The sequence below is a fragment of the Pipistrellus kuhlii genome, unplaced genomic scaffold (genome assembly GCF_014108245.1).
Source record: "Pipistrellus kuhlii isolate mPipKuh1 unplaced genomic scaffold, mPipKuh1.p scaffold_m20_p_7, whole genome shotgun sequence".
Lineage (NCBI taxonomy): Eukaryota > Metazoa > Chordata > Mammalia > Chiroptera > Vespertilionidae > Pipistrellus > Pipistrellus kuhlii.
Window position 1 is genome coordinate 64,525,041 of NW_023425573.1, and position 144,179 is coordinate 64,669,219.

Consider the following 144,179-nt stretch of genomic DNA (forward strand, 5'->3'; position numbering starts at 1 on the left):
TTGTCCGGCTGTATGACCTGGGGAACATCACTTACCTGATCTGGGCCTCAGTTTTTTCACCTGGACACTGAGGGGGTAGGCAAGATGTTCCAGTTCTGACTATCTATGACTCTGTTCTTCTGCCTTGCATGCAACTGGTGTACAAAAACAGACCTGGAGACAGGAAAGTATCTATCAGACTGTCAAACTTCAGAGGGAAGGTAGGAGAGGGTCAGGGTAAAGGGGAGAGATCAATCAAAGGACTTTGTATGCATGCATATAAGCCTAACCAGTGGTCAAGACAGGGAGATGGGGGCATGCGTGGGGAGGGGATTGGGATGGGAATGGGGGGATGAGGACAAATATGTGATATCTTAATCAATAAAGAAAATAAAAAAATAATAAAGCAGGCTCAGTGATTTCCTAGTAATAACACTTATCAAATGTCATGTATAAGTAGAAAAAGTGATCAGTCAGTCAAACCTGGGAGTACATGGTAAGACAGTGGCAGGTTTATCCAGTCCATCCGACGTGGGTGGCAGAGATGTAGCCTGAGCACACAGAGAGGTGCCCTCTCCTGCCTTCCAATCTCGAATGATGTTCTCTCCACCCAGTCACCCTCTCGTCACAGGACTCCCTGAGAACCCTGGGCTGCCTCTTTCCCTCCCTCTAGCTTCTCCCCTTGGCTGTTGACAGTGGCATCAGCCACCAGCACACTCAGGTAGCACCTTCTGGCATCCACGTGAAAAGATGGTGAAGAGAGAGTGCTGTGGCCACCCAAGGCTGAGAAGAAACAAAATCACTACAGCGGAATCGTTTGATTTGTCTTTGAGCTTGGAACCACGGATGAGTTTATGTGATAAAATGTACACCTATAAAGAAAATAGCCAGTTCTCTCCTTTCTGCTTCTTGTTTATATGAAAGGCCATTTTCACCGCAAAAACCACCTTTGCAAAATTAAAAGGCAGAGATCTGATTTTCTAGTTGCCTCTAAGTGAGAAAGTGATGATGTTTTTATTATTTTCTAATAATATTCTATTAGAAGTTCAGGGGCTACAATTCTATAAGAGAAGGGGGGGGTGAGGAGAGAGGAGGAAGAGAGGGAAGGAAGAGAGGGAGAAAAAGGAGGAAAGGAAGGAAGGAAAAAAATAAGTTTCTGGGAGAGCAATATTTCTCAACCATTGCTGTGTAGTGGAATCTCCTGGGTGAAAATACCCATGCTCAAGTTCCCTTTTAGAGATGTTAAAGTCCCAATGATTCTATATACAATCAGGGTTGAGACCGATGTTATCCAGCTTCATGTTTTATTAGATGGTGACCTGAGAATATTCAATTAGTCAACAAGTATGACAACTTAAGAGAATTTTAGAGGTTAAGAATTGCTAGCAAGAAGCCCACCCGCTTCTCATTATAGAGGTCTAAAAAGACCTAATCCCCCTGGAATTCCCTGTCTCGTTGGGGTAAGCAGTGGCATGGCCAGGAGTCCCAAATCCCACTTCTCTGAAGCTGCACAGTAGCCCGGTGCCATGTAAGTCTCCTTATCTCTCAAGCTTCTAAAATTATGACCAGATCAATGCTTCAAGCTCAGTCCCATCAAACCTCTTTTCCTGATAATAAGATAGACTCCGGGGCTTTTAGCATCCATAGATCATCCCCACAACTCTTATTAGGGAAGGGCTCATTCATTCACTGCATCAAAACTTTTATAACTGCTGGCCAGTTGAACAATTCCTGAGGTAGAGTGAGTCATTGGAAAGAGCGCTGCACTGAGAAACCAAAGGCCTTGAATCAAGTTTCAGATTTAGCCCACACACACCTCTCCCGTTGACCTGAAGCAAGTCACGGAGCCTTTATAGCTCCCGGGCCCTTAAGTACAAAGCGAGAGATTGGTTACTGTCTAATATCCTCTGCGGCTCTGAAATTTCATGTTCTGATCCACATTCTGGTCGGGCGTGCTGAACAGTTAAGGGCGAGGAAAGTAATACAGGGAAGCACAGGGAAAAAAGCGAATGGTCCAGTTAAGACATTGACAGACGTTGAGAGAGTCTATGAGTCTATGGCAAAGAGCAGGAGTCTGAGGCTAAGCAGAGGAGGAACAGAGCTGGTGCGTCCTTTGCATAGAGTCCTAGAGCCCCTCACGGGGGCTTTGCAAGGGCTTAGGAGGGATACTTGGCCCTGGATTGCCAGGCAGCTCTACTTCAAACCTGACCCTTTTTGCTCTCAAAACATTGACAATATTTCTATGTGTTGCCTTATTTAAGTACTACAATGAGATCCTATGGCATGAAATTTGGTAGGTTCCCTTTCTGCTACTTGTCTGTATAAAAGACCATTTTCACTCGCCTCCCACTGCAAAAACCACCTTTGCAAAATTAAAAGGCAAAACTCTGATTTTCTGATTGTTAATTGCCTTTAAGTGAGAAAGTGATGATGCTATCTTTTTATTATTATTTTATAATTTTTTATTTTTTGAAACTTTCATTTTTTGATAGATAGTATTACAAGATGTCCCCCATCTTCCCCTTTTGCCCTCTCCACCCATCCCAGGCCTTCACCACACTACTGTCTGGGTCCATGGGCGATGCATATATGCATAACCAGTTCTAATGGTTAAAAAAATCTAATATTTCAGGAATGATTTAAAATATCCCAATTCGCTGTTCCTATATAATAGTTTTTGCACCCACGTCTCTCTCCATTCCTTTCTTTCCAACTATCATGACTGTCTCCTCATGCAGCCTCCTCCTCAATACCATCCTTCAGATACCACTGCATATTTCTTTGTGCCACTTGCTGTATGACTTTTCCACTCCAAAAAAGGTTTAGGTCTCCTTATTTCCTGCCTATCAAGTTAACATGTTTAGCTTGACAATCCCAGATTTCTGCATGCTAGCCCATAACCTACCTTTCTTCTCACTTTTTTCTTATCACATTTTCTCCAGCCAGTTTGGTCCGCTTAGTGTCCACCTCTCAATTATGTCATACAAGGTCCCTCCCCTGTGTCTTTGCTTATGTTGTTCCTCCCACCTGCAGTAGCTTTCTCCATTTCCCCTCACATGTCTGCTGTATATTTCCTGCTTCAATCTATGCTTCCCCCTGCTTCCTTTCTCTTTCCCTTCTTCCCTTCCTTTCATGTTCCCATAATATCAACACCAAAATTTAGGGAATACAATAAATTATCTGTAGTCACCTTATAAATAAACACAGTATTACCAGACTTGAGTTGATGGCATCCTTGGTTCTTCTCTTTGAACAGGCAAGCTCTCTTGTGTCCCTTAGCTTTTAGCTTGAAATTCAGCATCCTTCAGTACATTCCTTTGTGAGCACACTTAGTATTACTAATATATGCATCCAAGTTTAGGTTCCACTTTAAAATTTATGTGTAAGCTTCCCCAAAGTTCAGAAAATGGTCTAAGAAATATGAATTTTAAAAACACACATACACAGTGAAGTGTTCCAGTCATTCTATAGCTTATTTATTTCAATGGTGTGAGTCATACACTTCTCATTCAGAGTTGGTGATAACAGAATTGAAGCCTGTTACATCAAGAAGGACCATACCCTTTGGTCTCATAGATGAGCCAGCTGAGGCTCAGGTGTAGAGGACATTGAGCCCAAATGAAGTATTGCGCTTTGCAAAGCCATTTGCCCTGCTTCCTCTTCAAAACGGGATCCTCTCAGTCTTCCAAACCCTTCCACATCAAGTCCTCTGTTTCCCAAAGATTGTCTGTAAATAAAATACAGCCCTCTCCAGGGACCTGAAATGGGACAAGAAGATCAACCTCTAGTGAGCTCTCCCAATTTTTGAAATTATTTTATTTGTGCTTCTAGGATATAACAACTTTCTGGAAGTGGGATCTAAACATTGGTAAAGAGATAATTTTTGTGCAGGTGAGGAGAAGGATAGGAGGTGTAAAAGATGTAGATATGCAAATAGTGATTTTGTTCGTGTTTAAGAGTCTATGGCAAAGAACAGGAGTCTGAGGCTAAGCAGAGGAGGAACAGAGCTGGTGTGTCCTTTGCATAGAGTCCTAGAGCCCCTCACGGGGGCTTTGCAAGGGCTTAGGAGGGATACTTGGCCCTGGATTGCCAGGCAGCTCTACTTCAAACCTGACCCTTGCCTACTTACAAAGTCCTCTCTCATTTCTATGTTGGGGTGAGTAATAGTAAAAGGAAGAGAAGGCAGCTTTCTTTTTCCCCCTGAAATTCCAACCCAAAACTTCACTTTTTGTTGTGTCTTATTTTTTAAAGGCCGAAAACCAATCGCAATTCCACTCACTCCCTTTCCTAGACATGCTTTTCTCCTGTGAAAGCTTTGTGACTCTGGATGTAGAAATAGCTTTGCTTTGCTTATTCTATCCAAGCAGCTGCCTGGGGACTCCTGGCCCTTGGAGAAGTGACTCCCTCTCCGGACCTTGGCTTTCCCATCTGTCCAATAACGGGGCTGGTGGGTGGTGTCTACATCCTCGCCCACCGCGAACCTGTGGGAGTCTGCGAGCCGCACTGCCTTCTCACTTTCCCACTCGAGTGTCCGGCACAGAGACAGTTAAAGGTTAAGGATCTCTTCAGAGGAGAGTTATTAACAAGGGGACAGGCTCGCCAGCAGCAGGTTTGCAGCCTCAACACTCCCCTCTCCCAGACTCCCCGCCCCTCCACAGAGGGAGGTGCACCGGGGTCTCCTCTCGTCTCCTCCTCCAGCGCAGCTCCGTGGGTCTCGGGGACACCCAGCTGTCTCTACAATCCCTTGACCCCAGTGAGCCAGGACGCCACACCTGGCTCCAGTCCCGCCGCTACCCCACCTCCAGGTCCCTCCTGGCTCCACTTCCACTTCCCACATCCTTCCAGCCGCCACAACCACTTCGCACGCTCGCTCGGCTCTCCCAGCCGCGGCTGTCTAGGGGCGGGCGCTCTCGGGTGTCCCATCTCCCAGCCCCGTCTCCCAGCCCCAGCCTCTCCAGTTCGCAGCCCCCCACCTCTTCCCGCACCTAGGACTCAGCCTTCGCCCTCCCACCCTCCTCCTCCCCCCAGAACTCCGCAGGTGCCCTCCCGGAGGCTCTGTCCCGCATCCACGCCCGGAGACGTCCCGCGCTCACCTCCCGGCAGAGGCGAGCGGGTCAGCAGCGGGGCGCCAGCCGCCAGCCCGGCCCTCCGCTGGGCGCGGGCGGAGGAGGCACCGAGCCCGCCGGACCCGCACCTGCCGGACCCGCTCTGCTCGGACCCGCACCGGCACCAGCATCGGCACCCGCACGGGGAGACCGGATCCCTGAGCAGCCTCAGGCGGGAACCGGCACCCAGGCGCCCGGAACGCCGCCTCCAGCCCGCGGACGCCTCGGGGGCTCGCCCAGACCCGGACCCCCTGGAAGGAGGGGCGCGCGGGCCGCCTGGAGCGCCGCCCCCCTCCGCCCGCCCCCCGGCCCGCCCGCGGGGCGCTGCTGCGCTCGGACCCGGGCGGGGAGCGCGCGGGGCCCGGCGCCTCAGTCTGGTCCCCGAAGTGGAGATGCGCCAGCGGGCGGCCCGGGCGCGCAGCTCCTGAGAGCCCAGCCGGCACCATGCGCCTGCGGCCGCTGCCCCTCGTCGTGGTCCCCGGCCTGCTGCAGCTGGTGAGCCGCCCCGGAGGGACGCGTTTCGGCGGGAAAGCCGGGAAAGCCGCCCCGGGGAAGCGGAGCCTTGGGCACCTCGGACCCGGGCTGGGAGGGCGCTCAGGGGAGGGAGTCGGGTGCCTGCGGGAGTTGGAGGGGAGGGTCGGGGTTGCAGCAGAGGGGGCGCGGCAGGTGAGGGGCGCCGCGGGGGCAGGGGCTCGGAGGGGGGCCAAGTGTTAGGAAAGTGGCCGGGAAGAGGGCGCGAGAGGAGCGAGAGGCTTATGGAGAAGCGGCTCCGAGGGGCTGGGAGTGGAGGGACGGGGTGAGGATGGGCTGGGGGTAGAGGAAAGGGGTGAGGATGAGCTGGAGAACCTGCTTCCAGCCCAGAGTGAGGGGCTTGGCGGCTTTTCTGTTTCACGTGGTGTTTGCCCGGATGCCCGCAGACACTTCTCCCAAACCGCTGCCTCTGCATCCCCCTTCGCACGGCCGGTGAGCGACACCTTTCTGGGGGGAAACTCGGCTAAAAGACAGATTCGGGTAGGGGCAGACTGGGTTTCTTCATCAGGTGCCGGTGCTGGAGGGGACGCGGGATGTAACTTGCACACCCAACTCCGCGCAGAGCCCTCTGGCATCCCTATGTATGTATGTGTGTCCCCAAGACATTTCCTGCTGAGACCGGGCGGCCCGGGCCCAGGAAGGGAATTAGAAGGTGGGTCAGGGGTCTCCAGCGAGGCTAAGGCGACTGTGGGCATTGCATCTCATTGCTCCTTGCTATGCCCCCCTCCCTCCTGGGCGTCCTGCTTCCTCCTTCTGAAATATACCCCTGTGCTGTGTGTATTGCTAGTTAATTACACTTAAGGGAGATCCCCAAATAAGACCCTCAGGAAGACAACTTTTAAAGTGAAATTGCAGAAGGGGACTACTTGGCTGGGTCTGCGTCTGTGCTGGATCCCTCCTGCTTTCCTGGCCCTGGTCTTGACAGGGTGCTGTTAGAGGGTTTTCTCCAGATGCCTGGTTTCTCTGGCACTGATACCGAAGACAGGCTGCTCCAGGCTGTGAAAGCAAGGTGAAAGAACCTTAGAGAATGAAGATCCCTCCCTTCCTCCCTCCCTCCTTCCTTCCCTCCTTCCTTCTTTCCTTCCTTCCTTCCTTCCTTCCTTCCTTCCTTCCTTCCTTCCTTCCTTCCTTCCTTCCTTCGTCCCTTCCTTCCTCCCTCCCTTTCTTCCCTCTCCTTCCTTCCTTCTCCTCTATCTCCTTCTATTATTTCCCTTTACCGGGAAAGATCAACTAACTTAGGAAAGTTTCTTTATGAAATGTATGCTATTGTAGAGGCAGAGATACTTGGCAAGTTTTGAGGCTGGAAGAGACTCCAAAAGGTCTTAGAAAGGCAGAGGTGCTGCAAGGAAGGGCCGGTCCACTCTTGTTACACCGGAGTTAGCTCCACCTGCTCAGCGTTAACTAAGGAAGTCTTCAGTGGCATCAAGAAGAAATGCTGCGATGCTCCAGCGTGTCCCTGAATGAACCGGCACATACGGTCTATAGGCAACACTGCATGTTAAAATAAATGTTACATTTCAGCCAGGCCTTATGCAAGCAACATATATGTCACGTTAGTCTTTAGTGTCCCCTGCTTTTTAAAATGTTTACTCTGGAGTCCAATAAAAGGCGATGTACTAGAGCAGTGTCTGTATGGTATACGTAAATAAAATTCTAAAAGCCTGGGGAGAGCAGGTACTTAGATAGGGTCTTCAGAATATCTTCAGGAATAGCTTAGCTCATTCATTTAATTTTGCATTTGGTAGCCATGAACTGTGTTAGACTCTTCAAGACAAGAAGATCTATTTCAGCGTGTGTTAGGAAAAAGTTCACCTATCCGATACCGTATTGCAAAATATTAGATTTTTTTCCCACACGTCCATAGTCCATAAGGAATAGGAACTACATCTTGAAGGTATTGCATTCCCTCCTTAGGAGCTGGACTCTACTATTGCAGCATGGACTGATTGATTAGTTTTTAAGGAAGCTTATGTCAAATTCTAATCCATTTTGGATTGTGCTCGGGTTGTAATGTTTTTGCTCTGGGAGCACTTTATCATGGTAAGCTGCAGCTGTGTGATAAGCACACATGACTTACATGGCTGTCCTTCTGGACAATAAAGGGCTGTTTACATTGCCCACTTTCTTAGAGCTGTTTCCAGCCTTACAACATCAGGGCCTGGGATCTGAAAGGAAAACGGAGGTGCTGGGCAGGGTAGGTCTGCATTCACACATCCTAGTCCCGCCATGGGCCCCACCCCAGCAAGATTCAAAAAGGACAAGTCATACTTTGGTCCTTCCGATGGCTTATAGTTTTGGTCCTTCCGATGCCTTATAGTGCCCTATTCAGCTGATATTGAACTTCTTTGCTAAGTTCCAACAGCAATAAATGTGTTCATGATTTTAAAACTAGGTTTTTCAATTTTCTAAGATGCCCTTAGTAGATCTGTCCTTGTAGGGAAAGAAGAGCAGGGGTGAGACGGGGTTATGGTTGGAATTGGGTTTTACTTTTCTATCCCCACTGCCAGCCTGAAGAATGTACTTTTTAAAGATGCTAAATATTTTTATTGAGTAGTGGATTCATTTGGGGATGTTGAAATTTAATTTTAAGAAAATTGCCTGTTTCATCTGAATGCAGCTTTTTTGGGAGTTGGACCCACATAAGCTACTTACCCCATAACACTGTTACAAATACTATAATATTTTTACTTATTTTTGTGATATTTCAAATTTTTGAGAAGACAATAAACTGAATTGATAAATATTCCAGGTAGTCTATGACACATGTGTGTATGTTACCTGTTTGCCAGATTTTCCTGGCCTGTATCTAGTGTTTTACTAGAGAGGTTGCTCTACTTAATTAATAGGATTTCTAGGCACCTGCAAAATTTAAATATCAATCCTGAATGTATTATTTTCTTAGAAATTTTTATTCAGCAACATATCTGTATAAAAAGATTAACAATGCATTTTTTCTTTTCTGCCATATAGTGAAGAGAATATTATCATTTGAAATTAATATAATAATAAATTGAATGTTATTTCATGACATAGTCCAGAGTAGACTTCTCCAATGACAACTTTTTACAGATTTGCATAATTTATAACTCATAGTAAGTGTGGTTTTTACCTTTAAGTAAAATGCGGATTATGAAAAGATTAAATTTAAATGGATGATTAGGTTGACTTTAAGATAAAATCTAGCTACAATTTTTAAAATAAGTTCGTTATACATTTCTACTTATTTTTCTATGATATAATTATGAGTTTATAAAGTAAAATAGAAATTAAAAGTAATGCGAGTTAGATAATTTTGAGAAGCCTATAAAATCAGAATACTTATCAAGCAGGTGTTAGAATTCTAAGTTGGCTCTCATTACATAGTATCATCCCCCATAAACTTAAGGATATTTTTGCTTACCTTAACAAATTAATAATTTTTATATTTGTTTAGTGTGATATTTATAACATTTATTTATTGACAGTTCTGTACAAGACATGATAGGCAACTCATGACTGTTTTTCATTCAAAAATCACAATTTCTCTTGTACTATTTTGATCAATAAATATCAAATCAGTATTTCCCAGTGTAGGACCAATAGTCATCTGTTGACTAGATGTCTGTTCAAAAGAGAGAAAACATCATTTCATGGTTACAATTTACAGTTGCCTGGGCTTTAAAATTAACTCCTCTTTTGAAGTATCATTATCTCAGGCATTTTTAAAAATGAGAATTAGGGTTAGACATTTAAGTCTTCTATTCCAGCCACTCACCACCTGGGATAAATTGTGTTCCTTTGGACTATTCTGAGATTGTTACCTGGTTCAGTTTTAAATGCCTTCCACACGGGAAACTGACTCCTCATGTGAACTTATTTTATAGCTTAGTTCTGGAGATTTTTCTTAATTATTCTTCATTGTTTATGATTAGTGGTCAAAACGCTAAAGAAGGCAGAAGGCTGTTTTGAAAAAAACCTTTTAGAGGTTTTTACACTGTCAGCTTAAAATGTGTAGCCCTTGCAAATCGAATGGATTAAGATACGTTGATATTATAATGTTACCCACCCTTTACCTCCTTTACCTACTGAAGAGCTAATCAATACATTTTTCATGATTTAGTCATTTGGTAGCAGCAATCAAAGATGAGTGTAAAGGTATCACAGGTTTGTGGTTTTGTAAAAGCTCTAGGACTACCTTACTGTTTACACATTCTGCAGACCTCGGTACCTGAAGCTTTGCTGCGTAAGATTTGAAAAAATAATTACAGCCGCGCAAATGCCTACAGTTAGGGCTGTGTCAGCGTTTCTGTAAAGAATCTCATTTCTATCTTAGCCATAAGCATTATTGCCAGTTAGGAGCTGGCATTTAATATCTTGATTTGAGAGTCAATTACTTTAAAGCTGCTTTAAAAAATTGGTCCAAATGATTTTGAGCACTCATCCATGTGAGGTTACTCTCCAGGTATTATTACAGTACACAGCATGACAATTTAATAAAGTAATTTCTATGTTATTCTTGCGCAGTGGTTATAATGTAAATTGTAATATGTTTAAATTATTTAAAAAAAATTTCTCACTTAACCTTTTTATTGCACCACTGTAAGATTTTGTAACACTATTTCATCATGAATATTTTTAATAGGGCCAAATTTGGATGCCCTAATCAGTGTTTTTATGAGTCTTTATTGTTAAGAACCTATTTGAACTTTTTATTTCTTGTGATATGAACACTGGTGTTGATGACAACTTCATTCTTAGTTCATTACCCTGCTCAATAAAAAGGATCTAAAGCAATTTACAGTATAGATTTCATATTATAGGAAGTATTCTAAGATATTATTGATTGAAATCTTCCATTTTATGGTATTTTTAATATATGAAAATCTAGATTAAAAACCTTCAAATAATTTTTTCATGCTGAACAATTAGTATATAGTAAATAATTCTATTTCCTTAACTACTATTAAAAACAAAAGTTTTGTTATTCAAATCCAAAAGCTGTAGGATATATTTTCCTTTTCCTAGACAGATTATTCAATAAATTAAAATGGTTGTCTTTAAAATTGCCATTCTTGTAAATTGGTCCTTTCTTAGATTTATGGACCTATGGAAACAGAAGTGGGAGTTTTATGAACTTAAACCACAACGGAAATAATGCTGTCTTAGATTTCACATGCTTGCATTTTTCAAGTTTTTCCACACAGTTTATCACATACTGTTCTCCAATAAAACATATTGGAGAGAAGGCCATTTTAAGTGTTTCCAGGTGTGTGCTGAAAAGAAAAATGCATGTAGTGTCAAAAGACCTGGGTTCTTCTCTAGTCCATGTGGGTCAGCAGGTTGGAGCATCCCCATACACCGAAAGGTGGTGGGTTCGATTCCCAGTCAGGGCACATGCCTAGGTTGCATGTTCAATCCCCAGAGGCAACAAATCAATATTTCATTTTCACATTGAGGTATCTTTCTTTCTCTTTCTCCCTATCTCTTTTCCCTCCCTCCTTCTCTTCTCTCCTTTCTTTCTTCTTTCCCTTCTTCTCCTTTCCTCTCTCTCTCTCTCTCAAACCAATAAAAGCATGTCCTTGGGTGAAGATTAAAGAAAGACCTGGGTTCTATTTCTAAATAAATTGCAAATTCAGCCAATGGTTACTGACTGTTTTGACCCAGACCTCCCAATGAGTCTTTATGAGGACTAAGCAGTAAGCAGAATATAACAGGGTCCAGGTTGTAGACATGTAGGTGTGTACACATCTTGGGCAGGTCATGTAACAGCCTTGGACCCTCATCTGTAAAATGAAGTCCTTAGTGGTAAAGTAGATGAAAATTTATTTCTAACTTATTCCTTTTTAAACAGTGTTTCCAGATTTTTATTTTTTTATGAATTACATCTTAAGTTACTGTATAATTTAATGTCTTTTATACAAACATAATTGCTTTAAATATAAATTTTGCATGGAGTTTATATTGTCAACCACATCGGAAATGACAATATATCTTTAGAGGTAGATTTAAAACTGCAAAACTGCTTAAAGTTATCCATGATTGTATAAAAGGAAAATTTAGTGAAGCAAAGCCAAAGGAATTGACACTTACTAGTATTTAACACATAATCAACAAAATCAGTAACATTTTATTAAAATGGTGCATTCAGGACTTTCCTCCCTCTACACAATTTTTAAATTGTAAACTACTAACAATTAGTCATTGTCTTAATTGAAATAAAAAGTAGATTGACTTCTAGTTAAGTTGTAATTATTAAAATAAGGAACGTTACTGTTTAATACTATACCTCAACCAGAAAACTAGTATGTGACCTTTGTATGCCTTAGTGGAATTTATCCTATTTAAATCAGGAATACTTACAAACTAACTCCAAAGCTTTCAGGAGTTCAGAGGCAGGTGGTACAGCATTTTTGAAAGAAAACCAACAAAGAACAGGCATGTGAGACCTCTCAAAGGTAGAGAAAATCATTAATGTTCTTGAGATGAGGAAACAAACCAACTGAAGCAGCCTGACTCCTGGGTGCAGTCCAGCCGTGCTTTAAGCAGAGTAAATGTCTTTAAAAGTCAGCTTTGACTGTGTGATATTGCTGTTTTTGGCCAGATAAAGTGGTTCTAAGGTCATTAAAAACACTCATGTAAATCGCTTCATGCAAGAATATATAAAATTGTGACTTTCAAGCATTGCCATAAATAGTGACCATTTTTAAAAATATATATTTTATTGATTTTTTTTTACAAAGAGGGATAGAGGGTTAGAAATATCGATGAGAGAGAAACATCGATCAGCTGCCTCCTGCACACCCCCTACTGGGGATGTGCCCACAACCAAGGTACATGCCCTTGACCGGAATCCAACCTGGGACCCTTCAGTCTGCAAGCTGATGCTCTATCCACTGAGCCAAACCGGCTAGGGCAATACTAACCATTTTTAAATCTCATCTGTTCTATCCTTAAGTTGCATAGATGTATATTTAGTCAATCAAACCAATAGGTAACTAAAGAAATAGTTTAGATTATTTGAGGAGAGAGACTGCATGTGTAATTTACATGGTTTTTAAAAGCTCATGTGCTTTCCACTCCAGAATTCTTCTTCCACCTTTCTGTGTGTGGCTTAGTCAGTGAAAGCAGTTGCGTATGAAAATCTGCACAGTATTTTGAAAAGATTATGGATACAAGTGAATAAGGACTCCCTATTCCAACCACATAGCATTCTGTAGTAACGGTCATTTCTCTTAATGAAGTTTTGCATTTGGATAATCTAAAAAGAAGACATTTGGCATCGGTGTAAGGAATATGGTCACAGAAATGAAAAGGGAGGTGAACTTTTCAAAGATGTGCACTCCCTAGTCGTGAGTTTACCTGGTGCTCCCCAGTTGATGACTTCCAAATTTGTACCCCAGTTCCTACCCTGCTGTTCTGTCTCCAAGGCCACATCGCCACAGCTTACTGTTCCTTATTACCTGGATGTTTTGTTCCCAAAGCCACACACGTCCTCCTGAACAAGTGCTTCCAACATTCGCAGATTCAGATCTTGAAGTTACCACCTCCTCCTTTTTAATCCCAAGGTCACTCACTGGTCCGGTGTCTCTGTGTCCTGACAAGTGACCTTGAGATAAAACGTTATAGTCACAAGATTCTTTCAAGTGTGTGATCATAGGGTTCATCTTCATATCAGCTCTGAAAGGTAAACAGCAGTTCCTGCATCGATTTTGCAGATGAAGAAACGAAGCATCTGGGTTTCAGACATGGACTGTAGACCACACAAAGGGGACACCTGAGTTGCCCATCCAGTCCAGCCCTCAGGTCAAGACAGCATGCATTTGTAGCAGAAGGTTGTGAGATCGTCATTGACACCCAGAATGGTGGGCTGTGCTGAGGTAGGAACCTCAGCTAATTCATTTTAAAAATGTTTTAAACAAGTTTGTCCTAAAATCAAACAAGTCAAACAGAACAAACGGATTCTGGGATTGTGCTCCTCAATTAAGAGTTCTATCGAGTTTGAAGCCCAGTGCTCCAGCTTCTTTGTAGTTTGAAGGGTAAATTGATGGCAAGTAATGTGGTTCCACCTAGGATCAGCAAAGGATTTGAGAGTTCCCCTGATTTCTCAAGATCTCACCCTCTACCACTTCAGATTAAAATCATGGCCCTGGCTGGACATGGACAAAAAGAGAGAGAAGGGCCCTAATTTCTAAAAAGGGCCATGTAATTCTTATTTTCTAATGGGCAGGTGGGGACTATCTGGTAGGGGAAGGCCATCTATTACTGAAGACACTTACACATGTGCAAGCCTTGTGTGAGCATCCATGTCCAGTTTTGCTTTACCAGCAGCATACTTGTTCTTGCTCTCACACTCCCTCGCTTTTACGTTTTATGAAAATATAGATCTTACTGTAAAGGTAGTATATGATAGTGGATGCTACTGGCCCTTTATTCAAATCCTTTATGGATCTCTTTTTAGCATTTCTGTGCCCCCTTTGGGTTTTTATTTTACCACTAGAGGCCCGATGCAAGAAGATTCATGCAAGAATAGGCCTTCCTTCCTCTGGCTGCCAGCACAGCCTTCGCTCCTGCCTGGAGCCACCTTTCCACCTTAGCTCCTGCCAGAACTGCCTTCCGCCTTCCATCATGTCACATCAATAAGGGAACCTCCTTATTGGCTGTGGGCTCCACCATCTTTGTTGTGGAATTACGGTCAATTTGCATATTCCATCTTTATTAGATAGGAATAGGTGCCTGCAACTTTCCTGCAGGTGTTGGATGCACCTCTCCAGAAAGCACTCAGAGCCAGCTTATTGCTTCCTTCCCTCCAGGGTGGTTCCTGACAAGTGACTGATGGACTCCAGGATGAGAAAAGCCCTACTCCTTTACTCCCAGATTTAACTAATACTCTGGAGTGTCCCCATGGGAGGAGGCTGACTCTACCCTCAGGGACTTGGCCTGACATCACACACTTCCATGGAAGCTTCCCATTCTCCCACCCTTTAGCAGGCTTCTCGGGAGCAGCTCATTTTAAATCATTTGCACTCAAACACCAGTCAGGGTAGGTGTCTACTTCTGGTGAACCCAAAAAAGATTTTTTGTTTATTATTTTTAAATATTCAGAAATGTTTATAATAGCCATTCTCACCCCTGCCTGCTCACAATAAGAGGTATTCACTGTTAATAGTTTAATCATGTGTACCCTTCCAGAAATTATGGCTATGTATGCTTTTATCATCATTCTTATATCAGTACAACATAATGTTCTATAATATAGTAATGTAATATATTGTGGCCATTTTAATATAATGTAGAATAATTTATATCTTTGGGAAGACTTACTATTTCATGGCATTAATGAGCCATAATCATTTAATCAGCCCCTTATTAATTTTTTTGTTTTGAAGTATTTTTAAAAAATTAATCTATAAAATAAATTCATAGGATTGAAAAAGCTAATTCAGTGCTGGGAATATGCAATATTAATTTGGATAAATATAAAATTTCTCTTAAATGACTACTGAAATGTATTAATAGTACCACTTACAGTGTATATGCATACCTATATCTTTATCCAGATAGTATATTTAAAAAAAAAATTGCCAATTTGTTAGAGGAAAACACCTCATTATTTACAAAATTCCTATAAAGCCCAGCTGAAGTGGCTCAGTTGTTGAGCGTAGTCCAGTGCACTGAAAGGCAGCAGATTTGATTCCCAGACAGGGCACATACCTGATTGCATGTTTGACCCCCAGTCAGGGAGCATACTGAAGGCTACTGATACATGTTTCTCTCTCACATCCAGGTTTTCTTTCTCTCCCACTTCCTCTCCCTTTTCTTATTCCTTTCCATCTTTTTCCCCTTCTCTTCTTTGGGTGAGGTTTTAAGAAATGTACTATATATAATTTATTAGGAAGGTGAAGTGTGTTTTCATAATTAATAACAATTTGTTTCTTACTTTATAATTTTTCTTTTTAAATAATTCCCCATTTTTCAATTCATTTTTTCTACAGACTTTAAACTTCTAATTACATTTTGTATTATTCTTGCACAATTGTTTATTTAATTATTCCTGAACACTTTATGTATTATGACATTGTGGATACCATTTCTGTGCCTGACATTTAAAAATTATTTTTTTGTTGGAATATGATGAGAACTATTTATTTTATAACATTTGTTTATTTCAGTTCTATTTCTGAACTGGATTATTAGTTTTAATAATTTTAATTAGATTCCTCTGGGTTTATACATAGACAATCATATTATCCAAAAATAATTTTATATTTGTTCTTTGTATTGAACTTTTATGATTGTTAAATTCGAATTTATTCTCTTTATGTACTGGGTAGATTCTTCAAAATATTATTGACTAGCACTGTGAAAGTGGATATATTTTTTTATAACTCCAATTTTAAACTTTACTAAATATGATATTTATTTTTCATTTCTAATAAATAATCTATCACGTTAAGAATGTACTTTTTCTATATTAGAATAAATTGATATTGATCATAGAAGTTGATTTCAGGTACATTTTTATCATTCCTCAAAATGATGCTATGTTTTTAATGCTATCATGGTTATGTTTATTTATAATAGGTTTCCTGATATTAAGCTGTTTAAAACAACGTTAAACTATGTTTTAATACATTGATAAATGTGTTTTTATGTTTAGTATTTTATATAGTAACACTGATTCTATATTCATAAGTAAAATTTAGCAAAGTGAAACATCAGGTTTTGCCTTGGGATTATTCTAGGGTCACAATTAGAAAAAAAATCTGTGTTGTTTTTTCCCCCTCAGTTTTGGGAGAAGTTAATATAATTAAGAATTGTTTTTCCCTTGGAAGTTTGTTGGGAGTCATTTTAATTTATTTGAGTCATTTTCTTTTAGGCAAGCAGATCTTTAAAAAAAATTTTATTTCCTTCATGGTTACTTATGCATTCAGACATTTTTCTTCAACCTTTAAGAAACTCCTTTTATTAATTTTAAAAGAAAATTATGCATTATTTGTGCATCTTCCAATTTATTTAGCATACATTTGTATGTACTATTACCTTGATTTTTTTTTAAATTACCCCATTCCTGTGAATTAAATTCCCCATATTTTTTGCCTAAGTTTGTATTAATTGTTTTGGGACAATAGTAGCTAGGAGACTGCCTTTATTCTCTCTACAGGTCTAGCAGTGTAAATAGAAGCTTTCAGCTGCAGGTTCCATAGGTAACAAAGTGGTCCAATGTGAAAGAAGCCTATGTCCTCTTTCTGCTCAATGGTGGGCCTTGCAGCATCCTGGTAGCTGCCCTAGTAAGTGCCTGTGGGCAAGCACTTCCAGCTCCTCTTGTGCCACGCTTGGGGTTGGGAAGAGGGTACTCTGCGGTGGGGTAAACCTTGGCTTACTGGGCTTAGGTGCCTTTGTTTGGTTACAGACTGCTCAGCACACTTGGTTTTTCCATCATCTGATTCACTCTTCTTTATATCTTCTAGAGGTTCTCAAATTGTGTTTATTCTTGGCATTCATTCTGGTTTTCACATGCCTAGTTCATTTCCTTGGAAATTTGGGAAGGAGACAAGGTAAATATGTTCCCTCAGCTTTCTTTATTGCAACTGGAAATTTTTTAGTCATTTCTGGCTCATCTTTATCCTCTACAATATCCATTCAGTCACAGAATCCTATGAAAATTTTCTTCCAAATCCTTCTGTAAACTGTCTCTTCCCTCCAGCTGCTGCCATTTCATCACTACAGCAACCTCCTCACTGGCCGACTTTATTCCAACACGAGCCTTCTAAATTAATTTCATATGTCACAGAATCATCTTTCTTAAATACATTTTATTATGCCACTCTGCTATTAAGAATTGGAGTGTGATTCCTTTTTTTCTTAACACATTGAATCTAAATTTCTCTTTCTGGTTTTTTAGCTTTGAATCTCTCATCCACTATTCATCACATACTCTTAACTGCAGTCAGGTCTTTATTCTTAATACTCCACAAATACTTCAGAGGACATGGGAAGCATAGGTCTTGATGTCAGACTGACTTGGTGCTTTTATCTCAAGCATCTTGATGAACCCAATAAATCTCAATTTCAGTTTTTTTCTTCAGAAAATAATGGTAATGGTAGCTATCTCTTATGATGTCTATATGTAAAAATGTAAAATGCCTAGTACCTAGCATTAGCTTAATAAAGGTCAGTTTTTATTTTCACCTGCAACTGCTTAAGTTCTTTGTGTGCAAGCAACAGAAACTGACTCTGATGAACTTAAGGAAGAAATTTATGAAAGTAGGGCAGCTTACAGAAATTTTCAAGAACCAGGCATTTCTAGAGCACAATCAAGAGTCTAGGTGTCAAGAAAATATCAGTTAGCCAAGATGATGAAAATGATGAATAAATACCAAACTGTTAGATTTGTTGTTGTATTTATTTATTTAAAATATATTTTATTGATTTTTTAGAGAGGAAGGGAGAGATATAGAAAGTTAGAAACATCGATGAGAGAGAAACATCGATTAGCTGCCTCCTATACATCCCCCCGCTGGGGATGCGCCCGCAACCAAGGTACATGCCCTTGACCGGAATCGAACCTGGGATCTTTCAGTCTACAGGCTGACACTCTATCCTCTGAGCTAAACTGGTTTTGGCTGTTGTTGTTGTTTTTAAATTTAGGCCTTGATTTGCTTCATTTAAGATGTCATATTCTGGTTCAGAAAGCCTGGTTGGCTTGGGTCATATGTCTTGACTTGAAAAGTTGATGAACAGTTTTACATGTCTTTAGAAATCAATTGTATGTTCCAATTACAGAAATGTTTATCAAAGCTCTCACTAAAGGAAGACCTCTGTTAGAAAAAGAGACCCAAACACCTACAGAGAATACCAGTTCTAGGTGGTTAGGTTACTAATCAGCACGGACTTTCCCTCATAGACAACCAAAGATCATCAGATACTTAAGAGAACTCATCATCAAACAAGATGGACAAAGAGTCACTAACAGAACCTACCCTGGAGGGAATAAGTAATACAAGGGACATATTTTAATTTTAAAGATTCTTAATTAATATTCTCAGGGACAAGAAGATATTGCATCCTGAAAAGATGAGCAGGCTGTATCCTGAAGAAAAAACAACAGGGTGACGAAAAAGAATTCTTAGAAATGAAATATATGACTGACAAAATTTAAAGGTCAGGGAGAAGAGGAAAAGGATACGGCTAAAGCCCTTTCTGATGAATTGTAAGGTGAAGTCAGGACACAACAGAGCCAAAAGACCAAAATGGGAAGTCTGAGAGAACAGTGAAGAGACACAGAGGATTGGTCTAGAAAATCCAGAGAGGAGCCCAGAAACAGATGACAGGCTATGAGGGGAGGAAAGGTAATCAAAGAAACAGAGTTGAATAGGCTGATTAACAAACAAACAAAATTCTGGTGAAATTTCTGAACGCAAAAGAGAAACATAGATGATACTAAGAGCTTTCAGAGAAACAAAATAGGTAACTGACAAAATAAATGCACAATTCATTCAGCACACTGGATAGTAGAAGCAATGGAGTGATGTCTTCAAGGTTTTGAGGGGAAAGGATTATTAAACTGACAAATTATCAAGTTATCAATCAAGTATGAAGGGAGATGAAGGAGGAAAAAGAGGAAGAGAAAATCAGAAAATTGGAAATGGCATTTGGTGCATTTAAGGATCCCAGGAGAGTTACCACTCCCTCCATATGGAAAAATCAGGGGTGGGTGGGAAGAGATCTATTGAAGAATTTGTATGCATAAATGCATAACCCAATGGACACAGTAGAGTGGTGAAAGCCTGGGGTGGGAGGCTAAGGGGAGGGAGAGGGGGTGCAGGCTAGATGGGGCCAGTGCAGGGGTGGGGAAACAGGACATGTAAAGTTTTCAACAATAAAGATTAAAAATAAAAATTCACAGGGAGGTACTTTCACAAAGCAAGAAAGAATAGGGGACCAGGGGCTGATGTGGGGCACAGTGATATGTTAGTATGACTCAAAAGAAGTGAAGGAAACTAGAGAAGGATCTCTTAGCCTCTGACCTGGGTAGGTGTGGGGTTTTATTTCCTTTTCTGTGGTGCAGTCTCACAGTGGCTCTAGGGGGAATTCCATTTAAATAATTTCAGTTTTATAAATGCTGTTTATTAGTTTGCTGTGTTTGAAATGCGTTTCTGTATCAAGCATGAATGATTTACATAGAGTTTAAGAATGGAATGTAACTATAATAAATATTAATGACCTACAATAAAATAATATAAAACTTTGGAGATAAAGGGAATACAAAAGGTGAGGATAGTCAAGCATGATAATTTTTTTTTAATCTTTCATAGTAAAACGCTAAGAAGCTATCTGATGTTAATAAATTAAGAAATAGACTTAAAGATTTAAAAGCTACCAAATAATAGAATAATTAAAAATAATACAACAAAAGTTTAGTATGCAAATTTAATCATTTACTATGTTCTTTTATTTCTTCTATTATTCAAATAGATTAGAAAAATAAATTTAAAATAAGCATCTGGGAAAGGCATTTTGATCTTAAAATGTGAATTCATATTTGTGTATATCTTTTTCTGTGGTGTTTTTGGCAAATATTATTTCTATATGAATTTCAAAATAAAGAATCTCTTATAAGCAGGGGGAGCTGCCCGGCAGAGGTAGAAATATGCTCACGAAGTCATGGATTCCCCTCACTAGGAAATGACAAATGTGCTTCTGACGTAGTTTTATGGCTGTATACTGTCTTTAAATTCGAGTTGTGTATATTAAAATTTTTCAGTTTTATATGCCAATTGTGCATCAATAAAGTGGTTAAAGAGTGGGTAAGCATGACCTGTTGGCTCATGCTGTAGGGCAGCGTTTCTCAGCTTGGCACTATTGAATTTGGGGCCAAGTAATTACTTGTGTGGGAGATGGGAGGGGGTAAGGGCAGCAGTGTTCTGTGCATTGTAGGATGTTCAACAGCATCCCTGGCCTCTACCCGCTAGATGCCAGGAGCACGCTCACCCGATTGTGATAACCAAGTATGTCTTCAAACGTTGAGAAATGTCCGCTGGGGAGCAAGCACACCCCAGTTGAGAACCACAGCTGTCTATGATTCTTGGCTGGGAGAACTGAACCAAGTGACCTCCTTGGTCTCTCCTAATTAAATGCTTTTGTCTTTGAACTGTTGGGAAGGGGTCAGCATTTTGCATAGACCTAATTTCTTTCTTAACACTTTTTTTTTTTTTTTTTTCATCTCAGGCCAAGTTTCCTTTGGTTCAGTTCAATTCAACCAGTATGTGAGAGTGCCAAGTCTGTGAGGCACTGTGCCCAGTGCACACATCTCTATTTGACAATGTTTCCTTTCTAAGGTGAATGAATGATGAGAGATTCTCTTGCTCTCCCTCAGCAGTGGAGATTCCCTCACCAATGGATAGTCGCACATTTCGTTTTGCCTTAGGTACCGTGCAGATCTCACCAGTTGTTGGGGCTGGCTCAGAGAGTTTTAGCAATGCCTTCAAATTTCCATATTTTAAGATGCAATAATGAGAGAATACTTTGTGGAACATAGCAAATAAAACAGAAAATAACAATTACAAATAACAGTTGGTTAACAAAAATGTGAGCTAAATCACACTTGATGTGATGTGCATATTTGTTGAAATTAAAAATATAGTGGGTTACATTCTTCAAAGAGTTTATCACAAAACCAGATTATATTTTATATTATGGATAGCAAAACCGGAGAGTCCCACTTTTGAGGGGGAAATTTGATCCAGAGTTTTTCCTCTAAGAATTTTTAAAAAGTAGCTTAAAACTCTTAGGAACTGGAATGCATGTCCTTTTTACTGAAAAATTGGGGCTGTTCAAGTTTAATAAAATGTAAACTATATGTTCCTCTGATTTTATAAATGGGATGAATGACTTTCTTCTACATTGGAATGCAGTTTTGTTGTTTTTTGTTAATCCTCACACAAGGATATTTTTTTCCCCATTGATTTTTAGAGAGAGTAGAAGGGTGGGCGAACAAGGAAGAGAGAGAAATAACAATGTGAGGATGACACATCTATTGATTGCCTCCTGTACATGCCCTGACTGGGACCAGGGATGGAACCTGCAACCAGGTACATGCCCTTGACTGGGATTCCAACCCATGATCCCTCAGTGCTTGGGGCAACTTCTAATTACTAAGCTGGAACTCATTTTTTATTAAGTTTCTCCTTTGTATCTATGAAAGTATACTGAGTGTGGCATCCTCTCCTCCAGAGATAAACATGGTAAAAAAAGAAATGGAATATCTCTTGGTATCAAAATTTAAAATGTATTTTTATGAAATTATAGCTTTGCATAAATAATGACCTTACTTATTGGGATAAAGTGAGAGCTATAGTGGATTGCACCTGGGCTGTCACTTCTGTCCCTTTATATCATGGAAGGAGAGCCTCAGCATAGGCTTCTATAGAACATTCTGCCTTTAGACACACACACACACAGGCCCACAAATAATCTTTACCACATCAAAAGTGGTATCTCTTCATTGGCAGGAGGATGTCTTGTTTCTACCTTGAAAGTTTAGGCCTATGTTATGCCATTGTCTCTCTCTGTACAAATCCCTATACAAGCCAGTATTTGATAGACTCTTAGCTTTCATCAAAGACTAATATGAGAAAATGGCTACAGGAAAACACATTTTGGTAACATATATTTATACTTTCACTCATTTCTGCATTCAACAGTTAAAGGGCTGCTCTAGAAATGGCACTATGCTAAGCTTTTCCTTAAATGTGCTCTTGGGGAACAAAAATGTATTTTTTATATAAAGCAAATACCTTATTTATTTATTTATTTATTTATTTAATATATTTTATTGATTTTTTACAGAGAGAAAGGGAGAAGGATAGAGAATTAGAAACATCAATGAGAGAGAAACATCCATCAACTTCTCCTACACTCCCCCTACTGGGGATGTGCCCACAGCAACCAATGTGCATTCCCTTGACCAGTATCAAACCTGGGACCCTTCAGTCCGCAGGTAGATGCTCTCTCCACTAAGCCAAACCAGTTAGGGTAGCAAATACCTTATTTAAATAATGAGAATTTCAACTCAATGTTTCTTTTTCACTTTCCTACTAGAAAGAGCAAAGCTATTTTAGAGCTCAACTGTGACAAAATCTCATACCTAACCTCAATTTCTCTCCCATTATATAGTTCTTGATCATGTGGGTATTCTTTACACATGGTTCTCTTCTATATGGCTTATATCATGTACCTTGGAGATACTTTTAGAAAGCATGTCATCTTAAATGTCTTCGCTGGATTTTTACCATTGCTACCCTGATGTGCCTGAAATCTGATGGACTCATTTCAATTTCATTTATGTGGGTATGACTTTTCTCTAAAATTTTTCTTCTGAAAATTGAGGTGGTTGGACTCAGTGATTTCCAAGTGCAGGTCCATGGGCTACAGCTATCGTGAGAATATTTCCTATGTTACATCAGTGTGTCTTGGGTAGGTCCAATGCCCAAGCGATGTTGGGACTGGCCAGATTTGGGAAACCCTAGATCAGACAGTCACTCAGATGTCCTTTGGATTTATGAATGGATGATGCTGTCAGTGCACTGGCCTCCAGTGGGTGGAACGTTAAATCCTGTCTCTAGGGAAAGAGCTGCAGTGGCACTGATCACATTGCCAGGGAAAGAGGGAGGAGAATGCCAAAGGTCAGAGGGGTTTTCCCAGCTTTTGCAGACTTCTCTCCAAAGGTATGTTGAGTGCTGCTCTCTGGGCTCCCGCACCCCCAGGGCACTTCATTGCATTAGGAATGTGGGTGCCCATCTTACGAATATTCCACTAAACTCAGTTGAAATCTATGGACACAGAAAATATGGACATCAGTCTCTGCAACACCACAGCCAACCACACAATAGGCATTTAATAAATGCTCAAATGAATGCATGAGTGAACTGGTGGAAGAAATAACACAGTAACACCCTGCGCATCGGTTGTACTTCAAAGCCAGTAGAAAACCACCTATAACTGATGACAAGGAAGAAGTTTGGGTATATTTAACCTAAGCCCTTGGTCTGCTAATTCAGTATCACCGACCTTCTTCCCAGGGTGCCTGAAGCTCCTTTGTTTTGGGTCTCCGGATTTATATAGGAAAAGGACTTCACTTTTCTTAGTATTGACAATATCCTCATAAGTATCCTCTGGGACAAGATTGCTATGCCTAGGTTAAAGCACCGCTCTAAAATAAACAGTTTGACCTGATTCTCTCAAGACTATGTCTGTTTTCTTCTATTAGGACAAGGAAAAGATATTTACCATAGCCAAGGAACTGGTTGTTTGCCCTTTAGAAGTAAATACAGATAGCCACATAGAATTTCACGTTTATTCACAGCCGCTTCATAATGCTTTATGATCTCTTCCTATCATTATTATTGACTCAGGTATTTCTAGTGCAATAAGCTATGCTGTTGTCCTTTTTAACATATTGATCTTTATATAATTACATAAATAAATAATTAATATAGGAAAATGTATTTCTTTTAAAAATATTTTTTATTGATTTCAGAGAGGAAGGGACAGGGAGAGAGAGATAGAAACAATGATGAGAGAGAATCATTGATTAGCTGCCTCCTGCATGCCCCATTCTGGGGACTGAGCTTGAAAACGTGGCATAAACCCTGACTGGGAATTGAACTGTGACAGCCTAATTCAAAGGTCAACCACTGAGCCATGCCAGCCGGGCAGAAAATGTATTTCTAAAGTTTAAAGTAAATTGTTTGAAAGAAACATACCTTAAAAATAATGATTTAGATGTTTAACAATTTTAAATCTATGATCAAGATTTATAATCTTGTTGTAATCCTGAGATTTTAGTACCTTTTTATACTAATATCTTTTAGTTTATATATTTATTTATTTTTTGTAAGGTAATGGGTTTAATTTGATGTTATTTATATCCTAAGGGCACTTTCTTAGTATAGCTTAATTTACTGTCTTTTCAAATTATAATCACCATGTATCAGATTTTTACTTAGTGTGAATCAAGGTGATTATTTCATTATTGAGATTTTTTTAAAACTTCAAAGGCCTGATATAGTTTTAATAACCATCATTTTACCTATCAATAAGGACTGTAACTTTTTAAAAAAATATATTTTATTGATTTTTTACAGAGAGGAGGAGAGAGGGATAGAGAGCTAGAAACGTCGATGAGAGAGAAACATCGACCAGCTGCCTCTTGCACACCCCCTACCGGGGATGTGCCCGCAACCAAGGTACATGCCCTTGACCGGAATCGAACCCGGGACCTTTCAGTCCGCAGACCGACGCTCTACCACTGAGCCAAACTGGTTTCGGCAGGACTGTAACTTTTTTGTAACAGCGAGATATCCCCAACTCTTCCACCTTCTGTATAAAGTAAACGTAACGTAAAGTAAGAGTGCCCCTAAGCAGGTGCGCCCTGACCCAAGGAATTATGCAGAGCTCTGCATGGATGGTTCTTCTCATTAAACTAAACAAACGTATTTTCAGCAGCTCAGAGAGTGGCCCTACTCTCAGTTGAAGGGTATTATCAGTACACATTATGATGTAAGTGGAACGCAGGCCACACGCCCCCTCCTGTGTGATAAAGATGTTCCCTCTTTATATACCGCATCCCCACATGGGCTGGAAGGAAAGGTACTTGACTTCTCATCCAGGAACAACTTTTCTTCTAGATTCTGAACAACAAAAATTTAGCGTATAACAAGCTGAACTTCTTATATGTTATACAACATTTAAATGAGTAGTCAATTTTGTCCAAGTAATTAAGCAACTTTCTTCTGTAATATTTGGGTTTGATGTGTTTGTCTTTGGATTTATATTGGAGATATGTAGAACCAAAGCAGCGCTCTCCAAGTTGTTATGAAGTGAAATGCCTGCAATGGAAGAAGAGCATTTTATTGGGCCAGTAGCGGGCAAAAGCTGTCATCTTTGTCGAGTGTTTTTAATGAGAGATTTGAAGATTTTTTTTATTAAGAATTCTGAGATTGCCCAAATCGGTTTGATTCAGTGGATAGAGAGTCAGCCTGCGGACTGAGGGGTCCTGGGTTTGATTCCAGTCAAGGGCATGTGCATTGGTTGGGGGCACATCCCCAGTGGGGGGTGTGCAGGAGGCAGCTGGTCAATGTATCTCTATCATCGATATTTCTGGCTGGCTCTCTATCTCTCTCCCTTCCTCTCTGTGAAAAATCAATAATATATATATATATATATTAAAAAACCTTTGAAAAAAAGAAAAGAATTCTGAGATGCTTCTGGGTAAAGTATAAATCATGAAAAGCTATGCCAGTATTCGGGTGATATCTGGTTCCTTTGGTGGTGTAACAAAATGGCTGGTGTTCTCCTATGACCTCAAGTTGACCTTGATGATATAAAAGAGAAGTTGGAAGCTCTCGTTTGCTGATAGGTCAGTGATAGGCTAGAGTGCTACAAAAGAAGAGGAAGTCATGAATTTTGTCTTCACGTCTCTCTTCTCCCCTCATACATATTACGTCTGAATCTGCTTCTAACAGAAATGCCATCTAAGTGCTTTCTCTGGGGATTCAGATTGAACTGGCTACTCCCCAGTTCTCTATATACCTGAGTTCTTATCCAGGAAGGAAATCTCTAAGTTTTAGTTGTGCCTGACCCTGGATTTTAACAAGCCTAATCTAGACTTTCCACCTTTGTCACCCTGTGTTCTGAAGAGGGATGATGTTTTGTATGCTTAGCTCTACTCCCATGCCACCCTCTTTGAACACCTCCAAGTACATTAAATGGTGAGCTTCAGATGCCTGGCTTTTAGTTTTCTCCATCTCAGAGCTGCTAGGTTTCTCTTTAGCTGAACCTGCCAACCTTTTTTATCTCTAGATAACACATACATTTGAATGCCTACCATGAAATACATTTTGCTTTACATAATGTACTTCAATCAGTCTCTTTGAAAGTTAAATATTCTCATATCTTCAAGTGGCCAGAAAAACCACTCTCCCAACTTTATTTTAATGAACTCTGGGGATGAAGGAAGATGTGCTTGGGTACCCTAGCCCAAGCCTCCTTTCTCAGCTTCAAATGGCACAGAAACTCTCTTAGATTTTCAACACACTCTCTCAGAATAGCAATCATTTCTGTGCCACAGAACATTCGTTAGCTTCTTGCTGAAAACCAACAGGAGGCACAGCAGATGTGTTAGTAAATCACAGAAATTCCAAAACTACAAAGAAATACAGCTAAATACCATTGAAAGGCTGTGATGCATAAATGTGGCTAGAGTATGCCATGATCCCATGGGGACTTGGCCAAGAAACCGGCGGAGAAGGTCGCCCCATTGCTAGGACAATTGACAGGCAGAGATGACTGGTGAGGTCGAGTCATACAAATCAGACGAAAAATGTTTGGCATAGGGGTTAGCCATAGGGAGCTGGAGAACGTTTTAGAGAATGCTCTGGTGAACGGATTAGTTGAGGGTAGACACAACACAGGCAGGGAAGTCTGGAATAGCCTGGATTGGCTCACATGGAGGGAAAGGTTGGGGTGAATTGTGGCGGAAGGTCAAGCAAGAGGAGAAAAGCTTTGGACTTTTTTGGGTCTCTGAGCTTCCGATAGAGCCAGCTCCAGTCCCTAAAATCCCCTTTGGCTGGATGTGAGCCTGCTGCATTATTACCCAGTTGTAGGCTTGTACGTGTAGAATCTGGTCGAGTCAGGTGGCTGCTCTTGTCCTAGATATTTGCTTGGCAAAAGGAGCGTCGGCCTTTGTCCAGAGCTCGGTTCCTGTAAAGAATTAAAATTCTTCTTCTCCTGCCAGCATTTGAGTTTTGAAATATGGCCCACATCTGCTCTGACTGAGAACTTTGCCAGCCTGTCCTCTCAGTCCTGAGTCTGGCACATTCATCTAAGAAAGGAGCTCTCAACCTTTCGTATGCAGCCACCTGGGAAGATGGCTAAAAATGCACCTACGTGGGCTGCTGTCCAGGGGATGGATATCATGTGTTCTAGGTGGGGCCCAGGAGCCTGCATTTTAAAGAGCACATAAAGGGCTTCTGATGCAGGCTTTAGAAAGACTTTTAAAAAGACTTTTAAAAAGCAGTGACGCTCTCCCTCCTGGGAGCATGCCTGTGCTTTTTCCTCCCTCTCCCCCTCCCTTTCTCCCTTTCCCTCCTCTTCTCCTTCTCTGCCCCAGGCACATTACCATTAGAATCCTCACTTCCATGCTTCAAGGGCCTTCCCTTTACCTTCATCACTTGTTTCCTAAGCCCATTTCTTCTAAAACGTAATTAATAGGTAAAGAAGGAAAGCAAATGGGGAGGGGAGAGAAACACTAGCTTACAGATGCTGGTTCTACTTTGTTTTGTAAAATATTCCTCTAAGAACATTGTGGGTTTTAATGATATACTTAAGGATCTTTTAAAAAAATAGATTTTTAAAGAGAGAAGGAGAGAGAGAAACATCTATGTGAGGGAGCATGACATCTATGGGCTGCCTCCTGCAGGACCCCGACCAGGGATGGAGCCTGTAACCCTGGCAGCACCCTGACTGGGAAGACTTAAGGATCTTGATGGAGGACTCCAAAGGCCGGATCCTTCATGCAGTGGTTGAGTAGTGGTTCCCATATGCTATGTATAACTTGTCAGGATTTCACCATCGGCTACTATGGTAAAATCAGACAGTCCTTCCTGTTTCAAAGAGTCAGGCTGAGTGAACTTCACACCTAAGCAGATATTGAGTATGAGGACAGACTCAGACTATGTTTCAGAGAAAAAGGAAGAATGATTTGTGGATGAGTTTATTATTTCCCTCTAGTAGTTGGGAAGTGGGTAGCTCATTTATTACTGCTGTATCACCTAGATGTATGGGTGTTTGTCCAAGGTAGGGTCAGGTTTCTTCATTTTCCCAGTTTTCTTTGAGAATGAACAAGTTATAGATAAATTTTAACTTTTTGAGTTGGGAAAATAATATCTTAGAAGCCTTTTTCAGAATTATGGTTAATTTAAACACTTTATATAGGAACTAGAGTCCCAGTGCATGAAATTTGTGCACTGGGGCTGGGGGGGAAGGGGTATCCCTCAGCCCAGCCTGCACCCTCTCCAATCTGGGACCTCTCAGGGGATGTCTGACTGTCAGACATCCTCCTCACAATCTGGGACTGCTGGCTCCCAACTGCTCATCTGCCTGCCTGCCTGCCTGCCTGCCTGATTGCCTCCTAACCACTCCCCTGCCAGCCTGATCAATGCATAACTGCTCCCCTGACAGACCGATCACCCCCAACTTCCCTCCCCTGCTGGCCATCTTGTGGTAGCCATCTTTGACCTCATGGGGGCAGCCATCTTGTGTGAGGGCGTGAAGGTTAATTTGCATATTACCTCTTTATTATATAGGATAGTAGCTAATGGGAAGTTCATGGGGAAGGGAGTCCTGGGAAACATAGACTAGTCAAGGCGACACAGTACAAAACCATGCTGCCATGAATCAGCTTCCCAGGGTCTCACCACTCACCTGAGGATAGCTGGAAGAAGCTGCATTGCAGGAAATGCAGAGCTGAAGATCATGGACTTCATGGTAACCCCAGCAATTCAGATCTTCTGTCAAGCAAACCCAGTAAAAAGGCTCTTTTTGTAACTCATCCAAGCATTGAGAACTTGGCCCACCACAGGCACTAAACTCAATACTGAGATACAAGAATTAAAGTGATATAGTCCAAGCAACGGTGGCTTATGAGACATAGGTATGGTCAATAGCATGCAAGTAGAAATTTGCTGAGTGTCACAGGAAACCTTTTGCTTTTTCCATTAAAATAGGATAAATGTGGCTAGACTGCCTTTTGTCCTTTGGCATTTGGTTCTTTTCCACCTTTCCAGCTGGACTATAGATGTGTAGCCAGCGGGGTTGGGTGGTGTGTGTGTGTGTGTGTGTGTGTGTGTGTGTGTGTGCAGCCATCCTGTGAACATGAGGCAGCAGGCATGGGCAGAGCTCCACTTTGAGGACGGCAGAGAGGAATGACAGAAAAGCCTCTGTGCCAGTCCTTGCCTGCCTCAGGGGCTTCTTTTCTTGAATCTCTGCCTCTGTAAGCCACTGTGGTAATTCCACATTTGTTATTTAAAACCACCTACTGTCCTAATTGATACTGGACACTGAAACATTTTGTGAAATCCACCACCCTAATAAAAAGACCCATTATAAAAAATAGTATTAGTCATTATAAATGGAACCCAATGATTTGAATAAATGAAGAAAGGGAAAAGAAAAATATATGTCCTTTAAAATGATGCATAAGAGTCCCATGGAGTTCAGAAGGAGTTACAGGGAGCTTCAACTGACAATCTATGGCTTCCTCAGCACACATGGCCATACGTTGCTTTGTAACTTCAGGTGAAGGTCACAATGTCTGCACTTCCAGCGACACGTCATTCCCTCTGAATGGGAGACCAGGATGAAATGTCTTGGAACCACTTCTGAGTGAACTTTTCAAGGTGTTCTTGGTGAGGTACAATGGATATAAGCAAGTATCTTCTGATGATTTTAGAATTCTCTAGATGTGGTAAAACATTCAGGAAATAGGTCTAGAAGACCACGGTGTTTAATTATGAGTCTTTAAGTTTGAGAGCTGAAATTTGCAGATGCAAGCATTTGGCTTAACAGACTTAGGATGCTTGACAGCGAGGCAAGGCATGTTTCAGCCAGAAGGCCTCAGTGGGTAGTTCACAGGGCTCCATCAGGCAGAGGCAGGAGGCAGGCACAGGAAAAGTACTATGTGGGGAATTGTGGATTGGAGGGAGGAAATAGGACTTGAACATCAAATTCCTGTTAACTAGCTGTGTGGCACTGAGCAAGTCACAATAACACCAAACCTCAGTGTTCTTCCCTGCAAATGAGCCTCTCTGTTCTTTCCTGTAAATGTTATATGAACTTTAAAGTTATACTCAGACTTAAATTCTATGAATATCTAGGAATTTCACAAGGATAGAGGAATATGGTCCTCTGGGTCAGAGCTGATTTTAAGCAGAGGCCTCCTAGGATCCTGGATAGCTTCTCCATAATGTTATTTAATATTATTATAGCTAGATAATATTTAAAATTAGTGGCCAGCTTCTTCAAGAGAGCTCCAGTCTTATTCTATTATCATTATTTTTATGGAGTTCTCTGTTTAAGGGTTATGGCCTCTTTTGTAAATTTTAGTCTGTGGATTTAGGAGATGACAGAAACATCCCTAAAAACTTGAGTGTGTTTAAGCATCTTATAGAAGCACTCTCTCTTCTCTCATCACACAGCTTGGTGAAAGCCGCACTGTAACAGTAGTATTCCTTGGAACACCACTCCTGTTACCCAAACAGGACTTTGGGAGGGAGGTCATTGGTACATGTGCCAGTCAGGATTCAACTAGACAAGCAGACCTCCTGGATTAAATAGATAGATGATAGATAGATAGATAGATAGATAGATATAGGGAAACATATATATGCTACATACATACAGTAGCTCTCCACTTAATGCTGTCCATAGGTTCTTGGAACTGTGGCAAAACAACGTAAAATGAAACCAAATTTTACTAGGGGTTAATTGCAATAACAAGAGTTAGGTTCCTATGGCTTCTCATCAATATTTTGTAAAGTACTCAGCATAACTCCGTTAGGCTGCTAGTTCCCTTTCCCAGGAAGCCTTGTATTGTGGTGAATTTAAACTCACCTTCAGTTTTTTTCTGTTAAAGTCATACTGCTTATAGATGGTCACACTTGCACAAAATTAAAAAGAAGACGGTGGTAAGTCAGTTTGCTTAGTGTGAGTATAGTTATTAAATGAGTGGGTCACATACCTACTGAGTGCTGCCTCATTTGGACATTGATCCAAAATTAAGGCTATAAGTTAATAATGCAGTAAATTACCTTTAACCTATTTAACTGGTTTGGCAGCCTAACTAGTGGCTTTGACTCTGTCAAACATAATGACTAATCCTGTAAAACACTGAGAGTTTGAATCCATTAGATACCTTTCTGAGCACAAGAGTTGCTGTTAACAAGTCAGGTTACATGTGTAACCAAATTTTTTATGCTGCCTTTAATTGTTATTGTGATTCTGTAATTTAATTAATTATTACCATCAATTAAAAAACTTTGATTCTGAAAAGAAAGCCATTTTTTTATTTATGAAAATTCATATAAATGTCTTTGAGAGATTAAATAAAAGCTAATTATATTTTTAAAAATTTCTGGAGTAGAAGGTATTGGCAAGGTTATTGGCAAAAAAGTTTTCTAAATTTCTAGGCAAATTCTACACCCAGATTACTTTGCAGGTATGTTCATGGGGCGCTAAAGGAATTGGCACTGGAAATCTAAGAGAAAGTGTGGGTTTTGTAAAAAATATGACAACTTTCATCAGTAGACCCATCCTCAGAGAAAAGATCTTGGTCTTACAAAAAAGGATTGGTGTATTTCTATGTTTTTATAGAAAATAAAAAATGTGTATATTAAAAATTCTAGCGAGCACATTAAAGCAAGAAAAAGAAATAAATGATGTTTATATTAGAAATAAATGAATAAAACTCTCCTTATACATAGATGGCATCTATACTAATAAAAGGGTAATATGCTAATTAGATTGGCCATCTTCTGGATGTCCGACTTCTGTCTGGACAAAGCCATGGTGGTAGAGGCTGAGGCAGAGGCAGTTAGGAGTGATCAGGCTGGCAGGGAGTCCAGTTGGGGGCAATCAGGTTGGAAGGGGAGGACAGTTGGGGGTGAGATCAGGCTGGCAGGGAAGGGTGGTTGGGGGTGAGATCAGGCCAGCAGGGGAGGACAGTGGGGGCGAGATCAGGCCGGCAGGGAAGGGAAGTTATGGGTGATCAAGCAGGCAGTCAGAGAGGTTAGGTGTAGTCAAGAAGGCAGGCAGAGGCAGTTAGGGGCAATCGGGCAAGCAGGCAGGTGAACAGTTAGGAGCCAGAGGTCCCAGATTGGGATCAGGCCTAAACTGGCAGTCGGACATCCCCCACAGGGTCCTCAATTGGAGAGATTGCAAGCTGGGCTGAGGGACTTCTCCTCCCCACCCCCCACCCCAGCCCCCTGTGCATGAATTTTGTGCACCAGGTCACTAGTGATTGTATAACTAGAAAGTCTTAAAGAGTCAACAGCAATAGCAAAAGCTCATGAACTAATCAGTGAGTATAGCAAGGTCAAAGCTGGACAATGTGAGCAAAAAAGAGTAAATTAGCATTATAATCAAAGGATTATAATAAATATCTACTGACATAAATTACTGAATAGGAAAAGGGTAGAATAAACAAACCAACTGATTTATATAAATGCTGCCCCTGCAGGCAGGCAGTGAGCATCTATTCCTCAAACTCGGGCTGTGCATAGTGACTTCTGTCTATTCAGAACTGTATGGAAAGGGTAAAAAATTGGTAGTGGAAACACATGACAAGCACTATCTCAAGCGAAGGATCAGTTAAAATCAACAGTGATGTCATATTGATATTATATTTCCTTAACATAATGGAATGAAATGGCCCTTTACCTCTGTGGTCTTCCTCCTAAAAACAGTCTAATCGTGAGAAAAATACCAGACAAATCCCAGTGGAGAGGCAGTCCACAAAACCTCTGACCAGACTCTTCCAAACAGCTGAGGTCCTCAGAAACAAGGAAGCCTGAGGAATTGGCACAGCGAAGAGGAGCCTGGAGACGAGGCTGATGCAGTGTGAATCCGGGTGGGGTCCTGGGGCAGAGAGAGGGCTTTAGAGGAAAACTAAGGGAATCTGAACAAAGTACGGGGGTTAGTACAATAACATCTCAATATCGGTTTATTAATTACAAATACATCATATTGATGCAAGATGTTAGTAATAGGGACATCAGATATGGGGTAAATGGGCACTCTGTACTATCTTCACAATTTTTGTAAATTTAAAGCTGTTCTAAAGTAAATAATAATAATAATAACCATTTCAGGTGTGTATGATGTACAATGTACACATCTGGGATGTAGATGTCTCTGTTGAAGTGGCCAAATGCCAGGCCTAATCTCCTCAGATAAGAAGCTTTCCCGGCAACCTCCACCATTAAGCCAGGAGGGGGATCCCACTGGATGTCTTATTCTCTCATCCAGGCCCCACCCGACCTCACCGAGATGCCGCGTGTCTTTAAGTCTGTGAATAGGAGCCTGATGCTGAGGAAAGGGGGCTTGTCTGCGTTTTATGTCTAGTAAATGAGATTTGAATGGACTTTTTCTCTTTACATTTTTTTTTTCACACTGTTAGGTACAGGAGAGCAAAATGAGCAAAATCACCAGTAAGTGGCCAGTGGCAGGGTTTTGATGTCGGCAGAAAGAAGGATTTAAGGAGGTCTTAACACTATGCTGGTCTCTAGAATGACACCATTCTTTATTGCTCTGTTCTCAAAATTTATTTTTTAATCTCTTCAGGCCTCCATTTCATAATTTAATGTATGTTTGAAACCAAACTCACAGTAATTTAGGCATCTTCAATATTTCTAAAGTTATCTCCCTACAGTCTCATTGATGCCTATTATTCAGTTTGGTATTTCATACTTAGTGTTGAGTATTAAATTTAATATTTAGCATTACAGTTTAAGTGCTATATTCCTCACAGCCTTTCAGATAAGAAATGAAGATACCTTAGAAAGTAACATACAAGAAAATTAACTTTAAAAATTGAAACAGAACTATGAGAGGATAAACAAATACTTTACCCATAAAATGCAGTTGTTAAAATTCTTTGTGAAAGCTGCCACTATTTTATCTGGTAGCCAAGAAAAACAGGAAATGTGATGAAATTATATGTCTCCTTTGAAGAGGAAACAGCAATTTCTCAGAGAGGCAAAACTTTCCCGTGTTTCAGATTCTGGAAAAAAAGAAAAAAGAAAAAAGAAAAAAAAAGTATTATTCAGAATATTTCAAGGTAGTAAAATAAAAGAATTGTTCACAATAGTTTCATAGCCAAATGAAAATGAAATTTATATGATTGTTGCTCAGAGCATCTAGCTAAAATATTAAAGCCATAATAATAAAAGGCAATTCCATGCACACGGTTATTCCGGGGTGATATTGCAAAGTAGTCCATGTATATTGTACTGTGCTCCAAATTCTAATTCACTTGGAGAATGTGTTAGAGAACCATTGCTCCTGACATTATATTCTCTAAACATTATCCTTCTCTTCAGGGTTTCCGGGCATAGCTGTGGCCGGGAGAGCAGGTGGTACAGCCTATAATCTGTGATGTTTGCACTCAGGGATTCCTTCCTCAAATATTTCTTTTCAAGTGCCTTCTCCATCCCAAGCTATCCGGGCTCATTTGACAAACAGGTACCTGCTCTTATGAGCATCTGTTCTCTGAGAGAGTCAGAGATAGCAAGAAAATAAATCCTCCGGAGGCTTTCAGGCTGTAAGAGGTTCTATGCAGGAAGAAATCCAGGGTAATGAGAGAGAGAGGGGTTGGGGTGAAGGGGTGTGGGTTGAGCAGGGGGGCAGAGCTTATTAAAGGCTGGTAAGAAAAAGCCTGCCTGATGTCACACCTGAGCTGAGACCAGAGTGAAATGAAGCCAGACGTGGGAATAGCTGAGGGAAGGTCATCTGTGCCCACTAGAGAGAATGAAAGATGCAACAATGCCCATTTATTTCCTAACTTAGGTATTGGGAGGTTGAATAACAACAACGTTGAAATAAGAGATAAATTTTAAGGGAAGGATGGTAAGGTCCTGATATTACCTCATTTAACACGATCTGGGTCAGGGAAACGCATTTTTGCCTCCCCTGATTGTGGTGGTGTTATCACATCGCAGCTTTTGAAAGAGTCGTTTAATAAAACAGGAGACTGTATCCTCAAAAGATGTTCACATGTGTCAAACACAAGGCCCGCGGGCCAAATCCGTCCCGCCAGGCCTTGCAATGTGGCCCGCACCGCGCTGTCATCACTGCACTCCGCTGCGTTTCCATCACAATGACAGTTTATGACTGTTCAGTAAACCATTCGGCCCGCGATTTAGGCTGGATTTTAGATTTTGGCCCCTTCTCTGATTGAGTTCAACACCCCTAAGTAAATAGATTTACATTTTTCTTGGGTTATTTTTCCTAAGATGCGAAAGGTTATAATGTGAACAAGCTTGCTTCTTCCAAAAAACATTGGATTGAGAGACATAAATTTTCCATTTATTACAGATTTTAAACCTAAGGATAATATTAAATGCAATATTGAATGAATATAGTAAATCAATGGGCCTACCATTGTAACACATAAAACATAGGCTAATTCTATCACACTTTTACCTTCGGAGTCATCTTTGAGCTGAAGAGTAAAATGGATAAAATCATCTGTAAGTAGCCAGCGGCAGGGTTTCCATGTCAGTGAAAAGAAGAATTTAAGGAGGTCTTATCAAGCTAGAGGCTTAGTCGGCCCTAGGTGTAGAAGCATGTTTCCCAGAACTAGAGAGCTTTCCTTTCTTTTTTCTTTATTGAGTAAGATATTACATATGTGTCCTTATTCCCCTTTGCCCCCCAGCCCCTTTACCACTCATGCCTTCTCGCCCCTGGTGTCTGTGTCCATTGGTTAGCCTTATATGCATGCATACAAGTCCTTTGGTTGATCTCTCCCTTTTACCCCCACTCTCCCCTACCTTCCCTCCGAGGCCTGACAGCCTGATCGATGCTGTTTTGTCTCTGGATCTGCTTTTGTTCATCAGTGTATGTTGTTCATTATATTCCACAAATGAGTGAGATCACATGATATTTATCTTTCTCTGACTGATTTATTTCCCTTAGCATAGAAAGCTTTTCGTTAGTATCCAAGGTTCCATCACACACCGTTCACCAAGTAAATCTGTTCCCAAACTTACCACAGTTCTAAGAGTTGAAACTTGTACCTCTGGAGTGGGTTTATTTTATGCTTTTTTAAATATAAAAGCAATTGTTAAAAAATATTTAATAAAATAAACTAATCATTTAACTTAATCAACTAGCTCTTGGTTACTTTTCCTACATATGCTTCTTCAACAACCTAGAACATGTTTTTTCTTTCTAATTATTTTTATAACTAGACAACCATACCCTAGGCTCCTGGTGTCAGCCTAACTTCTAAGCGAGCATCTTTGAAATGAAAAAAACAAATCCTTTGTATAAGCAACACACTCCCTGCTATTCTGTTGTTTGTTTGATTTAGATACTGAGGGATGCATTTGTCTGGCCACAAAATATTCTCACTCAGTCAGACTTGCCCGTTCCTTCAGCCAAAAGATCTCTCCTGGGGCCATGCTATCTGAGAAGCCACAACATAGTCTATGGCAAGAGAAACCACCACTGTCATTGACCATTTACAAGGAGGCTCCAACACTTCTGTTCCACTCTAACCCGTAATATTTAGATTTTAAAAATGGCCTAAAGTTGCTGGGGCTATGCATACATCTTTTTCTTTTAATTTAATTTTTGAAGTTATTGTCTAGTAGATTTGTCATCATCCAATTGTTTGTAATGTATTCAAGAAGTAAGGACTGTGTCTTATTCATACCTTTGCGTCCTTAAAACTACATAGATTGTGACCTTGTAGCAGCACTCAGTAATTACTGTTTGTTGAATAAGTGAACGAAGGAATGAATGAATGAATGAATGAATGGACAGGTGAATGGGGCCCCACACTGCTGCTATACATTTATAACCCTACTTGCTGGGAGAGATTCATGATGTTTGTGATATCCAGAATACCTAGATAGGTGTTTTTCTCATTTCATGAGCTTCTTTTATATCCAGAAATGATGAATGTTTTAATTCTTCATTTGCTTATGTCACTGGCTGTATTTAGAGTATAGATTAATGTTTAGAGTTTAATTATTTGCATATGTTTCAAGTTTTTTGTTGTTTTTTTTACTCGGGTAGAGACGTTAAAGCAAAACGCTCAAGAACTTTCACATTCACAAAATGCTTCTTTTGAACATAGTAAATGGCAAACTATAAAAAGAAACATCCTTTCATCCTTTGGGAATAAAATGAGAACTGTATTTTGGATGCTACAAAAGATTGCATTCTTATTTTCCTCTTGTAGGAGCCTCACGTCACCCTGAATAACATTGTGTGTGTATCACCTGTGTGTTTTCTGTTTAGGACCAAGAGAAAAAAAAATGTTTAAACTGAAATGCTTTCTAACCAGTGAAATGCCGACAATTCCCCTACCTTCCCTGAGAGTCACAGGTAATGGACACCCACACCCTAGGTTCCTGGTGTCAGTCCAACTTCTAAGCGAGCATCTTTGAGATGAAAAACAAAACAAATCCTTTGTAAAAAGCAACACACTCCCTGCTATTCTGTGGTTCCTGTGATTTAAGTACCAGAAACCACTTGCACTGCTCTTAAATTAAGTTGGTAGAAGAATGTTTTCTCATTTAAATTCATCTCTTACGAGGAACATAACTTAGACTGTGGTTTTTCATTAAGAGAAATATTTCATGTCAGTGAATTTATTATTTTATCCTGACATTATAAACTATACTCTTAACTATTTGTGATTTTAAATGATCACTATTTTTATTTATTTATTTATTTATTTATTTATTTATTATTTATTTTTTTTTTTACTTCAAGCAATTGTCCTCAAACTCTTGAACATTTTTGCTGTTTTATTTTTTAAACTAACAATTCTGCTTGGGATAAAGAGGCAGATGAAAGATAAAGTGCAGGGAAAACTATAATTCTTGAACTTGAGTTAAATTGTATCTTTTTGAGATTTTATTTTTTGAATATTTTATATGTTCAGTATTCATTATAAAAATTTAAAAATACATTGGTAGCATAGGAAAAGTATCTAAAAATAATTTTATAAACATAAAGGAATAATAACTTTACTAATCAAATCTGAAAACTTAGTACTAGATAAACTTAAGTCCAGTAAGAAATTACAAGTGCAAAAAAATAGCAAATTGTAGTCTTTAAGTAAAAGAAGTAGAAGTGAAAGTGAGAATGCAAAACTACTTTTCTTTTATTCTATTTTATTATATAACTAGAGGCCTGATGCATGAATAGGCCTTCCTTCCCCTGGCTGCCAGCACTGGCTTCCTCTGGCACCTGGGACCAGGGTTTTCGATCTGGCCTTCGCTTTGGCCCTGCTGCCCTCCTGTAGCTCCCCCCCTCCATCCCCAGTCCCCACCCTCATAGCAGGCATCCCACTCCACCTGGGCTGTTCCATGTCTGCACATACGCACAGCCTAGAGGCCCAGAATGACTGGGGCAGAATGGAACTCCTGCATTGTTGCCATGGCAACAACAAAAGCATCCTGGCCTGGCCACCACCATCTTTGTCCTGTCAATTTGCATATTTCCTCCTTATTGGCTGTGGGAGCAGCTATCTTTGTCATGGAGTGATGTTTAATTTGCATATTCTGTCTTTATTAGATAAGATTACAGAATAGCCCTTAAGCTTGCAGATCACAATGAATATTTTTAATGCCATTCTTAGTCTAACTTCAAGTGCTGTGTTTTGTTTATTGACTCCTCTTAAGTCTTAGGTTTGTAGTCACATGCCATCTTTGATTTCTAAAAGCAAATCCAGTAACCAGTAAGTAAAAGCATGGTAATTTTTTTTCTCATAATACATACATTTCCCACAGTATATTTGTTTGTGTGTGTGTGTGTGTGTGTGTGTGTGTGTGTGTGTGTGTTTAAACCTTAAATGCTGACATTTTCCATATCTGGACCATTTCTATTCACCATCATTGAGTCTTTCTAGCTAATAGCATACTTTTTCCACACATTTTTTGTCATTTGTACTGTTATTCTTCACAGCTTGGACCATGATGGGGAGAAGACCCCAGAAGGGGCCTCGTTGGGCAGTAGGCTGCCTCATTGCAGTGCTGGTCTGTAGAGGGGCTAAAAGACACTTAGCTAAGGTTTGGTGGCTGCTACTGTGAGCTCAACGTGCAGCATCCCCTTACACCTTTATGGTATGGCTTAAGGGGCCAACTTAGTCCATTCAGATAATAAAAGGAGGAAGAGCGATAGTGTGCTGCCATCTTCCTCACCTCTTCCTAATGACTATGAATACCACCCCCAGAATTACAGTCTGTGCATAGTGATTTTGACCATCTCTTTGTAGATAAGACCACAGCCATGTTGTCCCATGTGTGAATGGAATGCATGAACTGTCACTAAGCGGAGTTATGATCCTTCAATCATTGTATAATTGTGAAGTATATCAAATTTAATAAATAAACCATTCTAGATACTTTTAAAGCACTTGCTTGTCCTCCCCAAGCCCTGCAATTCAGTTCTCCTCTTTCCCACCCCAGAGGTAATAGCTATCTTGAAATCATAGAGGAGCTTTGCTTGCCATTCTACATACTTAAGTACATGTAAATAATTTTATATAATATTTAGGACTACTCTCACTTAAAAACAACAAAGCATATCACACAATGGGCATCCATTTGCAGCTGTTTGCTTAACCCAACATAATACTGCTAAGATTTTTTCATTTTGTAGCATGCATTGCATTTTGATTTCTATTAAATGTGTATCACTATGTAAATATACCATCGTTCATCTATCTATTCTCTCTTTGACATACTCAGATTTCTCTGATTCTTCCCCCCTCCCCATTATTAGACAGGATTATATAATTAACTTCCTTGTATAAGATTTCAAATCCATAAGAAAAAGTTACAACGAATCCATGAGAAAAAAAAAAAGTCAGAGGCTGTATAGAGACAATCCACAATAACATTAGTGAGGAAAGCATGGCCATCCTCACTAATAACCACTAGCAAAAAGGTCCTATTCCATAGCCATCTATATATTGGAAGAATTTAGGTAGGTTGCATTCTGTGTAGTACTGGTGAGGGTGTAAATTGGTACAACACTTCAGAAAGCAATGTGTTAGCTCCATTGCAAACCCTGTGACCACCTTGGTCCTGTTTTAAGGAATGGCTCTTCACTCTACTTCTCTTGTCTAGCAAAAGATGGAATTATTCATTCCATTTTCCTAGCAAACAGGGTGCCTGGTAAGCCCAGCTACAGTTGCAACAGAGCAACAAATAGGGCAGTCTGAGAGAGTTCTCTGTTAGTCTTTGGAGCAGTGAGAACAGAGGTATGGATGAGATTCCGGCTCATCATTGCAACAGCTGCAAGTTTTTCTATACCTTTGGCAGCCACACATTGAAAGGTGACAGCTGGGTGCACATTTCTACACTTTACCCTAAACCAATGGTCAGCAAACTCATTAGTCAACAGAGCAGCAAACCGCAGCTTGAGAGCCGCATGTGGCTCGTGAGCCGCAGTTTGCTGACCACTGCCCTAAAGGATGCATGGCTGCAAGGCCAGGACTCTTTAGGAACTCATGACACTTAATTATCCACTGCATATGGGCATGGAGATGGGAAGAGCCTTCTAGAAGCAGCAATTTGCACCCAGATTCCACACCCATCCAGGGCAGAAGTGAGCTTTCCTTGGGGAAGGAAACTGGGAAGCATATTCAAGTTGCTCTGTAAAACAGGGGAGGTCCAAGAAGGGAAGAGGGTATGGACTCCTGAAGGAAGGAGACCCAGGGAAGATGAGAGCCAGGAGTAGCAGATTAAGAGCAGCAGTAACTGCAGGGAGAATCAGATGGACACCTAGCCAATGCCAAAACATTGAGCTCTTCAAAGATAAGATTAATCTAAGAGGAGATTTTGGGCCCCTAAATACTAAAGTGAAAGAGTAGGACCAGTACCAAAGATGACAATAAATACTTTGCTTCCTCTCTCCTAACTTCTGAAAAACTTCTGTTATGTTTTCTTCTCCTTTTTCTCCTTCTCCTTCTCCTTCTCCTTCTCCTTCTCCTTCTCCTTCTCCTTCTCCTTCTCCTTCTCCTTCTCCTTCTCCTTCTCCTTCTCCTTCTCCTTCTCCTTCTCCTTCTCCTCCTCCTCCTCCTCCTCCTCCTCCTCCTCCTCCTCCTCCTCCTCCTCCTCCTCCTCCTCCGTCTCCTTCTCTTCCTCCTCCTCCTCCTCCTCCTCCTTCTCCTTCTCCTCTCCTCCTCTTCCTCCTTTTGCTTCTTACTATTCTTTCTTTTGACAGAAGAGATCCATTATTAAGCAATCAACAATTCACAGGTTATTTATCAGTACTAGTTAGAGAAATAAACTTGTGCCTATTTCTGGAGACAAAATTTTTTTAAAAAAGAACCACCATCTGACTGTCACAATAAATCCATAACTTTATGCATACTGGAAGTATATAGCTTTTCTTTTGGCCATGTAACTCCCCTAATAGTAATGCTCATAAAAAGATTAGATTATTTAGAGACATGATAAAAAAATAAAGTAACAGGAAGCTTTAGTCATTTTTTATAACAGTTCCATTGAGATATAATTCACAGGCCATAAAACTCATCTTTTCAGAGGATACAACTTAGTGGGTTTTAGTACATTCACAGAGTTGTGCAACCATCACTGTTACATACTTTTGGAACATTTCATCACCCCAAAGAAGATGCCATAGTCATTTCCATCTCCTTCCTTCCCTAACAACTCCAGACAAACTAATGTACTTCTCATATGATTGTGCCTATTATTAACATCTTATACAAATGGAAACATATATGTGATCATTTATGACTGACTTCTTTCACTTAGCATAATGTTTTCAAGGTTCATCCATACTGTAGCAGATATTAGTACTTCATCAATTAATATGACCAAATAATATTCCATTGCATTGATATACTACATTGTTTATTCAATTATCAATTGATGGACATTAATTTTAGTCTTTTTCAACTAGAAGTAAATTCTGCCCAGATGAACATGACTTCAAAGAGATACCTCATTGAATATGTAAATTCATTTCTCCTTGCTTTGGCAAATCTTATTTAATTGATGCAGACTAACTCCCTTCACCACAAATAATCAAAACATCTACATTGATACTATAAACTGGAATATTTTTTATGAATGCTTTCTTTTGGCCAGATTTTTGAAATATGAGTTACAAATATTTACCAAAGCAAAAGTTTTACAAATTAGAAATGGTCTTACTAAATTATACCAATATTCATGGATTTAGAAGTGAAAATGCATGATAAGAATATTGTTGCTGTTTGTGTTTGCCATATCCAAGACCAAGCAATATTTGTAATTTCTGTATTGTGATGTAATCCATTATGTTCAAGCTCTGTCTCTAGGCCTTCTGGATACCTTTGGCACCTGAGCTTCAAAAACACTCAGCTGACATTGCAAAACTTAAGTCTGGATTTAAATTAGATCACTATTTCTTCTTTTTAAAATCGTTATTATTGTAAGTATTACATATGTTTCTTTCCCCCAGCCCCCATTGACCTCTTCTCACCCTGCCACCATCCTCCACCCCAGATCTTCACCACCTATTATCTATGTCCATGGGTTATGAATACATTATTTGGATTCATTGAATAACTTTGGCTTGCTCTGGGCCCAGAAGCAAAGGCAGATGCCTGCTTGCTAGGGCTGGATAGAGTTTCAGCCAGTGGGAAGGTTGCTCTGTTCTCTTGTATGCATTCCTTCAGTGGATATCATGTTCAGACATCATGAGATCCACTGCTGTTAGCAGTTACTCATGGTGTGTCTGGGAGCCATAGGAAGAATCATTTAATTTCATCTCTGATTCTATAATTATACCAGAGGTTGTTTTTTTTTTTACATGAATATTAAGCAAAAATATTAGTGAGAAAATTTCTGTCAAAAATACATGCTGATACTTTCCCATAAGATCCCAATTTATCTTTTAATTATCAAAAGCAACCACTGTTTTATTCAGTGCGCTCTATTTGAAAGCCCTTACTTCATCCCAGGGTTTCTCAGTTTTTTAACTTATTCAGGTTCTGGAAAAAAATCTGCACCTCCTTCAGGGCTCCAGCCCCTAATTACAGCTAAGTGCCTGAGGATATAGTCAAGTGTCACCTTCGAGGTATCTCACGTCTGAAGTTGTTGAGAATAAATTAAAAAATCTGAATGCTGAGCCTAAGACTCATTATTCCATTATTCCTTGGTAAGGAACTGGTTCAATTGGAGCCAAATTTTGTGTTGATCTCTCTCATTTGGAATGCTGGCAGTTGGCTAGAATTATGGGTGAATGATGATGGCCTGGGATTGCTTTTGCAAGCCCAGGAAGTACAGAGCAATATGTTAGATTCTATGCCTGGTGTCATGAATTAGCAATAGTGCACTTTACCACGATGCCATTCTCCTCTTAGGTACCCACACTGAGTGCGATAGAGGGCTTTCTCTGCTTTAGGGATCCTCACTTCTGTCCTGCATCTGGCTAATTACATACGGGCAGGAAGGAAACAGGAATACATGTATTGGGCATCCAGTCACTTCTAGGAGCAATCCAGAATGGGGTTAGATGTAATCATCATAGACATTACATAATACACTCAACACTCTACTTTCAGGTCAGTTTTTGCTACTTCTGTTGCTTTAATCTAGATTTTTTTTTTCTAGTTAAATTAGGACATTTGTGTCTAGGTTATCTCATTTTAATACTCAAAGTAACTCATGAGTGGCACAAAATGAGTTAAATGATAAGTTAAATGGCATCCCCAGTTGAGAAATCAGGTTGTTTATCTCTTCCAGAAATTATTGGGATTTGGATCATACAATTTCATTATATCAGAAATAGGAAAACAAAAGCTGGGGATGATTTTCTATTTTTCTCCCATTCTGAAACATCACTTCAAAGAGAAGGTAAGCAGCACGGTAGCTGTTAGGACTCTGGCCAATCACTTTCCGTGGCCATCTCTCGCTCCCCAGTACTCATCGCTGCCTGAGCTGCTGGGTGAGTGAGTGTGGGAGAGGTTGTGCAGATCATCCAGCTCTTGGGCCAGGGCATCCATGGCTCTGCCAACACTGTGTTGGCCAGAGATGATAACTGCTTCTGAGCATCGTGCTCTGTGGACCGACTCCACCTGCCAGCTTCATCCTTTCCATCCACAGCAAAGCTGAGGCGTCAGCAGCATTCACTGGGAATCAGGCCAAATTGTCAAACAAAGGTGTTTTCACTCCCTTTCCCAGATCTGCCAAGTGGATTTCTGTTCTGTTATATTTTAAAATCAGTCAGTTTCTCCAGAAGTTGACACAGCACATATTACTTGCCAGGAAAATGTGGAGGGGGAGGTGGGAAGCAAGGAGGTTGTCTTAACATGGCTCTCCTCTTTCAGGATCTATTTCAAGGTGTAAACTCCTCCCTCTCCCCCAACCCCCACTCACAGCTCTACTTGCTTTGGCCATCTAAAAGAACAGGGGGGCTGAAATTGGTTTGTCCCAATGGATAGAGCATCAGCCTGTGGACTGGGAGGTCCCAGGTTCGATTCCGTCAAGGGCATGTACCTTGGTTGCGGGCACATCCCCGGTAGGGGTTGTGCAGGAGGCAAATGATCAATGATTCTCTTTTATTGATGTTTCTCTCTGTCCCTCTCTTTTCCTCTCTATAAAAAATCAATAAAGTATATTTTTAAAAAAATTTTAAGCTGAATGTTCAGCCTGACCTCACACTCATCATTTTGGATCCATCACGCAGCCTCTCTTTCCTCCGCAAGCCCCGCTGTGAACTAACTTCTCCTGTGATCTATAAAGCACGCGAGAGACTTTAAACTTTATAATGTAATAAGAATTAAAACGTGGATGATAAAAGTTATTACACATGAGTGAGTTTGTCTCTCCAAATCAGGGAAATAAATTAGGTTTCCTGCTTTGTGGCATATGGTATCCTCAGAATTGCCGTCACATAATTATAACTCTGTTTATTAAAAGGAATTATGTAACAATATGGTTGATTTATTCTGATGTGACTGGCTTAGGAACTTAATTGGACTCTGTAATATGCCCGAGATAAAATTAAATTAATTAGCAGATTCATTTCAGGATGAGTGGAACCCTCTATCACACCATGGTAATCTCTTGAAAGGATGTGCAAGCAAACAAGCCAAGTTCAAGAACAATTGGACATTTCTGGGGCATATTAGGAGAGGAAACCAAAAAATGAGCAGCTTCAGCCACAACGATGAAAAGTAACATTTCACCTCCTGCTCTTCATTTTTTTTTTTTTTTTCACAAGACAGACTTTGTCAAAGACTTCTGGCTCTTCCTATGGTGACCAGGGCCGGTTACTGAAATCTGTTCCGGTTCCCGACTTGCTTGACCCTTTTCAATGTTACAACCAAGCACTTTAGCTCTCGGTTAATTCATGTGGTGGGCCCTAATGTGGAGACTCGCATGTGAGTTTGATCCCAGCATGGGCCAGGTTCTTTTAAAAAAAAAATGTATATATTTTATTGATTTCAGAAAGGAAGGGAGAGGGGGATAGAAACATCAATAATGAGAGAAGATTATGATTAGCTGCCTCCTGCACACCCTACACTGGGGATTGAGCCAGAAACTTGGGCGTGTGCCCTGATGAGAATCGAACCATGACCTCTTGATGCTCAACCACTGAGACACTCCAGCCGGGTATGCATGGTTCTTTCCTGTGGCTGTAGAACAGCAGTGCAAATGGCACCACTTTACACAAGAAGATCACAGTGAACAGCTGTAGATGGATTAGGGTAAAATGATCATGGCCATTACAACACGACTCAAATTCTGTGTGTCCAGCTAATTCTAGGATCAAGAATTGCGTTCTCCCTTCTGCTTCCTACCTGTTCTTCCTGTTTTTGGTTTTGTTTCCTTACTTTTTTTTCCTCCTCATTCTAATCCATCCTGGGCAGAGCCAACACAATATATATTTTGTTTTGTTATTTTACACACATACAGATCCTGCCTCATTCTAAGACAGGATCTGCGGCAGCTTCACTTCTTCTGCTGGGTACATCCTGCCCTGTGTCCCTGATCCTATGTTATGTCCCTGCTTGAGAGCAGGTGGCTTTCCATCAATGGAACTACAGAGCAAAGTCACGCTTGCTCAACTTGGCATCCAAGTCCCGCTGTAACCTGCCTCCTCCCTGTGCCCCTGGCCTTGCCCAGCACGCTCCTGCCATGGAAATCTGTGTGGCCTGGAACTGGGGATCTTTTGCCATTTCCTCCCTCACTATTCCCTTTCTCCTTTCTGTGCGCTCCATATATTTGCTCCTCCCATATTCTATTTCCAAATAGAGCTTTCCACATTTTGTTTCCCTTAGGAAATCTTTTCTGATCATCACAGGCAGGAATCAGCTCTTCCTCTTCAGAATGTGTGTGTCTGTGTAAAATGTTGTTGTCGGATATTGGAGTGTCTGTGCCCGCTGGTTTCATTCACAGAGGGGCTGTGGCCTCCTCTCTGCAGTGCCTCCTAGTAGGGCAGTCTAACATGAAATCCAAGATGGAATGCAATGATTATTTGTTGCATGAATGAGAGCACATTATTATTATTGTGGCAGTAGTTGTGATTATTGTTGCTATTATTTTATTTTTATTATTGATACAGTGCTGCATGTTTCTGCCCCTCTGGCAATAAAACATGGCCTGTAGAAACAGCAATTGCAGTTTTATTCACCATCATGCATCCAGCAGTGGACTTTAATACTGTTTTAAGAAGTCCCTTCTTTAAAAAAAATAAAAATGGATCCTGTTCTCTAGGCATTCATTAATTACTAGTAGCAAGATGTCTTTCAGGATTTGCTGACTTCATTGTACTGTCTGGTGAATTTCAGTCTTAAGCACACAAGGTGTCTGAGGATGGTGTTATAGATATGTCCATCCCCAAAGAAGCTGACCAGAGACAAAATTCCCAGTTCACCAGATTCGGCCCGGATGCTTGTTTTGATGCTGCGGCACAGGTGGCATGAGCGATAACAGTTCCTGAATGCAGGACTACCAGCAGAGCTAGGGGGGTGAATTCAGACAGCCCCCTCGTCTGTGACCCTTTGTTTCTGTGTAGTTAGATCAGAGTTGCACTACAGGGCATTGAACTTGGGTGCTTTGATTTCCTTTGTAGTAAGAACAAAATTGTAAAAGGGAGAATAGAACAGAGGCGCTTCTGTAATGAACACTGAAGTTATCGGGAAAATCCATATTGGACAAAAGACCCATTTATCAGTGCCATGACAATCCTTTGAATACCCACAGTGTTTTTCCTCTGCGTCTTTTATCCTGTGAACCTAGATAATACATATATCTTTAAAGACTAGATAAGATGTTTGCACACACTGAGAGACCATGAAAATATGTTTTCCAAAATAAAATTAGCAGTACAATACATTATTCATGTGCGTTTCTTCATTATTTATTTAATTACCAGAACAGCCCCCTTGGTTACATATCATTCCTATTTTACAGATAAAGAAAATAAGTTAATAGACAAAGAAAAATAAAAGAGAAGGTAAAGAAAAAGTAATAAAGTCACATCTGGAACTCAAAACCTAATCCAAGCTCTGCTTTCTTCCCACTGCACTCAACTGTGACTGCATTTGAGAATGAAGATGTTCTCTTCAACAAGACAATAGAGAAACCCGTTGTACTGATGATTGAGTTGTTAACCACAATGTAGACTGGCGGTGTTCTTCATAGGATGGAGCACTGCATAATTCAAAGAAATGCTCCACTTATTAGTTGCCTGGAAATTGTATGAGTATTCTATAGATGCTGATTACAATGCCAGCAATACCAAGGGATAGCAGGGGCATCCATTTCTGACTCATCCAAACACACTGCTATCCACTGCTTTGGACGTGAGAGAGAATAGTCCTTGAGAGGCTGAGGCATCCACAGACAGAGAGACTCTGACATACCTATTAAATGTGTGTGTGTGTGTGGGGGGGGGGCTTGGAGACATGGGAAAGTGAGAAACAAGGACACAGTAATAAAACCCAAATCCTACAAAAATCAGTCTCAACTGTAAGTTCTTTTCATACCCACAGAGTCACAGGCAACTACTAATAAGATTTTAGTTCAGGAAAACCAGCATCTCCAAGTTCAAGCATCCATTATCATGGATTTTCCAAATAACACCATGTTTATGTTTATTACCTGACACAACTCTCTTTCCTGCCAGACCCTAAGTTACTGAATTCCCCAGGCTCTTACTCTTGGCCTTCTTCTCCGTTGCTGAAATCTTTGTCACCACATCAAAAGCTCAGATGAAGACCTGGACTTGGCACTGGCATCTGAAGTAAGGAGCAGGGTAGTCTTGTAGGGCTGACCCCTTAACCTTTGGTGTGTATCTTGGTAGATCTTAATAGAATTGAGTTAAATGATAGGACATCCAATTGGGACCAGAGCATTGCCTGTTGTTGGTGGTAAAACAACCCAGACACATTGAAACTGAATGCTCAGGCCCTAACTGGTTTGGCTCAGTGGATAGAGCGTTGGCCTACAGACTGGAGGGTCCCACGTTCGATTCCAGTCAAGGGCATGTACCTTGGTTGCAGGCATATCCCAAGTAGGGAGTGTGCAGGAGGCAGCTCATTGATGTTTCTAACTCTCTATCCCTTTCCCTTCCTCTCTGTAAAAAATAAATAAAATATATTTTTTTAAAAAGAAACTGAATGCTCAGAACTTTTATTCCTCTTCTAAAATATAAGGTGAGGAGCAGAGATTAAACTCCATTTATCTTTGCATTGCTAATATTCAGAACATAATAGTTGGTTAAGCTTTTATTGGATTGAATATCCCCAGGCTGAGTCCTGCTTCTTAATAACTTCCATGAGTTCCAGACTGAACTTGTACAACTACCCAAAATGTCTCATTCTTCTTTTACTTTACATTGCTTCTAATATTTATAAACAGCATTCCTATTTTCCCCCAAATCTTCTGTCTTCTTGATGTATAACTACAAGTCCTTCCACTATTTCTGACCTTATGTTCAGGAGCCTTCCAGATCCTGGTGAGCATCTTCTGGAGTCAGCTCATTGTGCAATGGCCTTTGGAGAGCCAAGTGTGCATGTCAGGGTGCAACCTGAGCTGTGTGGGTACAGTAACCTCCTTTGAGGGCCCTGTAAGTCCTGCTTTTATAATGAAGCCCGAAGTGGGCAGAACTCTCATAGTTGTCATCTTCCATGTTGGCTTAATTGTAATTACAGAACAATTAAGCATATATTTTCATATGAAATGCAGAAATTGTTTTTCAAGTTTTGCAAGACTTAACATTTTTCTGTATTAATTTCAGCTCTTTCCTTCTTGCCTTTCAAGATCTTTTTCATTCTTGGTTCTGTAGTATGGTATATTAATAATATCTTCCAGTTTTAAATCAGAAGTGATTTTTGTCTTTATTTTACAGAAATAAATCTAGATGTTCATTCAACTCCTATTTAAAGTCAGAAGTTCTTAGATATTCTAAATAATGCTGCTATATATAGTGCCAGATGGATTCTAGACTTATTGCCGGGATCATTTGTAAGGTACATAAATGTTTAATGACTATGTTGTATACCTGAAACTAATATAATATTGTATGTCAACTATAATTGAAACATAAAAAATAGTAATAGCCATTAAAGTCGGATGTTTTTCTAAAGCTCAGTAACTTTCTATTCTTTCTAAGTGACCTCCAGTTAACAAAATGGTCTTCTGTTTACCTTGATTTCCTTAAATGCACTTACCACTGCATCATTCATACTAAAGAATCTCATAGAAAATTTTCAGCCAATAGAAAAACCATCTTTGAGAAAATATATTCAAATTATTTTATTATAGGCCATGTAGATTTATTAAATGAGAAATAATTCTTAGAACATAAAAGTTACTTCAATAAATTCACTTTTCTCAACTTTGCAAAAAGAAAATCATGTAAGATATTTGCATGTCATGTTATTCAGGACAAGAGATAACTTAAGAGCAAATAGTAACAGAAGTTGCATGAGAAAGAGGAAATGTAGTCAATTGTTTGGAAGTTTACTTAGAACAATACCACATTTTGTGATTTGCCTCCAAATTCTTCGACTTAACCTGGAGGCTTTGTCTATAAGTCAGAATGCCATGACATGTATAATCAATAGCAGCAAGCAAATTTCTAAAAATGGAATAAAAAGAATAAGCAATGGAACAAGGAAGAGTCAGACCCTGTTTCCCAGAAAATAAGACGGTGTCTTATATTAATTTTTGCTCCTAAAGATGCTCTAGGTCTTATTTTCAGGGGATGTCTTATTTTTCCATGAAGAAGAATACGGTACACATTTATTGTTAAATGAAAATAAAGGAAATTTATTACCTGTATACAGTACAATAGTATGGTAGTTGTCAACACAAACCAGACAAACTGTGAATCCTACAGTATCAAGAATTTACTCATTTATTCAATGACAATCATGTCATCATCTTAGGGAACATCATCATAACAATCCAATTCCTGAATTTCCTGGTGAATTTCTTGTGACTCCATTTCTTTCAGAATCAGTGGACCAAATCTTTCATGTTTAGCCTGGGGAGAAGAGGGGACTTATTTTCAGGGGGATGCCTTATATTTCACTCAGAAGGAAACCTGTAAATAGGTCTTATTTTCGGAGGATGTCTTATTTTCAGGGAAACAGTATTATCCAGAATAGAGAAGAGCCCATTATTAGGACTTCAAATAAAAGGTCAAGGCCATAACTGAGTGCCAGCAGAAGGAACACTTAAAAGACCCTAGGCTGAGAAAGAGAGGTTAAGGAGATCACAGCACAGGCTTACACAGCTAGGTGACAGGGCAGAAGGGCAGACATGAATAATGAAGCTTTGAGGGACAGGAATCAGAAGGCGGGGTCAGCATACCTGAGAGAGCCAGAGTATCTCTCCTTGTTTAGAAACATGTCTGTCGTGGACATAAGTTTACAGGAGACATTCTCCTGAAAAAAATTATTCACCTTCATGATTTAACAAGGTCAGTATTTCTATTTTTTCTTCTTAACTAACCATGCAGGTGCTTTGTAAAAGGTCTCTCCCAGTGCTGTTATATGTGACGGCTCACCTGAGGACCTTCCCAACCTTTTCCTCCTCTCTGTGACTTCCCATGGGCCAAATTTTTGTGCAGGATTCTAAAAACATTTTTGATTGCTAAGATGATTATATTCCTAGTCACAGAGCCCCACTGCTAACTCAGCATGCATGAGATCGGCAAACTTGAAAAGCTGTGTAGTAGTCCATAGATTATGATTTTCAAGTTGCCATACTCTGGATTTAACCAAAGATGTCTGAGAGCAATCAACCAGTTCCATAGCCTATTTTGCTATATTAGGCACATTTTTCTTATTTTTGTTAACTCTTAATCCACGTATTCATCCACACCTGCCCACTTGTAGCAGCTCACGCAGACATAATTTTCAGATTTTAGCAGAGCTGCATACATGCAGATTATAGGTTGAAAAGATGTATAACTCGTGAGAACTGAGAGAAATAACTATAAAACTTTGGACCAAAAAAAGAAGTGCTATTTCAAAAATAATTGGATTAGCCCAGTTGCAATGGCTCAGTGATTGAGTATTGACCTATGAACCAGGAGTGTTGACCTATGAACCAGTTCCATTCCTGGTTGGGGCATGTGCCCGGGTTGCAGAGTCCATCCCAAGTAGGGGGTGTGCAGGAGGTAGTCAATCAATGATTCTCTCTCATCATTGATGTTTCTATCTCTTCCTCTCTCTTCCTCTCTGAAATCAATAAAAATATATTTAAAAAAAAAGAAAAAAAGAAAGTGGCTTAGGAATTGGGAAGCTAGACTTGTCAAGGACATGCTACCACCTCCTCCTTTTGGTGATTTGATGGCTCTGATCACTGTTGGCCAGAATGCTGATTTTAGACTTGAGTTTCCAGCCACTAGACCTCTTCCTGGTTTCTAACAGATCTATCTATATGAGTGTGCTTAAGTCTTTAATGTGTAGTGTCTACAGATTTATGAAGGCCCCTCCTGTTGTTTATGTGGAAACAACCAAACCAACCAAATTCAGATGAGCATTTTGAACCCAATAGTTTCATCATTTGACTCCAACCTTAAGTTCCCGAAGCCCTGGGGAGACTATGCCAAAAAGCAGGTTATCTGTTCTCTCCTTTAGAGGATTTATGTAACTTTTGAGTTTCCTTGGTCATCATTATCCCATCAGCTCCTACACAAGAGCTAGAATAAACAGGTACTCAATAAAAAAGTGTACTGCTTAAATTTACCTGAGCCTCTTTTTAAAACTTATCCATTTACTTTTTATTTTTATTTATTGATTTTAGAGAAAGGAAGGGAAGGAGGGAGGGTGGGAAAGGGGAAAGAGAGAGAAAGAAAGGGAGAGAGAGAGAGATCAATCTGTTGTTCCACCCATTCTTGTGTTCATTTGTGCTTAGTGTATGTGCCCTGACTAGGGATCAAACACACAACCTTGCCATATCAGGACAACACTCTAATCAACTGAGCTACCCAGCCAGGGCTCTGATCAATTTACTTTTAATGACTTTTCCCCCACAAGAAGAGTGCAATACTAAACTTGTATTCATTTATCTATTCAGCAGATATTCCACAGACTCATATTATGAGTACAGAGAACATATCCCTTGCTGAGTGAACAAATAAAAAATGATTTTTATTCTTAAAAAGCAAGTAACATAATGAAGGAGATATAAACTGAATAGTAAAAGTAAGTAAATACTGTTTATGGAAGCTCTGAGAAAAAGGAGCAACTCTCAAACAAATAAAAGGGGACAGTTGGTATTGAGAGAAGACCTCTCTCAGGAGGTAATGTTTAAGGTGAGGCTCAAAAGTTGATGATAAAGACTAGAGGGAAGAGCATTCCAGGGAGAGAAAAGGACATATGTGAAGCCCCTGAGATGGTGTTACAGTTATCTATTGCTGTGTAACAAAACATGCCAAACGTAATGGCATAAAACAACCAATTTATTGTGCTCATGGGTCCTGTGGGCCAGGACTTTGGATTGGGTTCAGCCAGGATAGCTTATCTCTACTTCACAAAGTATGGGGCATCATCTGGAAAGACTCAAAATGCCTGGGCCTGGCTGAAATCAGCTGCAATCATTAGGACTTCACTCCCATGTCTATTATTTGTGTCAACATGACTCAAAGACTAGGCTCTTTGGGGCCATGAACCTGAGCATCTACACATGGTCTGCCCACTGGTCTTCTTCATAGCATGGTGCCTTGGAATAGAAATATTTCTTACATAGTGTCTCAGGGCCTCAAGAGTGAACAACAGATGATGCTCAGCCTTTTATGACCTGGCATTAGAAGCGTTATAGACTGAATTATGTCCCCCCAAAAATCGTATTTTGAAGTTCTATCCTCCAATACCTCAGAATATGACTGTATTTGGTGATAGGCTTTTAAAGAGGTAATTAAGGTAAAATGAGATCAAATGTGTGGGCCCTTCCAATGTGACTGGTGCCCTTAAGAGAAATTAGGACAGAGACAACACAGACAAAGGAACGGCCATGTGAGAAGGCAACTGTCTAAAAGCAAGGAGAGATACCTGAGAAAGAACCAACCCTACTGGCTCCTTGATTTCAGACTTCCAGCCTCCAGAGCTGTGAGGAAATACATTTATTTTGGCTGAGTTACCTGAAGGGGGCCACAGGATGCAGTGATTGTGTTGCCAACTGAGCAATTCAGTGAACAAAGCTATTGGCTTGCAGGGTAGTGATCTTAAAGATAGAGACTGATGGTTGGGTACAAAATAGGGTTTGAAGGTAAAACTGACAAGACTTGAAAAATTGTGTATGAGTACAGGCAGAAGTGAAGGTATGAAAGATCATTACCAGATTTCTGCCAGGAGAAACTGAAAATATTACTTACTGGGGTGGGAGAAATGAGGAAATACAGATCGAGACAGAAAGGGAAATGCAAATCAAAAGCTTTTATTTTGGACATTTAAACCATCTTTTGAACTTTCCCCTAATGGAATTCAGCAAATTGCCCCTTGTACAGCAATCCAGAAGTGGAAAAGGATCCCTAATTATCATTCACATTTCTATCATCTACCACAAGGAGAATAGAAAGAAACTATCTGGAACTATCAAGGACACATCTCAAGGTCACTTCCAACTTTCAGGGTGAGCTCCAAGTATGCAAGTATGTAATGAAAACTGTTCTTTCAATTAAAATGATAACAATATAAAACTAAACCTGACCAAGTATCAATTTCATTTTATAAAAGAAGAAATATCACTTCTTTTTAAAAAATATATGCTTTATTGATTTTTGACAGAGAGGAAGGAAGAGGGATAGTTAGAAACATCAATGAGAGAGAAACATTGACCAGCTACCTCCTGCACACCCCCTACCAGGGATGTGCCCGCAACCAATATACATGCCCTTGACCAGAATCAAACCTGGGACCTTTCAGTCCGCAGGCCGATGCTCTATCCACTGAGCTAAACCGGTTTCGGCAAAATATCACTTCTTTAAGTGATATCAGTTATCACTTAAATATCAATTTGTCCCAGAAAATACTTGGAACTGTATTAGAACTCTGTATACATCTAGAAAAGAATAGAACTTAAAGCAGAATTTGATATCAATCCATTTTTAGAAAAGTAAATAACATTTTCTTCTTAAGAACAACAGGTATAACCTATTTTCTGATAAAATACTTAGCAAGACATAAAGAGAGTTCTGAACCTTAGGAGAATAATGGCCCTATACCTGGTAATCTTCCACTTTCTTAAAAAGCAGGTAATCTTGTTGAATGAATGGGCTAACATGTATTAAAATAAATAGAAGGAACGTTCTGATCTATTTAACTCTAGGAAACTAATTAGATTTATAAGATATCTTAAAAATTATCAGGAAATGACTTAAACTCTTTAGCAAAACTTTGTAGGATTCCAAACATTTAAACTGCAGAATGAAAGCAGAAATCATTTAAATCTTTATAAAGCCACATCTCATATTTTTACTGTTCTTTTCTAATTTTAATCAATAGTTTTCACTTTATTTGCATAGTTTTATGTCTATACAATGCAAACATTTTTTAAAATATATTTTTTATTGATTTTTTACAGAGAGGAAGAGAGATGGATAGAGAGTTAGAAACATCAATGAGAGAGAATCATGGACCAGCTACCTCTTGCACACCCCCTACTGGGGATGTGCCTATAACCAAAGTACGTGCCCTTGACTGGAATCAAACCTGGGACCTTTCAGTCCACAGGCTGATGCTCTATCCACTGAGCCAAACCGGTTTCGGCACAAGCATTTTTTTTTTATCAGAGAATAAATTCATCTACATTGTAGTTCTGGAAGTATTTTCATGTAGGAGTTTTTTATTTATACTTTGTTTAAAAGCACTTTATATGCCTTAAGGAATAATGTGTTTCAGGTTAAAGCCATCTGTCTGATTTCTGGTAGATTAAACACTCTCTTATTAAAAATAATAATAGCTGCCCTTGTTGGTCTGGCTCAGTGGATAGAGCATCGGTCTATGGACTGAAGAGTCCCAGGTTCCATTCCAGTCAAGGGCACATGCCCGGGTTACTGGCTCAATCCCCAGTAGGGGGTGTGCAAGAGGCAGCCTATCAATGATTCCCTCTCACCCTTGATGTTTCTATCTATCTCTCCCTCTTCCTTCCTCTCTGAAATCAATAAAAATATATTTTATAATAATAATGATAATAATAATAATAGCTAATACTTATTGAGCTTTTTCTATATGTCAGGTAAGTAATTGAAAAGACTAAAATCTCAGTTTTAGAGAGTGTTTTGATCTTCTAGGACTACTATACAGGCTGGGTGGCTTAAACCACATAAATTTATTTATTTATTTTTAATATGTTTTTATTGATTTTAGAGGAAGGGAGAGAGAGAGAGAGAGAGAGAGAGAGAGAGAGAGAGAGAGAGAGAGAGAGAGAGAGAGAGAAAGGGAGGGAGGGAGGGAGGAAGGAAGGAAGGAAGGAAGGAAGGAAGGAAGGAAGGAAGGAAGGAAGGAAGGGAGGGAGGGAGAAAGGAAGGAAAGAAGGAAGAAAGGAAGGAAGGAAAGAAGAAAGAAACATTAATGATGAGAGAGAATCATCAATCAGCTGCCTCCTGCATGCCCCCTCAGGCATGTGCCCTGACCAGGAATCAAACTGTGACCTCCTGGATCATAGATCAACACTCAATCATTGAGCCACATCAGCAAGGCTATTTTTCCACAGTTCTGGAGGCTGGAAGTCCAAGATCAAGGTGCCCCAGGGTTGGTTTTTAATGAGACCTTTCTTACTGGCTTTACAATGGTTACCTTCTCACTCCTCACATGGCACTCTTCTTTAGTGCACACAGAGAGCACCCTGTGTCTCCTGCTCTTAAACAGACTAATCCTGTTGGATTAAAGCCCCAATTTCAGACCTCATTAACTTTCATTACCTTTTTAAAGGCTCTCTCTTCAAATGCAGCCATCTTGGAGGCGGAGCTTCTACATATGAATTTTGGGGAAACACAAATGCAGTCCATAACAGAGATATCAAGAAACGTACTCCAGGTCAGGTGCCCAGGAAGCATAGGAGCTAGGTGTGGAATCCAGGCAGCCTAACTCTAGAACTTCGAGCCTCCAACGACTAGTTTCCATTTTCACTCTTAGCTTTCTGTAGTAACATCTGTTTTTGTCTTCCAGAAACCTTGGCAAGGCACTAAAAAATTAGAAGTAAATACAGTGGGTGGGCAGAAATTTATAATTTATTTCAGTCAAATGATAAGAAAACATCATGCATACCCAACCAATCAAATTTAGTATTTAATCTCTAGAAACCTTAAGGAGAATATAGCATAATAGTCCAATTTAATAACACAATTTCTATATCTTAATTAATAATCTAGAGAGAAATATAACAATACTAGGTTAATTAAACTCTGTATTGGCCATGTCTTGGGAGATATTATGAACGGTGCTGAGGAGGAAAAAATGAATATGCAAGTACTTACAGTATCAAGATACAGTCAAGAGATTATATCACAGATGGGATAAATCCATACATGCATGAAAGAAGAATATAAATGGAGATAATGTGAATTACAGTAAATGATAGAAGTAGGCATACTGAAATAATGATAATACTTCCTACCTGTGCATTTTGAAAATCCTTTACACTCAGCAAATGAGTTTTTAATTCTGGAAAATAAAAAAAGCACAGAGATTCTGTCAGAGACAGCCCCTGATCACTGAAGCTAGAAAATACAATTCATGACAGAATACTATTTTGAAATACAAAGAACAACTATATACATAGGTTGGTGAGACAAGAATGGGATAAACTCAAGAACAGAAAGCAGTGCATCTGCTATGCCAAATATTATGTAATACTAGAGGCCCAGTGCATGAAATCATGCATGGGTAAGGTCCCTAGGTCTAGCCTGCAATCAGGGCCATCTTCAGCCCACTTGCCAGTCCTCAGTCCTGCCGTGCCACCACCCACCAGGTTCCCCATTCACCATGCTGTGACCAGAGCCTGTAGGCCAGGAGAGGGACCAAGAGGTGTTCAATGCACCTCATAGTAACTGGTCAAGTGGTCAATCAGGCCATTTTAGTTACTGGTATTTTATTAGATAGAATAAGCAAAACTAGCATCCTTTTGCCTCAGTCTTAAATCAAAATGAACAGTGAAAAAGAGTTTGCATTTATGAACTTTACCTAAAATAGTCTCAATTTAGTATCTATAAATTAATTATTTACCTCCGAGTCAACAGATATTTACTGGTCAGATACACATATCATATAAGAATCCATGGCATTGTGGATAAATCACCTTTCATTTTCCTCCCCCAAGAACTTCATGACTACCCCAGATTGGAACATAGTAAAATAGGGTAAAATCTGAGTTCAGAAGGTGGGTAGTTTGGTGAGCTTGTCTTACCTATTTGGGGAGGCAGGGTCCATTAAACACAAAGCATCAGATGAAAAGTTTAAAAATTGGTCACTTAGTAAATATTTGTAGAGCATCATTTCAGATACCTGCACATTTATAAACTTTCAAAGGTTTAAACTAGTAAGATAAAGACATTCCAGTAATTAGCTAGCCTCTCATCTCTTTTGACATGGAATAGACATAATCCATGTTCATGTTTCAGACTACATTTTCCAAGCAAATGCAAATTGTATTTTAATCATGCTGTACCTTAGCTTATCTTTTTCACTGCTCCCATTTGTTAACACAAAAAATCCATGAGTTTGCCATATCTGGAACACCAGAAAAAGGGAGGGCTCAGTAATAATATCAGTGTCGATCACAGCAACTGCTGTCCCCTCATTGGTGTAGCCTCTTCCATCATAAATTGATTTTCAACCATGTATAATTTATTGTGTTATGAGAGCCTAGTTCCAAAGAGAGCATGTAGCATAATGCCTGCTGTATAATAAGCACTTTTTTGCTGTTTGCTTAATTAATTATAATATTCCTCTTTGAGAAACACAAGGCAATTAGGACAAGAAAACACACACACACACACACACACACACACACACACACACACAAACACTAGTGGTGAAGTTCTACCATTTCACCAAATTACTTAACACTGAAGGAGTCTTATAGTATAAGCTACTTAATGTTCCTCCCTGGTGACACTATGCTCTTCTTAAAAGTAGAAATAACAATAAATAATATAAGGGGTGTCCTGGCCGGGTGCCTCAGCTGCTTGAAGCATCATCCCATACACCAAAAGGTGGCAGGTGATTCCTGGTCAGGGCATGTATAGGAAGGTTTTTCTCTCTCTCTTCTCTCTTTTCTCTCTCTCTCTCATCAATAGACATATCCTTGGGTGAGGATAAAAATAGATAAATACATAATAACGTAAGGGGAAAATGGTTAGGATAAAAAGAACAGGTTTCCAACAGTGAACAATGATCTGCTGAACTCTGGCCCCATAGAGCCACATAAAATGTAATATACACTGTTTGTAAGTACACCACCACCACTCTCACACACACATATACACCAGCTCATTCAAGAGCATTGGTTTGGTGAAATTAGGTTTGATAGGGGTTCATTTCTTTTTTTTTTTTAAATATATTTTATTAATTTTTTTACAGAGAGGAAGGGAGAGAGATAGAGAGCTAGAAACATCAATGAGAGAGAAACATCGACCAGTTGCCTCTTGCACACACCCTACTGCAGATGTGTCTGCATCCAAGGTACATGCCCTTGACCAGAACCTAACCCGGGACTTTTCAGTCCGCAGACCGACGTTCTACCACTAAGCCAAACCAGTTTCGGCAAGGGGTTCATTTCTTGCTGCAGCCTTGTCACATACTGCAAACTCTGAAAACATGGCTAAGATTGGTGTAACATGTCATGCTAAGTATAATGTAATACTCCTTAAAGTTGATAAAATTTTCTATCTACCTAACGTTCCAGATAAAATATTAGGAAACAACTAAATGAATGCTTTAGTAGTAATGATGAAATCACCCAGGGGCTCAGAGAGTGTAAAGACTAGCCAGTGATGGATAGTGTACTGGGAGGAAGGGCATCTGAGGCTAAAGAGGACCTTAGACTCTGTCTCAGGTCTGCCATACTCCATCTTCAGGACAGAACAAGTTGTAGGGCTTGTGGTGAGAGTTCTGGTTTCTCTCAGTCTCAAGTCTCGCCTTTGAACATTGAAAATAATGATAGTCAACATAGAGCAGAACTGTGAACTAAGCTGAGTGCCGAGGATATGACAGGAAGCAAAGTAAATGTTAGTTTCCCTTTATGATGTAAGACCTAAGGCCTTTTAGATGTCTTACCCTAGGAAAGGGCCAGCTTCAATGTTTTCCATGGAGACACAGCTGGGAAAGCAGGAGTCTAAGAAAAAAATCAAGGCTGTACCTAAACAGATGGCTTAGCACTTGCTTGGAGAAGAGTGGCCTTATGGCTTAATCATTGAACACTAGACTTAGGGACAGGTTTGAACCCAATGACTTGGTTCCTCCTCGAATGGTAGATACTATGCTAAGGACATTTAGCCATGGTTTCTCTACCCATTTTTTAGTATTTATCATGTCCAGTGATTTACTTTTTCCATTGCTACCTTCTGGAGAGCTAAGTCCTCTGCCACTGATGATTGTCTACTTTTTAAGGCTTCATTAAATCTACTTGGATTAAAGATTTGAGCCTGAAGAAACACAGTTTGTTTGTGTTTCTTTCTTTTTTCTTTTAATAATACTAGTGGCCTGGTGCATTAAATTTGTGCAAGGGGAGGGGGTGTCTCTCAGCCTGGCCTGCACCCTCACCAATCCTGGAACCCTCAGGGGATGTCTGACTGCTGGTTTAGGCCCCATCCTGCTCCCTTGCTGACCTGATTGCCCCTAACTGCAACTGCCTCAGCCCCCATCTTTATGGCTTTGTCCAGAAGAAAGTCAGACAACCAGAAGATGTACAGTCGACCTGGTCTAGTTAGCATATTATTCTTTTATTAGTATAGATATTTTTATTGATTTCAGAGAGGAAGGGAGAGGGAGAGAGAGAGATGGAAACCTCATTGATGAGAGATAATCATTGATTGGCTGCCTCCTGCACACCCCGTACTGAGGATTGAGCTCATAACCCTAGCATGTGAGCATGTGCCTTTGACCAAGCCCTTTAGTCCACAGGCTGATGCTTTATACATTGAGCCAAACCAGCTAGGGTTGTTTGTGTTTCTTGACTGTGCTTCAATGTGAAAGCCTTCAGTGAATCTCATGGGTGCCGTAATAGAAAAGAAAACATCTCATCTCAAGCAGTTATTGTATCTGCTTGCCCTACTGATAGATATAAAATAATGTGATGCTCAATCTTTTCATTTTTGTTTACCCAGAAAATAAGTTATCATGGACACAGAAGGCGATAGACAATAGCTTTATTTTATTTTATCCCTTCTTCCCCATGTCACTTATGATTGGGCACCTCTCTGATAAGGAGAGAACTTTTGGTGAAAAATCTAAACTCAGATCTGATTGATGTGGAGTTTTCTACTATTCTTTACTCCCCCTACCCCATACCATTCTTGACTATGCTGTGCCTATGCTGAGATGCTGGAGAGGTCTGGAGTTGCAGAGACTAAGGAGCCTCCAAAAGAGGTGGTAGGAATTCATGTTTTGAGCAACTATTAAATTCTAGGCATTTTACTTACTTTGTTTTATTCTTACAAGTCCAGGCACAATTCCTTGAGCCAAAGATCACACCTTGGCCATCCATCAGCAAATCCTGCCAGCACCACCTTCGAACTATATCCAGAGTATAACCTACTCCATAGCACCTCAGCCTCCTTGTCTAGTCTAGGCCTTTTTCATTGCCCTACTGGCCCATCACAGAATCTCTTTGCTATTGGAATGATCTCTCCTCCCAGTTCCCTCTACAGTCTGTACACAGCACTGTGGCCCTCACGATCCTCACGCAAGGCAGATGGTGCCTTCATTCTGCTCAGAATGGCTTCCCATCTCTCTGGTCACTCAGAGGAGATGCTGGCCTGGATGCCTCCCGATGCTTACTGGCTGAATCCCCAATCTGCTTGTGAATCTACCGTGGTCTAACCAGCACCACCCTCCTGCTCTCAACTTCACCATTTTTCTTCTCTGACACACATACCTCCTTGATATTCCCAAGCCCAGCTTACATCTTTTCACATCAGGGCATTTGTACTTGCTTATTTCTAGGCCTATAATTCTCTTTTCTCTAAATATCTTTAAAACTTAGTTCCTCACTTCCTGCAAGGATGTGCTCAAATGGGACTTTGTCATGAACACCTCCATGGACCGCCTCATACAAAAGCAGTTCTTTGGTCCCCTTTTCTTTACTGCACACATTGTTTTTGGAATATATGTGTTTATTGATGTCTCATCTGCTTCCACTAGTGTATAGATTTCATGAGTGATGCACTAACAAATGAGATTGAGTCTCTAGTTGAAATTAAGTTACAAATAGTGTAAGTCAGCAACTAGACCACAGCCTTCAGCCTGGCTGTCTCTGCAGCCTGAGCTCTCTGCTAAATCAAGCAGCTGATTTTGAAGCACAAATAGCCATGCTCCATCCATTGCTAGTGTGGGTCTGCATGCACAATATAGACAGAATGTTCAACGCACACCACACTTTCATATCTACCTGCTGCATCTAAATCCTGCAAACTTGCAGGTGCTCTCCATTGCTGACAAAGTTACTCAGCCCTGAGAAGTGTAAGCCTTTGTTGTTCTGAAATTTGTGGGAGAGAGAGGAAAGGTAAGAGAGCAAGACTAAGCCTAACAAGGGATTCCTTAACTTCCAGAATTTATGTCACCTCGCTAGCTATTCAACATACTTTTTTTTATTTGCTTTTTATGCACACACCATATCTCTCCCATTGCAACTTTAAAAAAAGAGACAACAGTATAATGCTTCCTTTGAAATAAAATGACCCTCTTGCCTGTAGTACTACGGCAAAACACTACCTGCAAATTCCTGTAGTCCATCCTCTCTACTGTTGCCAGGAGGGCCATTGTAAAACATAAACCTCATGTTTTTACTCCATTTTGGAAAAGAGAAACTGCTTTGGCATAATGGCCATGATCCCTTGACCGAGAGTACTAGCATTTAGGGCCTTTCTCATTGAATTCCTGTGTACCTCCCAGCCTTCAACCCTCCAGCATCTTTTAATTCCACAATACAAAAATATTTAATGCCTGCTATATGTCATTCATTTTCACATGTAAACACTTGTTTCTATTCCAGACACCAAAATACTACCTTCTCTTTCCCATTTCTATCTGTTGTACATTTCTGATTATCCTTATCTAGTGACCCAGTGCACAGATTCATGCACATTGAAAGGAAATTCATTAGAAGGTGGCCAGTGGGGAGGGACTGGGTGAGATGAGGCTGGACACGCCTTGGAGCCTACTTCCCAATGTCCATCCCCAGTGTCTGTGGAGTGAGAGGGGTCCCTCCAGCAGGTGGGATTCCTCGGCCTGTGGGGATCAGGGACGAGGCTAAAACCATCTCTCCGACATCATCCCAGAGTACAAGAGGGCACTCTGCAAAGTTGCTGTAGAACAGGGTGTGGAACGCAAACACAAGTGTGCAGTAAACCAGATTCGGTGCCAACAGTGCCCCAGCAACAACATAACCCATGGCTAAAGGTAGAATTGCAAAGCCCCACGATGAATCAGGCTCCCTCCTCTCTGGTTTCGAGGTGCATCATCCTAGAACTGCTGCAGGGTCACTAGTTAATGATAATCAGATAGAACTGGTGCTGGCTCAGGTTCCAGCAGCAGGTGTGAGCACCTGGCAGGACTGTGGCACACTGGAGCAAAAAATTTTCAGTAACCACCAGAGGCTCACCCTGATGACAGTAACTAGTGCTCCATCTTGGTCAGGTGCTCTTGTTCACTTGCTCCACCATTCTACCACAGCCAATACCCACCATGTTCCATGCTCTGCCACCTGCTGCCAACACCCACAGTGTTCTGCGCTGACCCCCTGATGGTCAGCACAAATCATAGCCACCAGTTGTTCAGTTGTTTGTAGTTCCATCTATTTGCATATTAGGATTTTATATAGATAGATAGATAGATAGATAGATAGATAGATAGATAGATAGATAACTCCTCCCAAGAGCTGCAGGCCCAAAAGGCAAAGCATTTTGTTTTCTTTTGTAGCAATGGTGACTCAGTGACCTGGGTCATCAATTGTGCAGTTATATAAATAGGACTACAGTAATTGTCTGTGAAAAATACAATGACTGGGAATTACATCTTCACACCCATAGTCCTGAGCAGGCAGTTCCCACTCTTGACCATGTGACCCATCCCTCACCACCCATACAAAGCTGTCTAAGAAGTACCCACACTTCACTGAAGTTTGGTTTATGATAAGGACAGATCTGTGAACACAGCGGTTCGTAAACACTCACATGTTCTATGGTCTGCCTGTGAGGAAGTTTACAGGCATACTGATATGCTGTTAGAGAGGGCTTTGTTTTGTGTAAGAAGGTGGGATTTTCTGACACTCTGCTTGTGCTCTTCATACACTCAATAGGGGACCTTGCATTGTGCTTCCTAAGGTGGAAATGGCCTCTGTTGATTTCAACATACTGCCATTTTTTATTAAAAAATTCTTATTACAGTAAACATACATGCTTCATGTAATCCTCCCAAAATTCAATAGACTTATTTTTTGTGCTAGACTGGATAATTTGAAAGTTCATGTGGAAGAATAAATGCAAGAATTTTCAAGCATATAAAAGAGAGAAAGAATAATGAAGTGGTGCAGGTAGTACCAGACATTCAATTTACTTTAAAGCTAATGTAATAAAATATGCTATTTACACAAGAAAAAGCAAATAGAACAGTAGAATGAAATCAACCAAGAAACATATATAAAAAATGTGGGAAATTATTACACAATCATGAGAGTGTTTCCATAGGAAATAAAGAATTTGTTCAATAAATAATATTGGCATTATTTGGCTATCAAAACAAAAACCATTTTGAGTTTTAATAATATACTTAAGCATTCAAATTTTAAATGAAGAATGCAATTAAGGATGTAACACCACTATGCATTTATAAATTGCTTCTTCATTTTATGCCATGTTAGCTTAAAACAGGATTCACAGAAACACTCTACTTTTTAATTGTGGGGGAAACCTATATTCCATTGTGTGGCTATACCATGATTAATTAATTATTTTTCTATTGATTTGAAACACTTGAATGTTTTCAAATATTAGAGCAAAAATTATTTTGTCTAATGTTATAATAAATAATCATCTCTATCATTTTCTACATGTGCAGTTATACTTGCAAGGTAAATTCTCTAAAGATGGAATGCTGCTAAAAAGTTGAATGTATTTTTAATTTTGATAAATATTGACCAATTGCTCTTCAATTTTAAACATAATAATATAGCCCCGGGAACGTGACTTGACTTGATCGTAGGTAAATAACAAAAGTATGCCATTATGAGGAATAGAACCACTACTTTGTGACATTCATCCAGTATTTCTTCCACTACTTTCACTTCTTTCACTGTGTTCTGTGAGCAGGGACCATAGCTCTGTCAGGTAATTTGATGGAACTGATCATCAGGGGCTACTCAAGATATCAGGAATCACTGTCTGGAAAAGGACTAAATGCCTATCTCCCATTCCCCATGGCCTCATGGAAAAATTTTACAAAAAAACATGTATACAAATGAAGATAATGCAACAATGATTTGACAATAATACAAAGCAAAATAAATATGGAGTTAGCACTGGCCCAGAAAATTAAAAAACACACACAATTGAATAGAAAAGGTAGGATTGGAGAAACTACAGCTAGAAACACCAGAGATAAAAGTATTTCTCAGAATAGCTTCCAAAGAAACTCCAAATACAAGGTCAATTAGGACAAAGCCAAGAATAGATTGTCAGGCAGATGTCAAGATTCTTTTTTATTAAAATATATTTTTATTGATTTTTTTTTTTTACAAAGAGGAAGAGAGAGGGATAGAGAGTTAGAAACATCAATGAGAGAGAATCATCAACCAGCTGCCTCTTGCACACCCTCTAATGGGGATGTGCCCTCAACCACTGTATATACCCTTGACGGGAATCGAACCTGGACCTTTCAGTCCGCGGGTGCTCTATCCACTGAACCAAACTGGTTTCAGCAGATGTCAAGATACTTAAGTTAACTATATTTAGAACAGCCAGTTCAACTACTTCCCTAGCTTGTACATAGTTGGCAAGGGAAGCTTTTGCCCTTAGTATTAAAGTCCTATTCTCTAGTGAATGATGAGATTGATGGGGTCCTTGTAAATGTCCTGGGGCTGAGATGAAAAGAAATGGAGATTTAGGTCATCCTAGAACTCCATCTCAGAGAGTGAGGGAAAACATAAAGAGTAACAACAGGAAAACCCTCTACCACCAGAATAAGGCCCTTCTTCCTTGATCGCTGTGCGAGTCCACCCTCCTGTCTGCTCAGAGCCGGCATGCCCTGCCTGGAAGCCTGCCTGTCAAACACACCTGAGCCCTGTCACAGATGTGTTCTGCCCTGCAATTCAGAAGAGAAAGTGTTTGGTAAAAGCCAACCTGCACCAGAGATGTGTCACTTTGTCATAATTCATCTGACTATGCACATAAAATGTGTGCAAAATATACATCATAAAAATTCCCCTGCAATTTGAAGTGGCAGTCAGGAATGAGAAGCCATGTTCTAAATAACTGAGCCAAATAGTTGCATACATCTAGTATAAAAAATCTCTGCTCTTTTAAAATTGAGTTTAGAGTGACAAATCAAATTATAGATCTACTTAATAGACAATAGCTTTTGTTCCAAGAGAGCTATTAGCTTATAGTCAATTATAATAAACTAGAGGCCTAGTGCACAGGTTGGTACACTGGGGTCACTCAGCCTGGCCTGTGTGGATCTGGTCAAAACCGGCTCTCCAACACTGCCAAAAGGGTCCCAGAAGATGAGAAGGCAGTTCTTGGGTGACGCACCCTGTAATCAGGTGCATTACCCAAGAACCACAGCTACCAAGTCACTGCAGCTCAGCAGCTACTGTGTTGAGCATCTGCCCCTGGTGGTAATTGCACGTCATAGCTACTGGTTGGATGGTTAAAAAGACAGTCACTTAGGCTTTTATATACATATAGATATACAAGGACTCAAATAAAAACCAAAGTGACTGCAGTGTATCTACTATGAAATAGAATTCTTTTCAGTGTGTTTGAATGAGTTTACCTAGAATTGATAGAAAATGGACATCTTCATCATTGATTAGAAAAACAACACCGTATTTTGCTTCAAATTTTACTTCCAGATTTTATAACTCCTCTTTGTCATTGGAATTTCACTATATGTCCACTCAATGGATTGTTTTACTCATCTTCTTTAGATTAATGTCATTCATCAGTTCTGAAATATTCTCAGACATTGCCTCCTCACATATTTCTTCTCCATTCTCTTTCTTTTCTCCTTCTACAATTCTAATTAAACATATGCTAGGACCTTTTATTTACTTTATATTTTTTAATTTTTAAAAACATGTTTCCATCTTTTTGTCTCTCTCTGTTGATATGTTCTTCAGATTTCCCCCCCCCCCCCACTGGTTTTCTGTTTAGCTCTACCCAAAAGGGTCCTTTGCCATTTTCTGACCCAAAAATATTTTCAATTTGATTCTTTTACCAGTCTACATAGCAATTTTTGGTAATTATGTGTGTGTTTTTTTGTGGGGTTTTGTTTGTTTGTTTATTTGTTTCCTGTATTATTTTTAAATTGTTTACACATAATAATTCTATATTCTATGTCTGACAATTCTAGACTTTACAGTCCTTAAAGATCTAAATCTGTTCCTTATTATTTTCTGTGAGTCTCTTGCTTCTCTTGAGCTTGGTGATCTCCATTTACAAGCTTTCTGTTTGTTCTTCATCCATGGGGATCCTGAAGGATGCTTTCTTTAAGAAAGTGTTTGTATTTGCTTCTGCTATGAACTGACAATCCGCACCAACCTGGGACTATTTGGTCTGAGTCACAATTCAACACAGGTTTTTCAGGCTCACTCTTCTATGTTGTTGGTCCACAGTTCAATATCTAATTTATTGCACCACTACTGGTGTAAGACCTCAAGGCTTCCTTGCCCTTCTCCTATACTCCCCATCCTGAGCATCTCATGGTTTGAGTTTTTATGATCATCAGAAAGCATATCCTAACTTGTGTATTTTCTACAACAAGAGGGTTCGCAAGCAACACTGGACCACTAATTTCTGGAAGCACTTATCTTTTTTTTAAGGATAGACCAGTCACTCTTTTCTTTTTTTAACCAGCAATCTAGGTATGTACCCTGACCAGGAATTGAACCCACTACCTTTTGGTGTCCAGGATGACCTTCCAGTCAACCAAGCCACACTGGCCAGGGCTGGAAGTAGTTATCTTTATGGAATGTTTATAGCAATATTCTGGGGAGCCATGAATGATCGTATCAAAAGCTGGTGAGCACTGGATGAAATACTTTGTTTGATGCATTAGGATAAGCTGTAATCAACTGCTTATCATATTAATAGGGTGAAATTAACTTTTTTCCCAATTTCTTTTGTATTCACCCAACATCTCTTTCTGTACATTTCTAATTAATCCCTAAACTAATTTGCTTAGTCTCGATGTTTTATGTATTTTCATTAAAAATTGTGAGAAAAAATATGCTAATAAGCCTTTTAACTAACTTTGCAAGTAACTTTACTGGCTCTATTGTACATATGTAATGCTTTCTCCAGTTTTCTGTCTTTCTCTGGTTAAAGGAGTCATCAAGCTGAAACTGGTTTGGCTCATTGGATAGAGTGTCGGCCTGGGGACTGAAAGGTCCGGGGTTTGATTCCGGTCAAGGGCATGTACCTTGGTTGCGGGCACATCCCTAGTGGGGGGTGTGCAAGAGGCAGCTGATCGATGATTCTCTCTCATTGATGTTTCTAACTCTCTATCCCTCTCTCTTCCTCTCTGTAAAAAATCAACAAAATATATTTAAAAAAAAAATAAAAAAAAATAAAGGAGTCATCAAGCAAATGCATAATCAATTTGAAAAAAAAAGTATCAGCATTTATTTATCTATATACCTACATATATATATATGTAGGTATATAGATAAATATATATATGTGTGTGTGTGTGTGTGAGTGTGTGTGTGTGTGTATGCCTTTAGGTGTTAAAATATTTGACATGAAGTCAAGTTGTTTTTTTTAGGGCACAATTTAATTTCTTTTAGGTGGTAGACTTTTTTTTTTTCTTGTGCTATTTTGCATAAATCTACTGAAACAAATTAGATGATGTGGTGGGAGGACATAGTGGAAATAAAGTAAGTCAGGTGACCTAACACCATTATATCAGAGGTGGACCTAGTTCTTCAGTTCCTTGCCTCTTATTTTTTTTATCAGCTTATCAGCAGCAAAGTGTGCTATTGTGGGAAAGTGAACACCCTGCCTCTGTATTTACAGAAGTCCAGCACTTTCCTTGCATATCATCTTCAAAAAGTCTCCACGGCTCTCCCTAAAATTCTGGGATCAGGGAAGTCTTTTTTTTAATACATATTTTCTTGATTATTTTACAGAGAAGAAGGGAGAGGGATAGAGAGTTAGAAACATTGATGAGAGAGAAACATTGAGCAGCTGCCACCTGCACACCTCCTATTGGGGATGTGCCTACAACCAAGATACAAGCCCTTGACTGGAATCGAACCTGGGACTCTTCCATCCACAGGCCAATGCTCTATCCATTGAACCAAACCAGTCAGGGCACCAGCGAATTCTTATATTTATGTGAGAAGGGTTACTTCATTTCTAAGAGTTCAGTGAAATCCAAGATGTGAAAATCAGCAAAATGAGGATATATCCAACATTAAGTGAGGTACATGACAGGCACTTAATACATAGTTGAATGAGTGAAAAATAAATGAACAATTGAACCTTGTAAAATAAAATAAGGAGCCAATAATACAAAATAATCATATAAGTAGTGATCTGAAAGAGAGGTTTAATTTGCTTTTTTATTTAGCAAGCCCCCCACCACCATTACATACATACACATACAGCAAAACTGAAGCTGAAATAGAAAATAAATTTACATTATTCCACTGCAAATTTTGAGGCCATAAATAACCAATAATTATAGTTCAAATGAGTCATCTATTACATTAGGACATATATTCAAACTCCTATTATAACAATAAGAAAAAAAAAGAAAAAGTGTTCGCTGATTTTTCTGGCCAGTTTTGTTCCACTAATTGTATGTTTTAACACACTTTGAGAGTGGTGCACTGAATAGGAATGTGCGGATAGAAACTAAAATGTATCTTGTGAGGAGATAAGAATCACTGTCTGGGGGACTGTTGGTTATTCACACTGAAAACAGAAAGGTGAGATAAGAAACACATTGGATTCCCCTGCGGGCTACACTGAGTCTGAGAAACAAAAGGCCCACTGGTGTCCAGTCCTATTGTTTGGGCCCGTGGCCCCGTCACAGAACACACATCATGTTATCATTTCTTTGGGATCCTGGACAAATGGAGATTTTGCTTGCACCAATTCTGCAATATTTAAAAAAGGATTTCAATAATTGAGTTTGAGTGCAGTTAAAGCCAGTCTTTAGAACGTGCTTTCTATTCTTTGTTTTCCTTTCCCAATCGCTTTGCTCCCCTCATTGAAATCAGGAGAGAAATACTAAACACACTGGATAATCCAGCATCATGCTGCTAAGCTGTGAGGAAGTTCACTCGGTTTTTATTTTGTCTTCCTTCTTTTGGAGCCTTCTAAAAATGGCCAAGGAAGAAAATAAACTGTTAACTCCCAATGAATAAGGGTTCCGCTTCAGACTTGCTTGGGTCAGCAGCACAGCCGGGAAAAGTCGGCATGCTCTCCTGTAATGCTGAGGCTCTGGGTAAAGGAGGACCCCAGGCAGAGGGACAGAAGGGCAGCAGTCAAGGGTCCGGGCCTGGCTCTAAGCCAGAGACAGCTAATGGCTGCCATCCCGGTTTTTCCCAGCAGGAAAATCTCCTGGACTATTTCTCCACAACCACCTAGGTAAGGCCTGGGAGCATTTGGATAGTTTATTTATTTTTATTCAGAGCATTTTCATAAACAACCATCATTTAAAATTGTTTCAACACAATCACTAATGGTAGACTTACCTGCTGAAGGAAGAATTGGAGGGAATTTCTCCCAGACTGTTCATTAGATGGTCTCTGCTCCTTTTTCAATGTTAGCTGAATACCTGCTGTGTTGGTAGGGCACGTAGGCAGATACACTAAGACATAGTAAGGGTTGAACTTGGCCTGAGGTTAAACCAAAGCCAGCCTGCTGCTGCAGATCGGAGAAAAGAAAACTACGCTCACAGGGGGCTGACTGTCTCAAGGAGCGTGTGGTGAGGAGGGGAAGGAGGATAAAACTGTGGTGAACTGTGCGTAGGCTGTATGGAGTAAGTGGAGTTGACAGAGGCCCTCTTCCCAAAGAGGAGGGAACCCCAAAGTCCTGTGCCCATTGGCCTAAGAAGGTGAGCAGTTCAGACGCTGTGACAGAAATCCCCAGTTTGACTCCTGGAGCCAGAGACTTCTTTTGATTCTACATTCACTTAATATCCTGATTATAAATTGGCTTCTAGTTGAAGTCTATCCATAAGGGAGATAATCTTCCACTCATGTGACATGCATGCCTTTATCCATGTAAGTTAAAGCTGTCATTGTAAATTAATTAGCATAATAACATTCTGTAATGCAGGCATGCGCGTGGGTACAGCCACACACCAGCCCTATGGGCTCAGTTAATGGGTATCCATTCCTGAGAAATAATTCTGCCCAGAATACATTGTTCAAAGCCAGATTCCCCACCTACCAACCTGTGGGTTGAAGCTGACATTAGTGAATGCCTCAAGGTGACCTGATTGAGATCATTGGCAGCCAACCTTCTGCCCACTTCTAGTGACACCCTGAGCTCACTAAATGCCTTTTAAATCAAGCTAAACCATAAACCAAATTCTATTGTAGAACAGAGGAGGATATGCACTTCATCCTCATTGGAGTCACCAAAGAAATTATATCCTTGAACAAAATGCAGAAGTTCATTAGACAAAGGGCCTTAGTGAAGGGGAACCCACAGGCCACATATAAGCCAGGAGCAGGGGATGGGCACAGCCTGGGCAGCAGGAGCTGCTGGGAAATAGGGGCAGTTGATGTGGGGAAGGTGGCTTGGGCCATCATTGGAGCTCTGAACTGCTCGAATCAGGTGTTCGGATTATTCTGAGTAGGGACCACAGAATAATTGAGGGGTTTTAGTAAAAGAATTTGTGCTGCAGGAGCTATCTTATGATTGCAGTTGGCAAGATGGATTCTACCGAGGTGCAATTTGGAGGCAAATAGACAAGATTGGATAGGGTGGAGGCTGTTGTGATGAGATAACTATGGCCCCAAGTAGGATGGAAGGAGATGGGTGATGGAAAGAAAAGTTTAAGTGCTGGAAAAAGGGTGAGGAAAATTCCCACTGAAGTGTTCATTAATTAGCCTCTGTTCTCTGACTGAGGTTTTTAAATAGAACAATGCCAGCCCCAGGACAGATATCAGAGTCAAAAGGAGTATCTTATCTCACTTCAGCTGGCTCTGGGAAGATGGAAGTAAGATGAATGTTAACTAAGGGGCAGGGACAAGAAATGCTGAGTGGCTCAAGGGAGGTGGGGCAGTCTGAGGACGAGAGGTGAGGTGCCAACTTGAACGGTGTGAGCCTGGTGGTTTAGATGAGTCAGAGGCAAATGAGACTGCTTCAGCCAAGAGGGAGACGGTGAGAAAGTGAATGAATGGAGCTACATTAGTGAGAGTAATTGGCGTGAGCCCTAGAAAAAGCGGTCTCAGTGAGGCAAACTCAAGGGAGGAGCCATAGGTCTGGGGCTGTTGAATTATAATTGCTTATACTAAGATTTACCCCATGGAGTCTGAGGTGGAACTAGTTTGCCAGGTAACTTCAAGGTTGAACTAACCACTCTGCTTGGGTCTTAGATAAGCTGCATGTTGGAGCTCTTGTGCATTTGCTGTGGAAGAGTTTGGTGGTTCCTCAGAAAGCTAAATATAGAATTACCATATGATCCAGCAAGTCCACTTCTAGGTATTGAAAAACAAAATAATTGAAAATAATTGAAAATAGGGATTCAAACACAACCTATGTAATAAAGTGTTAATTTGCAAATTGACCTTCACACCCTGCATCACAAGATGGCCACCCCCATGTTGTTACAAGATGATCTGGCAGTGGAGGGTAGTTGAGGGCGACCAGGTCTTCAGGGGAGGGCAGTTGGGGGCCACCAGACAGACAGGGCAGGGCAGTTGGGGGCCAACAGGCCAGCAGAGGTGTGGTTAGGAGCCAACAGTTCCGGATTGTGAGAGAGATGTCAGACTGCCAGTTTAGGCCTGATCCCACAGTAGACATCCCCCAAGAGATCCCAGATTGGAGAGGGTACAGGCTGGGCTGAGGGACACTACACCCTGTGCATGAATTTTGTGCACTGGGCCTCTTGTACTAGCATATTAATGTTCATGAAGAATTTATTCATAATAGCCAAAGGTGGAAAAAACCTAACTGTCCAACAACAGATGAATGGATAAACAAAACATGGTACTACATACATACATACAATTAAATGTTCAGCCATAAAAAAGAACAAAGTTCAGATATATGTTATACAAGAATGAATCTTAAAGACATTATGTTAAGTAAAATAAGCCAGGAACAAAAAGGCAAATATTGTATGAGTCCACTTATGTAAAATATCTACTGCATTTTCCAGCATATAAGACGACCCCCTAATTTTACAGTTAAAACATAGGTTTAGGCCTATATTCACTGTATAAGACTACCCCCCACTTCAAAGAAAAGACTTACTTTGCCGTCAAGATCTGCAGGTAATTTTTGTGCAATTTTGGTCTTTTGCCCCCGATTTTCGGTTGACTTTTTTTCGTTTCAAAAGTCGTCTTATACGCCGGAAAATAGCTTCATCATTGACTGGACTGAGCCCCACCGCCAGTCCCTGCTGCTGGAACACACATGGGGACCAGGGGATTGTGGGATTATGGGAAGTTCTGCTTTTGGCAGCTTTGTGGCTGGTAGAATGCCAGAGAACACAGCTTTTGCTGTCATAATTAGTCTAAATTTAAATGCTCACTTGTTTTTGTTTTACATCAGTCTGTGTGTGCGTGGACACAGCCTAGGTCTGTGGGCAGAGAGTATGTTTTGTCAACATGGAGAGAATGAATCAGAGTGTTTTGTCATCCACAGCAACCCGTGTTCTCAGTCTTGATTTGATAAATGCTCTCCAGTCTGAGTCAAGGAGAGGTTGGCATCTCACCACTTAATTGGGTGTTTTCCAGTTCACAGGAGTTAACTTTCCTACTACCTGTCTCCTTAATTTAGAACATTCAAGGAATAATAAGTAAGCACTAAACCTCACCTTAGTTTGGGCTTCTTTCTAGACTAATGTATGGAATGTTAAGAACTGTGGAGTGTTATTGTCTTTCAAGAATTTTCAGTAAGTTTGTGAAGGGGAGAAATTGTCTCAAATTCTTTGATTTTCAGTCAAATTGTGAAAAGAATGATTTAATTTTTTTAGTGAATTTACATATTAAATTGCATTACATCTGCCTCCATTGATGAAATTATTTTTAGATTTAGGCAATCATACAGTCTTTTGTAATATTCAAATTCTGATGTAAGCAATAATGCTGGCTTAATTGTATGTTCAAATAATTTCTGAAACAATTCATCTGTGCTCATTCTTCCCTCAAGTTTATGTTCTCGGCCTTGATGATAGTTGTGAATTTGTGTGTGTGTGTGTGTGTGTGTGTGTGGAGGGCTGAGGAAAACAGCAATTGTTTTTGATGTGTGTGTATGTTTTTCCAGGTAGGCATTCTTTGTGGTCCTGTGCCAGAAAAAGAATGAAATTCTCTGATTGAAACCCACGTATTAAATGCCCTGGGTATTAGGCCAAATGTAATTGTGGATGAGACAGGCACAGCGCCACGCACGAGGCTCTGCCGGAAGACAGCCTGGCATCTTGGGACAGCCCGTTGTGACTGCAGTCACAAATCATCCTAGTGAAGAAGGACCAGAGGAAGCATGTGTAGTAATCAGCTTGGCTGCCCAGGGAGCCTTCTGACAAGGTCAGATTTTAAAAGGGCAGACGCAAGTCTTATTCAATTAGCGGGTGGATGGAGACTCAGAGAGAGGGAGGGTACCTGACAGCATTCCAAAGGATCCCAGCAGGCTGGACTGATAGGCCAAATCCACAAAGATGAAAGTTCAAAGGGATCATTTTATCTGGCACTTCGATATGGAAAGAACACCAAAGAATAGAAGACAAGTTTATCAGCTATGGAAAAGTTTTAGTTTAAATAAACTGAATTGAGAGTGATCAATTTGGAGGAAGCTTTCCAAATGTGCATACAGTTTCCAGAACGCTTACGGAACCCTAGACTGTATTAATAGACGATGGCATTTAGTAAAAGGAAAATGATAGCATAAAGCATGTGCAGGCAAAATACTCAGATGGATGTCAAACTCATGCTCTTTGGGGTTAGTAGTTTGTGTTTCAGATCCCATGTCCAGCTCATTATGGAGAATTGCTTTAGGAGTGGTTTAGTATAAAAATATCAAATGTACTTTTTAGCTTGAATTATGAACATTCATTCTTTCACAAAAATTTTGGTGTATAATGAAGCCTTTTTCTCTGCGGGTAGAACTGACCTGCATTCAGAACACACTGAATGGCCATTTCTATGGTTTGTGACTAGCCTCCATTCTCATCGGCTAATAGTGTGTTCTGATTGGTTATAAAAATTAGAATATCATCTCCCAGATTATGAGTCCCCTGACTAGACTTTTTGATCTCCTCACTTAAATAAACCCCTTTCTTAATGAATTACCAAGATTATTAGATTCTTTTTTTTCTAATGGAGCAAGTACTTTTTTTTAATTTATTTTTTATTTTTACATATTTTATTAATTTTTTTTTGCCCCCCTCCCTCCCTCTCACACATCCCCTCCCTCCCCAGAGTTTTGTGTCCATTGGTTGTACTTATATGCATGTACACAAGTCCTTCGGTTGATCTATTATCTCCTCCAGATCTTCCTCCCCTCCCCACTGTTATTTGACAGTCTGCCTGTTGCTTTACTTTCTCTATATCTGTCTCTTGGTTCATCAGTTTATAATGATCTTTATCATCCACCAATGAGTGAGGTCATGTGGTGTTTCTCCTTCATTGATTGGCTTATTTCACTCAGCATGATGTTCTCCAATTTCATCCAGGTTGCTGCAAATGATGAGAATTCCTTCTTTTTTATGGCAGCATAGTATTCCATTGTGTAAATGTACCACAGTTTTTTGATCCAATCATCTGCTGACAGGCACCTAGGCTGTTTCCAAATTCTGGCTATTGTAGATTGTGCTGCTATGAACATAGGGGTCCAAATATCCTTTCTGATTGGTGTTTCTAGTTTCTCAGGATATATTCCTAGAAGTGGGATTACTGGGTCAAATGGGAGTTCCATTTTCAGTTTTTTGAGGAAACTCGGAGCAAGTACTTAAAGATATCTCCCAATCAATCTAAATCTTTCTAGAATTTCTACAGTTCATTCCTTTTACAATTTTCTTTCTCTTCTTTCAACAGCATTATTATTATTTATTATATTATTATTTTTTTTTTTTAGAGAGAGAGAGAGAGTGGAAGGGAAGGGGCAAGACAGAAAGAAATATCAATGTGAGAAAAGCACATTGGTTGGTGGCCTCCTGCATGGGCTCCAACCAGGGTTGAGGATTGAGTCTGCAACTGAAGTACATGCCCTTGACCAGAATCAAGCCCAGAACCCTTCAGTCTGATAGTTGATATTCTTTCCCCTGAGCCAAACCAGCTAGGCCTCAAGAACAGTATTTTAAGACTTATCTGCGATGTTTTTCTAACCATTCAACTTAATTTTTATATAAATAATAACTTATGTTTATTGCTCATATTTCATCAGCCTATATAATATTTTTTAAATTACATTAAAAAATGACCAGTATAACTGGCAGAAACAGGATGAGACAAACAGCTGTTTCACATACAGCTCAGGAGACATGTTTGGGTAGTAGGGAAGAGCCCACTCACAGTGAGCAGTCAGCATACAGTGAAACAGGATCATCATCATCAGAGTGAAGTCACCAGGGTAGCGGTGGGAATCCAAAGGTGGATTATGATTGATGCAAGAAGAGGCATTTCGTCTAAAAGGGGGTTGATTCAATAATATGAATATCCTCAACTTTTGAAAGATTTATTATACGGAAGATTTTCTAGAACTCCAGAGAGAGATAGACAGAGAGAATATAGACTACTGAATAACCTTATATGAAGACAAACTTACACTCATACCGGAATAAATTTTCACAAAGAATTTAAAGACATGGGCTCTCTTGGCAATGATTGTGTAGAGCAAATCCAGGATATTGTGGGAAATTCAATTAATTTCTCTAATTGCAATGGAAACACAGTGAATCAGTAACTGAGGAAAATCTACTAAGAAGGAATAGGCAGAAGACATTCTTTGGGCTTTTAGATTGCCAGGATAAGGACAGTCCTAAATGTAATTGTTTCATCTTAACTTTTAAAAAATATATCTTCTCTTTAAAAGAATGATTATTGTCTCAAGATCTCTGAAACTTACCAAGGATATATATATATATATAAATGCACACACATATATATAATATACACAGTATATATGTAATATACACATTATATATATAAAATATATGCTACATATATACTCATTCTTTTTCAATATGAAAAATTCATATCTCAAATCCAGGAGAAAAACAAAGAAACAGACCTTATTAATATGAATAATAATATTTTATGGAATGGGATTATTTTGCATCTCACTACATGAAGATTTGTTAAATGAATTTATTAATGTAAAATGACAAATCTGAAAAGAAATATATAAGGTTGATAATGCTTAATCATGCTTACTTTGAAAAACATGGTACTGGGTCCTCCTGTTGAATACTATTCACTTGGTATAGTTGTAACTCTCAGAGTAGAAATCTAATAGCATAGACATTCCTTTTTTTTCTTATTAGGAGATGACACAGTAACTGCATTATAAGTAGTCTTTAACTTTAGATATTTGTCACATTATGAGGAATGTAATTGGAGTTCCAGTATATTTTTGCTCCATTCTATAATATGGTTTTACTCCATGGCCAGTGTACATATAAATTTACAATTTAGAATCCCTTTACAGTACATTGAAATGGACAAGAAAATACCTTCCCTTTGTATGTGGCTGTGCCTATCCCAATTAAATGCAAACATCCTCATGAAGTGATTTATCCCACCTGGACCCTCTAACCTAAAGGCTGATCTTCAATAGCTACTGGTATTATAGTACTGATTGTTTATAGTTTGCAGCTGTTCTGATTGGTGGGCACTGATCAACTTCCGTTCTGATGGGTTATTACCTGTACTGAATCAGTTGTTAGATCTGCTTAATATCACATGTTAGAACCCCCTGAAGAGCATAATTTCCAGGAAATGTTCAGGCTCCACATCTTCCTCATCTATACTAATAATAGAAAAATATGTAAATTGACCATACCTCCACAATGCCCACAACCAATCAAGAGTGAGTATGCAAATTAACCTGACAAAGATGGCAGGCCTGTGGGCAGCGCACATTCATGCAAGTGCTGAGTGGCTGGGGTCCCAGAGACCCCACTGGAGCATTCGGTCCTGTCAGTCTGGCCTGGGGTGGCTAAAGTTCCCAGTCCTTTTGGTTTCTGCAGCTCCTGGACCAGAAGTGGAAGCCCAGAGTGCAGGGAGCACCAGGAATGCTGGGAATCATAGTTCTGGTAGCAGACTTATTGCGGGATCTTGAGCCTAGAGCAAGTTACGGTTGTGAGTGGGGGAGGAGGGAAAGCAAGGGTGAGAGACATAAATAAAGTCAGAGAGTGGAGGAAAAATTAAAAGGAAAAATTAAAAGTTCCTGCAACTTCTAGGAAATCTCCACCAATGGAGCGAAGAGAGAAAAAAGACCTCTATTATTCTGTGAGCACCAAACCAAACTGGACTGGGGTCTCAGGCAATCCACTCACATGATTGCAAAGACAGACACAGACCTCTGGATTAGAGAGGCCTCCCTGAGGGCTCCCAGATTGGAGAGGGTGCAGGTTGGGCTGAGGGACCCACCCAGCATGAATTTTATGCACCGGGCCCCTAGACTGATATAATTGGTCAGAGGTGGACCAGCTTTCTAGGCTAATGTTTCTCAAACCATCTGTGTGAATGACCAGTTGTTGCTATTCTTGCTAGTTATAAGTTACAAACTGGTATTTTTTGTGGAATGAAAAGAATATGATTGGATGTTGTTGCAAAGTCAGATTGCTATAAAAGTTTCTAAACACAGAAGTGTGTATCCTAGACTAGTGACAGCTTGTGGCTTACACCTTAAGGAGCACTATTCTGACATAAACCCAGAATAATGAGCCACAGGCATAGAGATCTGGGGTTGGCTGTCAATCATTGTCTGCCATGTAATTTCTTACATAGCTACTTGTATTTTGCATTTTTGTAGCTTGAATGCATTTCTTTGTAGTCAGGGCCATTTATTACAAAGAATTGGCTTACATGATTATGGATGCTGGCAAGGCCCAAGATCTGCAAGGTGAATCAGCAGGTTCAAGACCCAATATTTCAGTTCAAGTTTGAAGGCGGATAAAAAGTCGATATTTCAATTCAAAAGCTGTCAGCAGAAAGAATTCTCCCTTACTAAGGGGAAGGTCAGCCTTTTTTTTTTTTCTTTTTCCTTTTCTTTTTTTCTATTCTAGCCTTCAACTGATTGGGTGATGCCCACCTACATTAAGGAAAGCAATCAGATTTACTCCTTCTACTTATTCAAACGCCAACCTCATACACACACACACATTCACAGAAATACCCAGAATGATGTTTGACCAAATATCTAAGCCCCTTGCCCAGTCATGACACCCAGGAAAATGCTAGGCCTTTATCAAGTCTGCTTTATTACAGGCATTACCCAAAATTCTGAGGGACACAAGGTGACACAAACCCAGATTTTGGCCTCAATAGGTTCACATCGGATATGGACAAGCATGCATTCAAACCATTGCAATTCGGTTTAATGAGTGAGGTAGTAAAGTCATATCCAGGGCAGTGTTGTAGAAGCTTGTAGCTCTCAAGGGTTGTATAAATTTGGAAGATGTACTAAATCCCCCTAACACACCTTGTTCAATGATAAATAGGAATAGACACATAATCTATTCCCAATTAGAACATGTTTCACAATTAGGTCGTTTGCCACCTTTTTTTCTTTTCTTTTCTTTTTTTATGATAGATGGAACACTGCTAAGCATCCTTTACCATAAAGTAAAGAATCACTCATTTGTGCTTCATTACATTGGCCTGATTCACATTTAGTCGCATCATATTCCAAACATTGGAACGGAAGTAGAATCCTTGAGACCCCAGTAAAAAGAAAAACTACAGTAAAAGCTGTTCTTCCTTGAAACTTGGTGTGGTTAGCGCCTGTGCGAGGTTTTAGATACCACTCAGAGGGCGTGGTATAGAAAGACAGGGACCTGGGCTGCCAGAGAAAGACGAGTTGTACTCACGTGGCTGGAAGCAGTTTGCTGTGCACCCCCACCTTTAAAAGGCACTGGGGACTTATTATCTTAATCCTTGTACAGCCTGATTTATCCCTTCAAACATCTGTCAGCTGCGCTTTGTCTTGAAATTGGTACCAATGCTACCGCTGATTTTTTCACCAGCAGCTGGGAGACATTCATTAGCTAGACTCTCAGAGGGTATGCATGGCTGTAATATTTTCTTTTACTAATGATCTCTGAAGCATTAAATATTATGTATCCCATATCCACAGGAATTCTTGAATTTTTATTTCCCTGCTTTAAAATTTGAAGCATTAGGTTTTACTCAATTAGCTAAATTATTAACAACCCAGTCCCTGAGTCCTGAAGATATTAAATTAAAATGGACATTAAATTCCTGGATTAAATAGTTGTTATTTAACACAAGGGAGAGAACACGGGCCATCCTCCAGATATAAATTAGAGCTGAAACACAATTTTTCTTAAACGACTTCCAAATTAGTTTGTCAATAGAACATCCTTGCTTTACCTCTCGTTAAGCTTAATTGAGCTCTTGTTCGAGTTGCAGTCCTCTGTATTCTGAACAGGGGCCAGGTTCTTCTGTCCTCCTAAGCTTTTCCGCCTTCCCTCTGCCTGGCCATTGCTAAAGCTCGTGTTTGGCTGCTCACAGATTTAAAGATCTCTCACTTGTTTTGTTCATGGCGACTTCTCACCTGTGGACAAAGTCAGCAGCGTTTTACTCTGTATTTGTAAAGCATTTAATATTCTCTGTCAAAGAAGTCGTCTGCCCCTCCGGCCTCACTGTTTCTGTGCTTCTGTCATCACTTCCCCGCCCCCCTCGAGTTAATTTATTCAGGCTGTTGGAGGGTGGAGTGGGAAAGTAACTTGAGAAAAATTTTGAATCTTCTGTAATTCTCCTAATAGTAGATGTTATGAGTGGGAGCCATGAGGCAACAGGATGCTTTGGGCCAACTTGACCATTTTATTCAAGTCAGGAGCCGTGTCTGGAATCTGTTAAAAGATAAAACAGTCTCTAGAACATGGTAAAGTAGCCTCAATGTGGCAAAGGAGTCTCCCAGTCTACACTAGCCTGACCCAGAAGCAGAGGAACAGACCACGCCCTCCACTGCTCCTCCCCTCCCAGGGGCAGCCTGCAGGCCCTGCTCCCATAAAGCCAGCTCTGCGCATGCCTGTGCGTGGCACACGCAGAAATGGGATGCTACCTGGTGAATTTCCCACCTGCCATAGACAGTCTGTAAGAAGGCCTGAGCCCCCAGGCTAAGGAGCGTTTCTGTAGCATACGGATGACATTGCTTTCCCACGCGTATGATAGACTGTGAGCGCCTTGAAGGAAAGATTCATGCCAGTCATATCTGTATGTCTATGAAATATTGAAGAGCAGCATCACATAATGGGAAAGACAGCGTTTAAAGTTAGACAACCAGGGCCTCAAACCCAGATTCTGATCTCTCCAAGCCTTAGTTTCCTCATCTGTACATTCAGATCATACCCTCCATCGGACCCTGAGGCCCTAATTCTCAAACACATAATAAACCAGCAGTGAATGCTCCTCCCTAACAGCCGTCCTCCTATAGTGACTTGTGTAGTTAGTTGGAACTCAAAAACTTCGTGGCCCCTCCCCAGGACCTGCTTTATTTGCCCTTGCTCTATTTCTCTATCCTATCCATATTTTTTTTATTCCTGTCCCCCTTTTTAAAGCCCTTTCTGTTTGCCTTAGTTTGCCTTCCCCCCCTTTGTGGGGTATTTATATGAGAATTGTGTACTGCATTCTGCCAATTGCCAGGCATTCCCTAGGCTGGATGATGCTCTTTCAGCCCAATAACATCATTGACCTTAATCCTAAAACAAGGAATACCCACCCATCCTCTTCCCACCTGCCTGGGTCAGCAGATTGTACATCCTCCAGGAGTCAGACAAACTGTTGCCTCCGTCAAATCTTCCCAACTGCTTTTGTTTTTACCCAGCTCCCCCCTAGAAGGTATTGCCATGAATAGTTTTACAACTGAGCCTGTTTACCATATTACAACTCCTCCTGCCCGCCTTCGTTGCCCTCCTTAAAGCACAGCTCCCTCCATCTCTTTCGAACTGCCTGCTTTCCTGTGTGAGGTAACTCTTGCTTGAGGCTCCAGGGAGAACAGATGTGGAATTCTCCTGCAGTTAGAAGGTATCAGCGCCACTTTGGTTCAGCCCGATATGAACCAACAGATAATTACAGTTTAAAATTAGTATTTTAATGAACCATTCTTAGCAAATGGAAAGTGAAATCTCCAGGCATTCAAGAAACGAGCAGGAGGGAGGACATTAACTGAGACGTCCACCAGACGGATGGTCAGCAGGTGCTGGTCTGATGGACTCGAATGTCCCGGTGTGTACACGCCGCAACCGGCAGGGAAAAGTCCGGATTTAAAGGTGAACAGGAATGCCTGAAGAGCGTTCAAACACAAAGTTCCGCTGAGGCCATTTGAAGACCTAATTGGCTTTGTTTAATGATTCATGAATCAGGTGATTCTGGCAGCCTCCCGTCGTAGCAAACAGAAAGGAGCTCCAAGGAGCCGTGGGAAGAGGAGGGCTTTTATAGACAAGAAGGGGCGGAATGAAGGAAGTTTCTAGCAAAGAGTGGATTGTTTCAGGTGAGGTTACCCTCCTCTGGGGAAAGTCCAGGGTTTACCAGGCAGATTACCTCCCCAGTGCTGACCAAGACATTCCAGACTGACTGGTTAAAGGTCACATTCCTGGGAGTAGCTAAAACTGCAAGTCTTGCTTTGCTGATGTGGGGCTTAGCACAAGTGACTCCATCGTGGACCTGCTGTTTCTTTTTTCCCCAAGAGCAATGCCAAATTCTAATCAATCATAAATCTGAGGCTTCAATCCAAGAACCTCAAATTAAATATCAGTGCAAAATATAAGAAGATGAATTCCTCATCCACTTACACCTAATGTCACGGTTCCCTTTTTCCCTTTCAGAAGTGAATGGCATCATTAAATATTTATGCGGCCCGATGCCCTGCAGTAATTGGTAGCTATATCATAAACCGTTGTGGCAAAATAGAAATGTTAGGAAGCAGATGTTAGTAGGTGGAATTGTTAAGGTTTGTTTTTAAAATGCTTGTAGTGCTAAGTACGTATTTTGCTAAGGGCTTGGTTGTTATCCAATCTATTCAATTAAAGGGAAGCCGTAGATAATATTAAAAAATGGTTTGAATGCTGGGCTAAAATGCTCTATTAGACGCATCCCTGCAGGGACAATAAAAGGAACTGGGCTCTGTTTATTTTCTAAGGCTCACTTGCTTGGGGAACTTGGATTAGTTGCTTAAACCCTCTGTGCCCTGATCTCTCATCCTTAAAATGAGGTTATTACCATTTGCTTTACTTGGCTCACTGGGAAATAGGGAAAACAGAATTCCTTGTTCTCAAACTGCACAGACTAACACAAGAACATATCCAGCACAGAAGTGAAACAGTGCTGTGTTATTCCACAGAATGTGCATTGAGGAGACCTACTACATATTAGCACTCTAGCCTTAATTTCTATCTATAATAATACAAGTGTTATCTGCTAATTAGACCAGACAGACAGACGACCTTCCAGATATCCTTCTGGACAAAGCCACAGTGGCAGGGGCTGAGGCAGAGGCAGTTAGGGGTGATCAGGCAGGCATGCACAGTGGTTAGGGGCGATCAAGCAGGCAGGCAGTGGTTATGGGCAATCAGGTAGGCAGGCCAGTGGTTAGGAGCCAGTGGTCCCAAATTGCAAGAGGGATGTTCAACCTATGGGGTCCCAATTGCAAGCCAGGCTGAGGGACACCCCTCTACCCCCGGTATGCATGAATTTTGTACACTGAGCCTCTACTCTTAATACATCAATGTGAGAGAGACTCAACATTTAGTTGCCTCCCACACACAACCCAACTGGGAGCAGGGATCAAACCTGCAACCCAGGTACATGCCCTTAAACAGGAATCAAACTTGTGACTCTGGTTAGCGGCTACACTCTAACCATTTAACAACACCAGCCAGGGCCAGAAGTAGATATTCTCATTCTGAAAAATATTTATTTTCATGCATTTTATGTTTGCTGATTTGTTAGTCACAAAGGCATTTATTCTTCAATTTGTATTTGTTTATTTGGTAATGAGGTTGAACTTTTTATTGGATATTAATATTACTCAGTTATATTCCCTCTAAGAATAGTTTATTTATCAGCTTATTATTTTATTTTTTTCTTCAATACATGCATTTTTTTAAATTAGAAAACTAATGTAGGTTTACTGTAGAAAATGAAACAGAGATAATATCAAAGAAGACATTAATAAACACTAAGACTCCATTATCCTAAGACAACCAGTTAATGTTGTGGGATATTTCTTGCCAATAATTTTTAACATTTATATAAACTTTCTTTACAAAGTGTATCATTTTTCTCACTTAGCATATTATTAAATGTTCTTTATTTATATTATTTTAGTGAACTGCCCAAAATACATTTTAATACTTTGATTAAATGGATATACTGTATATAGTATATATATATATTTTTTTCATAACATGTTTGTTATATAGATTGTGTGCATCATTTAAATTTTTATTAAACTTTTTTGGGGAAGGGAGTATAATTTACATAAAATAGAATTAAATTATTGAAGGGTACAGTCCCAAGAGTTTTGAAAAATGTATGTACATATGTAACCACCACCACAATCAAGGTATATAATGTTTCCATCACCTTGAAAACTTCTCTTCAATTCCTTTGTTGACCAAAAAAACAACCCTTTATTAAAGGAAACCATCGATCTGCCTATAGATTATTTTTGCCATTCTAGGATTTCATATTAATTGACCCATATAGTATATAGTGCCTTTTAATTTCAAAGTCAGTAGTTTGTTCCTTTTTATGTTCAGTAATATTCCATTACATGAAATTATCCATTTATAAGGCTCTGTAGTGAACTGGATTTTCATCTACTAGTTTTATTGCTTTTATGTTCCATTTGATTATCTATTCTTTAATTATCCATATTTTATTGTACATTATATGAACATTTGTATTGTTTTCTATTTGGGCTATTATGAATAAAGCTACTATAAATATTTGTATAAGAGTTTGTGGACATATATACACATTTTCCATGAATAAATGCAGAGGAGTAAAATTGCTGGGTCTTAGTGTAGGTCTGTCTATCTTAGTGTAAGTCTATGAAACTGCCAGACTCTTTTCAAAAATGGCCTTTTACTTTTTTTACTTTCCCACCAGAAATGTACAAAAGTTTTAGTTTATCTGTATCTCTGGCACCATTTTATACATCAGTCTTTTTCATTTTAGCCACTCTAGTGGGTATATAGTGCTATCTCATGAGGATTTCATTTTAATGTTCCTGATGTGACTATTGTGATAGATAATTTTATAATGAGTAAATTGGCCATTTGTATATTTTTAGTGCAATATATCTTATTTTGCTCAACTGTTTACCAATATTTAAAAATTGGGTTGTTTTCCTTGTTATTGAGTTGAATGACTTTTTTTGTTTATCTGTTTGTTTGTTTTTTGTTTGTTTGTTTGTTTGTTTTTTACCGTATTCTGGATATTGTGGGTGGTATAAGAGGTTGATTTTTTTTTCTTCTACATATCCAGCCATTTCCGTATTATTTGTTAAAAAAGACTATTCTTTCCCCATTTAATTACTTTGCCACTGTGGTTGAAAAATCAATTGACCATATATATGTGGATTCATTTCTGAGCTCTCTATTCTGTTCCATTGCTCTATTTGTCTTTTCATATGTCAATAATTTGGGGCATTACTATATACTATATGGGTCAATTTTACTTTACGGCAAATTCCTAAACATCGACTGACTGGGTTTGAGGTTATCACAGTTTTTAAAGATATTGATTCATGTGCCTAAATTTCTCTCTAAAAAAATTTCTTTTATTTTTCCAAGCACTTTCCCACCTTCAACATTGGTAGTTCTACTTTAAAAATTCTATGCCAACTTTTGGAAAACGTGTCATTATTTTTAAATGGATAGTTATCTATTTATCACAATATTCATTGGCTATTTGCTTGACTTGTCTTATGAAGTACATATTTTTATCCTTAATGTGTCTTTCCATTGTTATTTTTACCTCTTTAATACTAAACATCTTTTGATCTTGGAAATCTGACTAATGAAGTTAAGATGGAAACACTAAGTGATATACTACTTGTAATAAAAATGGCAATAAAAATGCTTCATATCTTTATCATATAAAGAGGATTTACATATTAAGAAAAGAGGTAAAAACAGACTGGACTTTAACATCACCTTTTCATGTTCTACAATAGGGGTGTCGAACTCAATCAGAGAAGGGGCCAAAATCTAAAATCCAGCCTAAATCGCGGGCCGAATGGTTTACTGAACAGTCATAAACTGTCATTGTGATGGAAACGCAGTGGAGTGCAGTGATGACAGCGTGGTGCGGGCCACATTGCAAGGCCTGGCGGGACGGATTTGGCCCGCGGGCCTTGTGTTTGACACATATTTGGGCCAAAGTGATATTGTCACACTGTCCATTCTCAAAGGCATAGTCTACACAATGTCTCCATTTAGAGTAGACTTCAATGTTTTGGGGATGGAGGAACACAACTCAAGCCATATACAGGTTGTACTATTGGTGGACAGCCATCATGGTTACAAATCCCTTTCTTTTATCAAATTACATATTTTATTGAAACATACACACACACATCAAGAATTGGCCACAATTAAGAATCTATAAATTATATGGCAACCACATACTGTCATCGGCAAAGGGGTTCTTACCACACCTCAAGAAAGAAATCAAGAGAAGAGCATTTACTGATTCAAAAAGAAGAGATTTACTGAAAACAAGGCAGAGGGAAAGGAGCACCAAGGGAGCACACACTAACGAAGCGTGTGGCTCCCCAAACTGCTGCCAGGTCCTGCTTGTGCCAGTATAAGGCTGTTCCTTCCTGCCCACACAAAGCGGAGCCCTTTGCTTTCCAGGTTCCCATTGGCTGGCATCTACGGGACAGCACAGGTGCAGAGCAGAGCTCTTTGGGGGAGTTCCTAAAAGGAAACTTTAAACTTATCTGGGGGAGGCTTAAACAACAACGGAAGAGCATTCCCATCCACTTCAGAGAAGCTTAGCCTGTCTCAATAGCACCCCATTCATAGATGATCCTGCAGAGGTGCACAGAATTAAGCCTGGCTTTATGTGAGTTTTGAATCTCCTGTTTCTCATCATTGGTTTCAGAAGGTAATTCCTGATTTCAATGATGATGTACATGGTGCCAGAGCATCTGAGTTGATCATTAGCTAATATACTCACAGGCATAGACCTACCTTGCATTTTTTAACCTGACTCAAGGCTACTAATAGAGAAACTCCCACACTTCCATAATAGTGAGCTCTCTCCTATGGGGCATGCTTGCTGAGGAAGTGGTGAGTAGATTCCCACTTTTTATCCATCTTTTAACTGGCCATGGCAGCCAGCAGGTGGACACTCTGAAGTGTTAGCTACATTGAGAGACAAAGCGTGAGAAGCATAAGCACATTCATGAGGCAAATCAAGCAAAAACATTAAAAAGGAGATGATACGGAAAAGAGGCAAGCCAGGTGTTAAATGTTATTAATCATTAATTCCTTGTTTGAGACTTATTTTAAAAAGAGAATATGCATGGAATGGAAATATACATTTCCATTGACATGCACAGTATAAGAAGGAAAAAAATGTTTAATTTATCTGAGAAAGACTTTCTTGAGGATTTGACAACTGACTCAGGCCTCCTCTAAGTGTTTTCCCCTGTTATCCTGTGCTGCTGGTGTGATTCCTTTATAAATATTACAAATCTCCACATAATCTGAGGCAGTCGCTTTTTAGAACTAGGTCACTTCAAGATGAGAAGTGAGATATATCTGAAGATCAAATAAGCTATGTATAAAAATGATATGCATTCTCAGTATTTTAAATAAATAAAAACCAGCAATTAAGAATTTCACCTGCTCTCTGTTGGCCTGGCTGAACAGTGCGTTTTCCTCTCTGTAGTGTCTATGGAGAATTCACCTTTAATAATGGCAAAATGGTGCCCTGTTAAGACCAAAGACAAATAGAAATTCTTAGGCAAAGCAACATAGACAGATGGTAACTTAGCACTGAAGGGTAGTTATCAAAGCTGCTCACACATATCTCGAATATCATGGAAACACATAAATGGACCAAAGCTCTGCAGTGTCTGAGGAGCTGGCACTGGTTCCTTGGTGGCATGAACACAACCTCAGAATCTTGTGGACGTCATGGTAGCGGCTTTGGCTCAGGTGTTTGTGTACAGGGGTTAGGTGTGGACTTTTTAAAATCCTGCCTCAGTAAGGTCCATGAAATGCTAGAGGCAGGGTTTAGTGTGGGATCCACCAGGGCTTTGTGTGGGATCCACAAATCAGAGTGACTCAGGGCTGAGCCATCCAGGCTAAGACTGCAGGCCACTGCACACTAATAGGCTTCAAATTATACTACAAAGCAATCACAATCAAACAGTTTGTTATGGGCAGAAAAACAGACACACAGACCAATGAAATAGAACTGAGAGCCTATAAATAAACCCACATGCATATGGGCAAATAATTTTGTAGAAAGGAGCCAAGAATATACAATGGAGAAAAGGAAGCCTCTTCAATAAATGGTGCCAGGAAATTGAAAAGCCACATGCAAAAGAATGAAACTAGACTGCTATTTATACTCATATACATAGTTTAACTCAAAATGGATCAATAACTTTTATAACTTTCACTTTAAGAATTATTATCATAAAGAGTTGACAGAATATATATAATTGTTGAATTTGTACAATGGATACATGGAAATTCATTACATTCTTTTTTCTTTTGTGCATATGTTAAAATTTCTATAATGAAAAGTTAAAATTAAAAAAAATTAACTCCAACAATATAATATGGTTAAACACCCAACAGTAAGGAACTGTTTGAATAAAAGAATCATCCATAGAATTGAATTTTGTGAAGCATTTGTAGAATTGCAAGTTTCTGAGTGGTGGGGCTAAGCATGATTTTAATGTGTTTTTTATTTGAATAAATAATAGCATGCATTACTCTTGTATTAAGTAGAAAACCCAATACATGTTATTTTAGCTATATCTACACAGAATGTACCAAGTCACAGAGGAATACGTATTCAATGTCTAGCAAGAAGAATCATTAAGGACATTGTTAATAAGTATGTTCTCTACTTCATATTTTTAAAAATAATAATGAAAAAAATGTTTTAAAATATCTATCCTCAAAATGTGATATAGCAACAGGCATGTTATTACATCTCATTATGTTGTGGATCCAAACTTGGACAGGGCTTACTGACTGACTCTCCTGCCCAGTGGCATTCCCTGGGATCACTATGGGTGCTCACATGGCGGTTGGAGTGGTCTGAAGGGTCCAAGATGCCATCACACACCAGGGTCCTTAGAAAGAACGGCTAGAAACTTGGTCTCAGCTGGGCTCCTTCCCATTTCTTGTCATTTCAGAGCCTCTACACACAGTCTCTCCAGTTTGACTGCTTACCAAGCCTGCTCAGGTTCCACGAGGGAATATATTAGAGAGATAGAACTTGGTCCCAATAGTGAGGAAAAGCTTCCTCGGTGTCAAAAACAAAGGGGGTAATTAGACTAAAGGAGTTTGGAGAACAGGGAGCGTTTAGGCACCAAGCAGTGTTTGCTTTCTGAACGAAGATAGACTCTGGGAAATTTCACAGCTGTCACACATTCTGATGAAAGACTGTCAATTAATACACGTCAGTCACATTCAGTCTGTGCAAGATAGAAGCTGGCACCACCTTCTTCAGATGCTGAGTAATCACATCTCAACCCTGTTTCATGTTTAAATTCGTGCTTAACAGACTAAGCGATATTAGAAAGAGCATTCAACTGGGAACGTGAAGACCTCATTTCTAGAGGGTTTTTTTCTTAATTTTAAGGGCCTCAGTTTCTTAACCTGTATAATTCTGCAGTGGGAGTATATAAAACACAACAAATATTTATAAAACACTTCCTACAAGTGAGATGCTCAACTTGATCCCCAAATGACCTGACCCCTGTCTACTTCTCCAGTATCACATTGTGCCCTTTTCCTGCCCACTAACTGCCTTCACACAGTCCTGGGAGCTTACCCCGCACCCCATGAGGGCCTTTCTCATGCTGCCCCTCTGCCTGCAAGTCTCCTGCAGTGTCCCTACAGTGAGCTCCTGCTAATTCTCTTCAGATGAGTATAAAATGCCACCTCCTTATGCCACACAATCTGTGGTGATCTTTCCTGGTCTCTGGTGCTTATTGAGCAACTAATAATGATGCTTTCCGTTTTCTTCTATGGACTACCCACAGTTTGTATTTATTTTGTAAATTAATTTGTTTATGAATTTTCTGTTGGTCTATTCCACCAGATATCACACTCCAAAAAGTGGGAGCTGTGACTGTCTTATTCACCATTGCATCCCATTTTCCAGCCCAGTGCTGGGACACAGAGGTGCCCCCAAATATGTGTGGAATAGCTGTTATAGGACACTCAAAGGAACTTGTAGTCTGGTGAGAGGAGGTAAAATGAGGCAGGGTATTAATGTGTCTTAAAAGAATCATGAGCAAAGTTCTCTGGTTTTCAAAAAGAATCAAAAAGTCACAGAAGGCTACTGCACAGGAGCAAATGGAGTGCCCATGGGAAAGGCGAAGGAGCCATAATAGAAGGACTTGCTCACCATTTGAGGAGTTGGAATTTGATTCTCTGCAACAGAGTCCACAGACAAGTCTGAGCAGTGGGGGGACATGGCCTGTTTGTACAGAGGCCACTCTGGATGCTGTGTAGAGAGCAATTGAAAGACCAAGATTAGACACCAAAGGTTCTGAAGCTGTCCAGGAGAGAGATGGCATTGTTGATGGAGCAAGCAATGTAGTTGAGGAAGTATATTTAAAATAGATTTGGGAATAGAGTATAAGAATTAGAGATACATTAGATGTGGGAGGGTGAAAACAAGGAGCAGGGCTTAAGAATTACTTGAGGTTGTAGGCTGAGTTACTGGTGGGTAGAGACACCCTAGACAGGAAAGATTAGGTGGTAAAGGGAGAAGAATAAGCTTGCAAGAGAGGAATCAGAAAGGAAATAACCACAAATGACTCTATTATATAATGAGGGATAGACATTGTTGGGGATAAGTCTGCATTTCCAGCTTCCAAAGTAAACTTGCTAATTAATAGGTTGATTCATTCTTAATACTTGTTTGTACATAAAGACCTAGTGCATCACTGGTTGCTCTTCTTCCCAGTAACTCATTGGGGAGGTTTCACTGGTTACTAAGTATTCTGGCTTATTTAATAGATGGTCAAGTATGTCTACAAAAGTCAAGCGCGGTCCTGGATGAAGGAGCACTCCCCTGTGATTTAGGTTGTAGTCTGAAAAGCGAAGCTCTCCCACAACACTGGAACTTATCTGAATAACTCCTTTCTTAGTCCTTCTCTTTGACGTGGACACTCCTGGAAAAGTGTAAACTCTTTCTGGCAAATCAAAGGGTGCTGTGCAAATTTTTCCCTAGATACCAGAGAATACTCTCCACAGCAATCTTTCTCTCTCATTTCCTGTTTAAATAGGATAAGCCACAGCACCCCTTTTTCAGATCCCTTCCTGGATGGGACCTCAACCAAGCACCAAACCTTTCTTTTCTGGATCCCAGAGCCTGGGAGCATGCTCGAGTCTCCAAGGGCCAGAGTGGCCAGGACCCCATCAGGAATGGTTTATTCCTTTTTAAAGTGTAACTTTTTTTTCTTCAGGTTTCCTACAAAACAAAACAAAACAAAACAAAAAAACAGTCAGTTATTCATCAAGAATTTGATCCCTAATAATCTTAAAAATATTTTATGATTTTGAAATACATATAATTGCAGGGGAATATGTAACCAAGTCATTTGGTTAGCATTGAAATTATAACATTTTAAGGGGAGAGTTACACTCCTTTAGCAACATATGTTTACTAAACTTGTCTCCTTCATTTTAGACATTGTGCTGGGCTTGGTAATATAGCAGAGAATAAGAAAATCTCCCTATGTTTAAGGACTTCAACCTCATGAAGGGAGACCTGCCTGCTCAGTGCTATTATAGGAATACTAGAGGCCCTGTGCATGAAATTCATGCATGGGGGGAAGAGTGTCCCTCAGCCCAGCATACACCCTCTCCAACCCAGGACCCCTCAGGAGATGTCTGACTGCCTCTAGTTGGACATGTCTCTCGCAATCCAGGACCAGTGACTCCTAACCACTCACCTGCCTGCCTAATGCCCTCAACTGCCCTCCCCTACAGGCTTGGTCGCCCCAATTGACCCTCCCCTGCCATCCTGATCTCACCCCTAACTGCCTCTGCCTCAGCCCCCACCACCATGGCTTTATCTGGAGGGAAGTTGGGCATCCAGAAGATAGCTGGTTGACCCAGTCTAATTAGCATATTACCCTTTTATTAGTATAGATAATGGTGAGTGCCCAAAAGGTAGTGACTTACCAAGTCCATCAGATGGTCAGACACTTTGTGGAGGAAGTGCTGCCATGAGTTATTCTGAGGCTATGACTACAACCATCATCTATTACCTCTAATTTGAAGTTTCATGTTTAAGATCCTCTCATTCATGAAGCTTATAATAATAATTGTTTCACATTTGAACTTAAATATAATTGTGCATTAATAAATAAATTGGTCGCTCTTTTATACTATAACTGAGAGTCTACCAACACTTACTTCAAGGGGGGAAAAGGTATCATTGCCAGTGTGGAAACACTGCACTAGGTCATAGGAAGCTATTTAAAGGTTCACAACCAAAACTTAGAAAACTCACTGGGCCCAATGCCTAATGTGTGTGGCTCGACAGGAAATGTGTGTAAGATAGAGCCTGGCCACTGCCTGCGGTTCTGAACTATCTCCTAGTCCCAGGATAGTCCTGTTTGACCTTCCCTAGGATTCTGCGCCAGGTATGAAGAGAGGTGTGGGAGGTTGAGGGGAAGACTACTAGAAAATTGCCAGAGAGATAGAAGAGACTGATTCTGAACTTGCTTGCAAATGATTATGGACACCAAGAAAGAATCTTCAACCAATGTTATCCAAGTATCAGGGGCCTGAAAGAGTTCCCGGTATGTATAGCTACTGTGCCAGTTGTCAGCAAGACACAAAAATTCACGGGCTTGTACAAATAGAATGCAGCCCAGTGGAGACTATGGGAGGAAGTGTTTCAGTTAAGAGCTTTCCTTTTGGATCCCCAATTTTTAAAAATGTCCTTTCTCACTTTTAACTGCTACTTACAGTGTCATGGAACAATCACATTGTGTTTTACAAAGTGCAAAACTGGTGTTGTGTACTTTCATGGTTCAATTCAAGTGAAACTGTTAGAAAGCTAGATCTATAGATCTGGAACTCCAGATAAACTCTAGGGTAAAACTACACATCTGTGAGTTAATGTCAGCTTACACATAGTGGGAATGATTATTCCTTGAAAGTAATAGAATTCAGTCACATTTATAAAACTATAAATGATGCTCAGTGGATAGAGCATCGGCCTGTCGACTGAAAGGTCCCAGGTTCGATTCCAGTCAAGGGCATGTACGTTGGTGGTGGGCACATCCCCAGTGGGGGTGTGCAAGAGCAGCTGATCAATGATTCTCTCTCATCGATATTTCTAATTCTCTATCCCTCTCTCTTCCTCTCTGTGAAAAATCAAGAAAATATATTTTAAATAAAAACTATAAATGAATTCTCTTCATAATTATACCAACTTTTTCAAATATTATCTTAATGTTTTTATTTATGTTTCATTAGTCTCCCATCAAAGTATTACTTATTATTCAGTTCCATTCTCCCAACTTGTAATTCTTCATTCCCCATCTTTACTATTTTTTCCTCTTGATTTCTTTATTGGCAATGTTTTATTTAAGATTTAAAACATTTCCCAGCCGAAGCCGGTTTGGCTCAGTGGTAGAGCATTGGTCTGCGGACTGAAAGGTCCCAGGTTCGATTCCGGGCAAGGGCATGTACCTTGGTTGTGGGCACAACCCCAGTAGGGGGAGTGCAGGAGGCAGTTGATGGATGTTTCTCTCTCATCAATGTTTCTAACTCTCTATCCCTTATTTATAAGGTAAATGTGTTATGTTATTTATATTGTATTGATTGAGGATTTATGATGTTTTGTTTTGTTTTGAGTATCAGGCCTATTAGAGTGTTAGGGTGGAAAGGGCAGTGACTTGATACAAGAGAGCTGATTTCTAAATGTATTGCTGACTCTCAAAACTTGGACCTTGAACAAGCCTTTAAGCTCTCTAAAGCTATTTCTTGCCCTGCACACTTCTCAAAGGAGGTGTAAGAATCAACTGAGATTGCTTATGAAGATGCTGTAATTCTCAGTAGACATGTCAAGAATGATTATTGCAAAAAATAGTTGTTAGTTGTCAGTTTCATATTCACAAGTACTATGTATTTGTGTTTTTTATTAAATAGGTATTTTATAGTATGGAAACTATCTCTAATGTTATAAAACATAGTTATTTTGGGTCATAATAAAGCAGCACCTCTAAGTAGGATCTTGTAAAAATCCCCATAGACTGACTGTTTTAAGTGAAATATATTATGTATCTAAAACAGTTTGGAAAATTATTTTAAATTAATAAAAAATATATATATAAATATAATGTTAGGAGAAAGAATTTAATGAGGAGGTATAGACATTTTGGACTTAAAAAAATTTCAACTGATTGTAGATGTTAATCACATTTACAAAATACCTTCTCAGCAACATCTAAATTAGTGTTTGAGTAACTGAGCCAAGTTGACACCTAAAAATAACCATCTCAGTAGAACTCTGCCTACATGCAATAGACATTCAGTACCTGTCATTTCTACTCCTCATTTGACTGCTCTTCTCTCTGTTGCAACTTTCCTTTTTAAATGCCAAGTTTTAAATGTCAAGACACAGACTCATGCTGTCTCTTACGGGCCATTGTATTTCAGAAGCATTTATGTGTTCTATCACGTGAAGCTCTTCTCACTCATTGAAAACTTGAATGGGGTCTGAAAGGACACATGGGTGAAAACAAACAGTGCCACTTACCATGTTAAGTTATTTATTACTTAACAGCAAAAGAAGAGTTTCTATCTAGTAGATTATCAAAAGAATACTTTGTATACTTTGAAAACTTGCAATGAGACTGCAATCTGACCCTATTTACTTGGGAAGCAAGGCCATATCATAATATTTATGATATTATGATATAGTACTGGAGGTCCAGTGCATGAAATTTGTGCATGGGCCTGTATGTCCCTTAGCCCAGCCTGCACCTTCTCCAATCTGGGACCCCTCGGGGATTGGGCCTAAATTGGCAGTCAGACATCCCTCTCATAGTCTGGGACCTCTGGCTCCTAACTGCTCACTTTCCTGACTGCCTGATTACCCCTAATTGCATCTGCCTACCAGCCTGATTGCCTTTATCTGCTCCCCTGCTGGCCTGATTGATGCCTAACTAGTACCCTCCTGGCCTGCTGGCCCTCAACTGCCCTCCCTTGCTGGCCTGGTTGTTCTTAACTGCCCTCCCCTACTGGCCTGGTTGCCCTTAACTGCCCTCCCCTGCAGGCCTGTTCGCCCCCAGCTGCCCTCCCCTTCTGACCATTTTGTGGTGGCCATCTTGTGATGACATGGGAGTGGCCATCTTATATCAGCCATCTTATAATGACGTGAGTGCGTCAAGTGAGAGTGCGAGGGCCACCTAGACTTTTATTAGTGTAGATAGCAGCTCCCTATTATAAGGCATCTTTAACATTTGTGTTTAGCCTGTTAATAATTTATTAAACAGCCCCTTTTATTCAGCTTGCTAAGACAAATGAAATCTAAAGTTTCTTTCACACCATTTCTCTTAAATGTTTATATAAATTATGGTAGATGCACGTACACATGTAAGTATATGCACATGATATCTTTGTGTGTCAGAGTATGTGTGTGTGTGTGTGTGTGTGTGTGTGTGTGTGTGTGTAGTATTTTCTGCAGAGGTTGTGTCATTGATTTTCCAGATTACTGACATCAAGATAAAATAAGAATTGCCATATTTAACCTTAGCAATAAAGCTACTGCCAAGCATTGCAGTCTAGCTTTTTGGCTCTCACTGCTAAGACTTCTGTCTTCACATTTATGTTTCCTGTATCAATTTAGAAAATTGTAAAGGGTAGCTATTAAAAGATATCTGGAAGGTAAATGAATTTGCTACTCTCAGCAGAAAGGATGTCCGCTGTTTAGCTTTCTTCTCCTAAGCAATCATTTGTTTTTCAACCTGCAAAATGAATTTTGAAACAATGCCACATTATGCCACAAAATATTAATAGGTACAATTAATGCCCTGATATATGTTTGAGTGTGTCATCCTTCATTATTCCCTTTGTGCCATTCTTCTTTTAATCTGCCATGACAGTTCTGTAATGGAGCCCCAGAAATATGAGTCTAGGGCAAGCCATCCCACTAATCATCAACATGGCATTGCGTGTTGTGCAGTAGATACATGTTCCTGTTTTGTCAGTGGGGATGATAGTCTGTAAAATTTCTACCCAGAGAAAATGCTTTCCAAGATTTGTTTACAAGCAAAAAATTTAATGGGGTGCTGAGTTCGATCATGACAGGGTTTGTGTGTTGTTGTTTTTCTCTGCTGAGTAGGTTGTCATTTTAGTTTTAACTACAGGATATAGGACAGAATTGCTAAAGCAATCCAATTATATAAGCTGCATGTGTGCAACACATATTAGGCATTAGACCACCTTTCATTATTGGTGCTCTAATTCCTCAGCTATAATGAGATCTGCAAGCCACCTCTAGATTGTGGGGCAGTGATCACTTTGGGGGTTCTTGGCTTAAACGAATACCCCCAGTGAAATAATGAATTGCTAGTTCCGTATATTCCATCCTGAATAATACTATAAACAGATCTATTAAACAAACCAGGGGTTCTTCCAAATGGGCACTCAGCAATAACTGTCACTCTGAAAGAACATTAATAAATGCTTCCAGGATATCCTAGAGGGGCAAGCCAGCTGCCTTTAAAAAATATTTGCACAGATCTGTATCAATTTATCTCTTGTAGCAGATGCCAGTCCTGTTATCTGGAAAAGCCAACTCTCCCAGCTTGGTACAAAGCTACAAGTTTGGAGCATTCAGTCATTTTGCCTGATCTTAGAAACTCATATTTTTCTTTGAAGAATAGAGGACTATATACTTGGTATACTGTAAAATAGTTATGGGGGTGACTTTCATTGTTAACAGTAGGTGATCTATTCAACCTATGCATTGTTTAATTATATGTATTATGGCAAGTGTTTCATGGTGAGCCAGTATAGGCTGTAAATTGTTTATAATCACTATAACACAGAAAACTGAAAACATCCACTTGAGGCATAGCTGCCTCTTCAATGCTATGATTAAGGAAAAGTGTTAGGTTGTCTTGTTTACCTTTCATTTGCAACATTCATCAGTTCTCATGAAAACCTAGACATTGGCCAGATTTGTTGTCTTTTAGCATATTTTAACACACTTGTAAACATGAAAACAAATTACAAATTATTTCATAATACAATTATTTATCCAGAGCATATTTAGTTTATTATCAAGAAGCAATGATATATATTGCATTAATTATGTAGAATTATAGAAAGAGGTTATGCCATAAATATGGCAAAGGTCTAACTTTCCCAGAACCCAACGTTAGATATTATAAATTTTTAGCAGCTCTTAGGATGTTTGGGGGTGACAGGCAAGACCCACTGAGGTGCCACCTCTAAGTACTACACCTCCAAGTCAGGGTTAAGTACCAACTGAATGTTGGAGCCAATTTATGCTTAAGAGAAATGCCATGTACTTTCACTTATAAAATAAGTAAGTTCTAAGGACCTGCTGTATAGCATGCTGACCGTAAGTAAAAATACTGAATTGTATAATTGAAATTTCCTAAGAATCCTTTCTTAAAAGTTCTAACAAAAATAAGAAATAACTATGTAAGGTGAAATATATATTAATGAACTCAATAGTGGGATTCTTTTCACAAAATGAATGTATAACAAGTCACCACATTCTACATTGCAAATACATATAATACAATTTTATTTGTCAATTTATCTCAATAAAGCTGAAAAAAGGGAAAAGAAAAAAATAGCTTTTCTCTAGAAAAAATATAACAACTGTCTTATAATGTTATCACACTCTCATTAGTAATTATAAACAAATCGATAAACAATTTGGAACAAGAGAAAAGGAATATAAATACCAAGATTGATTTGTTTTCTTGTCATGAATTCATTCATTATCAACTATCATCAGAATAAAGATATTCAGTTCTATTCATTCCCTGCACTGTTGTCTCCCTGTTTAGGACTAGTGCTCCCTCCTCTCTTATACTGATATCTGTACATGACAATTATAATCAGTGAGATATTATTTATGTATTAGAGGCCCAGTACATGAAATTCATGCATGGGGGGATGTCCCTCAGCCCAGCCTGCACCCTCTCCAATCTGGGACCCCTCAGTGCAGTTGGATATCCTTCTCACAATCCGGGGCTGCTGGATCCCAACTGCTCGCCTGCCTGCCTGCCTGATTGCCTCTACCCTCTTCTGCCTGCCAACCTGATCACCCCCTAACCATTCCCTTACTAGCCTGATTGACACCTAACCGCTCCCCTGTCAACCTGATTGCCCCCAACTGCCCTCCCTTACTGGCCCAGTAATCCCCAACTGCCCTCCCCTGCTGGCCTGGTTGCCCCTAAATGCTTTCCCCTGCCAGCCTGGTTGCTCCTAACTGCCATCCCCAGATGGCCCAGTCACCCCTAACTACCCTCCCTTGCCAGTCTAGTTGCCCCTAACTTCCCTCCCCTGTTGTTCTGGTCTCCCCCCCCCCAATTGTCCTCCTTTGCAGGCCTCACCCCCCCAACTGCCCTCCCCTGCTTGCCTGATCACTCATAACTGCCCTTCATTGCTGGCCATTTTGTGATGGCCATCTTGTGACCACATGGGGGTAACCATCTTGTGTGAGGTCATGACAGTCAATTTGCATTTTATCTCTTTATTATATAGGATGAGTATTTATGTAATGTTCTTTATTTTTCTGCTCTTCTGAAAACTGAATGGATAGGAAGTATATCTGCCCTATTCAGCCATGTGCTCACAGAGCTTCAAGCAGAAATAATGCTCCTGGAAGGTATTTGAGAACTATGTGTTGAATCAGTGATTAAAAATGAAGACATGCAGCCCAGCCAGCTTGGCTTGGTAGTTGAGTGTCGACTTATGAACCAGGAGGTCAAGGATTCCCATTCAGGGCACATACTGGGGTTGTGGGTTCCATTTCCAGTGTGTCACATGCAGGAGGTGGCCAATCAATGATTCTCTCTCATTACTGGTATTTCAATCTCTCTCCCCCTCTCCCTTCCTCTTTAAAATCAATAGAAAATATTTTCTAAATGCATGCATGCATGACCACAGTTTGGGTCTCCTCACTTTTCTAAGCTACAGAACTAACCTCCTTGCAAGTCCCTGACTCACTCTAGTTCACTCCCTACCATTCAGCCTCCTTCATCTCTTTGCAAGTGCAGCTCCATCCTTTTCCTTCCACTGTGTTGCAGCTGAGAAGACTACATGCAGAGAGGTCATGTGGCTCACTTAGGGTGAGGGCCACACGTAACAGTGCCAGATTTCCATTCCAGTATTCTGACCCCAGCTCCTTCCACTACATCAAACCACTATGCTTTCATCACTTGATCTTTCCTGCTTCGGTTTTCACCTGTTCTGATGGAGTTCATTGCCCTGTTTCTTTCATTCCTTCCTTCACTCTTGGCAGTTTCTCGGGGTCAATTTTGCCACTTGAGTTTCTTTTCTTTTTTTTTCTTTTTAATATATTTTATTGATTTTTTTACAGAGAGGAAGAGAGAGCGATAGAGAGTTAGAAACATCGATAAGAGAGAATCACCGATCAGCTGCCTCTTGCACACCCCCCACTGGAGACGTGCCCGCAGCCAAGGTGCATGCCCTTGACCGGAATCGAACCCGGGACCTTTCAGTCTGCAGGCTCCCGCTCTATCCACTGAGCCAAACCGGTTTCGGCTTGAGTTTCTTTTCTACTGTACATAGACTTCCCCTTTTTCTCCCAGTCTGACAATTTGCAAGCTTGACGAAGGAGTACAGTAGCATTAATGATTGCAGGTATGGGCTATCGTCAGTGAAACAATAAACTTATTCCTGCAAAATGTTATCATCTTGTTATGGAAATATTTCCAACTGTTTTAGCACCCCCCTCCCACTTTCTTAAATGAGGGGTGGTAGAGTCAGGAGAGGCCCTGAGCTTAAGGTGCAAAGTTTCAGTTACTGAGGAAATTCAAGCCTCTCCTACTCCCCAGACCACGGGAGTGAAGGGTCAATAGGGGTTGAAGAAACATGTGAGTTACAATTGTTAAACAGGGGCTGGACAGCAGGCTGGGGGTGATACAGCTTCCATTGGTGGTGTTCAAGTGAGAAAAACACCGCCTGTTAGGACTGGTATAAGATAAAGCTGCCTGGGCTGACAAAGGTATAGTATCTATTGAATGAAATCTGAACCTCAGAAGTTCAAAGCTTTAAATGCCTTTATGTTCCCTTCTGTTAGCCACTGTCTATAGAAAAAGCTCTCTTCTCTCCCAAGATCCATCTTCTCCTGTCCCCTCCCCCACAGTTTAAGACCCACTTCCTCTTGCAGCTACAGGGAAGAAACAAAGCAAATGATGCTGGACGAATAGTGAGGGGTTTTATCATAATTGTGCCAAAGGTCTGACTGCCGCAGATCCAAGAGAAACCAAGTAGCATTCCTGGTCTTGCCGCAACCAGAGCGCCGTGGGTCCAGAGCACTCCTTTGTGAGGCTTTCTCATTGACTCCACTTCCCTTGGCAAACAGGGGTCTAAAGGTTGATACTGACTCACTGGATGTGTAGACTCAAGTACAAGGGACTGGTTCCAAATTGAGAAAAGGGGCACTTGGATATAATAGTCAAAAAGTAATGCCATAAATTTATTCTAAGTATGAATTTATAGAATAAGCTTTTCTTTATTAAGTTACCAATTATCAAAGAGGCCCCAATTTTAAGAAATTAATATTAAGTAATAATAATAATATTATATTGATGGTGACAGACACAGTTATTGTGTGTAATATTGCCAGAATAATATATAAGTAATGTATAATTTTCTAAATAACAAATAAAATGAGGTGATTCGAGATTATTCTGTGATGTGGTAAAGAGTTATGCTTGAGGGTTTCTGACTTATTTTTAACCAACCTTAAATTGTCACTGAATCTAATGTAAATTAAACCAAGATTATGATAACAACAATGTACAAGCCTTGTGAGAATTCTGAAAGCAAACTTTAAAAGAAGGATCTTCATATATGGCCCATGAACACAGACAATGGGGCAGTGAGGTCCTGGGGCAGGGATGGGGAGAGGCGGGCTGGAGAGGATCAGTGCCAGGGGGCAGGGAGGGGGAAGCTACATACGTAATGCTTTTAGCAATAAAGAATTATTTTAATTAATTAATTAATTAAAATTAAAAGAAAGATCATCAGAAGATTGAGATGAACATCCACAGTGATGTCATGGGGCTAGCATACTGTTGAAATGGAAGTGACAAAAATGACACATCTGCTTTCTTCCTCTCCCAAACCACCCCCAAACTCAAATCTAATCATAAGAAAAACATCAGACCAAATCACACTGAAAGGAATTCTACACAACCCTAACCAGTACTCCTCAAAACATTAAAGATCATTTTTAAAAATAATAATAAATAAAAATAAAAAGAAGAGACTGAGAAACTATCGCAACTAAGACTAACCTCAGGATTCATGAGGACTCAAGGTGGGATCCTCAATGGGATTCTGGAGCAGATTGAGGATAGTAAGGAAAAATAAGAAAATCTAAGTAAAGTATGGACTTTAGTTAACAATAGTGTATCAAGATGAACTCATCCATTATGACAAATGAATTATAATGTAAGATATTAACAGCATAGGAAACTGAGTGTGGGTTTATGGTAACTCTTTGTACAAAACAGCTTTTCTGTAAACTGAAATTATTCCAAAATAAAACGTTTACTGAAAAATGCATAGCAGATATGGTTGAAAAGGGATCTTCTGACATAGTATTTACAAAAGAAGATGCTTTTTAGTTTATAAATTATTTCCATAATTTGTGACAGTTCTCACATCTGCTACTATAAAATTCATTGTAGCTTCTCTGCCTCTTGGGGAAAATGCATTTAATTATCAGTGAAATTCAACTTCAGCTTGTTATGATGAATGATTTGAACCTGTCAGTCCCACTCCCCCTCAACTAAAAACAAAAGAACTGAAATGAAATACGGTCTTATTCATATTCTACCTTCCTTCCACCTGCTTCGTTTAATTGATGAAGGTTTGAGCTTTTATTAATCTTTTTGAGCTCTCCTGTAAGATGCAGAAAAAACTAATATGATATCATTGTATCAAGGTAATGTGTGTGCTTTGTGAAATTGATACACCCTGCCAAGACGTAAATTACTTAAGCTTTGATAAATGTGTTGAAATCAGGGAATGTTCAAACAGATAAAGCACAGCAATTCCTCTTTTTCTTCCTTGTTGAAACTGAATGTTGTGCTTGCATTTAAATGTGTTTTCTTCACATTATTATTGTAATATGATGGGACAAAGACAGCAGTGATGCTGATGTTAGCACAGAGAGTCTCAGCAGGTACAGAAGTAAGCAGTGGGATGCAGGCATGTGTTTTGTAGAAAACAGATAACAGCTTTGGACAGGGTGTTTGCCAACAGGTTAGAAACACCCATACCCTCCTACAGAAAGTTGTATCATAGAAATTGTCCAAGAATGAGGGCACTGTGGATGCTCTTCATGCATGTGGTGTACTTTCAGCTCCCTTTGCTGACTTACTTGGTAGGTTGGAATCGAAAATCAAAAATCCACAAACACATTTGTTGGCCATGAGTGCTCACCAGTGCCTGCCATCTGGATGTGCCTCGTATGTCAGTGAGCCTGGAAACAGGAGGAAACTTGGTGGATGCTCCAGGGTCAAGAAGGTTGATTCCTCCTCGGTCATTAATGTAGCCTATGACACGGAACGCATTTTTTTGATTGACCATAATCAGTTGCCTATGGCCTGAGAATCCATAAAGCCTTTGGAAGACAATTCTTAAATAGGAGACATGGGACTATCCATTGGACCATGCAAGAGCCATCAGTCATCGAATGCCTTTGCCAGAGATTGAGCTCAGTCACTTCCATCTGTTCTTTTGGTTATTCCTTACCACCAACCAGCAAAGGACATATAGTGGAAAAACTGAGGTCCATATCAAACACGTAAGCGAGGGGTAATGAGTCAGCAGGTGCCAGGTCCTGTGCTTTTGCTACCATGCCGCTTCCATGCTGGGAGTGTGTGGCTGTGTGGGGCACAAGATTGTGGCTTATTCAAACCCAGCCATCCCTGGTGAGGTCTTCGGAGGTAAAGCATGAGCCTTGTGGTCTTGGTCATATGACCATAGGAGAGGGTGATGCACAAATTTTCAAAAGATATTCCAACGGGGAAGGCTGAACAAGTTACATGTAAGGGAGAGAAAGTTGGGAGAGGAGCTGCAACTGTCATCTTTTTAGGATAACTAGAAACATATTTACCCTTTTAATAATACATCATTATCTGATAGCTTTTTGAGATTTGGATCAGGATATGTAAATCTGTATTTGTGAGAAATGTCCATATACTTTAAAGTAATTAAAGAGACTAAGTGATATACAGCTTTTTCTCAACTTGTTTAATGTTGTTGTCAAAGCAAGTGAGAGATTTAATAACCTAGGGCAAGGAAAAAGGTTAAAATAGTGTGACAGGTGTGGCTCAGTGGTTGAGTGTCATCCCAGGAACCAAGAAATCACTGGTTTAATTCTCAGGTTCCGGGCTCAATCCCCAGTGGGGGTGCATGCAGGAGGCTGCCAATCGATAATGTTTCTCTCTTATCAATGTTTCTTTCTCTCTATCCCTTTCCCTTGGTCTCTAAAAGCACATTTAAAAATTGAAATATATATGCATATATAATTCATCTAAGGAACTGTCAGTGAATATGTTCACTAGGACAGAGAACAGTTATAGATCTGTGTTAATAGCTAAATTTTGTTATTTTTTTGTAAAGGCCAACCTTAAAATCAAGGGCTTTTTTTTTTTTAACAGGTTTGAACCTGAAAAGTATCTGTTACAATTTATTTTTTAGAAATCAAATTCTGTTTTAAATTCTCATATGGAAAATCTTTAATGAAGAATTAAGGAGCTCTTCCAAAAGAAAATAATCACATCTAATTGAGCTATTTGATGATTTTTTTTTTTTTTACACTCATTTCTTACGGTGAGTAACATATGTTTGGGTCAAGTTGTTACAGAGTAAGTTACCACAAACAAAATCTTCAAAAAAAATTTAAAAGCCTCAGTAAATGGCCATGTTTCATTTTATCATCATTAAATAATCTCAGAACCACCACATAATTCCTAGAGATAAGAGAAGGATGTCCCAGTGTCTGTCTCTGTGTCCAAAGTGTGCCAAGGCCAGTTAACTTAAGACTCTTCATGATTGTGAACATGTCCTTGAATGATGGTTTCAATTTTTATAGGTTTTTTTTTTAATAACAGGAAAGTAAGGAGAAAATCGGGCAATGTGCTAAGTCAGGGTCAACAAACTATGGCTCGCAAGCCACATGCAGCTCTTTGGCCCCTTGAGTGTGGCTCTTCCACAAAATACCATGGCCTGGGTAAGGCTATTTTGAAGAAGTGGCATTAGAAGAAGTTTAAGTTTAAAATATTTGGCTCTCAAAAGAAATTTCCATAGTTGTTCTGTTGATATTTGGCTCTGTTGACTAATGAGTTTGTCGACCACTGTGCTAAGTCCAGAACAAATGATCCAGGCAGGAAAATGTATAATGTAAAATACATTTTAAGAACAGGAACAAGGGGTGGGGGATGGGGATGACCCCAGCATTTTGCTGCTGGCAGCAAACTTTGTCATACTTGGGAATGAAAAAATATTTAATCAGCAGAATGTGTGCAAAGGTAAGAATTTAGTGTGTGTGTGTTTTTTTAAGACAAACTAAAAGGGGGAAATGTCAAAAAAGGTTTACCCTATGAAAGACAGAAAGTGAGGCAAGTATGAAGGAATAGAGTAGGACGTTGGAATCATGGAAAAGTTATGTATCAATGGCTCTCAGCAAGTGGCAGGTGTGTCTGGCACCATTGACCAAGCAGCGCAGAGCACATGGAATACTGGAAATGGTGGAAAATAGATGACAGACTGAGTAACAGGAATGATCATACAGAAGAGAAACTGGACCTTGGTCATCATGGGGTTCCTTATCCGCCTGTGTGTCCTTAGGTCTCACTGGAGAGAGGCCTGGACACAGCACTTGCACCAGGCTGCATCCATTCTCAAGAAACTCAAGTCATACCTGGGGCCAGTACTCCTCCACAGGCTACTACCAATTGATTTGAAAGGAGTTTGTGGCCGAAACCGGTTTGGCTCAGTGGATAGAGCATCACGGACTGAAAGGTCCCAGGTTCAATTCCGGTCAAGGGCATGTACCTTGGTTGCGGGCACGTCCCCAGTAGGGGGTGTGCAAGAGGCAGTTGATCGATATTTCTCTCTCATCGATGCTTCTAACTCTATCCCTCTCTCTTCCTTTCTGTGCAAAATCAATAAAATATATTTTTTTAAAAAGAAAGGGGTTTGTACACATCATAACTAAGAGTATTCAAAATCAGAAAGCCAGTTACAGGATCAGAAATGCTCAGAATATTTGAGCCAAATCCCTCCTTCTTTTCCTAACGAATATGCTAGCCTTTCAGCACCAGCAGAGAGAGGAAAGTATCAACTCAGGATGTGTAAGCCCCTAACGAGGAAGTATGGATTTAGGTTCTCAAAATAGTAAGAAAGTACGTCATATCAATTTGCCCTTCTGTCAATAAGTTAAGGAAAAAGAATCTTAAAAAATACTAGACTTGAGGAAGCAAAGTCTTCAGGAAATTAATCAAAGAGGCCAAAACATATTGTGAGCTTTTCCTCCAAAAGCAAAAATAAGAAAGCCTCCACATATATTTAAGCCCTTGGATTCCTACTCTAAAATGATTTGGGGGGATGAGGCATAGGTGAACAGACTTCCCAGAGCTGTATTAGAATTTGAACTACTAAACCTTTAAGAACTTATAAAATCTAACATATTGTATTATTAAACTCTACCACATAGTTGAGTACAATATTTATTTATCTTTGTTTTCAAAATTGGATAGAAAGCAATAATTTTTGTAATAATCTGAAACCAGTTTCATGAGGTGCTTTGCCAAGTTCGAAAGGGTTAGGGAAACAGTCCATACACACAGCCTCACTCCCTTCTCATCCTCTTCATCATGCCGACAGTCTTCCCAAGAATCATCACCAGCTCGGTCGTGCCTTTAGAGATGAGAGGCTATCTGTGTTTCCCCTGGAAACCTCTAGTCTGCAGACTTTATGACTCATTTATAAATATTCACTCCAGGCAACAGTTCCATGTATTATGATTCTGGGCCTCAGAATCTATACTGAACTTCACTAATGCTTTTAAAAAATCCCAGGGACGCTTACACTACAACAAAAGAACCAAAAGAAAAATCATGTGCAGTATGATCTGAACTAAAATAACGTGGAGTCTAGAAGCCATGTATACATAACTCTTTCTTAGCAATTCTATCTTTCAGAGTATAATTCAGTTGTAATAAAATGTATTGCATTGTATATAGTCTATTTAATTCAAATTACACATTTCTAATTTATTTGTTTCTATAAAGGCAATTAAATTTGAAATTATATTTTCAGCTAAAACTTTTGTACAGCACTCTATTATTAGCCATGCTCCTTTTATTGTTACAGAATTTGAGATGGAATTATATAAAAAGCCATGAGATTATATGACCAGTCTTTGAATGCAATAATATCCTTAATATGTCTAAACATATCTAAGAAGTCAATATCTTCCATCCAGATGGTGTCTAGCTCCTTGAGAGAAACCTTCAACATTCCAGATTGGTCTTCTAACTGAAAGAAAAGACATCACAAATTTAATGGTTTTATTAAAAAAGAGGCCAAAATATACTTCTTCCCCCAATCTGGAAAGACAGAATTGTAAAGATTGGGAAACAGAGTAAAATCGCACCAACCCATCAAAATGAAATATTTTCTTCTTAGAGTCATCCTTTTCATGTTTGTACTTAGGGATTCAGTTGTTTGAATTAAATGCTCGTCCTGTTACACTGCTGTGCCAGCTGTGTGTGCAAGTGCTGTTTAGCAAGAACCGAAGTTATATTGCCAGAATTTTCCTGGGGTTTTGGCTTTTTTAGTATGTGTGTGCTCCAGGTCTAACCTCCAATGCACTTCTCTTTTCTCCCCCACAGCTGTTTTGTGACAGTAAGACGGCGGTGCATGCCACAGATGGGCTGGACTGGGAGGACAAAGATGCCCCGGGGACCTTGGTGGGCAACGTAATTCACTCGAGGATCCTCAACCCGCTGCGCCTGTTTGTCAAACAGTCCCCGGTGCCCAAGCCAGGGCACCTGGCCTACGCGGACAGTTTGGACAGCTTCTGGGACTGGCTGGCCAACATCACGGAGGCCCAGGAGCCCTTGGCAAGAACTAAACGGAGGCCCATAGTCAAAACGGGAAAGTTCAAGAAAATGTTTGGCTGGGGTGACTTCCATTCCAACATTAAGACTGTGAAACTCAACCTGCTGATCACGGGGAAAATCGTGGACCACGGCAACGGAACGTTCAGTGTGTATTTCCGACACAACTCCACGGGCCTGGGCAACGTCTCGGTGAGTTTGGTGCCCCCCTCCAAAGTGGTGGAGTTCGAAGTGTCCCCGCAGTCCTCCTTGGAGACCAAGGAGTCCAAATCCTTCAACTGTCGCATCGAGTACGAGAAGACAGACCGGGCCAAGAAGACGGCTCTGTGCAACTTCGACCCATCCAAGATCTGCTACCAGGAGCAGACGCAGAGCCACGTGTCCTGGCTGTGCTCCAAGCCCTTCAAGGTCATTTGCATCTACATTGCCTTCTACAGTGTCGATTACAAACTCGTGCAGAAGGTCTGCCCTGACTACAACTACCACAGTGAGACTCCTTACCTATCTTCTGGCTGAGTCCTTCTCGCAGCCATAGAAAGCGGGGGACGGTCTCTATTTCATTGGAATGACCGAGAACCGAGCCAGCTCTTCGTGGTCAAGGATCCTGTTTATATGGCAGTGAACCTTAGTTCCCCAAGAGGTTTACAAATTAAAGGAAAAAAAATAAAGAAAGAAAGAAAATAAAAGGAAAGGAAATGAAAGGAAACATCTTTAAATGTAGTGTGCTTGTTTCCATCAAAAGTACCTTCATCAGAAGAGTCAAACTGTTTATGAAGCCATCGTTTTCACGTAGGATGGGGAAGTCTTCAGAATACTGTTTCCCTAAAAGAAGCATCAATGGTAGCAACACATAATGAGAAAGAACCGAATTATGCATGTGATAAACATTGCTCTTGGAATGAGCCTGCCTTGAACTGTTTTGGATGGTTACCTTAAAAACAGCAGATTCAGTGAAGTCACTGTAAAGGTTGTATTTGATAGGTGACTTGCACTTTTGATGTGAGATTTTTATTTATTTATTATTATTGCTGTCTTCCCCACTTATCCCACCCCTATCTGTTTGGTTACTGAGATGAGACATGAAGGGGTGAAAATTTGTTTCAACACTAGTGTGTGAAGTTACAGTGCCACAGTGCAACTAAATACACTGTTATCTGAGCTGGAGTAGGGTGACTGTGATGTAAACAGCCCTATGTTGGTCACTGCCCTTATAATTCTCATCTGAGTAGTAATATTGGTGTATTGGGAAAGCAAATCTGGATGTATTATAAGTCAATTCAACAATAATGAAGATCATGATGCTTTTAGACTCTTTTGCCAAATTCAGTGCTGTGAGAGATTGTTAAAAAATGTCATAAATCTGCATTCACCCTGTAACCTATAAACCCTTTCTATTCATCTGGTAGTATGGTTTTTCTATACATGTGTAGGACAACTCTGAAATTGGGAGAACATGAATGCTTCTTAGGCTGCCAAAGGAGAAAACTTGAAAGTGGAAGGAGGAGATTCCAGGATTATGGATTCTTTATTTCCAGCCTCCCAGGTTAAGTTCTCCTTGCATCGTTAATTATTTGAATGATCATGTTCCATGTGGAAATAAAGAGTCTGTTTAAACATTATCAATTATTATTAAGTACTAATAACCAAGATATCTGACTCATCAGGCTTTTGAAATTATTTAAAAATTAATATTTCTGCACAATCGGTGTGCCTCCTGTCGTCTCTGAGGAGTGGACAGTCAGCCTGGACAGAAGGACAGGATGACCTTGGAACTAGCACAGAATGAGGGGCTGGGTGACCAGTGAAAAGGTTTTGAGAACCCATAAGACTCACAGAATGGTTACCTTTTTTTACACATTAACTTTTAGATGCTTACTCCTCCTACCCCCTTCTTATCTGTAAAACATCAGTTAGAGTAAAGCACTAAATCAAAGACTGAAGGAAAGCCAGTCCCAACCAACAAAACTGCTCCCAGCACATCTTTAAAAAGTCAACAGCTCTGCTCTCTATTTTTGCATCTTCATCCCTTTCCTTTCCTTGCTCTCTGCACCATGTTTCAGTTTTGTCTTTTACAAAAATTGTACTAGGCTTAGTGTGTGGTAGTACAGACTTGAAATTTTTGCTCTGAGTTCATCAGGTGTTTTTGTAATTTTGTGGTTGGTGTGAAATATTTTGAGACATCTTTTATTTTCATCTAGAAACAAGATTAAAATACTATTTATTGTAAAATATGTGGGAATCATAGATGTATATATACTTAGAATTTTCTGTGTACAGAGAAAGTATATGTACACATTTCTATGTAAATAAAAAAAATTTGCTAAATCTGTCACATGACTTCAGAGTATTTTTTAAAAACTATTCTTGTTTCTTTTTTCACAAGTATTTATTGTATATGCACATACATATGTGTGTTTGCATGTGTGCATGTGTGTGTGCGATATCAACTGAGCATTAAGATTCTCCATATGTACTTATTAAACAGAGCAGCTCAACTATGGAGATTATAAAGCAGAATAAAAGGATTATTGCTATAAAGCTTGGCACATAGCCTGGCATCTAGTAAGAACTCCTTAAGTGTGAGTTGCCATTATGATCATATTATTATAACATGAAATGAGATTTAAAGCTATCCTATGTTCAAAAGTTGAGTGACATAAACGTTATATCCACACAAAGAAAAAAACAACACTAAATCAGTTTAGATTTCAGTAGGATTTAAAAAAAGAGAAAGAAAGAAAGCTGCCCTAGGCATATTTTTAAATTGGAGTAGAACATATGCCACATGTATTTTTAAGTCATAATTTTATTTCAAAGCCTACATAATTGTCAGTAATGGCGCTTAGCACAATATAAATCAGATTCCATTTCAACATGCAAATGCACACATTTCTACAAAGCCATTTTCGCCTTTGCACACACTGCAGTGGAAGAAACAGATATTCAAGGGTATTAATGTAAGACAATTTTACACCTAACCACAAATTGTTTAAATTAAAAGGAAAAGACTCTTTAAAAATAAAAGTTAAACTAATAGATTATACCCTTGAATGTAATGTCATACATCAATATACCTCAATAAAATTTTTTTTTCAAAACGTAGAAAAACAACACTAGCAGAAATTTAATCCTTAGGGTGATGCCAATAGTCTTCCCAGGGGCTCTCCCGACCTGCTTTACTGGGAAGCAAACTAGTTTGAAGACCTTTTCACCCCTCAGCAGAAACAGCCTTTGTACTCATTCCCACACAGGAGGAGGAAAAAGACCGTATTTCCATGACAGAGTCCAATGTGGTCACAACGGCCACACACACTGTCAAATCTGTAGACAGGAAATCAGAACAATCCTGTGCATAGCAGGCCGGAGGCAGTCAGTAAAGAAGAAGCACTTCCTTACGTCGTGGTAGGTGGAATTTCAGCACATTCTCATGATCTAAAGCACATGTGTCAAACACAAGGCCCGCGGGCCAAATCCGTCCCGCCAGGCCTTGCAATGTGGCCCGCACCGTGCTGTCATCACTGCACTCCGCTGCGTTTCCATCACAATGACAGTTTATGACTGTTCAGTAAACCATTCGGCCCGCGATTTAGGCTGGATTTTAGATTTTGGCCCCTTCTCTGATTGAGTTCGACACCCCTAATCTAAAGTAACAGCAATGAGTGTGGTTCTCTGGTATGGCCACTCCTAAGAGCACTTGGTACACATTGCATTATACTCTTTAATCTTTATTGTAAAAACACTTTTCTTCTTTACTTTATATGACCCAGATGCTGCATGCTACCTTGAGGCATGCTTGCTACATTTTAAACATTTCACATTGAGCTAGATCTGTCTGCATTTAAAATAAGGTTCTGCTGTGTTGGGCCTGCCATTATGGCTTTTCAAAGTGTGGTGGGCAGATCAGCAGTATGACCTGTAAGCTTGTTACAAATGTAGAATCTCAGGTCCCAGCCCAGACGCTGAATTGGAGTTTTCATTTTAACAAAATTCTCGTGAGACTTGCATAAGCATTAAAAACTGAGAAGAACTTCCCTAGAAAGTCTGATTTAGGGAAAGTGCTATTGGAATTAAGAATCTTCATAGTAAATAAGCACCCTAGGGTATGTGATTCAAATGAACTTCTGACGATACTTTGTTTTAAAAAGTTAAAGGAATGGACACTTTTAAAAATCAAAAATTAACCCTGGCCAGTAGCCAAATGGTAGAGCCAAAGAATTGTGGGTTCAATTCCCAGTCAAGGCAAGTACATGGGTTGCAGGTTAGATCTCTGGCCCTCCTGTCAAGATAGGTTCAGGAAGCAACTAATTGATGTGTCTCTCACATCAATATTTTTCTCTCCCTTTCCTCCATCTTTTCCACTTTCTCTAAAAATCAATGGAATAAAATATCCTCAGGTGAGGATTAACAAAAGTTTTGAAAAATTAAAAATAGAAACAAAAAATTAAACTAAAAATTGTAAACCAAATGAAAAAAGTGATCACACATGGAAGAGTAAGATTGCAAGGGTGCTGGTCTGTACTGTCTCTTAGTTCAACCCTCTCCTTTGACAGGCAAGTGAAACGGAGGCCCCATCGGAGTAATGGACATGCCCAGAAATAAGTGACAAACCCAACTGAAATGCAGGTGCCTTGACTCCTGGTCCTAGGTCTGATATTACCCAAGAAAGCTAAGCTAAAGCAGATATTCAAGACAAAACAAAAATAGTTGCAGTGAGCTTGTATCAAGTCATGATCCAGAGGCCAAAACTAAACATAAAAATGTTCTCTCTCTAAAACCTTCAGGATTATAACTTCTTTAAAAACACAAAATTTTGAAAATCTGAAACTAAAGAAAAATAAAATCAGGAGAGAGCTATTATATAGAAAGATAGGAATCCTGAGTATTATAGGTATATCTCACTAAGAATTAATAGTAGCTACATTGACTACTACATTTGGAAGAATTTTTAAGTGATTATAACACCTGGTAATGTATTTTCATAGAAATAAGTAAATTTTGTGGAATGTCTTAATTCCCTAAAGGTCTGATTCTACCGTATAAGGAATCTTAAATTAATTAATCAGTCTATAAAATAGAGATGGAGTTGTGCACTTTTACTTACAGTAAAACTATAGTTAACCACAAGATAATTAATCAGAACTTTCAAAGAATGGAAATTTAATATTTTCAATTGTAGGAGACAAATCACAGGGAAACAAGCTCATGTTAGAGACTTGTTTCTTCATCAAAATACTGTAGATGACATTGGAGGGTCATTTCATATTCACCTCTATCTCCTAAGTCATGCTGTGAAGTTTGGAACCCTGGGAACATATCCCATCCTTCATTTTCAATCTTCTCTTTTCTTTATCCAATTCAGCTCCCATAAGTAGTATGTAATCTATTTTACAAAAAATAATTGCATTAACTTTATGTTCTCCATAGCACCTGGCAAAGTGTGTGCTATGTTAGTATCTGTCTCTTGATATTTTAAAAATTCCCAGTGCAATGCAATGACTATTCAAGACCCCACTCTACCCATGTGACGTAAGCGCTATCTTGCACCATTTTTGACATAAATGCAATGGTCCAGTTGAACACAATGCCCATTGAATGCTAGCTCCCAGAAGCACAGAAACTTGAAAGCTGGAGACAATTTTAGAAAACATCTAGAATAAGTTTTGTTTATCATATAAAAGAGACCTGATGAGATTTAACAGCCTGGTGATTCTCATTGTTTTTTCTGCTTGGGTAAAGCCATTCTTCTCTTCTTCTTCCAAATCACTGGTGTTCCATATTTGTGATGAAGACTGTCAGCTGTCCATCAGAATGGACCCTCCTTCCATTGCAATGGAAAGGTCAGTTACATGGCCGGCTAACCAGATTGCATGCCCCTGTCTCATACAGTCTTGTTGCTGAGCTACAGTAAATGGAATCTGAGGGGAGAAGCGCTGTATGCTTCCTGGACTCATACGCAGAGACTCATATTTATAGACACATATGAAAGGGCCCTCATGCTTCTCTCTGCTATTCCCCTGCAGCTGCTTCAGAGAGATGCCCTGAGGGACCTGAGATGCAGCACAGAGAAGGAGGCAACGCACTGCCCACCTGAGTCTTTACAATCATGGAAGAGAGCCATGCTGCTAACCCAACACCTGCTTTGGACGGCTACGTGAGAAATAAACAAATACTCTATTTTCTCAGTCCCCGAATTATTAAGATGGATTTGTTACTGCACCTCAGCATGACCTACCTAACACAAATATTGCATAAATTCTTCCCTGTCCATGTTATAGCCCACTCTGATCTCCATCTATTTGAATTGTTTCTTTCAGTCAATGCTATGCATTGCAGTAATAATTTCACATGCACAACTTTGAACTTGCCTCATTTTTTATACTTCTCCAAATGTTCTAACACCCAAAAAAAGAAGTAAGTTCACCAAAGCTGGAGATTGCATATTATACTTTTTTGAATACCCCACAATACCCAGTCAAAGCTATTGCCTTTTAAGTAACATATACACAATGGTAAGTTGCATTAAAATGTATCGCAGTTTAAAAACATGTTTTACAAATGACCCATGTAAAATAGAGATGGAAAATTCTTAAAAGGTAATAAAACAGGAATTTCAGAATTGTGCTAATTCTACTTAACCTACAAAGATAGAAAAGAAGCATGTTTCTTTCTATCTTTATTTTTGTTGATAATATATTACATGGAATCATGATTCCAAAGGTACCTACATGGAAGATTACCCTCCAACTGCTTTTCTATGGCCACTTTGGTTCCCTATCCAGAGGAAGACAAGAGGGTAACTCTTATGTAGCCTGCAGAGACAAGTTAATATATTTTGAAGTGTTTTAAATGATTAAAAAATTTACCTTCAGTATTCCAGGATGCTCCCATTTGTGTATCTGGTTAGTTAAAACATTACCATGCATTAATTGATTATTGTTTCCTTTTTAAATTTAATAAATCACTTTCTAATGTCAAAATTTTAAAAATATCACCCATGTTAGTCCCATCACTAATAAATTAAATATACTTATTCTTATATTATTCTCCTCATCTTTTAAAAAAATATATTTTATTGATCTTTTACAGAGAGATAGATAGTTAGAAACATCAATGAGAGAGAAACATCGATCAGCTGCCTCCTACACACCCCCTACTGGGGATGTGCCCACAACCAAGGTACATGCCCTTGACTGGAATAGAACTTGTGACCCTTCAGTCTGCAGGCTGAAGCTCTATCCACTGAGCCAAACCGGTTTCGGCTATTCTCCTCATCTTTAGCCCTATACTACTATATGGATAGGTGTGTATAGATTCACATACGTATTTTTTTCATGTAGTTGCAACTATTACAGTAGGGAATATAATAAATATACCATTATATCTTATGTATAAAAAATTGACTGGAATTAAAAGGTACTAAGAACATTTCCTAAGCAAATAACATGAGAAATAGTGTGTGGCTCAATAGAAACTCAAAAATGGAATACACACAGGATTGTGTGAGCAATGGGACACCCTTCACCTTCTCTATTTTTTTCATTTACTCTTTGACAATAATTGTTTTAAACAATATAAAACAATTTTGCAGAATTTGGTGAGTCAGAGCAGAAATTACAAATCTAAATGGAGAGGATTAAGCTCAGATTCTGCTCCCAATAGATTCTGGAAAGTCAATTCACCCTCGAAACCCCTATGGTACCTATGTAGCAAACTACACCTAGCATTGTCATAATCCCAGTCCACTTTCACTGAAAGAACAATTCAACTCAGGATATTGTAGAAGTGAAAGAATCTTCACAGGGAAAGGAAGCTGATGCTTATTGATGTCTACTATGGATCTGATACCATCCTAGCAAAAGCATCGGTCACCCAGATAGCCTGAGATCCTGTGGGAGAAGTCCATGTCCTCACTCGTATGACTTTAGGTTTGGCCATGATACATGCTTTGGCCACATAGGGGTGAACAGACTTGACCTTTGTCCTATCTAAACAGAAGCTCTGCATGCAATTGTGGAATTGCGGTTGGGCTTTCTTGAGTTTCTGCCCTCTGTCATGAAAACTTCCTATTATTTCAGCGTGGCATCAGGAAGGAGAAGACACTTGGAATATTAGCCACAGCTGACCCATAACCCTCATGTATGAGCAAACAACAAACGTCTGTTGCTTTAAGCTACTGAAAATTTGTAGTTCTTTGTTGCCACAATAAAAACTGACAAATACAGTGAGGCACCATAAATGAGCAATAAGCCTATCTTAGGCTTAAAAAGTAAAGGAAGGAATCATATACTGAGAGCCAGTGAGAGCTGGAGCTGTGAGAAAAGGCTGCCTTGCCTAAGGGGAGCTATCATTAAGGGAATGTAGGTGCTGCCCAAAGGAGAGCAGAGGAAAGAAATTAATATCCGGATCTCTCTTCTCTCACCCTCATTCATATCTGATGGTGCTCCCCATTACCAAACCCAATCAGAAGTCAACTAACAAGATGGTCCAAGAAAAGGAGTTCACAGAGCTCAGTCTCACAGAGCATAGAGAACACAGTGGCAGACACCAGCTCGTGGCAAATACAGCGAATAGATGGAGAGTATGAAGGGCAGATATCGAATGACCCCAAAATATAGTTCAAACAAATTTATGTTACATGCAACCAAGAGGCCTCCTAATGTGAAGATAAATTTGACTTATACAAATAATTAGTGAAACATAATGATTTAAGATAAATTTCTCAATAGAAAAGAACATAGAGACCATATGTTTGTTTGTAGGCAATTAGCTACTTTATTGAAGGTAAAATGCTTGACATGAACAGAAATCACATTTTATTGCACATTCCATGGTACCTAGCATTGTTCCACATAATTTACATGTTACCTAAATACTTGGCCAGGACAATGGCGGTGATGATAGATTTGCTTTTCTTCCAGAATCAATTTAGATAGTTACATTTCTGTTTTCTGAGTTTACAATGGAGTAAGAAAATCATTCAAAGATTTTAGTTAAAGGTGAGTATTATGTGTGTGCGCAAACATACACACACACACACACACACACACACACACACACACACACACACCAGAGATTGTTATTTTGCAAAAGACAGCCCTGAGTTGTGGGATTCCACAATGATTTATTCCACTACGTCATGGGAAAATAAATGCCCTTTCCAACTGACTGAGACTCTTTTCATTTGTCAACTATTGATCCCCTCCCACAACCTCTCTTCTTAGCTCCGTGATTCTTCCAGAGATTAAACCAATGAAGCCCAGTCCCATTTATTTCTTCCTACTTTATGCGGTGGTATCAACATCAATAACATCAGAGCAGCCAGCCACTCATCTTCAGTTAGTGCACTGTGGCAGACACTAGCTAAAGGGAAGCTTTCAGAGGTTGTCTAGGCATTTCCTTCCAGGGCCCCATAATATACATTAAACCTCAAAGTAACTATAGAATGCATACTTTAAAAATCATTTCCTCTAAATTGTATGGGCATCTGTAACTGCAGTGCCCCTTTGCATTCCAAGAAGAGAGCAAAACAGAAAAGCATAATAGTTATCAGCCAGTTGTATGTTAAGTGAGATGTGGGCAGGTTACAAAAGGGAGAATAAAAGGAAAGGGCCAAGTTTAAGGTCAAAGACAAATTCCATAACTCCTAAATTCCACGCTCCCAATAACTTATTTTTAGGGTCTACTGATGCTCCACTTACTTTCAGTTCCTCAAATCTTGCTGAAGAGCCTTTCGCTTCCTAAAGATTTGTACTATTGCTTCTAATTTGTTAATTACTACTTCCTATTTCTGAGCTATTGTGCAAAGATGCTCATCTCCCCATAAGTCATGCCATTAAAATGGCATGCTTCTGAATATGCCAGGGACCCAGACTCCTCCACCAACATTCAGAATACCCAAACACTAGCCTATATTGTGGAAGTAAGAGGCCAAAAGAAAACATGTGTCTGTCTAAACAATTGTTTATTCAGTTAGATAAAACAGTGATTTTGTTGCTTCAGGGATATCAACATTTGAATTATACTGACTTTCATTTTACATTGGAAACTGCATAGTTACAAAAAAAAATTATCTTCTCAGCTTCTTATCTAGTCCTTGAAATATTAATAGCAGGTTGTCTGACCTCAATGATGCTTGACCAATATTATTAAAGGTACCAGTAGATCAGTCTACCTATATATTTATTTATGCTCCATCATGCCCAAGAAAGTATGTAAAATGTCTTGTAGGAATAAAATTTTTTAAAATACTGTAAATCAAGAATGGGAAATTACTTTTATGCTATACATGAAACTTTATTACTTGGTAGTAGAGGTCCAGAAGATGGTGCTGAAAAGGATTTGCAGCCTACTTGGCTGCTCACTAAGAATGAGTGTCAGAATTAATTAGCAATGTGTGCATGAGTCGGGAAGGGGAAAATAGTAGATATGTCATCCTAGTTTTTCAATGTAAAAAAGATGAAACAAGTTTTAAGTGAAAATGTAAGTGAATAATCATGTACTGGAGAAGGTTTTCCAAATGTGACACTAAGACAAAAACTACAAAAGGCTGATAAATTTAATACTTAAACTTTTTAATATAAAAATAGACCACACACAAAAAAAGATAAGAAATGATGGCAATAGTCACAAAATAAGGTGTTTACACACTTTATGTCTAAAGCCCTTTTTTTAGATCAATAATCAAATTGTAGTCTTCAGCCCTGGCCTAATGGCTCAGTTGGTTTGATTCCTGGTCAGGGCAAATACCTAGGTTGAGGGCTCAGTCCAAGTCAGGGTAATGGATCATTGTTTCTCTCTCACATTGATGTTTCTCTCTCTCTTTCTCTCTCTCTGTTTCTCTCTTCTCCTCTCTCTAGAAAATAAATTAAAACATATCGTCAGGTAAGGATTAAAAATATATACACATTCTTCATACATATATATATATTTCTTTACAATAAAATATGGACAGAAAATATTTTATCAGCTGCACCTAATAAGCACCCAACTTAGAATGGCTCAAGCAAAAGAAGTTTTATTGTTTTTATCTAAAATAAACCTGGAGGTAAGCTGTAAGGTATAATTTTGCTACAGGGTGGCTCACCCCTCATCTCACAGTGGAAAGGCCTGCAGCAATGCAGTCTTATGTCAGGCAGGAGGCAAAGAAAAGCCACAGCACAAAAGTAAGGACAAACAAGCTGGTTTACCACCCCATTTTAAAGGGCTTTCCACAAAGTCCTTTCCAGCGGTTCCATCTGTCTCATTAGCCAGAACTGCTGCGACATCTGGTCAAACCTAGCTGCAAGATAAGCTGAGAAATACAGTTGTTGTAATTCAACTTAGCAGATGACAGCCATGAATTAAATTAAAGTTGTTACACTAAAAAAGAAGAAGAGGAGAATGAACATTGGAAAAGCCTAATTACATTGTCTGCCGTGAGCATGAACCTGCCATTAAAAGGAAGGAAGGAAGAAAAAAAAGGAAGGAGGGAAAAGGAAGGAAGGAGAGAAGGAAGTTAGAACAAGAGGGAGAGTGGGAAAAAGGTTAGAAAAATAAATGGCTAATGTGTGAAAGCAGTTTTCATTCTCATCATTAACCAAATTAGCATAAATTGTGATATACCTTTTTCACCTAAAAAATCAGAAGAAAAAAAAGTGTTTAAAGGCTTTTTGCTGTTTTAATACCCCAAGCAAAACATACGCAGGAAAGAAAACTTGTTCATAGTCTGCCTTTCTCAAAGGCAGTATCTTGAAAGCCTTTAGATTTTGCTTATGCACCGTTACAATACTAAGAAGCTAGTCCTAGATAAGCATGAAGACTGAGTGCCAGGAATATCCACTGAAGCTCTCTTATTAAAATGGAAATACTAAAAACAACTGGAATCTTCAGATAGGACATTGGTTAAGAATGTTGAGTCACATCTGTGCAATAGAATTTTGTGCAATCACATAAAATGATGATGTGAAAGAAAATCCTACTGAAACAAGTGTATTAAGGGCAGGTTAACAATGGTTAACAGAGGTTATTTTTTAATTCATTCCAGCATGTAAAACTTTGGGATCCTCAACACTTTATTCCACAAAGCCTGGTGATAAGAGTTTGAATTTCAAAATCAGTAGGAGAAAGAAGGAACATGGCCATTCTCCTTCCCCAAACAAGCTCTCCAAAAGCACCTCTCAATGGCCAGGCCATCTGCAAGGCAGTTTTCTGATGTGCACCACTAACAGACCATTTCCAAAAGGCCTGCCAAGGAAAATATATAAAGTAAATTTGCAATAAAGCAAAGGACATTTACCAAAGGACATTTACCAAAATAACAATGTTAGTTAAGAAAAAAGCTGTTAACATTGTTTTTTTGTTGTTGTTGTTGTTGTTTTGTGTGTGTCTGTGTGGTTTTTTTTTTCTGGCAAAAATCAGAAGGGCATTGTTTGTTCAGGTCTTTTCTAACTCAATATAATAAAATTCTATCAGCTGCAAATAAAAGGATGATGATCTTTCTGTTGTCTGTAGTGAGGGATGGGGGGAAAGCAGGCAAGATGCAATCAACTCACAAATGATACGAGGGTTTAGAGTGAAGGAGAAAACATTTTAAAACACACCCTGGAAATTTTACCTCTTTCATCCCCACAGTTTCTCAATTGACTTTCCTGTACCTTTTCTCTGGGTATCCACGTGGAGGGTTCCCTGATGAGTGTTAGCATCTTAGTCTAAGCACAGGCCAATAAAACTACCAATTATCAAATATTCTTTTCACTCGATTTTCTTATAAAGTGGTAACAACATGGTCTATGGTAGAGTAACTGTAGCTAGAGACCATGTACTTCTTAATAGGTGTCACTTGAGGTGCAACCTTACTTACACAAGGTATAAGGTGAATGCAATGATAAACAATGGGTATATAACTTGTATGAGCCAAGTGTTGTCCTTTTTACTAGACGGTCAGCTCGCTCAGACCATGGCCTCTTCTTCCTTATTCTTGTTCACTGTTCTTCCCTAGCACTTAGCAAAGTGCCCGATCCCTGGGGCATTCAATAACATGTATTTAATTCAATTGGGAAGGAGAAAGGATTCCTTCTGGGACCAAGTATTTGGGGCCATAATTGTAAAATTATTAAAGTTCATCTTTCAAAATGGTTCTTTAAAGTTTAGGTGATGTATCTATCAGTCAGTATCCCAGTAGGAAACCAAAAGCCACCCTGAAAAAGTATTTTGGAGTAAACTTAATAAAGGGACTACTTACAGAGATATTATAAGAATAGAAAACTACCAAACGATGCGGAGGCAGTAAATTTGATAGACTTAACACTCAGAAATAATTCCTGGCCTGCTGGTGTTGCTCATTGGTTGAATGTCAACCTATGAACCAGAAGGTCACAGTTCGATTCCTGGTCAGGGCACATGCCCAGGTTGCAGGCTCAATCTCTAAAGTAGGGCATGCAGAAGATAGCCAATCTCTCTCGCTTCCTCTCAAAATCAATACATACAAATCTTCTTTGAATGTTTGATAGTATTCACTAGTGAAGCCATCTGGTCTTGGACTTTTATTTTGGGGGAGATTTTTAATGATGGTTTTGGTAACATAAAAAACATTCAAACCTGTAAAGAATTTTTGTGAGTTTATTTGAGCAAAAGTGTCAATTTCTGGGAAGTAGAATCTCAATGTATTAGGACAATGTAGCAGAGAATGGCAGTTTTTTAACCTTTTTTTAAAAACAATTATAATCAAAAGAGGAGACGTAAGTGGGTTATATGAAATCAACTGGTGATATATTAGGGGGGAGGGGTGGAAGAAAGCAAAGCAGGAAAATCTCTGAGATTGGATGAAAAATATAATGATAGACACACACTTCTTTTACTTACGTGGATATAGGACAGTTAACAGTCAACAATTAACTCAATAACAATGAAGGGATTTGTGGTCTCTGCTCTGGCAGAGCAGTGCCTGTGTTTTGAGGAGTCTGGAAAAGGGAAGTTACAAGTTACCCTGACATTTCAAGGATATGTTATCATAGATGCAAAAAGACAATAGGCTCAGTTAAGGTAAAGATTGACCTTGTCAGGGAAGATACCTGCCTAGTATGTGACTACCCACCATAACCGCTTTTAGTTAAAGTTTAACTTCAGACCATCCTTTGTGGTTACTTTAGGCCTCTGAGTTTTCAAGACCACCATGCAGGCCTTCCCTGAGCTTGTCAGGTTAGCATGTGGCCCATTTTTTCATCCTCGGTTTCAATTTTTTCACTGTTGATCAGTCTCTAGATTTGCCAGTTCTTCATGATTCAACTAGGAAGCTTATATATTTCTTCTAGATTATTGAATTTGGTGGCATATACAGCTTCATAGTATTTTAGTATGCTTCTTTGTACATTTGTGGTGTCTATGGTTATTTCTCCTTCGTTTCTGATTTTGCTTTTGTTTTTTTTGTGGGTTGGTTTTTTGTTTGATTGTTTAGTCTTTTCTCTTTTTTTCTCTGTCAATTTTATTAATCTTTCCAAAGACCAAGATCTTTGTTGTATTATTATTGTTTACATATTCTTTTTCATTCATTCAATTCTACTCTAATTTTTATTATTTCCTTTCTTCTGCTGACTTTGGGCTGTTTTATTCTTCTTTTTCTCATTCTTTAAGATGTAATGTTCTTGTTTCTTATTGATTTGGGTTGTTTTCCTGAGCAGGATGCAAGTGTGATTTCTTTCCCGGGTTCTTGTCCAGATGGATTCAAAGAATGAAGCCACAGACAAAAGATGGTAGATGAAAAGGGTGGAAATTTATTGGAAGCAAATACAAACCCCCATGTAGGGAGGAAGTCCCAGGGGTAACCACACAGCCCCTTTATGGAAGGTGTGTAAATGCTTCAGTTCTTTGTCTCTTCATGCTTACTTCTCATTGGACCCCTTCCGCACTTTATGATCCTATGCTCTTGTAAATGGTCACTCTTTTTGCAGAATACCAGCTTCAAAGTCCAAACCCCCACGTGGTGCTCTTCTCTTCTTCTCCCCCTTATCTTGTAGCATTCTCTATTTCCTGTGAAATTTTGTTTCCCTCGCTCTGCCATCGGTGGACATTTTTCTATCCTCTGTGAAAGTTTGTTTCCCTTTTCCCAACCCTGTGGCATCTTTTCTATTATATGTGAATGTACATCTTCTGGCATCTCCAAGCCTTCACCTATGCATTCCTCCTCCATGAACCCTCTTTATTCCTGAACTCCCTAAATCTGCCTATTTTACTTTTAAATTTTTTTTCTTTAAGATAGATCTATAATGATATAAAATTTCCTCTTATTACTGTTTTCGCTGCATTCCAGAAGTTTTGGTTTATTGTATTGTCATTCTCATTTGTCTCTGCATATCTTTTGATCTCACCTTTTATTTCTTCTTTGATCCAGTCACTTTTTAGAAGTATGTTTTTTAATCTCCTCATAATTTATGAATGAAAAAACAATTAAATCTGTATATCTCTAAAATTATGCTGCACTAGAAAGTAAACTTCATTCTTAAGTTTCTCTAGATCAGGAACCAGCAAATTTTCTCTTAAAGGGCAAGGTAATAAATACGTTTAGCTTTGCAGGCCAAAGGTTTTCTGTCACAACTCCTCAATTTTACCTTTGCATTGCTAAAGCAGCCATGATCCAATAAAGCTACTTACAAAGCAGGCTGGGAACCTGGTGTTGTGGTTTGACAACCTCTGCTATAGATAAAATCCCACATATTTGTTGTTGATCCTGGGTATAGGTTCCCACAAATCACTAGCACTGCCAAAAGACACACATGCAATCAATGTTTTAATACACTGCAGACTCAACAGAATTTGAGCAGAAACCAACTTGATTCTATCTCAAACCCTTCCCACCTCTTCTGTGGACTAAGTTACCTTTGTTGTCACCTGGATGAAATCTTGGACTGGTCCCACAGGTTTTTAGTCTCTCTTAGATTATTTTAAAAAGAAAATGTTTTTCTGCGTGCCTGGAGATAGCAAACAGTCCACTACATTATTTTAATTATATAACTCCACTCCTTGTACAAATTCTCCCTTTCTTTCAGGGCCATTCTCTTCCCTGCAGCCTCTGGTCATTACAGCCTGTATCTCCCCTCCAGCTCCCACCCTACTCCAGTTTCAGTGTAGTCTATGGTCTCCATGTTAATTTTGTTAATATATACTGCTATAGAGCTTCATGTTTTATACCTTTTCTAATTATTGGTAAGTTCTAAATATTATAGTCTCCAGACTGAGGAACTCTCTCACCTCCCCATATCCTGTATATCAGAACATTTCATTGGCTTTATTCTGAAATCACCCATTCTTCACCCTCTCCACTAACTATGCTGTGGTACAAGCACCACCCACTTCCGTGAACACTGTCATGGGACCTAAGTGCATATTTCATTCATTCCATCTACAGCAAGAATAATCTTTCCAGATTAGGATGTGAATCTGATTCTCCCTTTATAATAACCGAGCCTTTGCTCCCCAAACTCCCTTTAAAACCTGTACTGACTTGCTATTTGCTCTTAGAATTAATACACAACTCCTTGTGGCTTAAAAAGTAACATCTGCTTGATAGGAAACTCCCAATATTCCCAGGCCCATTAGATCCTGAGATAGGGTATGTGGCAGAATAGTTGCAATCAATAAAAGTTACAGACCAGCCAGTGTTGCTCAATTCCAGGTCAGGGCACATGCCCAGCTGTGGGCTGTGGGTTCAATCCCGAGTTGTGTGTGTGTGTGGTGGTGGTGGTGGTGGGGGGGCATTCAGGAGAGCCAATTAATTATTCTCTCTCATCATTCTCTCTCTCTCTCTCTCTCTCTCTCTCTCTCTCTCTCTCCTCCCCCCTTCTCTGGAATCAATAAAAATGTATTAAATAAATAAATAAATACATAAATAAATAAATAAAGTTAGAGAGGCTGTCAAAAAGAAGGCAGACCAGGTGGAGGGGACTAATGGGGAAAAAAAGAAGGACATCTATAATACTTTCAGCATACCCTACTGGGCTTATTGGTTTAACACCTGCAGAGACCAGCCTAATCCAACATGGGGATTAATTTCACCTGACAGTAACCCCTAGCTTCATCATACACTCATTGTAATACATTAGCATACTAAATTACATACCTGCACCATCATAATCTGAAACAAACAAACAAAAAAAACAAATAAGGGCACAAAATGGCCATAAGAGTTTCTCTGAGAAATCCCCACCCCTCTCCTGGGGAAATCCTGAATATTCTTCCCCCACATTGAATATCCTACCCACTGATTAAATGAACTTCAATAAAGAAAGCAAATTCCACTAAAAGAGGGCTGTTCTGTCTGTGAAATAGGCCATTCTGGTCTCACTGCTTCAGTAATAAACTCCCTTTAACAACAAGGAGAAACCAAGATGGCGGCATAGGTAAACACGTGAACTGCTGCCTCACACAACAACCTCAAAACTACAACTAAAAGACAAAATGGACATCATCCAGAAACACAGGAAGGCTGGCTGAGTGGAAATTCTATAACTAGAAGGAAAGATCAAAGCAAACCTAGACCCAGAGGAGCTGTGGAAGTAAAGGCAGAGGTATGGAGGTATGCACATGGAGAGAGCTGGGAACTGAGTATGTTGCTGTCTTTTTCAAGCAGGAGGAAAACACAAGCTCCTGACTGCTCTGAACTCCAGTTCTGGGCAAGACTCTGGGAACCCAGACTCATATGGGAAGAAACTGGACTGTCTGGCAGCAGGTGGAACTCAGGAGCAGCTTTCTCTCAGAGGTGCTTGCAGAGATTACCAAGGGACACTGAGATCTGGGGGCCTCTTAGGGCAGGGCTGACAGAAAGTCACTGTTGTTTGCTTTGCCCTGAGACTCCAACCCACCCCAGCTGTGCACAGATACTTTTCCATATGAATGGCCTGGTCCTTTGAAATCTAAACTTGTCTAACAAACTGCAGCTAAGTTAGTGAGACCCAGAACATCTAAAAGAAGGCCCAAGGTTTTGTAGCAGCTTGCATTTCTTCACAGCTGGGCCTCATCTGGGCATCTCCAAAACCCAAAGAAGAGGAATCTGCAGATATCTCCATACTCCTGATGGGTGGCCTCAGGCAGAGGCTAAATTAGTACCTCCTTGGAGATCCTAGAGCCAGTGTACCCAAGGGTAGGACCATCCAGATTACAACTCCTCAGATCCATTAGGGAGACATTCAGAGGGCAGACTCAATGAGCACTAAAGTCCCACTGAAGCAAGTCTTGCCTCATAAGGGTGTCTCCATTACAGAAGTTTTCCCATTGTAGACACAACTGATCCTTGCAGCCAATTGGCCTGGAGGTTAATTCTTCCCAGTGATACCAACAGTAATCAAGGCTTAACTACAATAAGACTGTGCCCACATCCCAAGTGAGGAGGCTGAGCCACTGGGCCCTATAGGACAACTAGCACACAAAGCCACTCTATCAACTCAGGGAAGCAGCCAAAATGTTAAGACAAAGAAACGGGTCACAAATGACAGAAATGGAGGAAAGCAAGTACTGGTTAAAAAGTTCAAAACCTCAGTTATAAGGTTTTTCATGAATTTTCTAGTAAAGGCTGATAAATTTAGTGAGACCCTTGAGGATATGAAAAAGGACCAACCAGAAATTAAGCATACACTGACTTAAATAAAAAAATAATATACAGAGATCAAACAGCAGACTAGAAGATTGCAAGAATCAAGCCAAAAATTTGAAATACCCAACTGGAAAAGAAAAAAGAAAAAAGAATCCAAAACTATGAAGATCCAAAAATATGAGCCTCTGGGAAAATTTCAAGTGTATCAGCATCCGATTTATGGGGGTGACAGAAGAAGAGAGAGAGCAAGATACTGAAAACTTATTTGAAGAAATAATGACTGAAAACTTTCCCACCTGGTGAAAGAAATAGCCTTACAAGTCCAGGAAGCACAGAAACCCCAAACAAAAGGAATCCAAAGAGGACCACACAAAGACACATCATAATTAAAATGCCAAGAGCAAAAGACAAAGAGAGAATATTAAAAGCAGCAAGAGAAAAACAGTTAGATACCTACAAGGGAATACCATATGACTGTCAGCTGATTTCTCAACAGAAACTATGCGGGCCAGATGGGAGTGGCAAGAAATATTCAAAGTGATGAATAGCAAGAACCTACAACCAAGATTACTCTATCCAGCGAAGATATCATTCAGAATTGAAGGTCAGATAAAGAGCTTCACAGATAAGAAAAAGCTAAAGAAGTTCATCACCACCAAACCAGTATTATATGAAATACTGAAAGGTATTCTTTAAGAAGAGGGAAAAGGAAAAAAAGGTAAAGATAAAAATTATGAACAATAAATACATATCAATCAACAAGTGAATCTAAAAATCAAGTGAATAAAAAAATCTGATGAACAAAATAAACTGATGAATGTAATAGAATCAGGAGCATGGAAATGGAGTGGACTGACAATTCTTCACGGGGTGGGAAGGGTGGGGGGTGCAAGAATAGACTGGACAAAATTGTACACCTATGGCTGAGGACAGTGGGAGGAGGGTAAAGGCAGAGGGTGGGGTGGGAATTGGGTGGAAGGGAACTATGGAGGTTGGGGGAGGAGGAACAATTGTAATAATCTGAACAATAAAAATTTATTTTTAAAAAATCTCCCTTTTTACTCTATCATGGCTCACATTTTAATTCTTTTCTGAGCAAAGCCAAGAACCCACAGTGGGTGGTGGTCCCTAAGGATCTTCGGGTCTCCAAACACCCAGAACACCTGCATCAGCCCCATCATCCCCTCACTCTCACCCTTCCACCACACTGGTTTAACTTAATTTGTTATGCTCATCTCTCCTTCCTTGCAGAAGTCCTTCACATGCTGCTACATCTGTCTGCATGTTGCTTTCTCGGCACTTCTCCTCATTCACTCAATTTACACCTGCCTACCTCTATTCAATCATCATCTCACACTATTATTTTACTTTAAAAACATTTTGAGAAATACATTATGTGCAAAAATAACACCTTACCTATGTGTGCTTGCACTTTTATTTTCTGTTATTTTTACTTAATTGTATCAGGTAAGGTGGTTTCACCAAAATTCCAAATCTGGTTGGCTTAAAACCATCAAAAACATTTCTTAATTCATGAGATAGAAAATTCCAAAAGTACAGCTTTCTCTCTACTCTTCCAGATCCTTTCTCTGCAGTTCTGCCACCTCTGCTCTCCACAGGGTGGGCTTTGTTCTCAGGCTGGCTTCATTGTTTGTAGCAGCAAAACAGCCATTTCAGCTTCAGAATCTGTGCCCTATGCCACTCCATCCTGAAGGAGATGGAGCGAAGGCTTCTCTCTAATCATTAAATAGAAACCCTTAGTTTCATGTTCTGGCCCCACTTAGGGGAGATGCCCCTCCCCAGTGACAAAGTCGGTGTGCTGATAGGCTTATGCCCAGGAGAGTCCACCCGGGAGGTGGCAGTAGGGTGAGTCTATTCTCTCCTGACTCCACAGCTGCTTCACTAAGGGAGCTGTTGATTTTCTGAATGAAAGTTCAGGCTTTTTTGGCAAAATGAGCAGAGACTTGGATGCCTGGAAAGCTACCTGCTGCATGCTACACTGATAAACTGAACTTTCCCCACCTCATTTAATCATGTGCTAAAACATTACATTTAAAATCTTCACAGTCACTATGGCGTAATGTTCCCTCCCATGAATGCCATGAATATAACACCCCCATTTAATCAGTGAGACAAGGCAGTTATTTACAACATTCTGAAATATTATTTCAATGATAATTCTGCCTCTCTTCCTTTGGCAAGGTTCATCTTCCTTCCACTATATGCACTTCATCTATTACAAATAGCTATTATCTATAATAATAAAAGCATAATATGCTAATTAGACTGGACGAAGCCAGGGCTGTGGGAGCAGCCTGGGTCCTGGGAGCCGGAGGGAAGCCGGTGCTGGCAGCTGGGGGAAGAAAGGCCTATTCTTGCACAAATTCCGTGCATTGGGCCTCTAGTAAATACTAGTAAGATAAACATTTTTGGGAGTAAGCATTTTTCTACCTCTCAGGTACCACTGAGACAGCTTGTCATGGAGCCATGGGAGCGTATGGACTTGGAGGTCAGAAATCCTGGGCATATCTATTATCTGTATGACTTTGCATAAGTTGCTTCACTTCAAAAAGCCTCAGTTTTCTCATCTGTAAAATGGAGGCAATAAAATCCACCTCCTGGATTGTACATTATTTCACCAACTGAAGTAAGCACATGCAAGCATGTTAACAGGCTGGTTAACCTACAACAAAGGTGTAAAGAGAGGAGGCTGCTATCAGAACCACGTGTCTCCTGGAAGAGAGTCACAGTAAATGCTCCATAAATATCATTCTGAACAATGAGTTGGCTTCTACAGCTGTCTGTATGCATTCACTGAGTTGAAGTACAAATAGAAGAAAGAGAGCATAGGAGTACTGAACCCAGGTGTGCAACGGTGAGAACATTACTCTTCCCCAAAGTGTTTATGACGCCTGGCATAGGGCCCAGCAGAGTAAGTGCTCAGTAGTGTCAGTTCTCTGTTCCTCTCACCGTCCTTCCTTCACTAATTCATTCAAATGATATGTGAGTGGACCCACGAAGTCCCTGCTCTCGTGGACTTTAGATACTTAAAGGAGAGACAGATGATAAAAGAAGCAGACAGCACTCTAGCTCAGTGGTCGGCAAACTCATTCGTCCACAGAGCCAACTATCAACAGTACAATGATTATAATTTCTTTTGAGAGCCAAATTTTTTAAACTTTTTCTAACACCACTTCTTCAAATTAGAATCTCCCAGTCCATGGTATTTTGTGGAAGAGCCACACTCAAGGGGCCAAAGAGCCGCTTGTGGCTCGAGAGCTGCAGTTTGCCTGACCGCTGCTCTAGCTAAGTACTAGACAGATGAATCGAGTGGGGTGAGGAGGAGAGGTTGTGGTGCAGAGATGGGGTGCTCTTTTATGTAGAACGGCCAAGGAAGTTGCTCTGGGAAGGTAATGCTTGAGCACAGACGTGATTGAAGGAAGGAAACCAGCCATCCCTGTTCTAGAGCAGCACAAAGGCCTGTGCGACTAGAATCCAATGAGCAAAGGGGGTGTGGTAGGAGCTGATGCTAGAAAAGTGGCCAGGGCTGGACCATGGGAGGTGAGGACGTTGGCTTTTACTGTGAGTGTAAAAGTGCGGAAAGCCACTGGGGGAGTCAGGAGTGACAAGACCCACGTTCCACAGTGCTGAATGTTTTAGCCCAGGGGTGGGGAACCTTTTTTCTGCCAGGGGCCTTTTGGATATTTATAACATCATTCGTGGGCCAAACAAAATTATCAACTTAAAAATTAGCCTGCTGTATTAGGTTGAACATTTAATATACTCACCCCTAATGCCATGGCAGGGCCAGACCAAATGATTTTAGGGTCTCATATCCTAAAATTTAGGTCAGACATTCCCCACCCCTGTGTGAGACGATGCTAGAAGCCAGAAGCCAGAAGCCTTCATCAACAGAACCAACTCTCAAGCAGAGAAGGGAGAAAACCTTCTAAGTAGAAAGAAGGGCAAAGTATACATATTGCTGAAGGCTCCGTTATACTGGTTCCCCGCACTGATACATTTTGGAATCACATGTATGTGTGTGTATATATATATATATATATATATATATATATATATATATATATGTATATATGTGTATGTATATATATATATATATATATATATATATATATATATAGAGAGAGAGAGAGAGAGAGAGAGAGAGAGAGAGAGAGAGAGATATCTTGTGGTCCTTACTTAATTAAGATCAACAAAGTCAATGTTTTCAAAGACCCCAGGTCCATTCTACTAGGCAACCAGGGTTAAAAATGCTGGGTTACATACTTGTCATCCTCTATCATCCACACCCCCTGCCTCCTCCTCCTCTGTGGGGTCAGTTATGGGGGCTGAGGAATCTACACGTGACTTTGTAACCCAGGTGATTCCAATGCAAGCTCAAGCTTAATCCCCACTCAGTCGGTGGTACCAATGGTCCTATTCCCCAGGGGCAGGAACTTCCCCTGCAGCAGGAGAGGGGGAGAGGCGGTGCAGGTGAGGAAGAGAAGAGGCTACAGCCTGTGAACTGGAGTGGAAACAGCCCTGACTCAGCAGAGCTCCTGAGGAACTTCAAGGGGCCTCTGACTGCTGATGAGCCCCGTCAACTAACGCAGCATTCAATCCTGCAAAGGGGCAGCACAGAATTCATAGTATTCCACACGTCTTCAGAAAAAGAAAAGCTCTGCCTTTTTCCCCCCTGAGTTTCTATTTTCCAAGTGGTTTCTAAGTGCTTTTAACTTGGAGAGCAATAACTCCGGCTTTTCCTGATAGGGCACAGCTAATTGCCAGGCGTGCCGGCACTGCGAGCGTTTAATGCCTACATAAAACATGGGGCTATAATGAAGATAATTGAAAGTATGGCTTTCATCAATATTTAATTAGCATTTGGTGCTAACTCATTATTTCAGTACAATTAATTTGACGTCTTACTATAAGTTCTGAACAGATTTCAATCCAGAGGGCTGTTTTATTGACGAGACATGTGTGCGACATCACGCAGGCCCCTGCCCAAAGGAAACAATATGAAATATGGGGATGTGATTGACAGTTTAATCTAGTTCTGCATAGCAAAGCCTGATATATTAAAACATAAGCATGTTTAGTTAGCAAAGCAGATGCGGTACGAATTTAAATCCTTGGCCTCGTTCAAGAGCCCGGGACAGGGCCCCACTGTTTCAGCACAAGTGTCAGGGTGTCAACTGTTGCCCTGGTTTGGGGGAACATTTAGAGTCTGGGCAAATTGTTGGCCATCTGCGATGAAAAAGTTTAACAGCTCACACACCCTCACACCTGTACAATCTAAGAAGCTCAATGTGTCAGCCTGCTAAAGGCACGGGATTCTGCATGGAGGAGTGTGGAGAACACACGGCCAGGATCCGGGCTTATATGCCAATTGTGAGAGCATCAAAAACAAAGCCAAAAACAACTTTCCTACGAACTTCTACGTTCCAGCTGGGCCAGCAATCACATTTAACAGCGACCGATGAACAGAAGGACATTTCCAAGTTTATTATCTGAGCATACATGCAGGCTGCCATAGAATGGAGGCTCAAGGGGGCGCTGGGCAGATGAGGTTTACAGCCATCCTGGAGTGAAGGGAGAGGGCAGGGGAGGGCATTGGGGGCTTCAAAGGGCAGGGAGGCAATTCACCTGGAGGTGGAAAAGCAAAGGTTTAGTAAATAGATGTCTGTGGGGCCATAGTTAACAATGGAGCCCAGAGAGGACTGAACAAATGGCCTTGACAGTGGCCTCCGTGTCTACCACACAGGAGCCTGCAGTAAACTACAGTCAGCTCCGATGACGACTCTCTTCCTGGACCAGGTCCTGTCTCTAAATTCTTAATCAGGTCCTTTCTCTAAATTCTTGATCAAAGGCTCTCAGACATCTGTGCTGAAGGGCCAGTTCTGTATCTCTCATGTTGCTTCAGTCTGTTTTGTTAATTTGTGATTGGCTATGAGTGAACAGGCCCTTAAAACACGATACAAAATAAAGGAGAAAAGAAAGTACTATGTGCCTAACACTGTTCTGGGCACTGATGTGAAGAAGTAGCAAGTAACAACACAAACAGGTTTCCTGAGTCCATAAACTTCATATTCTAGTGGCAAAGGAAAAAAAGTAGCTAAGTAACTCCATAAGGGAAAAGATGATTTGGGGCAGTGATCACAAATGCATGAAAACAAACCAGGTAATAATAGACCAGAGAGTGAAAGGGAATGAGGAGCTACTTTTAACTAAGTGGTCCTGGGAGTCTTGATGCAAACCATTCAGCCAGGGCAGTGCAAGGACTTGGAAAGCTGAGGTTGGGTGGCAAGAAGAGCCAGGCAGGCATTGCTAAGGCTCAGCGAGGAGTGCTCCTGGCATCTCTGTCCACTGCCAGCCACGAGGGTAGATACTACGGCTGCCAACATTGATATGATACAGCACCTGCCTCTGAAAAGGTCATTTTCTAATTAATACTCATTACTAATTGGGCCATTTTCATGTAAGGGAGTCCAGGTATTTTATTGTCTTCTTGATCTGACTAGTTGTTTTTAAAAATTATTAACGTATAACACTTTTAATCAGCAGCTACAACATGCCAGATCCTCTTCTAAGCAATTTTCACATATTCATAGAAACCCTATAAGGCAGGTTTGATTATTACTATTATAAAGTTGTTATTGCTGAACAGTTAATTTTTAAAAAATCACAGAGTAGGTAGTTTTTAAAAATCACAGTAAGTGGGAGAAGCAGAAAGAAAGCCCCAGTAGTGATGCCAGTCCCAGCACACTTGACCTGTTGTGTTATACTGAAACTCTCCTTACTGTATTAGTAAGTATATCCTTCTTATAAGCAGTTCAGAGGTCACTATGTTTAAAAAATTGCTCTTTTGATTTTGGAGCCACATTTCTCTATGCCAATATACTGTTTAACTATATTTTATATATTTCTCATTAAAATAACTTCTAACATAAAAAAACAGAATAGAAAAAATAAAATGAAAAGCTATAAATACAGCCCTGATTTTATTATTAGATTTATTAGATGGAAAATTACTCTCTCAGCTTGCCATAACAGTTCCTATACTCTTATTTTAAATCATTGTACTTACCTTGTTGTGAATTGGTAAACATCTATGGACTACAGATTTCTCCCAGGAAGAACTAATAAATGTAGTAGATTTTAAAATAATTTGGAAAAAAAATAAAAAAATCACTTTATGAATATGAGATATTACTTGGGGGGGGGCTGTAATTGAGAGGAGATTTTGGCTTTTTTTTCTTTTCTTATAACTTAAGTCAGATACAATGATTCCCAATTTGAGTCAGTCACCTATGTGAGGGCACATATTCAGAAATGACACAATTAGTTTATGTTGAGTCCTGCTATAAACAGAAGAGGAGTTAACTAAATGAACTAATTTGTATATTAATTGAATATACATATATCAAAACCTTTGAAAAGTTGTGTGTGTGTGTGTGTTTATTTTGCTAAAGTTAAAGTGACATAAAACAAACTGCACATGTTTAAAGTGCACAATATAACTTGACACATTTGTGTACCCATGAAACCATCACCACAATCAAGATAATGAACTTTCCCTTCTCCTCCAAAGTTTCCTCGTGCGCATTTTAATCACTCACTTGTGCTCTCTATTCCCTCTAGTCCATCCCATCCCCCAACCCCAGACAGTCATGGTTCTGCTTTCAATACTATAGGTTAGCATCTTCTAGCAATTTTATATAATTGGAATAAAAAATACATATCTTTGCTTAATTCTGGTTGGTTTCATTCAGCAAAATGATGTTGTGATTTAAGAGATATATGTGCATCCTGTTATACACAAGTCATTAGCTCCTGGGAGCTCTAAGTCCCTACACTTCTTGTCGTGATACCATTGTAATTAGCTAGTTATTAATCAGGGGAAAGGAGCAAAGGGGGAAGGTCAGACACTGTAGGCATGTCATTTGAGCAGCTTCACTGCAACATTGCACTCCCCAGAGAACTACCAGCCTATTTCCTGCAAAACACTAGGGGAAGGGATCCAACCAAGGGAAGACAGACACATTCCCAGTAAAGCTCAGTGACATAGGGAAGGTACTTGCCTGTCTGTGTCGTCTGAAAACAGAACTCATTAGCCAGAGTGGACATGGCCATTGCAAGTGCCCAGAAATTCGGGAATACATAATCTCCTAAACAAAGGAGTTCTTTCTCTTGTGCTCAGCTCGTTCTTTGCTTCTCTGGGTTCTCCAAAGCTATGTGGCCCTGAGGACACCCCATGCAATGGACTAATGGACTGCAGTGGGCAAATACAAGTTAAGTTAGCCTGATTCTGGACGGAACTGTGCAGACATAAAAGAAAACTCTGGACGCTGGCTCTGATTTTAGCCCCACCGAAGCTTCAGCTGCACTTCTTCTATAACTGGACTAAGGGAAATGGGACTTTGAAAACCCAGGGGTGTAATTCTATGGAAATAAAGCTTTCTACTGTATCTCATTGTCACACACAAGTCTCAGAAAATTATTTTTCTTGGGATATCGCAAGAAATCCACTCCCACTAGTAACTAGGGGAGAAGAGGCCCTCTCCTATCTGACAGCAGTCTGACCCTTGATCAGGCCATGGGAAGAAATGAAGCAGAGCATCTTAGGTGCTTGCAATGGGGGTGCTGACCAATCATGTATACTGAAAGGTGAGTGATGGGGGGAATATGCTGTCTAGTACAACACTGAGGGAAGAACCACCATTTACCAAGGGCAAATTTTAAAAAGTCACTCTCTTTACAGAGCGGAGTAAGAAGCTCATATTGTATGGTGGATTTCCTCATCTGTAGTATGGATTGAATAATAATAAAACTGACCTCAAGGCAATACAGTGATGATCAAATAGATAATTGATAAGAAATTCCTTTAAACAATCAAATTTAGTGTGTTGTTTTCTATTAGGGGTCTTAGAAAAGAAGTTTTATGTTGTAGAGTATTCAAAAATCACTTGGAAGCTTATTAAAAACATAGCATATTTGCTGAAAGCGGTTTGGCTCAGTGGATAGAGTGTCAGCCTGTGGACTGAAGAGTCTTAGGTTCGATTCCCATTAAGGCCATGCACCTTCATTGTGGGCACATCCCCAGTGTGGGGTGTGCAGGAGGCAGCTGATCGATGTCTCTCTCTCATCGGTGTTTCCAACTCTCTATCCCTCTCCATTCCTCTCTGTAAAAAAATCAATAAAATATATATATATATATTTTTTTTTTTAAATAGCATATTAGTACCCACATCTAGAGTTTTTGACTTCTGGGTGCCTGGAGTGTGACCCAAGGCTCTGCATTGTTTAATATTTCTGTGACTCTAAATCAAATGTTCTATGAGCCACACATTGAGAAATGCTGCAACAGCATAGAATATATGGAAGGAGAGAGCAACTGGTTGTGACTAAAAGATAGGCCTGAGTAAGGAGGCAAAGATTGTGTAGGAAACTAAGAGGAACTTGGATTTACCTTGTAGGCAACGAGGCCAAAGGCTTTAAAATAGGGGAGTGATGTATTTAGTACCATATTGTAGAAAAATGCCTCTGACTGCAGAATTGAGGGCAGATTTTGGGGGTGGAAAGGTGAGGACTAACACAACTACCAGTAAAGAGGCCATTGTAGTAAACTGGAAGACTGAGACCTGGAAAAACTGGGGCATCGAACGTTAAAACAGAGAAATGATCACATGAGGAATGGAAAACAAATGCTAATCAACAGGTTTTAAAATAATAAGTCAGAACACAAAAATGTATATATATATATATATATATATAATAGTATGCTCTTATTTCCTTTATAACTGTGTGTGTGTATATATATGTACAAGCATATGTTACATAGATAAGAAAGGAAATGAAATGAAACCAAAGGCCAAATAGTAAGAGTGGTTATCTCTGAATGGTAGAATATAACAGTGATTTTAAGGATTTTTTTTTTTGGGGGGGGGAATATATATATATATATATATATATATATATATATATATATATTTTCTTCCAAAATTCCCTGTAATAAATATGTATCACTTTTATGACATAGTAAATAGAAATATAAAGAAAGAAGGAAAAAACTCATTATAAGAATTTCACAAGGATGACTGGGAAACTTTCAAAGAGGAAAATCCATAAAAGGAACAAGCCATCCTTGAGAACTAAGGAGTAAATTCTGGTGAATCCTTTGGCAAAATTATTATAGTTAAGTGTTATTTAGGCACTTTTTCAGCTCCATTTTCACTGCACATGCCTTAAAATACAATGAACTAAAAGTTACTGCAGGTTGATTGATGGTTGGAATCGTGCCTGCTTGCAAAATGGGTAGTACTTGAACTATATATGTGTTGCACATTCAAGGGTTGAAATGCTTTTCTGTTTCTTTAATGATTTTTAACTTTAAGGTAGAGTTGGATATTCACAAGGGAGGAAAAAAATCCATAGTTTTCAGAATTGAGGGGGAAATGTGTAAGGCTTAGTAAAAAGCATGCCAAGTATCATGGTGTGGCAATATATCTAAGAAAAATACAATTACTAAATAGTTCTCTTTAGATTAGCCTGAGATACGTTAATTTTGCTTAAATGAAACTTGATTGTTGATGGATAGGAGGTGAAAAAGAGTAACATAAACTTTAGGGTAACATAGCACAGAGCATTCAGGATTGCCAATTTTCCAATCTTTAATGAACTTCTGACGAAAGTCTCTTTTCATACTGTCATTCTTTGTATGAGCTCCAAAGGCTCTCTGAGTTCTTAAAGCAGCCAATAGTACCTTTACCACCTCTTACTCCAACCCTGTTTCCTCAGATACTGCCACTATCACCAGCATCTTGGCATCAATGCAGTGATATCCTAAGCACACATCAGCTTAAAAATTGATATGCTTATTGCTGTTGTATGAACTAAGAATTATCCCCACCAAACATATGGCAGTCTATACCTGTGGATGGATGTAGCCTAAAGCCATGAGTCATCAAGACCCCAAAGAAGTAAGCTGCTAACCTGAACAGAATTAGTTGCTTTTAAGTTCTGCATAAGAATTCCTTTGCTACATGCTCATTAACTTTTCCTCTTCTTAAAGAATACCCTTCCTCTTCTTAAAGAATACCCTAGCAGAAAACCGCTGCCTAAGACCATCGGAAAACACAGATACTTACATTACGGTTCATTAACAGTAGCAAAATTACAGTTATGAAGTAACAACAAAAATAATTTTATGGTTGGGGGTCACCACAACATGAGGAACTGTATTGAAGGATTGCGGCATTAGGAAGGTTGAGAACTGAGCCAAGCACAGAAGTCATGGACTAGGAGTTGTTTAAGAGTAATTAGAACTTGCTCTAAAATCCATGTCTTTACCTTTTCATTTCTCTGGCTCTCTCTGGGTTTCCCCTATAGTCAGGGACAATATCTCCTCACTAATGCACCCATATTTGTCTTACACAGTGGCTGGGGCTGGAAGGCAATGTGAAGATATTAATCCCAGTAGATCTACTAGCAAAAGCAGCTGCTCCTTCAGCCACTGTGAGAAGCAGGGTGAGTGCTTGAGAATGAGACAGAGAGACATCTGCAAAAGTCACCAGTCCCAGGAGAAAACATTGCCCCAGGAGATTTTCCAGGAAAGGGCATAGAAATCAGAAGGCCTGTGTTCAAATGTCGATGCTGGCACCGTCCACATGGCCTGCACCTGACAATCCTGGTGTTCTCTGAACCTTTTTCTTTGTTTCCTTGGAGATGTGGGGCCCAGTGGGAGTGTTGTGAGGAAGTGGCCACAAGTATCAGGCTGGGCCATCTTGCTCCCTTTTATTCAGAACAGCTCTGTTTTTATCTGGTTGGAAGGTTCTCCATACCATTTTATTTGAACAAAGTTTTCATAGTCTAAATTTGGCTAAAATCCACTAGATAGATCATTTCTGAGATTTCCTTTACCTCCAACATTCCAGGATGCAATCATTTCTAGATTTAGAGGCTCTGAAATTAATATTTTAGCTTTTTGAATTTTAAAATTCATTTCTTATTTGGCCTAGAAGTCCATCATTTTCTGGAAGTGCCATTTAAAATGTTATAGAAAGGTTCTCACGCTGCACATGAATGTAGGCATAGATTATTGGATTTTCATTATTTCCCAGGAAAATCAATAATTCTCTTTTAGATGTGTATTACAGCAAATAGGATTTACTAGGTGTAAGAGTGGTCCACAAAGACTTATCTCTTTCAGTAAAAATTTCCAGTGAAAATCAAAATGTGGGAAATATTTTTGCTTCCCCCCCAATTTCCAGCAAGCCAAGGAGGAAGAACCACTTTTCTGATAGTGCCAACTTTGCTCACTTAAAGATAACAAATGAGAGAAATGCTATCCTAATAAGAATCAGAGGACTGAAGGATTAATTATTTTCCCTGGAGCTGACACTCCCTACCCTGTCAGAGGGCTGGCTTTTCCTCCAGGGAGCTCTCCTGCACCACTGATAATGCCGAAGCTGCAGTTGTCAGTAAATTTTCAAATTCTCAAGGCCTAAGATTCTGTGAAATTGAGATTCCTGAGAGCATTAGTGGGGGCACTGAACTCGGATCTAAGTCCTGAGTCCTGGTCTTGGCTTCACCAGGACTTGCAAAGCCTCGGATTTCTCATCTTGGAGATGGGGAAAAGATCCGTGTTCTATAAATCTAAGGGGCCTTCACGAGGCAAGATTCATGAAGGTTCTTTATTGAATGTTGGAAGTTTGTCTTCATCTGCTCATAACCTGGTGGCTTCTCTACGTTCTGCAGTTCTGGGGACTGGAAAGTCCAAGGTCAAGGTTTCACTAAGATTCAGTGCTCAGTAAAGGCTCTTCACCTGACTTGTAGAAGGTCTTCTTCTTCTTGTACCCTCTCACAAGCCAGAAAGAGGAAGGGGGGGGAAGGAAGGAGAGAGAGAGAGAGAGAGAGAGAGAGAGAGAGAGAGAGAGAGAGAGAGAGAAAGAGCTCAAACTCTGGTCTTTTTCTTTTTATAAGAGCACTAATCCTATCACAGGGAATCCACCCTCAGCACAGTAGTGGTTAGGGCTTCAACATATGACTGGGGGAGGCACATTCAGTCCATAACAAAGATGAAGCACTATAGATATTAATAAACTATGTGTTGGAGAATGTGAAATTATTTAATTAACATTTTTTAATCTTTGTTGTTCAGATTATTACAGATGTCCCTCTTTTTCCCTCCATAGCTCCTCTTCACCCAGTTCCCACCCCACCCCAGGCCCTTGCCACCCCACTGTCCATATCCATAGGTACTGCATACATGTATATAAGATATTTTTTCAGTCTCTTCCCTCACCTCCCCATCCTTCCCACCCCCAAAGAATTCTCAGTCCACTCCATTTCCATGCCACTAATTCTATTACATTCACCAGTTTATTCTGTTCAGATTTTTTTTTATTCATTTGATTTTTAGATTCACTTATTGATAGATATGTATTTGCTATTACTTAGTTGTTCATAATTTTTTACCTTTACCTTTTTCTTCTTCCTCCTCTTCTTAAAGAATACCCTTCAGCATTTCATATAATACTGGTTTGGTTGTATGAACCCCTTTAGCTTTTTCTTGTCTGTGAACCTCTTTATCTGAACTTCAATTCTAAATGACAGCTTTGCTGGGTAGAGTAATAGTGGTTGAAAGGTTCTGGCTATTCATCACTTTGAATATTTCTTGCCACTTTCTTCTGGCTTGCATAGTTTCTGTTGAGAAATCAGCTGACAGTCATATGGGTACTCCTTTGTAGATAATTAATGTTTTTCCCTTGCTGCTTTTAATATTCTCTCTTTGTCTTTTGCCCTTGACATTTTAATTATGATGTGTCTTGGTGTGGTCCTGTTTGTATTCCTCTTTTTTTGGGTTCTCTGCGCTTCCTGGACTTGTAAAGTCTATTTCTTTCACCAGGTGGGGGCAAGTTTTCTTTCATTATGTCTTCAAATAGGTCTTTAATATCTTGCTCTCTCACTTCTTCTGTAACCCTCATAATTCAGATGTTGGTATGCTTGAAGTTGTCCCAGAGGCTCCTTACACTATATAGTCTTTATATTTTTGGATTATTTTTTCTTTTTGCTTTTCTGGTTGGGTATCTTTTGCTTCCTCATATTTTAAATCTTTGACTTGATTTTTAGGATCCTCTAGTCTACTGTTGGCTCTTTTTTATTTAAGTCAGTGTATGTTTAATTTATAACTGGTCCTTTTCCTTTTTTTTTTTTTTTTTTTTTTTTTTGGCATTCTCACTAAGTTCCTTGAAGATCTCACTAAGTTCCTCAGAGGTTTCTAGAAGACTCTGGAATAACCTTATAACTGTGGTTTTGAACTCTCTATCCAGTATTTTGCTTTCTTCCATTTCTTTCATTTGTGACATGTTTCTTTGTCTCTGCATTTTGGCTGCTTCCCTGATGTATTGGGTAGCTGCTAAGTCTCCTTAAGTTGACAGAGTGGCCTGTGTAGTAGGTGTTCTAAAGGGCTGGGGCGGGGGGGGGGGGGGGGGGGGTAGGGGCGAGAGAGTGTTGGTTAAAGGGCACAAACTTTCAACAATAAGATGTATAAGTTCTGGGGACCCAATTGTATTTTAAACTTGAAAATCGCTAAGAAAGTAAATCACACAGACATATGCAATGGTAACTAAAAAGAAAAACACATTCAGGCCATTATAGCCTCTACCTGGGTATCTCGCTGGATATTGCCATTTCATTAACCAAAGCAGCATGCAGCCAAGCCTGACACCAGAGCAGGAGAGAAGAGCACACCACACTCAGGGATAGGCAGAAACAATTTCGCCAGTCTGGTTCAGTGGTTGGTCATCAGCCCCAGACTGGAGGGTCTCGGGTGCCATTCTAATGAAGGGCAAGTGTTTCAGTTTCAGGCTGGAATCCTAACCCCGATCCAGGCACATGGGAGAAGTAACCAATCGATGTGTCTCTCTCACATCGATGTTTCTCTCTCTGTCTATACCTCCTTTCCACTCTCTCTAAAAATCAATGGAAAAAAATATCCTTGGATGAGGCTTACCAAATAAAAAAAATAAAAATAAAATAAAAAATAAACAATAAAAGAAAGAAACAGTTCTGAACAATAATACAATTTTCCACACTCTGGAGGCTTGTAGAAAATAGATTGGGGAGGAATCATAGTAACAATGAACTCTGACTCAGTCCTTGCACAGTGCTGAGCACTGGTTATATACCATCTACTGAAGATGTGCTGGGGTCCCAGGGACCCGAGGTCCATGACTCACTGTAGGTTCTTGGCTGCATGCAGGAGAGAATTCAGACAGGGTCCAGCATAGAGTTGAGAGTGAAAGTGAGGTCAGTGAGATGGAGAGCGGGCTACTCCACAGACAGACCAGCCCTCTTCAGTGGAATTTGCATCCTTTATTGACCTTCGTTTAATTGGGAGGCAGGGCACTCAGTGTGGGGGAGGACTATTCAGGATCTCCCCAGGAGAGGGGTGGGGATTCTCAGAGGAGCTCCGTCATCCATTTTGGGTCCTTATGTGGGTTTTCCACTTCTGACCCAGGGCTTCGGGCATGTCGTGTAGCACACTAATGTGTTACACTGAGCAGAAAGCAGGCTGGTGGTTACTGTGAGCTGAAATGTATCCCCATGTTGGATTGAGCTGGTCTCTGCTGGTTCTAAGTCATAAATCTGATGGGGGAGTAGCTTTACTATCTTCCTGACAGTTCTTAAAGTTTTTATCAAATGCAGCTGTTTTGCCACATCCCTTCCCTCATATCCATTCTGCTGTGCTGGCCACAGGATGGGGAGGCCAAGACCAACAAATCTCTGGCTTCAGGGGGTTTTTAGGCTAAAACGCATGATGTGTCACACTCGTTATAAACCCTGTTCCATGTTCTATCTCCTTTAATCATCATACTAATATTATTGCCAGCTCATAGATTAGCAAACTGAGATGACTTGGAGAAGAAACACAATTTGACCAAATACAGACAGAGTGTGGCTAGTAGATCTGCACCAGGCAGTGTGACACGTGATCCCTGGTTTCCCTCTCCATGGAGAATCCTCACTCAGCGGAACAGCCCTTTAGAAGCTAGTGGAGACCTGTGGGGAGAGGAGAGGGAGGAGCTTTATAGACAGAAGCAAGGAGAATGTCTGGCCTTGATTCTAGAGTGGAAATGAATGGTAAGCAAGAAGAAGGTTAGGGCATGTGGCAGATGAGTGAGCGGCTTTAGCTCACCTTTAGCTAGCACAGTGAGTTTCAGGGTTAGACAATAATTAGGGTGATTTTTCTCATAAAACAAACCTAGGGTAGGCAATTATGGGGGTTGGTTTAGGAATCAACAATCTTTTCTTCCTCATTTATAATTAGAAGAGCACAAGCTTTCACAACTCTCACAAAGAGTTGGGAATATTGGAGGTGGGGTCATTTGGAATTACCTGTCTAAGAAGACTTTGAATTACAGTCAAATTAACCAATACACCTACAATTTTGGTAGCACTTCCAATGTGTAGGGTTTGTGTTTTTTCCCCTCACACCAAGTAATTCCTGCTTGGTATCAGCTTAATTATGACACTGTCTATCCAGAGATAGCATAAATTTCCACAAAATAAGGGTTCCGTCCCTCAAAACTGATGCCTCCCCCCTCTTGCCGCCCATCACCAGTCCAGGTTATCACCTGTGTATCTGACCAACCAGCTACAGATTGGAGGTTACAAAGGTCCCCTCCTTATAGGCAATTATTTGACTTGATTAATTCACTAGATCAGCTCACAGGCCTCAGAAAAACACTTTCCTTATTACATTATCCCTTTATGATTAAAGGATACAACAGAGGAGCAGCCAGATGGAGGAGAGGCATACGGCCAGGGATGTGGGAAAGGGCTCGGAGCTCTCATGTCCTCTCAGGCATGCCACGCTCCCACATCTTCACAGGTTCGCCCACCTGGAAGTTTAAACCTAAAGCCATCCTCCTGGGTGTGTAGTCTTTATTACACAGGCATGATTGATTAAATAATTAGTGATTGATCTCACCGCTAGCCCCTAAGCCTGCCTGGGAATGCAGGAGACTGAAAATTCCAAACTTCTAATCATAGGACCGATTTCTTGGGCAACCAGCCCCCACCCTTAGAAGCTTTCCAAAAATCACCTCATTAACATAAACCCAAGTGTAGTTAAAAAGGGTTTCTTAGGAATATTAAAACACCTTTATTCCTCTTATCACTTAGGAAATTCCAAATATGTTACTAGCTCTATGCCAGTAATTCGAATGAAGACCGAACATGTATGTATTTAAAAATCACAACATTGCCCAGTGTGACTCAGTGGGTTGAGCTTCGGCCTATGGACTGAAGGGTTGCTGGTCCAATTCCCTGGTCAG

General features: G+C 39.9%; 1 protein-coding gene across 1 annotated transcript; it reads left to right on the plus strand.

Annotated features, from left to right (window-relative positions):
* Positions 1–5,440: 5,440 nt before the first annotated feature.
* Positions 5,441–108,984, plus strand: NXPH2 (neurexophilin 2). Its single transcript, XM_036420677.2, has 2 exons — positions 5,441–5,579; positions 108,051–108,984. Exons 1-2 carry the CDS (start codon positions 5,529–5,531, stop codon positions 108,792–108,794), a joined length of 795 nt encoding a protein of 264 aa, XP_036276570.1. The 5' UTR covers positions 5,441–5,528; the 3' UTR covers positions 108,795–108,984.
* Positions 108,985–144,179: the final 35,195 nt, after the last annotated feature.

What these genes read in the sequence shown, in the direction of transcription:
- NXPH2 (XM_036420677.2), top strand. Translation starts at nt 5,529, where the DNA reads ATGCGCCTGCGGCCGCTGCCCCTCGTCGTGGTCCCCGGCCTGCTGCAG. An exon ending in TCCCCGGCCTGCTGCAGCTG is followed by an intron (nt 5,580 to 108,050) that starts GTGAGCCGCCCC and finishes TCTCCCCCACAG; the next exon opens with CTGTTTTGTGACAGTAAGAC.